Source organism: Pithys albifrons, chromosome 1 (assembly GCF_047495875.1).
Source record: "Pithys albifrons albifrons isolate INPA30051 chromosome 1, PitAlb_v1, whole genome shotgun sequence".
In the NCBI taxonomy this organism is placed as follows: Eukaryota; Metazoa; Chordata; class Aves; order Passeriformes; family Thamnophilidae; genus Pithys; species Pithys albifrons.
The window spans coordinates 6,227,459-6,371,637 of record NC_092458.1 but is presented as its reverse complement, the minus strand read 5'-3'; the positions used below and the strand labels follow the sequence as shown (position 1 = coordinate 6,371,637).

Genomic DNA, 144,179 nt, shown 5'->3' with positions numbered 1-144,179 from the left:
GTCCTAGGGTGCCTCATCAGCATTTTACAGTCAGCTCTGCTCATGAGAAGGTGTTTCACACCACTGAAATGTTTCTGGTCAGGACATCTTCTTGCTCTACTTCCAATAACTTCCCCTGTTCTACAGGCAGGCCTGTGTGTGCTACATTTGCACCTTAAACTGACCCTTGAGGTATGTTTTGAAGGAGTCAGGACTGGGTTTAAACCTCAGTCAGGTTCACATTTGAAGTTATGTTTGCTTTCTGACTCATCTTTGAGTTTAAAAAATGCAGATTTGGATTATGCATGTTAAGGCCAGGCAGACCTGGTGATTTGACATGCACCATTACATCCTGGATGAGCACAGGACAGCTGACTGTGGGAGATCTCCCTGCCCTGAGGCTGCAGAGAGCAATGGCCAGCCTTTCCCCATGGAGCACAGTAAATCGATTGGTGACACCTTTTCTGAGATCAGCTGTCAGCCACAACAGCATCTTGTGGCACAGTTTATGCACTGTGTAGGGTAGATTTAACCGTGGGGTGATGGCCTGATAAGCCTTGATGAGTTGAGGGAAACGCCTCAGCCCCCTGGAGGGATGCTGGTAAGTGATGGTATTACCTAAGAATGGAATGTTATTGAATTAGCATGGCCTTTCTTTGGCGTACCCTGTGGCACCCTGCAGACCCAAGGAGCCACCCCCTCAGACATCTGTATCACCCCCAGAACATTGACTTTAGTCACACAAAACCACCTGAAGAAAAAAAAAGGTATAAAAGAAATGGAGTTTAAACCAAAACTGGGGAGAAATGCCATCGTCTCTGCTGGGGTAACTTCTAGCACCTTGTTCTGTCTCCTCCCACCTCTTGGAACAATGTAGGAGTGAGAAAACCATGTGCTTTCTATACTATATATCTTATACTTTACTCTCTTACAAAGCTTATTCCTTTATATACTCCAGCTTACATCTTATGATAACAGCTACTTTGATTCTTACTTTATAAGCACCTTCTTCATGAACTGTGTTTTGCTGCTTTAATACTAATAATATTAATTTGCTTTACACTTTGCTACTTTATATTAGTTATTGCGTTCTTTTGCAGTGTGCAGTTTCTTTATTTCAACGTGTGTTGATGAGAAGCAGCTCTGTTCTTTTGCTTTGTGTTACAGAGAGAGTGGTGTGCAAACTATTTTATTGCCCTGTGTTATTGAAAGGGTGTCTTAGGTGTTTTAGGTGGCTGTGTTTTTAGTTAGTAGTTCTTTGTTGCTAGTTTCTGTCTGTTGTGGAAATGGGATACACTGCTGTATTGAAACTTGAGTTTGGTGTGCTGGTCTCTGTAAAATGTGTTTTGTGCTGGTTTCTTTTGGGGTCTTTTATTATCAATTAAATACAATTTTGCAGCTAAACGTTATCATCGGCAATGCAAAACCCACAATAACTGTCACATACTTGTATTAATAAATGTTATTTCGGGAGCTGTTGTGGGGAAAGTTCTTTTCTTGCTATTAAGTGTGATCTCACCACAGAGGTTAGAAACCCTTCCAACCTGTGTGCTGTCCCTGTCGTTAGGCAGTGTTGGGTGCATAAGGCTCTAATTTTTCTGGAGACGCTTATATAGCTATAAGTTCTCCCTGGCTTAAGTGTGGTCCTCATATCAGAGGTCAGAAACCCTTCCAACCTGTGTGCTATCCCTGTTTGGTAGGCAATGTTGGGAAACATAAGGATCTGATTGTCTGGAGGTGCTTATTGCTAATAAGTTCTCACTGGCTTAAGTGTGGTCCTCATAGGGGATTCAAAAATCTTTCCATCCTGTGTTCTGTCCCGAGTTGACAGGCAGTGCTGGGTTCATAAAGCTTTGATTGTTCCGAGGATGCTTATAGCTAATAACTTTATATTAATGCAAGTGAGACTAGAAATCTTTGCATTTCTGTCTTCCCCCGCCTTTCACGTGACATTTAATAAAAAACATTTTGGTATCGCGATGGTACCTCTGGTACTAAACCTGAAGGCTATGAGGCATTTGAAGCCAGCCCAATGCTCAGTCTACATCCATATCACATTTTCTTATCATGGTCTTTTTTGAATGAGTTATTCACTTGATTCGGGGTGAATTAAAGTGTTGTCTCTGAGCTGCTGCATGAGGCAGTGCTTCACCACACACTCACACATGGTTTGTGCAAGCAGCATCAGGATTTCTGAGGGGAAAGTGACTTCCTCCATCAGCTATACAGGATTTTGAAGCTGGCTTCTTAAATGTATAAAGGTTAGGTTTACTCAGCTCTTCTTTTTGTCCTTTCATTGGATAGAAAATAAAAACCAAACCAGTAAGTATTTAAACCAGTTGAAATGTCCAAGTGAAAACAAAAAAACTAGCCTAGGCTGAAAATAAGCCCTCTGCACTTTTCCTCACCATATTGCACACTACTTCTTGTTGAACTGCTCTTTTGATAATCACACATCTTTTATTCTTCACCGCTTTCTCTACTGTATTTCCCTTAATCTGCACATTATGCCTAATTCATCATTAGCTGTATATCCAGCAACAAGTCAAGCCCTCATTCTGCTCATCGGCACAGAAAAGTTTATCTTTCTTTGAAGAGGAGGTTCATGCACACATTTTTTTCCTCCAAAGAAAGAACAAATAGAGAGCCAAACCTTTAAAAGAGTGGTGCAGTTTAGAGCACAATTCCTCATTAATTTGGGCTTTAAATAAATAAATTAAAAGTCTGATACACCTGAAATCTACTTTGAAGACATGTTAATATAATTTTGAGGGGTTTCTTCTTTCATTGTAGTGGTTCTAAACAGAATTCACACACGACTTTTGGCAGAAGAAATTGTCATCTACTATGTCGCTATTCACCAACCTGACCAGTAAATCCAGAACAACCATTTAAATATCATTATAAGACACTAATTGGTTTCAGAGGAGAGAGAAACTGAGCTGAAGAGCAAACTGCAAAGACTAAATTATGATCAAGCAGTGGAAGAGAGCTGTGAGGGTCAAATTCAGTTTTCCATGCATCTGTGCATGTTGACTGATGAGCTACGTGGTACAAAAGAGGTGTCTTCCCCTTTTCAGTTTGTTCTTGGTAAGAGAGTCTATAGTCTTGCAGCTCTTCATGGGCTTTTGGAACATGAAGTTTTAAAAAAATTTTTTTTGGTTGTTGATTATTGCAGAACTTCAGGAGTAGCATTACCTAATATTGCTCAGCACTACAAATTCAACTGCAAACCTACCAGGACTGCTTCTTACTTCAGTGCTAAAGGACTTAAGAAGTTTACATATAAATATTAGGCTTAGAAACCTATACCCTTAGAAGAACTTCTTCAGTGCTGGGGGAGGCTCTTAATTTTCTTCTAGGTGTATAAAGCTATGGATTCCCCCTGAAGATTTGGTACCAACTGAGGAGAGTTCCTTTCTTGAACAAAACCCAGCAGCAAAGAGGAGATATTTGTAGTTCAGGATTTCACTTAAGAAAATGAACTTTTGTCCTTCTGTGTAAATTACAGAATTCAGTCTTAGCTCCAGTGAAGTTTAGTGGGCCTGGGTATTCCTGCATCCCAATGTTATGTGATCTCTCACCAGAACCATGAGAACACCTGACTGGCCTGTATTTCCAGTAGGGCCTGATGCTGCAGATGCTAAAATAGAGAAAGACTCATTTATAACCCATCTCCTGGGATGTGGCTTTTGCATGCATGGCAAATGGGAGACATTTATGCTGGTGGGAAATGTCCCAACCTGAGCACATGGGATGGCTGAGTAGGATCCAATACTAGTCTAACTTTGGAGTTTTCTAAATTTTTCAGTTTGGCAGCCAAATATATTTTTGAATGTCTTCTATTGCATTTAACCCTTGCATGGTCCATAGTCCAGCATCACTTAGGACATCAGAAAGAACAAAAAGAAGCTGACTGATAATGTTGGATTCCAAAACTCATGGTAAGCAGGTAAACAGAAATCTGGTAGAACTGCACTGGAGAGACAGTTCAGGTACCAAGATATTTTACTAAGTGCCTAGGGGTTAAGATATACAAATACCCATTTTTACAGGCCTCTAGGATTTCCAGCAAATCATATTTTCTGAGTTTGCATGACTGGACAGTCTAGCTCAGAAACATAAGAGATGGATACCTTCTTTACTTGTTGTAACTCCTGTGGATGAGTTACATGAGTGAAATGGGGAGCCCTGGAGAGGTTGTGGAATCCTCATCCCTGAAGGTGTTCAAGATGAGGCTGGATGGAGCTTTGAGTAACCTGGTCTAGTGGAAGGTTCCCTGTCTGTGGCCAGAGGGCTGGAACTAGTTGGTCCTTAAGGTCTCTTCTAACACAAGCCATTCTATTATTTGATGAGTTGTATGTGCTTACCAGATTTGCCACAGGGCAATAGGCAGTCACAACTAGATCCTGCTCAAGCAGTAGATCCAGTTTCCTGACACTGTCAGACTGAACTGCAGATGTGCATAAAGGTGTTCACGATGTCCAGCCAGAGTCATTACAGGGTAACTCCACTTGTGTTCACAAATTTCAGAAAAAAATATAAAAAAATTATGCATGGAAGCAAAATCTGTGTTAGAGCCTGAGTATATCCCATATAATATTGTGTTACTCCACAGCAATTCAGTAGTTCTGAATGTACTTATGCAGCAACAGAAGTCTCACAAAGTGCTTCAATTACCTAAAGTTACATTTTGTGTAATCTAACATGAAAGGAGAGACTTTCTTCAAATTATCTTCACTTTTGATAACACCTTGCAGCTTTCAGAAAGGTGCAGAATAATAGAAAATTCAAAGCCAGTTCAAAATCAGACCATTAATAAATACCTCTCCCAAGACTGATTTCCCAGAACAGCTAAAAGAGTGACCACTCCTTCTGGATATTCACATATTAGGAAAGTCTCATGGAGAAAGGGATTGTCAAATAATTGAAGAAGGAAGGGATAGGGGCAGATTAAATTTTACCTGTGCCTGTACAACTTTGAAACAATAACAGTATGGGTCCAGGATGTGGCTCATCCCAATGTGGGGATCCAGGAGCCAAGTTGACTTGTTTCTGAAGCATGCAGGTAATTTTTTTTTCTAGCTAAATGTCATGGACTAATTAAAATACATTGGCACAATACTTGCAGGTTATTGTTCCATGTGGCTGTACTCTTAGCTGGGAATTTGTAAGCAGGTCATGACTAAAAGCAATAGAAATGCACTCAGCTATTCAAATATTCAAAATATATCACACTATATTTATTGGAAACAAAGTCTGACAAGATTATGTGTATAGTAGGAACTGATAATGAAACATTGCATTGCATTGGCAATGGCAGTGTCAGCAACAGAGAAATTACAAACCTTAAATATTTATATAGTAAAATGAAATGCAGCTATTAATGCTTCCAAGAAGCATGCACTGCAGTGCTATAGATAGACATGAAGAATAGAGTTTTGGAATATCTCTAACAGGACAATTTATCATTTTTGCAGAATAGCTCCATGTCTGTGGAAACACAGTCTTAAAGAAATTAGAAAAAGAGTTGCAAAGATCTCAACACAAAAAATGGATGTTCCTAAGGCTTAAATACACAATGGAAAATTAATGTCATAAGTAACCCATTTTTCTGGATTGCTGATTTATTTATATTGATTTAAAAACAGTAAGTACACATATTTCTTTAAAATGTTTTGGAGGCCAGTGGTTTTTATCGTCCTTCAAAAGATTATATACTTATTTTCTTTTCATTACTTTAATTCTTTGAAAAACTACCATTTTGATGGTTATTATTTTTTATTTCAGAAAAGTAGGAATAAACAGAACAGCTCTTAAACATAGAGTTAATGATGCTTATTCTCAGTTGTTTTTTTTATTGTCATTGCTGGAAGAAATCCTGAACTCCTGTGTAGAGCATGAAAAAGGAACCCTGAGATGATGTAAGATCTGGCCCATTATATCATTTTCTTCAGCAGCCCCATGGACCAAAGCTTCTGATGCAGTCCCAACTTCATCAACTACTGTAAACACAAGGACTACAGGAGGGCTGGATTTTTGTTTACTTAATCCCCAAATGGGATGAAACTATGGTGATTTCTGTCCAGTGAGGAGAAAAACTTGCTTTATTGTAACACCAAAGTTAGTTATTTAAAGTCCTGGAAAGATATGCATATTGATTTGGATTGTTTTCAGTTGTCTTGTCTGAGCTGCTGGTGTAAAATCATAGCATTTTTTAGAGACAAGAAGGACTAAAGGATACGGTGTGGAGCACTGTGCTTCAGTTTCTGTTCTCTGCATTTATTTTTTGGTTGTTGTCTAGTGTAAACTCACTTGAACCACTCAAAGGGTGAACTGGGAAGGGGTCTACTCCCTTTTAAGGAAGCAATGGCCACAGCAGTGTAAATCAGACTAACTACCAACTGGGGCTGCTTGCTCTTCTCTTGCCCTGCACAGGCTGGTACCAGGAGAGCATCCAGCTGAGGCCTAAGCCAGCAAAACGAAGCAGTGCTCAGTCCGAGGCCAGAAGAGATCCCTGACATCTTACCACACAGCTGGGTGAACTTCAGCATCGACTCAGACAGGGATGGAATTGAGTATCACTGTGTGATACTCTCAGGTTACATCATCTTAAACTGATGGGGAAGCACAAGCTTGGTGCTCATACAGCTGTGACAGAGCCTTTAGTGATTGTTGCCTCCTAGCTCAGCTTCAGCAGGAGCATCCATGTGGTAATCAGGATGAATATCAGTCTCTAATCACAACATATGAAAAATGCTATTTTTTCACCATTACTGTATCTCTTGACTCTGAAAAATCAATGCCAAAAGAAGAGAATGTCTTGTGCAAGTTTTTCTTTTGTCACTTATTTTCCTTGTTATGCATTTGACAAAATGTAACTTTCTGTTTTGTTTCATCAGGACAGACATTAGACCCTTTCTGAAGGCTATGGAAGAATGAATCCAGCTGCGACAGGCAACACACCCACACTTGTGTTACATGGTCCTGAGACTGTCCCAGGCATTGGGAATCCATGATGGGAGGACACAGTTTGATCTGTTCATTCTAAGACAAGCATGTTCTATGCTTAAGACCACACTCATGGTTTCTGAGCTCTGACCTACTAGACAATAGATTGATACCATGTTCTATGTCTCACATGCCACCAAACAGCTGCTGGGTCTTATGAATATGCAGTGAGCCTCAGGTCTTCAAAGTTTAACCTGGCCTAAAAGTTTATTTAAAAGCAAAGGGATTTGTACTGAGCTTCACAACCCCTGATCAGAATTTAGTCTGTCATTAAATACCTGTCCTTTTTTCAACTATAAGCTTCAAGTTTTGAAAAACAAAATAGACTTTTTTCCTTATATAGGCATGGAAATACTATTGCTAAGCTTAGTGACTATGGCATCACATGCAAAGAACAATGAGCTCAGGTTAGTAGAACTTTTAGTGCCTAAATTGCATATTTTGCTTCTTATCTTATGAATAATGTGGTAATTTGCTTCAGTTTCTCTTGTGGATGATGGCCATTTACAATTCTGAATGTGGATGCTCCTTACATGGTAAAATAGTTGTTCTGTATTTCCTCCTCAAAGCTGCTGTTCATCAAGGGAGGTATCATAGTACTAAAAAAAAAAAAAATTGAAATAGTATTAGAAATATACTTCTAGAAAATTTGGCTGATTCCAACTCTTAGGCTTAACCATCCCTTAGCTTCATATTTGAACCCAGCTAATGGATATTTTTCAGCCTGGATCTCTCTTCACTGTTTGCTCTTCTACAATCTAAGCAATCTACTTGATTAAACTAAGCAGAGAAATCCAAGGAATTCAGATGAGTCTACGGTTAGAAAATACCACAGCACTCAAACTAAAGAGCTGCAGTAATTATTTCCCTTGCACAAAAGGGCATAAGTCTTGTTGTCTAATTTTAGTAAATGGGAAGGCCCAGGCAATAAGGAAAAATATACTTGCATTATGCATATTCTTCATGTGTAAAAGTCTCTCTCTGGGAAATACTGTGGTAGAACTGGTCATGAATACTTTAATGCCTTTTGGGAATTTGCAGCCAAATGTCTGTTCCATTTTAAGAAAAATCCTTCTTGGTTGAATGTGCCACAGTAGGTTTGCCTGATTCTGGACTGGGGCTTCTTTTTTGCCATTAAAGTGAAATATCAAATTACAATTTACAAGTAAATTTGCAGCCTATAGTGATACCAATATATCATCTGACACATACAAGCATTTCCAGAGCTCAGGGAAACAGCTCTCTGCATTCTCAAATGTCTGAGTATTTCAAATGCAAACAAGAGTGTCAGCAACAGCATTTTAACCCTACTTCCCAAAGGGCAGTGGCAGGAGGAAGTGGAAGGATAATTCACATCCCATATTTCACATCACAGCAAAATCCAATATGAGCAATGGAGTATTCATGCATATTTTAAGACTTGTCATCATGCTGTAGAGTATTTAGTTTATTAAGTAATGGTTCATTACAAGAAAAATTACAGTATTTCATATCAGATATCGTTTTTCTACAGAATTTTTCTGTTTTGTTGTTGTTCCTGTGAGGTTTTGTTTGGGTCTTTTGGCTGAGAACATGCATGCAAACAAACCCTATTCATAATGGGTCAGAACATTTTCAAAGGAAAATAAAAAAGGATAAATATAATCTTAAACTCTAGGCAATAATCTGACAGCATATTTCAAAATAGCACTGCATATTAAAGGATATATGCTTATATTTTGATGATGAAGATCAATAGATTAATAACATGTTCATCAATCAGAGAAAAAATACAGTAATCAATATAAAGGGATAAGGAGAGCTTTATGGGTAATTTTATTATACAGTGTCATAACTTTGACAGGCATAATCATTTTATTATAAAGTGTCATAACTTTACTGCTCAATGCCATGAATGAACATTCAAAAAAGAAAAAAATGCAAAGAACTGAAAATTTGAGATGAATTTTCATTACCTTCATGACTGTTTATAAATATGTTATCTTGTGATTGATGCTGAAGGGGTTTTGTTCTGATTTTCACATTTTGTAGATTTTAGGAATGCAGTGGTTGTGGATTTTTAGAGGGTTAATATTTCTAACAGTTTAGGTGTAGTGCCTTTCTATCACTGCCCCTGTCCCAGAACAGGGAGCTTAAATTCCTTTAGTTAATTAATCTTGTTTAGACTCCTTTCCAAGGTAAAGAGCTGAAGGATATCAGAAGGCCTACAGAATGAAACATAAACACAGGTCAGAGTGACCCAGAAGTCAGAACTGGATGAACTCCAAAGGACCTTTTTGTGCCCGAGGAAGAGGAGCTGATGAAGACAGAGGGTCTTGATGACCCCAGACCCAATTCCAGGGGTTGGAACAAGGGCTGGACTGAGAAATGTGTAAAGCAATGATTGGAGGGATCTTATTATAAAAGCCATGGAAACTAGAACTGGAACACATGCATGTCATCCTGTATTCCTGTGGGCTGTAGGCCTGTGATATTAAAGGACCTTTACTTTTTATCTTACCCTACACTAACGTGGCTCGAAATCTTGTTTTTGGGGGGAGGGGTCATTCATGGCATCATGATGAACCTCCTCCATGTCTCTTACTACTCTCTTTATAGTTTTATAAGGATTAAGAGTATCCCTACTACCTGATGTTGGTAGCTTTATTGTGGCATTACAATATTGACAGCATGTGATGTCTGCAACTTAATGTTGTACAGAGGGCAATAATTCCATGTTCTGCTGAGCTTGTTTGGCAAAACGTGATGCTTTAACCCAATTTTGATGCAGTTAGGAGAGAGGAAGAAAACACAGACACAGCAATGCCTGTCTAAGGACATGAACAGACCTACATGGCAATGACACTGAAGTACTTCCCTGCCATAATGTGTACTTGTGTTTTCATCTGGGAGTGATTTCATTCCATACAGATTTTTCCTAAACCCTTGCTTACTAGAATGATTGGCTTAAGCTTGCTTCCAGGATATTACTGTAACAGTCCACAAACACAGAAATCCCTCAATCTAGATATTGCGTGACTGTGGAACATTTTAAAACAGCTTAGGCCCTTTGAGCTAAATTGTAATGGCATTTATGGAGCTCTGTGTTGGCTCTTAGTCAAACAGGGATCTGCTCATGTTCACAATTTCAGCTCCTGTTTCTTCTTCTTCCAACACATACCTTTGCTTTCCCTAAGCAGCACCTGCCAGGGGTGGTTTTCTCAGCCTTCCTTCCCCAACAAAATTTAACAAAGCTGACAATGAGCAGTAAACATTTACGTAACATCCGATTTCAAATCCATTATGAGCTCAAGCTTTCTAACTAAGCTTTTACCAACAGACTAAGAGCTTGTCAGGGACACTGCCTGTGTATCTCTTGGAGATTTCCCATTCTGACCCAAGAGCCATTTGTGCCACAGTGAAACAAACTACACTCACCTACAATAGTTTTGTGTGTGTTTGGGGTTGTTTGTTTGGTTCAGGGTTTTTGTTGGTTTGGTTTTTTCGTTGGTTGTTTGTTTTGGTTTTTTGGGTTTTTTTTTTTCCCATTTGACACCCATAAGAGAAATATTCTCTTTATCCCCTTCCTTTTGGAAGCTGGAGGAATCCAAGCATTCTTTTTTGTACAACACCCATCAGCAGTAAGAAGCCATGTGCCACAAGGAACCATATTGGAATAGCGTGCTAGTTTTTAAGTATGGATGTTATTAGAGGTACATGCTACCTCAATTTTTTTTAACAATGTGAGGTTTCACAGCAAACTGATGAATTCTTTGTGGTTTTCTATAAACCCATGTCTCATCCTCCCTGGAGTATTATCTATTTACTTTCCTCTGTGCTGTCTGGCATAAAAAGCATCTTTGGTGTTGAACAAATGTAAGCGAATTTTTCTCTTAATTGTTTTGCCAAGAACAGGACACAGACAGATAAAAAATTAGCAGCCCATGCTATGAATGATACATTTCAAATATCTCACCAGGTCAATCACCTCTATGTATACTTTGCACACACAAGACAACACAAAGAGATAATCTAAGTCTCTCAACTTAACTTCTTGGCATATTTCCATTTGTTTTCTTATAATCCGTAACTGAAACTCATTAAAATTCATCAAGGCCCACTTCTTTCTGCTTGATAATGTTATTCCTCTTCTTTCTAACCCTAGCAGTCTGTGAAGAAAGCTTTATATTCAAGATTCATCTAAAACCAAAGATGAACCAAACCTTTCAAGCCTTAGAACCTTAATTTCACTTCTGTCAAAGGGGCTTAGGCAACTTTGGTTCTTTCTCTCTCCTTGAAACTTCAGCATTACATTCACTAGTACTTCCTCATGATTTATATAATTCAGAAATTGGTTATGGTATGTTGGAGTGTGTCAGTTAAAATAACTCCTCCCTGCTGAAGAAGCAGGAGTCTGGGTGTAGAAACAAATCTGCAGATATGTAGGCATGCTTTTCTATTAGGCAATATTTTAATTCATAGAGTTTACATTTTCATCACAATTGTGGGTTAATGAATCATTTGGAAACCAGACATACTCTTGCTTGAATCAATACCTGTGCTGGTTTAAAGGTGAACCAGCAGGGGAAATGAACTCACCACAAGCGAAATTATAAGTCAGAGCTAAAATTTAATAATAATATTACAATAAAAACACTGACACAAAGAGAAATTGCTTTCAATTCACAAAAACCCAGCAGTATAACCCAGTGTCCTGGGGCACAAACCCAAGGGGGTTTGTTTGCCCTTGTGCTGAGACCCCTGTGGCTCCCCCAAGTCCAGAGCAAAAGGAAATGAAAAACCTGGTGGTGCAGGCCAGGGCTGTGGTCTGGGTGAGAGTGGTGATCTCCTCCTGTTGAGGTCCTGCTGCTCCTCTAGATCCAACAAGAAGTTACCAAAGTCTTCTTACCCACCACTTATGTACCCTCAGGGAGCACCCAGTCCCTCCCCCTGGGCGGGGACTCACACAATGGGTGATTAACTCTGGGAGCCAGGGGGTGTTGAACTGTTGATGGCCCATTAGCAGCTTCACCCCCTCAGGCTGAGCGTGAAGGTGATAATGACTCCCTGGGCAGCTGCTGCTAATGGCCCATTGTCCTTGGGGAATGAATAGAGGGGGTAGAATACACAGCTTTGATCACCCCCACACAGGGTTAGCTGGTCCCTCCTGCTGAACTAGGACAATACCATTGTTGCAAATATCCACCTAATAATTCAGCCATTAATTTTTAGTGGATGCAATGTTTATGACTGACTGTTTCACATGCTGTAATGGTTTGACCCATGGCTTCCCCAGTAACCATTGTATCTAAGGAAGTTACAAGTATTCCACACGTGTCTTCCACGTAGCAGTGGGGGAGTGGTTTTCCAGCTTCCCTTCCTTGGCTGAGGAGCTGGAGGGAGGTGGTTGAAGCCTGGTCCCTCCGGTGCCTGGTGTTTCTCCTGTCCTGGGTGAAATTGTTTCATTCTTGTTCCCCTTACTTGAGGTTTTTAATTGTGTTTGTTTTGATTCATTCGGTTTCTTTGGGTTGGGTTGGTGTCTTCCCTATTCTCTGGCTAATCAATCCCCTTTTCTCCCTTCCCCTCTCCCCTGGGGGGTGAGATCCTATGTATTGTGTATACAGTGTGGTTTGTAAATGTTAGTAAATATAATTTATTCTTTTTATTCAGTTCAGTTTCTTTAGAGTGCGTTTCTTTTCAGTTTTTTTTCCTTTCCTTTGCTGGGAAGGTTCTGAGGGGGGGGAAGGGGGGCCAGTCCAGGGTTGGCAACAGCTAGGCCAAACCTGCGACATTATTGGAGGTTCCACCGAGATACTGACCTTGAGTTGTTTGGTAAACAATTCTCTGTTTAGAGAACAGTGGCCGGGAGAACTGCCAACTGAAGTGGTATTATCAAAAGAGTATCTTTTTGTTATAAACAAGGTTTTTGTTTGGGAACAGAGGACTCAGGCATAAGGTAAACAATAGAAAGAATGGTTTTCACCCTTTTTAGCAAATACCTGAGAGGTACCAGAGGAGGTCAGTCCAACCCTGCTGGCATGGCCTGGCAGTCTCTTGTAGTGAAAGGCCTCCTGTTAAGTGTCTTTCTATTCCTTTACATACTGATGGTGCTAATGCTTACTCCCACTCTGAGAGGTCTCCTAGGGACATACCTAGATCTGCCTGATAATTGTCATCCATGTAAGGCCCTCCTGAATCTTGACATTAAAGGCCTGTTAAATTATGACATTAATGGACTATTGAGGGAGATCGCTACTGTTACAATTGGTCCCAGTTATTACCTAAATTGTATTGTGACTGCACTGGTGTTTACGAGGGTAATGGAACTGTTGTATAAAATTGGAAGAATGCTGGCACTTTGTTGCTTCCCTTGTTTTAGACCTAAGAAAGGCTGTGCCTCTGGGGGACTCGCTGGAACTTTGGAAGGAGTTTCGGACAGGCCAGTCCCAGGGTGGGATGGGCCTTGGTCGGATCTCGGTAAAGTGCTAGGGCGTATCTCACCCTCCGTTTTTTGGAAGTTCACGTCAGAACAAGTGTGTGACTCTGCTGAGGTGGCCCGCTGTTTATCAGAAGAGTGTTTTTCCTATGAGGACCCGTATACGCGAGTCTCTGCTTTGTGTTAGGGCCTGGCTAGTGCTTATCGATGTGCCATAGACTACTGTCAATGGCTTGAGGACAGGATAGAATATGGAGATATGCCATCCGAGACCTGTGCAGTCCCCGTTCAGGCTACCGAAAGTGAAGTCCAAACACAGCATGAGGTCGATGTTGTTTCTGTAGAGACCCAAACTCAAGCAGCTGAAACTAATACAGCCTCCGTCCCATCTGTAGAAACCCAAACTCAAGCTGCAGACCCGGACATGGCTACCTCCGCTGTCCCTGCTAAAACTACAGTTGAGACTCAGACTCAAACAGAGGCCAACAAAGCCCCCATTCACTCTGTAGGGACCCAAACTCAAGTTTCAGCCTCTGTTTGCTCAGTAGAAACCCAAACTCAGGTTTCAAATCTGGACAAGGCCATTTCTGCTGTCCCTTCTACAACCACAGCTGAAACTCAGACGCAGGCTGAAGCAAATACAGTCTCTGTTTGCTCGACAGAAACCCAAACTCAGGCTGCAAATCTGGACAAGGCTATTTCTGCTGTCCCCGCTACAACCACGGCTGAAACCCAGACGCAAGCTGAAGCTAATACAGCTTCCAGTTGTTCCGTAGAAATTCAGACTCAAGCCGTAGATCTGGAGGTTGCCATCTCTATTAAGCCTGCTAAGACCACAGTTGAAGCTCAGACTCAGGCCGACGTTGATACAGTTTCTATTCGCTCTGTGGAAACTCAGACTCAAGCTGCAGATCTGGAAGCGGCCATTCCTACTAAACCCACCAAGACCACAGTTGAAGCTCAAACTCAAGCCGACGCGGATACAGTTCCTATTCGCTCTGTGGGAACTCAAACTGAAGTTATGGACCGGAAGATTATCATTGCCCCCATAAAGAAAAAAACAACGAGGACAAAGGAGACTACAAAACCCACAGAGCCACCTCCGCAATTGGAACAAGAAGAAGAAGAAGAGGAACAAGAAGAAGAAGAAAAAGAAGAAGAAGAAGAAGTAGATGAAGAAGCAGCTGCGAGAGAGGAAGAAACTACTGTGACGATGGAAGGAGCGACGGCACAAGAGGAAAGAATAGTCACAGTAGAAGAAGGAGCAGCCGCCAGAGAGGGAAGAGTGGTCACAAGGGATGGGGCACACCTAATGGGACTGGGGGCACGCCCAAAAGAGACCAGAGGCATGCCTGGAGAAAGGAAAGGAATGGTGCGAGCATCCTGGGATAGAAGAACATTCGACGATTGGTGCTCTGACTACATACGCAAGTACCCAGTGGAGGAAGAGAGGAGGTCAACGCGCTTTCGTCAGCCTGAGGAAGGACCGTTTCAGCCTCTCCAAAGGCAACCCTCCCTTGGAAGTATGATTCCACCTCCCCATACTAGACCTACATTTAAGGGAATAGATGATCGGGGAAGGCCCTTACCCCGGCCTTCCAAGGACTATGTGCTACCTCCATTCATCAGACCTGATGAACAACGCAGGAGCTCCCTTTCACGGAGTGCACGAGCTAGGAGTCTTTCCCCACGGCTCGAACGAAGTAGAAGTCTCTCTCCACAGCGTGGGCGACGTAGGAGCCCATCCTCCCGGAGTGAACACCATAGAAGCTCATCCTCACGGCGTGAACAATCCCCATCTTCGCGTGAGAGGGTCAAAAAGAAAGTAAGAAAAGTTCCATGAAGGAGTGGAAGAGTAAAAACACAGGTAGAAAAAATAGTACGTGGGAGAGATGGACAGGAAATAATGAGGGAAAGTGAAATTATACGATCATTGACCCCAAAAGAGATTCGAGATATACGAAGGAATTACAATCGGTGGCCCGATGAACGCATCCTCACCTGGCTGGTGCGATGTTGGGACCAAGGGGCCAGTAGTCATGTGCTGAAAGGTCATGAAGCACAACAATTGAGATCTCTTGCCCGAGACCGTGAAATAGAACAGGAAATGGGACAGGGGGAGATGGCATCCAGTCTCTGGACCCGAATCCTCCGTGCCGTGAGGGCAAGATACCCATTTAAAGAGTATTTGGTGAGTGCTCCAAGAAAGTGGAATACTGCAGAAGAAGGCATCCAGTATCTGCGGGAACTGGCCATGTTGGAGATTATATACTCCGATCCAAATTACTATGACATCTTGGTCCCAAAGAAGATGCCCTGCACACAGCCGATGTGGGATAAGGTGATGAATGAAGCCCCTAAGTCTTATATGCCATGCCTGATATCTGCATACCCTCTAAGTATGAACGAGAATGAGATACACGTTAACAAAATGTGTCACTAGATACAGAGAATATCAGAAACCATGAGGGTCCCCTCTAACTACCAGCATTCGTCCCTCTACAGTGGAGAAAGAGTAGGGAAGAATGCTAGACGCTCTGTGTATGAAGAAGAACCTAGAGGCAAAGGTCCCAGAGGTCACAAAGAAAGGTCTCGTTCTCATTCTCATTCAAGTTCCTGTTCCCGTTCTCGGTCCCGTTCCCGTTCTTGGTCACCTCATGCAGCACGAGGGAGAACTAGAGGCCACCAGAAGAATACTAGACGCTCTGTATATGAAGAAGAACCTAGACACAAACGTTCTAGAGGTCGCAAAGAAAGGTCTCGTTCTTATTCTCGTTCCAGTTCTCGTTCTCATTCCCGCTCCCGTTCTCGGTCATCTCATGCAGCACGAGAGAAAACTGGAAGCCCCAGGAGTAAGACACAGAGTGAGCGTGGTTTCTTGTGGGCCCTTCTGCGCGAACTAGGAGAAAACATGAAAAAATGGCACGGTGAACCCACCTCTAAACTTAAAGCCCGAGTGCAAAAATTAAAACGGAAAGTAGCTGGCAAGAAAGCTGTCCACATAGTTGAAGCAAAGACCCCGGAAAAGAAACATCGATCTCCGAAACGCAAAAGAAACAACTCCCCCCATGCTGATGAAAGAGCCTCTGACAGAGCATCGCACACGTCAGATGGAGAATGCTCCGACCAAGAACAACAATAGAGGGGCCCTGCCTCCTGCCAGGAGGAGGAGAGGGACGAAGATGATAATCGGGTTTATTGAGCTGTGTGGGTTCGATGGCCTGGCACATCGGATCCTCAGAAATATCGAGCTTTGGTAGATACTGGTGCCCAATGTACATTAATGCCATCAAAACATGAAAGTACAGAGACTGTGTCTATTTCTGGAGTAACCGGAGGGTCTCAGGACCTGTCGGTAGTAGAGGCTGACATGAGCCTAACAGGAGACCAATGAGAAAAGCATTCCATTGTGACAGGACCAGAAGCCCCTAGCATTCTTAGTATAGACTATTTAAAAAGAAGACACTTTAAGGACCCGAAGGGGTACCGGTGGGCTTTTGGTGTAGCCACAGTGATTAAAGGAGAGTCCAAACAGTTGTCTACTCTCCCTAGTCTCTCAGAAGACCCTTCTGCTGTGGGATTACTCCGAGTCAATGATCAAGAAGTACCGATGGCCACTGCAACTGTACATAGGCGACAGTATCGTACAAACCGAGATGCTGTGATTCCCATCCATAAAATGATCAGGAAGCTGGAAAGCCAAGGGGTGGTCAGCAGAACACACTCACCCTTCAACAGCCCTATCTGGCCTGTACGTAAATCAGATGGAGAATGGAGACTGACTGTGGACTATCGTGGCTTGAATGAAGTTACGCCACCGTTGAGTGCTGCTGTGCCAGATATGTTAGAGCTCCAGTATGAGTTGGAGTCCAAAGCAGCAAAGTGGTATGCCACTATTGACATTGCTAATGCATTCTTCTCCATTCCTCTGGCTCCAAAGTGCAGGCCACAGTTTGCTTTCACCTGGAGGGGCGTACAGTACACCTGGAACCGATTGCCCCAAGGGTGGAAACACAGTCCAACCATTTGTCATGGGCTGATCCAGGCCACATTGGAGAAGGGTGAGGCCCCAGAACACATCCAGTATATTGATGATGTCATTGTATGGGGAGACACAGCAGAAGAAGTTTTCGGAAAAAGACGAAAGATTATTCAGATTCTCCTCAAAGCCGGTTTTGCCATCAAAAAAAGCAAAGTCAAGGGACCTGCCAAAAAGATTCAGTTCCTTGGGGTGAAATGGCAAGATGGACGTCGCCAGATTCCAACCGACGTCATCAATAAGATTGTAGCAATGGCTCCACCGACTAACAAGAAAGAGACCCAAGCGTTTCTAGGAGCCATAGGCTTCTGGCGAATGCACATCCCAGAGTACAGCCAGATCGTGAGCCCTCTCTATTTTGTGACCCGTAAAAAGAACATTTTCCAATGAGGTCCTGAACAACAACAGGCTTTCAAGCAGATCAAGCAAGAAATCGCACATGCCGTGGCTCTTAGACCAGTCAGGACAGGACCAGATGTGAAAAATGTACTTTATTCCACAGCTGGAGATAAAGGTCCCTCCTGGAACCTCTGGCAAAAGGTGCCTGGTGAGACACGAGGGCGACCACTTGGTTTCTGGAGCCGAAGCTACAGAGGCTCTGAGGCCAATTACACCCCTATGGAGAAGGAAATCCTAGCGGCATATGAAGGCATACGAGCAGCCTCAGAGGTAATTGGTACTGAAACCCAGCTTTTCCTGGCACCTCGACTACCAGTGCTAAGCTGGATGTTCAAAGGAAAAGTGCCCCCTACACACCATGCCACCGATGCCACGTGGAGCAAGTGGATTGCTTTAATTACACAACGTGTTCGAATTGGGAGCTCGAATCGCCCTGGAATTCTAGAAATTATAACCAATTGGCCTGAAAGTGGAAACTTCAGCCTGGCAGATGAAAAAGAAGAAGAGTCAGTGAGTCGAGCTGAAGAAGCTCCACCATATAATCAGCTGCCAGATGAAGAGACGCGCTACGCCCTTTTCACTGATGGTTCTTGCCGTATCATAAGAAAGAGCCGGAAGTGGAAAGCAGCTGTGTGGAGTCCCACCCGACGGGTGGCAGAAGCCACTGAGGGGAAAGGCGAATCGAGTCAGTTCGCAGAACTCAAAGCTGTCCAATTGGCCCTAGACATTGCAGAAAGAGAAGGATGGCCAAGGCTTTACTTGTACACCGACTCATGGATGATAACAAATGCTCTCTAGGGATGGCTAGACCGGTGGGAGAAGATGAATTGGAGGCGTAGAGGGAAGCCCATCTGGGCTGCAGATCTGTGGCAAGACATTGCTGCCAAAGTAAAGAAATTGAACGTGCGAGTCCGCCATGTAAATGCCCATGTGCCCAAAGGTCGAGCTAACGAGGAACAAAATAATAACAGACAGGCAGACCGAGCTGCACAGATTGAGGTGTCACAAGTAGACCTCGATTAGCAGCAAAAGGGAAAATTGTTCCTAGCTCAATGGGCCCATGATGCTTCAGGCCATCAAGGCCGGGATGCAACCTATAAATAGGCACGAAACCGAGGAGTGGATTTAACCATGGACACTATTTCCCAGGTTATCCGCGATTGTGAAACCTGTGCAGCCATTAAGCAGGCAAAAAAATTGAAGCCCCTTTGGTATGGTGGACGCTGGGACAAGTATAAATACGGAGAGGCCTGGCAGGTGGACTACATCACATTGCCACAGACTAGCCAAGGTAAGCGCTATGTGCTTACCATGGTGGAAGCGACCACCAGATGGTTAAAGACATATTCAGTACCACATGCAACAGCCCGGAATACTATCTTGAGCCTTGAGAAACAAGTCTTGTGAAGGCATGGCACTCCAGATCGCATTGAGTCAGATAATGAGACTCATTTCAAGAACAATCTAGTAGCCACTTAGGCACGGGAGCATGGTATTGAATGGGTATATCACATTCCATATCATGCACCTGCTGCTGGAAAGGTTGAAAGGTGCAATAGACTGTTAAAAACAACTCTGAAGGCACTAGGTGGAGGAACCTTCAAGAACTGGAATAAGCATTTAGCCAAGGCCACCTGGTTGGTTAACACCAGAGGCTCTGTCAATCGAGCTGGTCCTGCCCAAGCAGAATCCCTCCACACGGTAGATGGAGACAAAGTTCCAGCGATTCACTTGAGAGGCATGTTAAGGAAATCTGTCTGGATTACCCCTCCCTCGGGCCAAGACAAACCCATTCGTGGGATTGTTTTTGCCCAAGGGTCCAGAAACACCTGGTGGGTAATGAGGAAAGATAGAAAGATCCAGTGTGTGCCCCAAGGCAATCTAGCCTTGGGGAAGAACTAATGATGTGCTTTGAGTTGTGTTTTGCAGGAAACCAGACACGAGATGAGAAAAACCCAAACAAAGCCAGTACTGGTATCCCATGATGTCCAACGATAAGGCAGCCCTAAACTGTGGACTAGGCCTCAACTTGGAACTGTGACTCTAACCAAAAGGCAATGGACTAAAGCTGAACTGATGCTGGTTAATCCTTGATGACAAAACATCTGCCTTAAAAGACCGCATATGAACTATATATATATATATATGTGAGATATAAGCAAATGCAATAATACAAAGATTGCGTAGAAAGACCAGTGTGAAATAAGGGGTAGAGAATGTAATGATTTGACCCATGGCTTCCCCAGTAACCATTGTATCTAAAGAAGTTACAAGTATTCCACACGTGTCTTCCACGTAGCAGTGGGGGAGTGGTTTTCCAGCTTCCCTTCCTTGGCTGAGGAGCTGGAGGGAGGTGGTTGAAGCCTGGTCCCTCCGGTGCCTGGTGTTTCTCCTGTCCTGGGTGAAATTGTTTCATTCTTGTTCCCCTTACTTGAAGTTTTTAATTGTGTTTGTTTTAATTCATTCGGTTTCTTTGAGTTGGGTTGGTGTCTTCCCTATTCTCTGGCTAATCAATCCCCTTTTCTCCCTTCCCCTCTCCCCTGGGGGGTGAGATCCTATGTATTGTGTATACAGTGTAGTTTGTAAATGTTAGTAAATATAATTTATTCTTTTTATTCAGTTCAGTTTCTTTAGAGTGCGTTTCTTTTCAGTTTTTTTTCCTTTCCTTTGCTGGGAAAGTTCTGAGGGGGGGGAAGGGGGGCCAGTCCAGGGTTGGCAACAGCTAGGCCAAACCTGCGACACATGCCAAGGCCAGTTATCTATGTTAAATGCAGTGCTTTCCTTTTTATGAGTAAAAGATTGAAATGTTTCAAACAGAGCGGCAAAGAATAACGAACTTCAGGTACCAGATTTGGATCAATACCTGCAGTTTGGTAAATTAGACAACTGAGACATACTTACCAGCCCATGACAGTGGTAGAAATACTTATGATTAATCAATATCTTAAATTTTGTTAGTCAGAGAGAGCTGGGGTCCTGTTAATGAGGATATGCAATTAATTCTTTCATAATTTACCATATACAATATGTTTAAACCATAAACATAGTTTATCACAATGTAGTTTTTCACAATGTGTCCGTCTCATTCAATGGAATAAAATAGACTGTTCATTTATGGACAGTTATTCAGCATTTTGTTTTCCCATTATTGCCCAGTGTATATTCCAACCAGATTTATTGCACACAATACAGTCTCACTTTCAAGACAAAATAACTCCAGTCCTCACAGCTTTTCTAAAGCTTTGACACCTCTTTTTGAAGCCCCATAGTTGTTTCCATAGGCCCTCAAATGTTTATGAAAGATTTTCATGTAAGTAGAACCAATATAACAGGAGATCCAAATCATTCTGTAAAATTAACTTCTGCTTGTAATTATTTTCCAATTGGTGATGTTTGTGCCATCTGAAAACAGTACCAGCAGTGATTCCTACTTTCTTCCATGTCATAGATGAGAATATTAAGCTGCACCAAGCTAAAACCAATTCTTTGGGTGATTTGACTGTTGACAACCCTTTTGGGGGAGGAGTTGTTTTTCAGTTAATCCTGTAATTTGAGATGTATCATTCAGTCCGTATAACTATCCATTTACAAAATGTTACATTTTATTTCATATAATGCTACAATTTTAAGCAAATAGTATTAAATCAAATGCTTTTAGAGATCTATTGATATCTATGCTTTCTTCCAAATAATAACTCCCTCTGACAGAGAACTTTTTGAATAGTATTGCCTTTGAAAACTAAATTATAAGCTACAATTTTTATTGAGATTCTTGTCAAAGTGATGACATAAGCATGACTGAAAAAAAACTGAAAAGAAAATTTAAAGTTTAAAAGGTGTGAAAACGAAGTTCTAAAGCTATTGAAATATTTTTTTGCAATCCGCACACAAAAGTTACTTGCTAGAGCTGTTTTCCTAGAAAAGTGGGCATTTTATATTCTTTCTGCAACCAGCTAAAATGGAGGATTTATGATCAATTTTGAGAAATTTTATGAAAAAAACCCACAAAGTATTCATGAAAAAAATAGGCAATTTTGCCACAAAAGATCAATCAAGGAAAGATAATTGGAATACTTAATTATGTATTAACAGTCCTGATCGACAAAGTAATTTGCAGGTGTCCTCCAAGTATTACTGGTTGCTTGGGCTCATCTAGTTTATCTAGAACTTCTTCAGATAAGGGAAAATATTTTCAGTCTCCTCAGCTATTCTGAGATGCCATTTGCTTAGTTTTCCCTGACATGAATTTATGCAGTACACCTTGAGCAATATCTGACTGGAACCTTCTGATTCAAGGTCAACAGTGATTGAATCTCAACTCTACATTGCTTAAGATCCCCAAGACTGTCGTGTCTGACCTCGGCCTGGAGAAAGAGTGGGAAGTCTTTGCCATTTTACAGAAATGTCTGTCTGCTCCTGAGACCTCAGCCCTCATCCTTACCTTCCTCTTTCCCAAGCCAAACATTTCCATTCCTACATTTCAAAGAGTGGTCATGTCAGCCTCCTTGGAAAAGCACATGGAGAAAGGGGAGCAGTGCAGCTGTTTTATGGTACGTGCAATGGAAAGCCTAGAGAAGTGATTGCTTTCTCTGCATTGGTTTATGTGCCTGCTATGTCCTACTGGCACTTTTACAGCTTCACTGGCATCACCAACTGTAACAGGAACACAGCAACAACGATGATATCCTTTTCAATCTGATTTGTAGTGGCTAAATCCAATTCTGTTTAATTTGAAGATTTTATCTGAGCTTTTACTTGCTATCCAGAGACTCAAGGAGCAGAAAATGGCTTATCATTAATTATGAATATCTGTGAGAAACAGAAATCCTATGACAAATTGTGCTGCCAAAACTCCTTGATGCCTAGAACACTTTGGTCATGCTTATTTTGCTCCCACAGAGTGGTTTGTCTGTCATACTGCTATCAGTTTCTTTTATGATCACTTCTGGGTTTATATTATTTTTGATTAGCTCATGTTTTAGATCATTAGTTCAACAAATAACCTGTAGCCTGGTGACAGATAATCTGTGTTGAGTGAGCATCATTCAGCCAAGTCCTGACAATTCCCTCTGATTTAGTTTCTAATAGTCATTTTAAACACTTTAAAGAATAAGTTAAATGAACATGAAAATCATTCTCAGTTTCATATTTTGTATATCCATCATCTATTAGACACCCACTCTGAGCTTCCTCATGCTAATCAATCATTTTGGGCAAGTTATTATATTTACATTACATAAAGAGATAAACACACTTTCATTTTTCAAGTGGTATTGTACCTGTTATCCTTTCTTGTATGCACAATCAATGACCATAGGAAAAAGTTAATACCAATTTCTGCTTAAAGAAAGGTCTTTGAATGCCATTAATTTATTGATTTTTAACTTTCCATACAGTTTAATGTTGCACAAATGGATTTTTAATCACCTACTGACCTATGCTTCTTCTCTAAAGTCCTTCCGTTTTCTGGAAAAGAATTTGATTTGGGACAGGTAAGTCTTAATACTTAACACATTGTTTGGGTATTGCTCAAAAGAACAAGGTGCTCCATCAGCACAGATGGCCTATGGAGGAAAATCAGCTAATTATAACACCGGAGAAATGGTTATCTTATTATGGAAGTTAAAAAATCCTAGGAGATTTGTACAGGCTTATAATTTTATGCTTTACATTTTCTTATCAAAACCATGAGGAAAGAACAGGAGGAATACTGAGGTAGGGAGAATTATTCAAAGGTTTCCTGCAACTAAGCTCCATCCCCTAATTATAGCATCATAGAACAGTGTAGGGTAGAAAACACCTTCAAGATCATTGAGTTCAACCATTAACTTAATGTCCAGTCCAGCACTAAACCCTGTCCCTGAGTGCCCTATCAACATAGTTTTAAATACCTTCAGGGATAGTGACTCAACCACTTTCCTGGGAAGCCTGTTCTGATGGTTGACAACCCTTTAGGTGAAAAGAATTTTCCTCATATTCAATCTTAATCTCCCCTGGGTCAAAGTGAGGCTCTTTCTTCTTGCCCTATTGCTTTTAACTTGGGAGAAGAGAGCAACACTCACCTCACTACAACCTCCATTCAGGAAGTTGTACAGAACGAGGTAATCCCTGAGCCTCCTTTTTTCACAGATCCCTCAACTGCTTCTCACAAGATTTTTGCTCCAGACCCTTCACCAGCTCACTTACCCTTCTCCGGACATGCTCCAGTGCCTCAATATCTTTCTGGTAGTGAGGGGCCCAAACTACAGTTAGGCCTAAATTTAGCAGGGCCAAAGGATGTGTCATAGATCAGAAGGGACAAGCATCACCCGACTTAAGCAACCACAGAGGTATTTCATATCATCTGGCATCATCAAGAAGTGTCAAGAGGTATAAAAAGAGAGAGAGGAGGAACTTCAGCCTCTCTTGGGTTTTGCCTCAGCCCCGTGAGGACGCACGGCCCTGAATCTGCTGAGATTAGGCCTTGCCGCCCTCTGCGCTGTTGTTATCTAGGGAGGTGAATATTTTCTTGTTGATTTCTCTCCTGTCTTGCTGGGAGGTTTCTCTGGAAGAGTTTTTGGGAGGTCACTGTCCTGGTCCTGCTGGTCACACTATTTCTGACACAAGCCAGATGCCATTCGCCTTCTTGGCCACCTGGGCACACTGCTGGCTCATGTTCATCCAGCTGTTGATGAGCACTCCCAGGTCCTTTTCCTTCAGGCACCATTCCATCCACTCTTCCCCAAGCCTGGAGCACTGTCTAGGGTTGTCCCAAGTGCAGGACCTGGCACTTGACCTTGTTGAATCTTACACAACTGGCCTCAGCCCATCAATCCAGCCTGTCCAGATCCCTGTCTACTCTGTACAGAGAGATACAGTTTTCCTTGAATAGTGTTTTTCCCATTTGAACAGCTCTGTGGAGATGGACAGAGAGAACGGGGCTCAGGAGAGAGCCCCATCTTCAAGTTACACTGAGGGCATCTGTATCTACACAGAAGACACATATATATGTGCCCCAAACCCCATACAGTATAGATATAATAGATGCACTATGTATACAAATTTCCCAGGTACATCAGTGTGCCACATGAATGTATGTTTCCACATCCTGTGATGGATGTTAGCTAGGCCTGTGTGCATCTCCAAAGGGCAATCAAAAATCAAAGGCAAAGATAGGCCAGTAACTTCAGGTTACTAGGGATGCTCATGCAGCAAGCGACAGCAGGGAGGCAGCACGAAAATCACTAGTTCTCAGTTCTTGGCTTACTGTCTTTATCAGAGACATGATTATCTATTTTGACCATGTAGTCAGGTCAAAAGTGCTTGCACACCAGCTAAGGGCACAACTTACCATGTGTTAGTAGGACTGCCATGAGTGAGTGTAGTATGGAAAGGTCATTCACTCAATCTTTAATGAGCCCTCAGTTCATGTCAAGAACTGACAATAAGAGATCACCACTTCACAATGCTTGCTATCATGCTATGCCATTCCCATAACTGTGCCATAGTCTGGAAAACAAAATAATGGTTTGCAGATCTAAGGCTGGGGCAGTCCAGCATACAAATGCCCTGCAGATCTCAGGCACACATTCGAGACCACCAAGCCCAACAGACATGAGCTGCAGCACAGGGTCTTGATGATCTCAGTGGTCTTTTCCAACTTAAAGGATTCTGTTATCACAGCTGCACAATTGCAGCATTGTGAGGAATAGTCCGGTGAAAGAGTCTTGTTTTAAACACTAAAGAGAAGTTTCTATTTACCAAACTGCAGGCCCCCATACATTGACCAAAAACAATGCAAATGGATGAGTGGATAGCTGGATGGCTGCATAGACAGCAAGTGATTCAATTCAAAGTGTGGCATGACATTTACATATATTAAAATGGAATGAACCAGGACAATGAAACACCACGATGCAATTCCTAGTCAAAGTGAAAAGATGAGGATTTCTCAGAAGCAAAGCTAAACTTTCCAAACCTGAAAAAAGATATTTTTATGTCATGGAAGTCATTGTCTCCAGAAAATTTTATTTCATTCTTTTATATTTCTTTCTAATGCTGCTTGCAAGTTAACACTATAATTTCAAGAAAGTGGCGTAATATTGAACTGAAGATTTTGAAAGCCTTAAAGAGTTGCATCTTAAGATCAATATACTCACTGAAGTTTGTGCTATTTGAAAGCTTGGTTTCTTAACAGCAGTTGTTTCTCAGTCTTTCCTTAAAATGTATGAATTGTGCAAGATTAGTGGATTCATTTAACATTTTGCTTGAATAATCTTTGTTCTCCTAAACCTATGCAGCAAATTTAGTGGCTTTTCAGTGCTAAAAGACCAAAGATCTGTCTTCCTTCCCAAATTCTTTTCATTGTTTTTTACTATCACTTACAATGGAAGATAAACAGTTAGAGACAGCAAATCTCCCAGTGGCACATGTTTAGTTTAAGATGTATTTCTCTTCCAAGAAGGAGGACACAGAGAAAAACATCTTCTGAGAGATCTCTGAAGAAGGAAACAAACAATCCTGTTGTAAATCACCAAAGGCAAGCATATTTTTTTGAAAATTCCGTGAGAGAAGTGATATGTACAGGCAAAAATTTCTTGTTGAACCCCAAGCTCAACACCATTCTCTGCTCCCACTCAAAAAGATGACAAGGGCATGCCCCAAATTCACACATAGTTATAAAGTGAATGTGCTCAGGCAAAACACTTTTCTTTCTCAGAGTGCAAGAAATTGTTGTGTGTCTCAGATATTGAATGCTCAAGGGATACCAGTCATGATATCCATTACTATCAGCCAATAAATCCTCTTGTTACTCCTCAGGGAATTTCAGCAAAAGGATGGATGGAGAACTAGTCTGACAGAGGGAATGCCTCAATGAGATGAATAAATGCTTGAATTACCAACCTCCTGGCCATTGCACCATATGGGAAGCATTGCTTGGAAAATGGTTGTCTAATGTAGCCATATGTTACATAAATTAAGTCAATGATCACAGGTTAAATATCTCTCTCTATATATGTAATATTTAGCAACACTCAGACTAAGACAGACTGGTTAAAAAGTAAATGGTCACAATGTCCAAGTATGTGCAAAAAAATTACTACATTTATATTTAGGCATCTAATGATAGAACTTTTACAGAAATGGCATAATATGTTCTGCTCCCACTGCCTAAATCTGCCTGGAGAGCAGAGTGTGGAGCAAATTCAACATCTTATATCAACTAGAAATGCATTAGGTAATATCTCAAACTATATTATGCTTTATGCCTTAAGTAGATACCTAAACATCAATGTCCACATTGAAAATTTTCAAAAGTTTCTACTGCATGTCAAGAAATTGAGCTTTGTCTTGGGAAATCAAGTGCAGTGATAGTTTCCCCTTAAAAAAAGAAGAGACAAGTGATGCTTGGCAAATGCTGGGAACAAGACCCTTTCCAAAGGAAAATGAACTGATAACCTGGCAAGTATGACTCTTTGTCATACTGAAAACACTAAAGCAACTTTTCTGGTTTAGCAGAGCTGCAAAATGTCACACATCTGATCTTTCTTTAAGTCCTATACAGATTTAAAAATTACTTGATAATATTTTTTATATTACTAAGTAGCATGCAGCAAGGTAACTCAAATCCATATCTTCAAACTGATTCTCATCTCACATTGACTTGTATCAGTAGAGCATTGTTGGTATCAATTATATTACTTTGCTGATTTATACTGATACCAGTTCAATCAGGAAGGCTCATGATAAGCAGATTGTGAATGACTGGATATCATGTGCTCTTCCTCTTACTTTTGGCTAGAGGTACTAAATCAATTTTCCAAAGTGTCATATATCTTTATAATTCTGGATTTTTGTCTCCATTAGCTCCAATTATTCTTGTTTCCCTGGCTGTCATTTTTCATGAATGCTTCACAAACATTATTGCAGGGGCAAATTACCATTGCCCTTTCTTGACTTCAAAATTAGCGTAAATGTTCATGGCATTGTTATATCATGGTACTATGATAAAATCTGAAGTTTAACACAGACAGGGAGATACTGCACCAGGCAGGTAATTGCAGACTGAAGCTGGAGTTCAGAGCATGTCAGAACAGAACATATTCAGAACACCTTGGGGAAGTGTTTCCTCAGCCCTGGACCCATCAAAAGTGAAAGCTGTTGTGGGGTTGACTGGATTCATGGACAAGTCATAAATTACTAAAAATACAAAGAGTTTCTTGTTGTCTTTTTCATATTTTATTGGAGTTGACCATATCACTGGTCAGCTGCAGCTGTAGATCTGACTTCAGGAAGCAGAAAAGAAATCATGGCCAGCCTGACACATTTTTTGGAGTTTGCAACAGCATTATCTGGTATTCTGCTAGAGACCTCCTAGAGTCCAGATTTTTTTATAGTTATCTGCTAGACTAGAGATTAAATCTTTACAGTTTCCAGCTCTTCTTGTAAAAAATCTGAGGCACCAGGAGTTCAGTCCTTTTACCAAGCAAGGAGGCCTCTCACTATATTTAGTGCTCCAGAAGATGGTTTGGAAAGCACAAAACAAAATCTATAGAGACTGACCCTTTTCCAGTTTGGTCCTCAAACACAGATAGCTGCAGGCAAGCCACAAGAGAGAGCTGTGCTGAAGCCTGTGTGGGTGTATCCTCAGTCTCCAGCAGAAGTGGTCTAGACAGGCACACAGCACTGATACTGAGACCTGGTCTTTGTGCTGAGCAACAGAAACAGGAGGGACTTGTCTGACCATGGGGCAGTTGTTCAGTGGTGTTTAGATGGTCTGATTACTCCTGAAAGCTGCAGCAACTGGTAACTCTCTAGCTGCTGCTAGACAGACAGCCACACTCCTGGGTGTAGGACAAACCTTCTGGTCTGGGTGGAGAAAGCAAGTGGAAAAACTGGCAGAAGAGCTTATTTTTGCTGTTGGAAGACTCCAAAATTCATAACTATCTGACAAAAATAAAAACAAATACTAAACAGCAGTGCTAAAAAATTAAGGAGAAAAAACCACTTTACACTTGCAACATTGAAGGAGACAAGGATCCCATTCTCTGATAAGGTGTTCATGTTTATGAGCTGGCCTTGAACTGGTGCCCTCCCTCACAAAAACACCCACTGACTTCCATTCCCCATCTAGGCTGTGGGAATGAATAATCCTCCCTCTTTTCCTTGGCATCATGTGCCAGCCAAAGGAGCTTATGAAAGAGAATAAATACATGAACACTCAAGCGTACCAAAGAGAATAGAAGTTTTATTATCACAGAGGCAGCCATAGCTTCACATGGCTCAAGCAGCAAAAGTCCTCTGATGAATCCCTGAGAGTCTGGTGCCAAATTCCTGTGTATGTTCCTTAGTTGCAGCAGGATTTCCAGGCTCATACCAAGTGGGATTACCTGGCACAGGTGCCATTTCTTTCCATGCCTGCTTAATGGTGATACCCAGGACCTTCAGACTGTTAGGCTCAAATATTTGTGTCTCATCACTACAAAGAGGAACAAGCACAAACAAATGAAAGTTTCATGCAGGCACCCTGAACAGCTGCAGGGTATCCTCCCTGGTATAAATTACATTTCTGTTGATTCCTCTTGCAGTAGTTTTTGTTTTTCATATAAAGCAAATACCTTATGCCCAGAATCTGTTTTGATAAGGGGAAGCAACACCACCATGTTTCCCTCAGTGGCATTGCTTTATCACCATACAGAAGACAATGTTTCTTGTGTCAGGTCTGAGGGCATTGTAAGAAATGATTGGAGCAACAGAATTTGAGATATGGAAAATTTAAAATAGAGGAAAACTCCCAACCATGAGTAGCCCATGTGACGAAATGCACAGGTGGAGAATTTTGGTTAAATATACAGTGTATGGCAGACACCAGGCTGCCTGCACCTGGTCAGCCTTAACACATGGAATGAGTAGATCTAAGCTTTGGGGCAGGTATGCACCTGTCTCATACAGACCCTGGCCAAGACCTTTATGCCCATAACAAATTATAAGTCAAAACTCTTTTTTTGCGACTGAACCAGCAGATTTTCCATTCCAACTGAGACAGTGAAATTTGTTGCAGGTGGATGAAATCTCAAACAACAGTCCTCAGAGCTGCAGTTCCCTCAAGATCCACATAACATAGCAGACTCTGGAAATACATCCCTTTTCTCCAGACAAACATGGCAAGGGAAGTGCTCACTTCAGAAGGAGCCCTTGCAAAGGAGTTAGTTAATATAGCTCTTGGCATTTGTCAGAATGTCTGAGGGTAGTGTTTTCTACTGCAGCTAAGCCAAAACAGTACCTGTAATTTACTCAGCAGTCTCAGAATGGCTCTTCATGGGCAGGAAAGAAGAAAGGCCGGTAGGTAATTCAGATGGGCCTTAATATTGAAAGGATAATTCTAATAACCATCTTCTGCTGGTAAACACATAGCTCAGACCTGAACCTCATTTCCAGGTCTTTTGTAATTCAGAAAACCTCCATATTGGAGACTTTGATCTCAGGCAAGTGTCTTGCACTTAAGTAGTTTTAGTATACGCTTCAGCTGAAAAACAGGGCATTTGAGAAAACAGAAATGCAACAGAAATGCCAGAGGGCACACTCTTTAATCTCCCTGTAAAAGCAGGAAAATAACTACTACCTAATTTCTACACTATTTGTTTTAATTCAAACACTAAATAAAACCCATTGATTTATGGTTCAGGTAGTCCACTTGTTCTTCCTTAAAGCAGCCACTTTAGTGAACAAATTTATAAAAAAGTCTAATCATTACAACTTTCTGAACACTTACAACTTTTGATTATTAGTAATTTTGGCTGTGAAATAGGAAGTATGTTCTATCTGTTGTTAATGGCCTTAGGTTCCTGCTGTGATAAAAACTAGAGAAAAAACTGAGTGCCATCCATTCACCCCTAATATTTGCACAAATCGCCTTTGCCTAGAAAGGAAATGCTCTTTCATTTTGTTTGGTGCTTCTCTAACTTCTTCAGGAAATAAGGAGTACTGCCTTTTCTGACAGCACCAATTAAATAAGCAGGTTTGTAGAAAATTACACAGCATCCTACATTTTTAATCCAGTTGCACGAAGCTATAGTCCTGTGGTGATCCCCAGCGTGGGTCTGCTGTTTTCTAAGAGCAGAAAGTGGCAAAGCTGATGTGCTAGAGGCACTATATATGATAATTGCATACAGGTTAAGTGTTTTGCAAATTAGCAGTGCTTCATCATCCACTTTCTTTTTACTGCCTGTTCAGGTTGGCATACAGAGTATGCTGAAGGTGACTTGTCTAATCTGCAGCAGCTGGAACATCCACAAAATCATTTCCTGTCATTTTCAAATGAAGCTTATGGAGATGGCTGTTCTGTCAGAAGTGACATACAGCACCATGAATTTTGTCAAGGTGCAACTTAATTTCTGCTGATGTGTTTCTTATGTAATAAGACCCCAAGGAAGTCATGTTTCCTGCCTGTCAGCAATCAGTGCATAGCAATGAGTGGTCCTTTTTTTTACCCAGGGAAAACAGAGCATGCAGGTGCAAGGACAAAGCTGCAATTTGTTATTCTGTCCCTCTCTGCCTCTTGCTTGGCTCTGGATTCATGCCACAATGTAGGTCTTTTGAGAGCTACCCCTGCCCTTTTGTTATGGGTTCACCTAGGTGGGCCTAGATTTGGGCTCTGGAGTTTGGACTGGGCCGAAGCTGTCAGCTGACTTGAGCTGGGCTGAGCTAACAGCTGACCTCTTCTAGCCAGTAATTTTGTATTCCATACCACATTATGACATCATCTCCAGGGAAGTAGGAACCAGTGTGGGAGTGGTTAAGGCAGTCGCTTCTCAGCCCTCCTCTTGGGAGGACACACGATGCTGTCCCAAGGGGGGATGGAGAGGACCAGGCCCACCACTGGCTCACAGGGTATTTCCTGAGGAAAGTAAAATGCGTTGTTCTGGGTCTCTCTCCTTTCTGCTTGGGTTTGTCTCCCTGGGGAATAAGCTTCTTCTTAAGTAATGTGTAGTTAGGACAGTAGAATTTGTGTGTTCGTTAAGAAGTTGAGGTGGGGAACGTGTTGTTGCAGACTTGTGTGAGTGTATATTTGTACTCTCTTCTAATTGTCTCTTTCTTTCTGTGAAAAATATATGTAGATTTAGTATAAATGCGGTTTGAAGTGTTGTTTTTTTCTTTCCCCTCTCTTTTCCTCCCTTTCCCTGGTGTTAGGAGAGAGGCTTTTTTCTCTGTGCTTGGGGGGGCTGGCAGTTGCTTATCTCAAACCAAGACACCTTTATGCCAGGGATAGCTGTAAGTGGATCCTAAATTCACAATGGCATTTAGGCATGACACTTCATGTAGGTGCCACTGGCAGCCCACGTTCCTCAAAGCTCCTCAATGGCTTTACCTTCAGCTAGCTAAAATCTTTGGTGCCATCTGTGCTCCCAGTAACGACCTCTTCTCCCCTGTGTTTCTGATGTCACGGTGGGCAGACTGTAGGAACCCTGACCACACAGGGGGGCTTAGGCACCAAACTGGGGTTTGAAGCCCAAAAGCATTTCACGAGTGTTTCTCTGTGTCTCCTGGGCCCAGGCCTGGGCCTGGAGGACATGCCACGAGTGAGCTCAGCCTCGAGAGGGAGAAGGGCGTGGGAAATAGGTGTCAGCACTTTGCAGACTGACCCATCCTTTGAGGTGGCACTAAGGATGAGCTATCTTCCCAGTCAGCTAATTTACTTTTTTCCTTTTAGAGTGAAAAATGAGAGGAAAAATTGTCCAAGAATATCTAAGAAAACCTAACATTAATTCCTAAAAAAGTAATCAAATGCCAAGTGTTTGAATTCTATTGATCACAGGTATTTTAGAGTATTTTAGAGTACCTTAATTTTGATTTTACTCCTATTTATCTGGATACTATATCTAAAAATTTCAAAATACTTTGGCACTTCTGCTTGGGGTCAAAATTTCATAATCACACAGTGTGTCAGGTTACAGGAAAGTGCAGATGATCTGTTTCCCCAGAGGTTACCAAGTGATCAAACAGCTGTCAGAACACTTGTTTGCTACAGCATTAGCTCTGTGATATTGAATAATTTGCATTTTTAGCTAATTGGTTGCTCCCCCTGGAAAGGAGTCATATCAGTGACTTTGAAAGATGTTTCCTGTTGGCATGTCCTTTTTACTAGGATTGCACTTTTTCAGCCCTTTTTGACTGTCTCCTTCCCCAGGTCTTTTGTCCTTGCAGAATTATGTCAAGATCAAGTAATAGTGAAGGTTCTGAGAGACATTCAGGCTCTGATTCAGAGCAATTGATAACTACCAAGTTATGGACATGCACTCAATGAACCCTTGATGCTCAACGGCTTCAGGAAAAAAAAAAAGGAATGGCTTTCCTGTGCTTTTTTTCCATGGCCTAGTAGAAAGATGTGCCCTTGGTGACCTGAGGCAATCTGTTGGACTGATACACAGACATAAGCATTATACGTTTGTCTGTCCAGCCCTTTCCTTCTTCCTTTAAGGGAGCAACACTGATTAAGTGGAGGAAATGCTGTGCTAAAGAAGATCCCCCCTTCCAAGCTGATTTTTGGCTATCCACAAGAAGGCACAGCCCATATGGCAGGCTGGTGCAGTCCAGCTGTACCTGAGTGTGGATTCATTCAGCTTGGCACACATCTGACAGGCACACATCTGCAGCCAGAGCCCTGACTGCTGGGGCAGCCAAAGAAGCAGTGCCACAACTTGTAGCCAGCTGACAGACCCTGAGCTAACACCAACAGCTGCACTGCACTGTCTAACACACCTGCAGAAATGCTTGCCCTGGGAGTAATCACTACTGAAGAGACTTGAGACACAGTGATAGACCGACACAAAGAGTATTGCTGTCTCTGCTGGATTTGTTCTGTGATTGAAAGCAGAGGGACTGTAATCTTTTTTCTCTATACTGCTAGTGCAGAACCTTTAATTAGTGCAAAAAATCACTTTGAGAGGCAAAATGGAAAGGGGGAAAAAAGGTAATCACTACTCCCAGTAAAGGGATCTCAATTATCTCTGTAAGATTTGAATCAAAGTCACCTTCTCTTTGAGGGATGCTATATTCTTGTTTTCTTTTCCCTTTCCTCCCCGTTTTTTTTTCTGTAAAGTCAGATTTTTGAATCTCAGGCACCATTATTCTAAAGTTTTCTCAGAAGACACAAGTTAATTTCCACAAGAGTTGCAGCTGATGTGTGGCAGTTCCCTTGTCTTTCTTCTTGCTGGCTTTGAGTCATCATTGCTTGCAGCTACCATAACTGTTTACTGCTTTTCTTACAGCAGGATCCCACTCCCTTTTTCATTCTTCCACTTGTATTGTCATATATAGAAATCTGTATGTAGACTGGAAGCCTGAACTCTGTATGTTGAATGGCCGCAGTGACTATAGTTCACTTCAAATAGGACTGTAATTACTAGCTGGGCTTTGCTGCAGGAGCTACACCTCCTTTTGGTTCCACTGGATGCCCTTTGGGGTACCCAGCTTAGCCTCTGCCCAGTGTTGAGCTATGGTTACTTCCTCCAGTCCTATGGACTGCCTTCACTGACTACTGAATAGTTGTATTCTAGGTGAAACAAAATTTTGGCAATTGATCCTAAGGATTGATGTCCTGTGCTCACAGGTGGCGTTAGGTGGAGTCTGGCACGTCTCTCAGGGGTGGCTTGCCTGGCTTTTGTCTGCCCTCTACATTATGTATGACATTGACTTGTGTTGTGACATGGTGCCCACAGGTACTACGGGCTGCAGCAGACAGGATAAATAAATGGATTTTGCAGGAATGGAGTTTATAAACTAGCAATATGTTGGACTGAAGGTATGTCATTCTTCCTCTTCCTCTGGGAGTGACTGACTGGTTTACTCCCTGACTTACAGAGAGCAGTCTCCTCTCTCCTCACCCCCAGCCAGTTTCCTCATATTGCCATGGATCCTTTTTTCATCTGCTGGACAGCAGAGGTAAATTTCAGTCAGTCATATTTCAGTTGTGAAAGTCCTGGACAGGAATCCAATGTCTCCATGCTGCAGTGAGAGGACAGGAAGAATCCTGGAACTGGTGGAATGTCCAAAGACCTGAGAAAGAATGTGCCTGGGCTCTTCTTGGAGAGCTCTATTCATGCCATGCAATTGCAAGATCCATGGACTACTATATTACCTGCTTTGACTATAAATAAACTATATTTGGAGGGTTGCTCATGACTTGGGAAGGAGGCCGATGTGAAGGGGGCCCATGTGAAGGATGGGAAAAGGGAAGATGTATGATGTAGAAAGGGAATCACATAGTCATGATTTCAATCTGCCAACCTTAACATATTGGCTCTACTCCGTTGGACAGGCCACCTTATCTAATCTGGCAAAGGATCAAGTTTGTAAATTATATGTGTTCAATATCAGGATACTAAAAGTGCCAGAGCTGCAACCAAAATTTAGCTGAGATGTTTGAATAGATTTTCACAGGTGAGCAAATTCTTATTTCTCTCACCAGCCTTCACTGGGGCTTTATGTGAGTCATTCACTGAAAGAGCACTTGGGCTGAGGAGGCCTGGTTTGGGTACAGAACAGCACCTTGAGGTGACTCTCCTGACTTCTGAAATTCACCTCCATCCTCCTCCAGTCTCCTCATCACTGCTGTGCTGAGAATTACCTCCATGCACTGATACAAAACCCCACACAGTGGCCCTTTTATCTGACACTTTCCTGGACCTTTAAAGTGTACTTCAATGAGCTAATGTAAGATGTGTGCTCTCTCTAGGTGTCTAAGGTAACAGAAAGAGATTATGTTAAGTGCTTAGTAAGAGGCATTTTCCATTTGCAACATTCAACTTCACTTAGCTGCAGTGCATGAAAAAATTGACCCATGTGGGTCTTAATCTAGCAATTTAATTGTACCCCTGAAGTGTCAATGTGATGAGCATCATGGATTTTGGCACTGTTGACATTTCTTTTAAACAGATGACAGTTTGAAAGGATAGTAGCATGTCCTTTTATCTCTGCAACAGATAAATATGTTACTGAGTGATGGAAACAGCTTTACATGCAGGCAAAGTGACAGAAAAGAAAGTGGTGGGGAAAAAGGCACAAAAGGCAAGATAAATTTAAATAAACAATGAAGCACAAAACACACATAAGTGTTCTTAAAGCATCTCTGATGAATTCACACTGTGATAAACTGGTGCAGTTGACCAATAATTGTCAGTGAGAAAATTACAATTCTCTTAAAGCTTCCTCAGAAATGTCTTTAAAACATGTCTTGGATGTGTACAGTGGCAAAGCTGAAGGGGGAATAGGACCTTTAGCAAAGGACAAGAACAGTGGCTCTGACAGCATGGGTTCTGATGTTCCAAATTACGTCCTCTCACGCACCAATTTTTTACTAAAGCGTTTGGCCTGAGAGTCTCAGTCCTTTTAGTAACCAAGTATAGTGCTTTCTGAGATAGAAAACTGAAGAATTTTCTAGAAACAGACTTTTTTTCATGATCAGAGCAATATTTTCCAAAAGTGGGCTGTGAAGAATTGAACAGGAATGGGTAAGGAAAAGCTCTGAATGAGGTTCACTAGGACTATAGAAAACACAAAACCTGTGATTTTAAGGGGCTTGGTTGCTATGGGAAATAACCAAATAAATACTTTTCTGAAAATCTTTAAGATTTTCAGCAACACAATGTGACATTGACAACTTGTTTTCTCATGCCCCCAAATGATCTGAATAGCTAACACCTAGTGAGAAATTCAGTTGAGACTGTAAAGCATGGGAGCCACGGGCACCTAGTGAGTCACCTGACATTGGGAAGCTGAATTTCCATATTTATCAACATAGATAAGCAAAATACTCTGCCAGCTCAGGAAGATCTTTGGACTGAGAATCCATTGTAACCTTTCGTATCTCAGGTTCTGTACTCGCTGATTGTTTCCTCGTTGTGTACTTTCAAGGTGCGAAAAACAGAGTTGGAATGCAGATAATGTTAATTCAATCACATGCAAGCACCTGTCTAGCATATATGTCTGTTAGCTTATTGCTGGCTATCAACTATCTGTCAGATACCTTGGCAGAGTGAGAAAACCCATTACCAGTGGAGCAATAGCCTTCCAAAAAGCATTAAACTGGGATCCTAGAAACAGTAAATGTGAAAAAATGCTGTCTGTATCTATGACAGCTTTTGGATTTTTTGGTAGGAAATTTGTTTGAGGAATTGATAAATCTAAGGACAGAATTACTTCAAATCTAAAATGATTTCCTGACCTGTTTTACAAATTCTTTATTCTCCCCTGCCCCCTACAAAAAAAGAAGCCAATACTTCCTTTGGAGAGAGAAATGGGAATGCAAACAACATTAATCTATCAGACATGTAATGGGAGGGGATCTTTCTTCTCTCTTGCCACAAATAATGAATCATACAAGTTTTAGGGAACCTAATTATATCACTGAGGAAACACTGAGATGATGATATGAATGCTTTCTTCAATCTAACATGATTTTTGTGAAACCATTATTTTATTTGAAAAGTACTGCAGAACTCAACTCTGGTCTATTTTTAAAATGATGGATTAAAAAGAAAACTTGTAATTGAATATTATTCTGATTGCTTTGCCACAAAATACAAAAGGCCAAATGTCAATTTGAAATTAAACTCATACAGAAGCTGAGCAAACAATAAGGGGATGTATCACTAAGCAAATTGAAGCAGTGTGAGATATCCTGATTATCTTTGATTTATTGTTGTTAAACCACTAGGCAAATGCAACTCTCAGACATACTGTATTTCACAACAATACTTCTGGAGAACTTGAGGCAATAAATTCATGCTCAGTGTGTATCCATGAAGACTTAATGGCTGGTTAATAGAGATTGGAAGCTGTTGCAAAATGAACCTCAGCCTTATGATACTCAGTGCTGCAAAGTCTTAAACTTACTGTACTCCAGACCAGGAGTCAGTGATTCCGTGCCAGCCTGTGTAAGTGTGTGCTTCCCTTCTGCTTAGTGCTCAGAATTAAGAAGCTTCTCATGGCATCTGCAACATCCAGCTTACCAAGCAAGGAGATACTTAAACCAAGAGAGAAAATTAAAAGGAGGGTAACTGCAGGAAATTTTGAGACTGACTTTCAAATGTGGGCAATTGCCTTCAGAATTGCCTTGAGCTAGTATGTGCAAACAGGCTCAGGACCACCACTGCAACAGGTGGACAGACACACTCCTGCCTCTCAGGCCCAGGTGCCTCTGCTAGGCTGGGACTGAAGACAAGAAACTGCCTCTTTCATACAGGTCTTAAGCATGTGTTATGGGTTTAGCCAGATGGGCCTAAACTTAGGTTTTAAAGTTCAGCTAGGCCTAGGATTGTCAGCTGATTTAAGCTGAGCTGAGCTAGCTAACAGCTGACTTCTTCCAGCCAATAATATTGTATTCCATACCATACTACATCATCTCAAAGGGTGTAAAATCCAGTGTGTGGGAGTGGCTTGGTTAGTTCCAGCATGGCTGCACTAAGAGGAGGACATCTAGCAGCTCCTCTACTATGCCAGGCCCTGCTTCTGTTGCCTCTGCTTGCATTTTGTTTGCATTCAGGTAAGTAGAAATAGTTTGTTGTTATACTTTCTCTTTCTTGCTGAGTGTCTGTTGGAGTGCTTATGAATTTAGAGTAATGGGCTTTGTATTAATTGGGGAGTGGGAGGTTATTCCTTGTTATATATATGTAACTTGTGTAGGTGTGTGTTATATTGTAGTTTCCTCTTACTTTTCTCTTTTCTGTATAAATACATGTAGTTAGTTTCAGCATAAACTTGGTTTTGGGTTTTTTTTTCCTCTCTCTCTTCTTTTTCCCTTGGCTGGTTGGGGAGAGGAGGAACCCTCTTCACTCTGTCCTGGACAGTTGGCGTTTTGCCAGCTCAACCCAGGACAGCATGTAAGAGAAGACCCACTCTGTTTTCTAGGTCCTCTGCAGCATAGCTTCCATCTAACTTTTTTACCTGAGGAGGAAGGAGTGGGCCTTTCTTTTCACCATCAGAGCATTTCTATACCAGTAGCAAATTAGATACTACTCGTGTAGATTTCAAATCTTTTCAGGACCAGGATAAATAAGAATTTGTATCACCTGTTTTCTAAGAAAGTCTGCATTTGCAGCAAACCTAACACATTAAAAATAAGTGACCACTGCCTCTGCCTCCTCTCCTTCTTCCTCTGAGTGAATGGAAATGCTGTTTGGGTGTTATTTCAGTATGCCAAATAAGCCAGGCTGTTCTGGAGACTGAGGTGGGGGTATCTGCTAAATAGGTAGGTGGGCTTTGAGTGCACCTAAGATGGTGATGTTTGTCAGTGTATGTAATAATAAAAGTCCAGTTAAGTGAGCTTGCCATGGAAAATTAGGAGACTACCATCGCTTCAGTGCCTTAACAAGAATGAGTAGGGTTTCCTTGGATCACGTTGGAGTATGATGTGTTACCTCTAAGTCACACTTGATGTGACAATAGTTATTTTAGACCTGACTCTAAAAGTTTTGTTGTAGCAGGGAGAAGACCTGTACTAAAGAGAATCTGAAGCTGCTGAGTCCCAGATCTTATTCTAAAGCCCTTTGCAAGTTACTAGACCTTCTTTTTCTGCTAGGAATTAAAACATAGGCAAAATATGTAGTACACACACCCTTGTGTGGAGTTTAGGATCTATAATGGAAAACAAAGTTCATGTGGAAACAAAGTTTTGTGCAGTTACAGATTTTAATTTTCTTTGTCTCATTCTCTTTTGTAAATTATTTTTTGTGAGTTGTTAAAAACCTTAAAATGGAGGTACAAAGCTCTGGACAGTATATTTAAGTCTGTGCATGATATAGTGAATTCTCTTTGTTTCCTTCCAGAGATATATAATGCTCACTCTCCTAGGGCTCCATAGGACACCAGTTCCAATCCTTTCAAAGAGCTCCCAGTAGCCTTCCTCCCCAGTTTTTCCAGATTCACTTAGCCAGAGGCACCTTTTTTTCTGCATTCCTGTTGTTCCTATGACAGATATATTCAGATATATTTTTCATTTTCTCTTACATAGAGCTACAGTTTGAGACCCTAAGGGCTTCCAAGAAAAATGCAAAAATAGCATGAGAAGGAAGCTTCCAGACACTCTTACTTCAATCTGGGTAGAAACAGCAAGATTTTTAGCTCATTAGTCTACCTTTTGAAAGTCCTTATTTTTTTGGAAATGTTTTTGAGACAGAATCTGGATTTTCAAATTATTTTCATTCCTGTCTTTGAAAAAACTCCTGTCCATCACTGGATCTAAGAGGAAGCAGTGGACTCTATCTGCAGGGGTGGAAAACAAGACTTTTGAGGTTTTGAGGTAATTAATGCTTGTTCCATTGCTTGCTTGTAGGGCAGGGACCTGGACTCAGAGCCCAACTTTTCTCATGGTCTCAGCACTCCCTGCTCTTTGCAGGCACTGCTGTGACTGCCTCCATTCCTCCTCCACTCCACTCCAGCTTCCCTGCTGTTAGGGTCAGGGCTCCCTTTTAACACCTCCCTAATAGATACCACATTGTCCAGATGAATCCCTACTTACTATTTCATCTGGCATCTTTTTTACAAATCCTCAAAAAAACCCTAACCTCAGGTTTTGTTTCCCCAGGTTTCCTACCCTTATCTGTGCTGAACACCTTAACAGCACACCTTCCCAGATTACAGAGACCTTTCAGGCTTGAATTAATCCTTTCTTCTGTCTGGATTTGCACTTGCACACTTTCCTTACAGTGTACCTTGGGAAGCTTTTCTTTTCTGCCTTGATGTAATGCAGACAGATGCAATGTTTAGAGAGGACAGTGACCTGGATGGAGTGCCACTGACTTAAATACGTTTTAAGCATGGATCAGAGCATTTAATGAAGGTAAATCATGAGAGACAGAAAGAGGAGGAATCATCAGTCAAACAAACTGAAAAAACTAAAGAAATATTTTGTCAAGTCATACATATCTGCCTTTCTCCTTACGCCCTTCCTTGCACATAGAACAGATTGCCCTCAAAAACAAAGTGAATTGCAGGAGTTGTGAAGACAGGTCTCCTTCTTTACAAATGTGTACAGAGCTGCAGGTCAGACAGGGGGAGGCAGAAGGACCTGTGGGGGCAGCACAAACAGCATGGTGACTAATGAGGTCACCTGACTTGCTGGGTGCCAAAATGATTCCCCTTGTTGCAGTGTTTGCCAGAGATTGGGAAGCAGATGTGCCTCAAAGGGATATTTTCTGGGAGCAGAGAATGACACATTAATGAAAGCATTGGAAGGACCCGAACATCAGGAGAAAAATGTGTGTCTGGGGGGAATAAAGGCAAACAGAAACTGCTTCTATGCCGAATCTCCTTCGGCTCAAACTCTGACAGATGCTGTGGTAATGGCATGAGTTCTATGTGTCTTACCAACACAGACAACGTGCAAGGGTTTGTGTTCTAAGTTAAACACAGTGAAAAACACATCACTTTTCATTCTTATAATACCACTTCAGTTACTACTCTTGCTACTAAAGTAATAAAACAGGTCCATCCTAGTCTGATGATCACCAGATGATTTTTAAACCAGGTCAGTCTCCTGCACATAAAAGGTAATAAAACCACTTGATAATGGCATGGGATAACTTCCTGTACTATCTGCTGCCAACAAAAATGCAAATGTGATCACTATCTTGAATTTAAACCTGGAAAACTGCTAAAATGCCAAAAAGAAATGGTCCTTTGCATAATGACTAAAAGTTTTAGTCATTCCTCCAAGAAATGAGTCTGGCAGTATTAGTGTAATATGCTTCATATCCTTTGAAAAATAAACATTTCTGGTTTAGATACAATCTAAATGAGCTTGGAAATTAAAATAATTCTTCTTTGGCTTCAAATTAGATGGATTATCCATGTCTGAGCATTACTGCTGCTTAATTTAAGATGACATATTGGCCTGGCATTTTCATTTTTTTATGTGGGAAGCTGTGTTTATAAATAAGACCCTTCCTCTCAGGAACAGCAGCTTCAATTTTTTGGAAACTAGTATGAAGATCTGTTTAAATTGTGTCTTGCCCACTGCTCAGGCTGGGTACTCTGGGAACACATAGATTTGTCTTACTTATGATAAATGGATCCATGAATAGTAATACTTCAATTTTTTGCCTCCTGCAGCTTTTCATGCCATGAAGCATTCAAGATAAAGTATTTCTTGGATGCTTTGATAGCACTGAGGAAGGTGTGCATTTGATTGACATCTTTCAAAATATATTTTCATCTCATATTCTCTAAAGGAGGTATGCATCATACAGACAACATCCAGGGAAATTTCTCCTCTCCAGATGCAAAAACAAAAACTATTCTGAACAGTGCTATGGGAAATGTATCCTGGAGATATTTCTAGTATCTATAAATTCGTTGCTACTTTGGCAACCAAGAATTGAAGCAAAGCAGTAGGTAGGTTCTACCTGCCTTCCTTGAGAGATAACCTCAAACTAAGCATGCAATTGCATTGAGCCCAGCACAAATAAGCAACCAGAGCCACTTTCATTCCAAAAGTCATCCTACATTTTACACACTAGTGTAGAAGTTAGAGCACTAACAGAAAAAAAGTACCTTGACTTCAAACTCTCCTGAGGCTGAGATTATCTCCCAGAGGATGCTCTGCACAGTAAGGTACACACCAAGCTGTGGTGAGGACAGAGACAATTTTTATTTTATCAAATTGTAGTTGAATCTGATGGAAAGACACAGTCCAAGGTTCATCTGCTCCTGAACAAGGCGACTTACTGCTGGGACACAGCTGTGCAGAGTGTGCCTCAAGAGCAGGGGTTACCCAAGGCCTGGCTGCTACAGGCTGGAAGTCATGGAAGACTTTGCTCATGAAAGAAAAGTGAACTCACACATTTTGTGAGACTCACAATGACACTGATCCCAATAACATACCAGTAGTCAGCACCAACATCAGAAGTTAACAAGTTGCTTCTTCCTGCAGTTCTCAAATACCACCTGTCTGCTTGAAACAGGGGCAGTTGTGCTTGACCAACAACTCAAAAGTACATTCAAAAATACTATTTAAATGTACATTCTTTAGGAGAGTAAGGTAGAAAGTAATCTTAGACAGGCAGAATCTAGTTATTCCTTTAGTTTGATAAGCGCTTTCCTAGCAGCTGGTCAGCAGAGGTAAGCAGGAATTGTATCCAAACCACAGTTGCAACAAAGCCATTCCTACACACTGAACATGCACTTGCTGGGGAGAGTCCTGTAATTTTGGGAGCCTCCTTTGAAAAAGTAGCCCAACTATTCAACATGCTGGAAATGCAACTGAATGGGAGCACATGGGATGGAAGAGCTGGAGTGTAAAACATAAGGCAACTGGTCAGAGGATATAATTTTATCCTGTGCACTGGAGCCCATGGCCAGGATGCCATCTGTTGGAACATACTGAAGGGCTGCTTTAGATCTGGAGTGAGCACTTTGAAAATCTGAGTATCAGAAGGTAGTTTTGTGACTGGAACAAGCAGTCTGTTGGCTTTGAAGTATATTGTCTTCCAAGACTGGGGAAAGTCTGTTGCAAATAGGTTACTCTTGCTTTACTGAGGAGAGGATCTCCCATTTTTCTTCTCTGCTTATTTTAGGCCCTTGGACATAAAATGTTGAAACTGTGGCTCTGCTGTAAAGAAGATACAAAGTTGCTAAGGATTTTAGACAGCCACTTTCAGCAGCCTTCATAAGGAGACCATACAAAGCTCAGCTAAAGCCAAACTGCCATGAAACATCCAATAAAGACTTCCCTTTCTGTAATGTGCAGGCAGTAGCAATGAGATACTAGTGCAAGGGACTCTATATCAAGTTAGGGCTGTGCTGGGAAACAAAATTGCTGCTGACAGTTATTTGCAGTTAAAGCAGAAATACAGCAGGGGGAAATGCCAAATGCTTTTGCAGTGCCCTAATCACCATGAGACAAGAGCAGTATTAATGTTTGGCAAAAAACACAGTGTGCATCAGGTGCTGCCACCACTCACCACATGTTTTCACCTGCTGACCTGTCTGCCTTTGGAGGGGGTGGAAAGCAAAGCTCAGGGGATAAGGGTCTTTACACCTGTGAGCAGCACTGAGCTGCCCTGCTAAGCTCTGTACAGCACTGGTGCCTCTGTATCTCGGCTGTACTAGCAGCCAGCCCCTGTCCTCTCCTGTCTCCTTCCCTGGTGGCACCACTGTGCCCCTGCTTGGGCAGAGAGAGTGTGAAGGAAAGGAAGCCTGTAGGTAAGCTCACCTTTGAGTCTTGGTTGATAGAGTGGACTCCTTTGCAGGTGCTCTCATGGAAATATGTGCACAACTAAAACACAAGGTGTGGAAACCTCCAATAACGTGTCTAAGGCCAATACTTTCACAGTCCTGTGCATTGTAAGATCATACTATTTACAAGGAAGTCTTGTAAGCCCTTAAAGGGAATTAAACAAGCTTTTTCACCATCAAGATACAGATACTTGCCCTTCTTACAATGACTGATTTATTATAACCTCATCTATTTTATTGCCAGTAGCTGAAAGTGATCCATCAGAAAATAGATACAAAAAACTAGACCAAATAATTTTACATTATTTTTAATTTCCACAAAGAGGAACTGAATGAATTAGACTGTTAGATTTTGCTTGTAGAAGCTAAACAACCTCATAATGGTGGCTGGAGAGCTACTGAAATGTACTTCAGTTACTGAACTTGTATATGCTTTCATTTTCCCCTGTATTCAAAACCTGTATAATTATCAGGATTTCTTCTCAAAAAATGTTTGAAAGACTGCTGAAGTGTCTATCCTTCTATTCTTCACTGCTTTTTTATTCCTTTCTAATACGCATTAGGATTCTTTTTAACCTTCTAAATTTTAAAATTTTATGTCTATAGCTCATATTAATTTGAATATAATAATTTAGATAGAACTCCTTTGACATCTGCTGTCATTTCATTTATGAGTTGCATTCACAGAATACAGAAAGAAAGTATGCATTCATTTTCCTTTATTTTTTTCAGTATCCTAAAATACAGAATTATTGGAATTCACGAGACTTGGACGAGGGATAAGAATCCCTTTAGGCTTGAATTTCAGATTGCCTTCCTAATAATGTTATATCCATAATGCAGAGTTTAATTATTATACTCAATCAGATATCCAGAAGATTTTTCACTTTTATGGAGCTGCTAAAACAGTTAATTAATACTACAATAGTCAACCAGTCTTTTTGTCTGGGTCAGATTTCTCCGACATAAATGTAGTCCTGCAAAATCTGTACCTGAACTTGGACTGTCTTCATAGTTGCTAGGACAAAAGGTAACTGATCTGTCCTCAGGTAGATCCTGCAGATAGTTATGGATGACCATCTCCCTGGCTAGGCAGGGAGCAAAGCTCCCTGGTTTAGCCCAGGTGCCTCACTTTTAGGTAGCGAGAGTTAGATAAGAAGTAATTACATCTCCATTTCTTGGGATTAATTCAGCCTTTTCTCTTTTTTTGGCATTTTTAGTCATGTTAAGCCTCATGAGAATTATACACAAGTAAACCATCAGAAGATACCATCAATCCCATGACATAAATTTAATTAATGAGATTTTGAAGTAAAGAATACAATTCTGATTTATATGTGTTATGGGTTTAGCCAGGTGGGCCTAAATTTAGGTTTTAAAGTTCAGCTAGGCCTAGGATTGTCAGCTGATTTAAGCTGGGCTGAGCTAGCTCACAGCTGACTTCTTCTGGCCAATAATATTGTATTCCATACCATACTACATCATCTCAAAAGGGGTAAGAGCTGGTGTGTGGGAGTGGCTTAGGCAGTTGCTTCACAGCTGTGGTGCCAGCAAGACACTCTGCTGTCCCAGGAGGGATGGGGAGGCCCAAGCCCGGAGTACCAGCTTACCATCATGTTATCTTAGGGAAGTAAAATGTTTGTTCTTAGCTTTTCTCTCTGCTTAAGTCTGTCTCTGAAGAACCAACTTCTCTAGAATGATTTGTAGTTAAAATGGTAGAATTTGTGTTTACTGGGAAGTGGGAAATTATTTCTTGTTATACATAACTTGTGTAAGTGTGTGTTATATTGTAGTTTCCTCTTAATTTTCTCCTTTCTGTATAAATACATGTAGTTAGTTTCAGCACAGACCTGGCTTTGGAAGTTTTTTTTTTCTCTCTCCCTCTTCTTTTTCCCTTGGCTGGTTGGGGGGAGGAGGAACCCTTTTGCTCTGTCCTGGACAGTTGGCATTTTGCCAGCTCAACCCAGGACAATATGTCTTACATTTCCTTGCCCAGTGCCTCCCTTCCTGCTTCAAGAGATTGCTTTTTCAGGTCATATGCTCATAAATATAGGAATATATAGGTTACTATTCCTATCAATAATACATCCCATTTAAACTGTTGCTGATGCTGTAACTTTTTCCAAAGTTCATGTCGTGCAGTTACAGAAGTGTATTTGAAGAGATTAATGAATGACATGCATTCCCAACACGTGTATGGTACATCATTGGGTTTGATTCTTAGTTTATTTATTTTTATTAGAAGTCATATCTCAGTAATACTACAATCCAAATTTTTATTCCTCAAACAGTGATATCTTAAAAGTACCTAACACTTCTTGAAACTGAGTCCCTTGAGACTACAATATACACCAGCACACCAAAGAAAGAGTCAGGACCAAAACACTTGTCCTAGTTTTTTTGTGGTCATATCAGGTTATATACAAAAAGTTAATTTAATCATAGTGCTTTCATAAGTATTTCAAATAGTTATTTTGAATATATGTTTCAGAGAGGTATTTTAAATGTAGGATCCCACGAGGCCTGTAGCAGTAAGACCAGTAAGTATCTGTGTATAATATGTGAAAAGATCAAAGGGTAAGATGAAAAGAATAAAAATATGGCTGTGTTTGATGTTCATGCAGTCTGCCAAATATTGCAAATTGAAACTGAGAATTGATTTGAAATACAATGTTTGAAGAGTATCAAGGATTACAGAGCCCTGTGAGTGGTGGTAAGGACATCTGGACTGCAGATAGTTTTTTCATCTATCCTTCCAAAGGTCACATGGAAGGGGTGTGAAAAGCACAGCCAAATCTGGCAAATCAACAAATGGATACAGGACTGGTGCCACAGTCAGGGGTTCAGCTACTTGGATAATGGGACTTGCTTTGAGAAGCCTGGTCTGCTGAGGGTTGATGGAACCCATCAGTCAGAGAAAGGGAAAAGCATCTTCAATCACAAGTTTGCTGAGCCGGGGAAGAGGCTTTAAACTGCAGGTGCTGGGCAGAAGAAACCTTTGTTCATCCAACTCCTACCTGTTTGATGCCATGGCTACCAAGAAGTGTCCAGAGACTGGAGAGGGTTTACCAGGCAGCAGAAGAGCACCTGAAGAGCAGCACCAAGGAATTCCATCCACTCCAGCCAGTGAATCAACATCATTGAGAATCATAGAAGCATAAAATTATTAAGGTTGGAAAAGACCCCCAAGATCATTTGGTCCAGCCTTTGACCAAAAACCACCATGTCAATTAAACCATAGCACTAAGTGCTATGACCAGTTGTTTCTTGAATGCCTCCATAGATGGTGACTCCACCACTTCCCTGGGCAGCCCATCCCAATGCTTAACCACCCTTTCAGGGAAGAAATTCTTCCTGGTGTCCAACCTGAACTTCCCCAGCTGCAGCTTGTGGATCTTGCCTCTTGTTCTGTTGCTGGTTACCTGTGAGAAAAGGCTGATGACTACCTGGCTACAATCTTCTTTCAGGTAGTTGTAGAGAGTGATAAGGTCACCCCTGAGACTTCTTTTTTCCAGGATAAACAACCCCATTTCCCTCAGCTGCTCCTCATATGACTTGCTCTCTAGACCAGTTTCATTGCCCGAGTTGAGGGCCCATCTTAAATGTGTCTGGAGACGCACAAAGCCCGGGGAATAAACAAGAGAAATTACAGTCATGCACACACCTGCAAGGCTATGATCTTATTGGCATCACAGACACATGGTGGGGTGGCTCCTGTGATGGGAGTGTCGGAATGCAAGGATAATGGAAGGTATTTTAGGAAGGACAGGCAGGGAGACCAGAGGGGGCGTATCCCTCTATGTAAATGAGCAGCTGGAATACACAGAGCGCTACCTGGAGATGGATGAGGAGCTGACTGAGAGTTTAGGGGTTAGGATTAAAAGGAGGGAAAGGACAAGTGACATTCAAGTAGAGATCTGTGACAGGCTGCCCTACCAGGAAGACTGGGCAGATGAGGCCCTCCATAGACAGATGAGAGAAGCCTCACTTTCACAAGTCCTGGTCCTCATGGGGGATTTCAACCACCCTGATATTTGTTGGAAAGACAACACAGCAGGGTATAAGCAATTCAGGAGGCTCCTGGAATGTACTAATGATAACTTCCTTCTCCAAGTGACAGGAGAACCATTGAGGAGAAGTGCTATGCTGGATCTTCTTCTCACAAATAAGGAGGGGCTGGTGGGGAATGTGTGGCTCAAGGGCATCCTGGACTGCAGTAGCCATGGAGTGGTAGCATTTGAGACCCTTAGGGAATTGAGGAGAATGTATAGCAAGCTCACTACTCTGGACTTCAGCAGAGTAGACTTTAGTCTCTACAGAGACCTACTTGGTAGAGTACCATGGGATAAAGTCCTAGAGGGAAGAGGAGCCCAAGTTGGTTAATGTTCAAGGATCACATCCTCCAAGCTCAGGAGCAATGCATCCCACCAAAGAGGAAGGCAGGCAAAAGTGCCATGAGGCTTTTATGAATGAACTGGGCAAACTCGAACACAAAAATGAAGTCTACAGATGGTGGAAGCAAAACCAGGTAGTCTGGAAGGAATAGAGAGAAATGGTCAAAGAAGCCACAGATCAGGTTAGGAAAGCTAAAGCCCTGATAGAACTAAATCTGGCCAGGAACATCAAGGGTATCAAGAAAAGCTTCTATAGGTACATCAGTGATAAAAGGAAGACTAGAGAAAGTGTGGAACCTCTCCAGAAGGAAACAGGAGATGTGGCTACACAGGGTTTGGAGAAGACTGAGGTACTCAATGACTGTTTTGCTTCATTCCTCACCAGCAAGTGCTCCAGCCATAGCACCTGAGTCAGAGAAGGCAAAGGCAGAGACTGGGAGAATGAACAGCTGCCCACTGTAGGAGAAGAGCAGGTTTGAGTCCGTCAAAGAAAGCTGAAGGTGCATGAGTCCATGTGACCTGATGAGATGTGTCTGCAGGGACCTGAGAGAACTGGTGGATAAAGTTGCTGAAGCTCTGTCCATTCCATTTGAGAAGTCATGGCAGTCTGGTGAAGTTCTCATCAACAAGAAAAGAGGAAACATAATCCTCATTTCAAAAAAGGATGACTGTCAGTCTCATCTTTGTACCTGTCAAGATCATGAAGCTGATCTGCCTGGAAACTATGCTAAGGCGCATGGAAAATACAAAGGTGGTTGGTGGCAGCCAACATGGCCTCACTAATGCATACTTAGGACACACACTTAATTTCTAAGTAATAAAAAATGTTAGGGAGTATATTTTACTTCAAATAAGCACCTACCTTTCCCGCTGCAGACATATTATTCAGTTCCTAAATTCTGTTCTGTAACAGAATTATTGTGCGTTATCTTTAAATAAAACTCCATTCAGAGGATATAGCTTGGAAAAACTATGCCTTATTTGTGAAATTGTTGCTATAGTCTAGTCAATTAAGATCTTAAAGTGTAGGCTTTTTAGCTACTTTGAACAGAGAAAAATTTAGAATTCAGATTGTGTTTTTAGTAACTAGCATCAACTGTGAAATGAAAATCAGGTTTTTTGGCTTTTTATTTTAATAATTCAAGGGTTCTTTTTTTATGAATGAAAGAAATTGCAGTCCTAAAAAAGTCAAAGCATGTAATCAGAACTTGTAAAATATTCCATTCTGTTTTATGACATCTCAACTCCAATCAAATAAATGGAGCCAGAAAGAACTGGAGACTTGATTGACTGTTTAAAGGAAAAGCTGTCAGTTTGATTACAGGCAAGTGAACAGACACATTACTAAATGTAAACTGCATTTAATTTTATTATGCAAGCAGCTTTAATAACAAGCCATAAATAAGGTATGCAAACTGAAATACTATTGCATACAGATTTCTGATGATGAGTGGAGGCTGCAGGTCATATCTGTTTTCAATTCAAGTTTTCTGAATTCATTAGGAAGCAAAAGGTAATTAAAAATGAGCCAGCAGCAGAGGAAAAAAAGCCCCACATTACATTGTTTCAAATAAAAGTGGTAGAGATTTCCAGTAGACTGTAGCAACAGATTCTTACAGTACTGTGAAGAAAAACCTTTATGGCACTTCTATTCAAAAATCTCCAGCATTTTCCTATATTTTTGTTCTGGTTTCATTTCCCATGTGTAAGTAATTTTGAAATTCAAAATGAATCATGAGGTACAGCAGATGCTTGACCCTACGCTTGTGCAGGTTTTTTTAAGGTCCACCCACAGAAGGAAGCAAGATATGTACCATTTCTTAGAAGCATAGAATCCTTTAGGACTGAAAAGACCTTAAGACCATTGAGTTCAACTGTAAACCCAGCACTGCCAAGTCCACCACTAAGGCCTGTCCCTAAACACCACATCTCATATCTTTTAAATACCTCCAGGGATGGTGATTCCACCACGCCCCTGGGCAGCCTGTTCCAGTGCCAACCTATTCCAACCCCTTTGCAAAGAAATTTTTCATAATATCCAATCTGTATCTCCCCTGGATCAACTTGAGGCCATTTCCTATCATTCCCTCTGGTTATGAGGAATCCTTTTACTCACCTTGTTGCCCAGAGGAGATAGTTCAAACCAGACTCAGCTGAGAATTCCAGAAAATGCTGGGGTATCCAGCTGGTGTAAGCCCCAAAGGAGACTTTGCAGCAATGGCAATAGTTTTGCATTGCTATGTATTGAGGGGAGGTCAGACTTGAGCTGGGTTCTCTCATTGCCCATGAGACCTTGGCTGGACCAGCTGGAGAGCCCCTCTCCCTCCTTAATTTTTCCTTCTGACCCAGCCAGCAGCACAGAGAGCTCTAGACCTGGAACTGCTCCAGTCCTGTATAACTGAGAGAAATGCAGAATCACAGCATCTGATTCACATCAGACAAAACCCAGTAGGGGAAACTGAGATGCGGGAGATGGGCAGGGGTGGCTGCTACAGGGCACAACATGATTCCAAGCACGAGAGCAGCACGGCTGCCTGGCTGAGCACTTGTTCCCAATGAAGAGAAAGAGAAAAAAGGGTTGGATTGTTTGTGGGTTTCAGCCAGGAAGCCTGTGGTAAAACAACAGTCCCCAAGCAGTAGATAGTAGCAGTAGATGGTACATTCTCACAGCAAGGATACCTCACAACAATTCTGTTGTAGGCTTTGTTGTGTTGACCTAAAAAAAAAAAAAAAAAAAAAAGGAAGAAGAAGAAGAAGAAAATTTTCGGTCCATGGAGGGGAAGATGGCAAAGCCTGGAGATCAGCAATCACAATCTGATTACATTCAGTGTCAAAAAACAGAGAATAAGGGATAGTTTTCTCAAGCTGAGGGAAATTATGAAAAAAAGTGATTCTTTTCTGCCTGACAATCTTATTTTTCTGGCTTCTCAAAAGACTCTTTAAGAACTTATACTAGATGATTAAAAATCCATGGATGTACAGTGGAAAATATGTAATGTTTTGCTACAAGTTCCTTTTGGTTCAATAGCAAAATGAAGATGATAAGTTGAGCAACAAATGTTGTAAGGAGGAAGGGGAGAAATAGACAGCAGTCAGCATAAACCCAGTGCAAGCTTTTGGAGCACAGAAACATGTCATAAGTCAAAAGGGAATAATTTTGGAAAAGGTACAATTGAGTGGCAGTGACAATAGTGATGCAGAATTACAACAACCATATTAGGAGACAAAGAAATCTTAGTGATACTAAATATACTTGTCATGAGGAAGAACCGTGATAGCAGAGCCAGTAATGAAGAAAAATAGTACAGTTTTCAATAATTACCATTTGTTTGGATGGAAGTAGAATAGCTCACTTATTTGTGAAGACAGAAGAACATGTGCTTATTACTCAAAAGGCACTAAAAAAAAAGTGTTATTTTCATCTGCCAGCTATTTTTAAACTCGATGGCCTGAGTAAATATCAGCATTAAAACAGGCAAGGAGATCTGTGACTGATGTACACACCTTCAGTAGTGTTAAATCATAGTGGTTAACAAAATTCCTTATAGAAAGTGTTCAGAACTGACTGGCAGCCCGTTGTGGACAGCTGTGGAGTACAGTTATTCTGACTTCAACCCAGGCAAATGTAAGAATTAATTAAAAATGAACAGAGCAATGACAGGCACTCAAGACAATTTGACTGCAACAAGACTTGTCAAAACAAACCTGATCTCGTTGTTCAGTGAGGTTACTTCCTGCTGTACTATATATACATAAGAGATGGAATGGATGTTATTATTTTAATCTTTACACACACATGCATGCCAGTTGAGAAACTGGCACTTTACAAGATCAATAACCTTACACTAAACTGTTTTAAAATCTCAAAGGGCAATCCATGAGGGCATCTCTTAAGTGGTTTTCACCAAAATTACTGCTAAGTGATACTCTTCATCATTTCCATTTGTGTTCTAGAAACAAATATAAAATCATTCCTAATACAATTTGGCTTAAGCCTACATACAGGAATTCATCTAATGATGTCTACAGCAATGAGGGCAGAGCAGCAACAGACAACACGCTCAATAAACCATAAGCTGAGTCCAAATCATTAAAACAGAGCCAAGACACTTTTAAAAGATTTCAGTATCTTAAATGAGAAACTGAATATTACTACACAAGGTGATAGTTCTGGCCTACATTTTCAAGGAAATTAAAAATATTTGAGACCACAAAAATTATTGAAATGATTGAAAATTATTAGAGTAAATTAGATGAAATAAACTTTAGTTAAAATTTTCTTACAGTGAAAAAATAAATCTGTTTATCTTGTTAAAGACAAGACTGAGAAATGACAAGAGATGATTGCCTTGCTGGGAAAAAGATGGAAAAGGACTCAGCTTTAGCAAAAATCAGCACATAGAGCATCAGTGTCTGAATACTGAAGCCAGCCACAGCCAGCTGAGAAATGAAGCACAGATGTCTTCTAAAAATGATGGACCTTGACCATAGGAGCAAGACAATAGAGAAATAAATTTGATAACCACAAGTCAGGATTAAGTGGCTTTCTGGAACCTGTGCTTCAGCTAACCAGAAGTAACTGGTCTCCAGGCAGGGATAATGGGGCCAATTTTCAGCCTTTGTGTGCAGACAGTCAGGCTGCTTGTTCAAAGGTTTCCCTCTAATATTAAATACTAAAACCTGGCAAGACAAAATATAAGTGTCAGAAGGATAAATGCTGAAAGTAAGTATTAGAGGATGTTTAAAGCATGAGAAGATACTGGGAATCACTCCACCTTGGGTAAATAGCAGTATAATTTTGATATTGCAAAGATCTTAAGCATGGTTTTGTCTTTATTTCAGTGTTTGAGTCTTCAGTGCTTCAACAGAACTAAAGCAACTGTTCAGCTCAGTCAAAGTTTGACCTGAATATCTAAGGCTGTCAAATTTCCCTTTTGAATACTAAAGTGCCTTCTGCCCAATTTATCATTTGTCACTGAATATAATTGATTTCCATTGTCTGTAAGGAAAGGGGAACTGGACTGAATTACATGTCTATGGTAATCTAAAGTTACCCAAAATATAGTATGTGAAAAAAAAAAAAAGAAGAGGAGGAGGAGGAGGAAGAGGAAGATGAGTATGAGGATGAGGACGAGGATGAGGACAAGGAGGAGGAGGAGGAGGAGGAGAAGGAGGAGAAAAGGAAAGGTAAAAAGAAACCTAGCTAATGAATTATACTCATTTAAATATGTGATACAGATTTCATTTCCAAAGTGGTCCCCGAAAGTGTGTAAGGAATGCTCATTAATTGTGTGGTACAAAACAGAGTAGTCTTTGACCATGCAGGAGTAAAACAGAGATCTCAAGCAGCCAAAGAGAAAAGTCCAGATGTTTTGTAAACCATTATTTCACTCATTTAAGGCAGTTAAATGCCACCAAGGCAGTTAAATGCCACCCTGACGCCCAATCCCATCAGATCTCAGAAGCTAAGCAGGATCAGGCCTGGTTAGTACTTGGATGGGAGACCTCCTGGGAATACCAGGGGCTGTAGGTTCTAGTGTTGAGGACTTCACTGTCATCATCCAAGCTTGCTCGGCCGTGGCAGATGAACCTTAGGAGTTAAAGGGTGGGGCCAGTTCTGTGCACGCTGAGCCTCACCTAAAAAATCCACTGTGCAGGCTCAAAGGGCACACCCACAAGGGGAGAGCCCTTCCCAAATCTTTGTTCACGAAGCCTAGCCATGATGATTGCACGCATTTGGAGACAAAACACCAGGCTGTGCAAGTCAGATAATTTCTCTGCCCCGGTGGTCAGTTTTGGAGGAGAAGATGTGAATGCACCTCACCTGTACCTGCAGAACCACACAGGCAGCCACATTGCTCCTGCCACCTCCTCCCTGCCCAAGCTGACACGGAAAGCTGGGCTGTGTTGGACAGGCTGGGAGTGCTGGGATGCTCTAGCCCCTCCCCTGCAGTGGGGAGGACACATTTTGGCAATAGGGTGTTAGGTAGTAGTCTGGAATCAATAATTACTGGACTCATTGAAGTCCATAACAGTTCTGTTTGTGAAGTTAATATGTGTGCAAAGTATGAATTTGCCTCTGAGAAAGCCTCTGTCTCTTTGGAAATTTGTCAGAATATACTCAGAAAGTACATTACACTTACTCTCAATTAAGAAATTCCAAGAAAGTATTTAACCTGTGATCTCAAAATGAGATGTGAAGGCAGTGAATGGAAATGGAAATTTAGTCTGAATCTGCAGAGAAATCAGTAATGCTTTTATGTAAAAGGATCCAGTAAAATATACCTTATATGGTATGGCAATCTTTGAGGGGACTGTGATGGCAAATGAGACCCAGGCTATTAGGCTACTTATAAATGTAGGATCTTTGTTTGAGTGTTCCTCACAATGTCTTTCATAGTTTTTTTACTTAAATTCTTTCCACACAATCCCTAGTTATCACTCACTGCCTCACTCTTCAAACCCCACTACTATCATTCCAAGAGCATCACTGGTCCATGTTTCCTCTTCATCCAAACATATTTCTCAATATAACAAAATCAAAGGAGTGCTGAAAAAACCCCAAGTGTGTGATATGCTAATATATAGCAAAGTTAATTGCTGGAACTGGAGACTTGCAAAAATGTAGTGTCCTGGAGAAGGTGCTTTTGTTTTTTCACAAGTTTTCTGCACTTCTACCATCCTATGGCTTCTACTGTTCAATAAGATGCTTATTATATTTTAACAGGTTTTGAAAAGTAATGGGCATGGTTTCTAGAATAACAGTATCTATTAAGGGGATGCGGGATGTAAAATAGAGTGATATTACCTTGAGATGATTACATATCTCTTTCTCAATGCATTTGTCAGCTTCAATTTTTCATTTCAAATTTCTGCCGTTTAATTATCCGCAATTCTGTCACAGAATGAAGAAAACCCCACATTTATGTTAACCATTGGATTCCTTGTGCACATGAAAGGTAAAAGTCAGGGCTGTTTAGATGGAAAGAAATCTCAATAACCTGGAGACAACAAGGAGTGTTTTATACTTTTATCATGGTGCATTTCTTCTTGTCAAATCTATGAGAACACATTAGCATATCTTTAATTTAGATGACAGGTTTTCTTGATTGCTTTTATAGATAATTTAGTCTCTTCTCAAACTCAAAAGTGCTTTAAATGTCCTGTGTTGAGGTCTTGGGACCCACCTTTACATGGTTTAGTGGTGGACTGGGCAGTGCTGGATTAGCAGCTGGACTTGCTAGTCTTAAAAGTCTTTTCCAGACCAAATGATTGTATGGCTTTTTGATCAGCAATATTGATAAGCAAATCCTGGCTAGTTATGCTTTGCTTGACTTGTGTGATATTTAACAACACAAAGAAAAGTGAGAATAAACACATGGCACTACATGTTCTCTCTGTAAAACCACAGCGTGTATTATGTTTTAGCTTGTTCCTTTCTTAGTTTTCAGTCTTAGGGATATTTTATGTATTTTCCCTTTTAAAAATGATGTGAGAAACTACTTACAGATCAACAGCTCAGAGTACTGACTCCTCTTTTGAAAAGCATAAAACACAGATGGAAAAAGCCCAGAACACTTGCAGTTCACCTTATTATCCACTTCAAGCACAGTAATGGCACTAATTCTGCATGTCCTGGGCAGTAGCACACAACAGCAGCCAGGAAACCCACTGAAATATTTAAGAGGTGGAATTTGATTTTGCAGTGTGTCAGTGAGATGGTGGCATTCTCTCCTAGAAATCAGTAACAAAATAAAAATTAACTGCTCCAGGTATAGATGCAGCAATGATGCAATTTTTAAGCACTGTGTCCTGAGTATATGTTATCTGACATAAAACTGAAATTTCTCATTTTCATGTTGTTAAGTTTTTGTAACAGGCCTAGGTGTTTGGTGGCCACAGAAGATGAAATCTATACCTCACATTCTGCAGAATTAATGTAGGTGGAATATATAAACACTTTAATAATATAGGAAATTTTGAGACCTATGGTATGTGTTTATGCTCAAAGAGGTGGTTCCACCAGAATTCAGATGAGTCACTTTCTCACAGAAACACAAAGAAACTTTCTTTGTCTGACATTTTTTTTCTTGACATTCAATTTAATCTGTGGTCAAGCAGAGAACGGGTAATAAGCTGCATTTGGTGACGTTTACTGTACCTGCTTAATTGGCTTTAGGAGATCAGCCAGGGCAGCTATCAGACTGACTGTCTAATGTCATCCCTAAAATACTCTGGTGCAACACACTCTTGTTCCTGAGAACTTCTGTAATGTTCAAGTTGTTGCAATTTATTCATTGAATATGATGCAGAAAGGATCTTTGGTTTTTTGATTTTCACATTTTATAGATTTTAGGAACACGGTAGCTGTAGCAAAGTAGATTTTTAGTGGGTTAATATTTCTAGCAGCTTAAGTTTAATGTCTTTCTATCGCCACCCCCTGTCCCAGAACAGAGAGCTATAATTCTTTAGCTGTTTAGTCTCTTGTTCAAGGGACAAGATTGAAGGGTATCAGAAGAAGACATAAACACAGGGCAGAGTGACTCAGAAGTAAGAACACTGGAAAACCTCCAAGAGCCCTTTGTGTGCTGAAGAAGAGGAGGACTGATGAAGAGGGGGTCTCATCGACCCTAGACCCAATTCCTAGGGGGGTGGGACTGGGGCAGAACAGAGGTGGAACTAGAAATGTGTAAAGTGATGATTGGATGGATCACATTATAAAAGCTATAGAAATTAAAGCTTGCGGGTGTGGGCGTCGATGTATTCCTGGGCAAGCCTGGGTGCTCATTAAAATAACTACCCTTTATCTTATCTCCTACTAAATTTTGGCTTGGAATCTTTTTTACAGACTTTTATGGCATCAAATATAATCTCCCAGCAACTTAAGAAGGTGACCTGCACATAAAGCTTTGTGTAGTTCTATTGTTAAGAGTCTGGTATTTTTCAAAAATGGTAAAATCAAATAAAAAAGTAACTGACATAGTTAAAGGGAGCACTATGCATAAATGACATCCATCTGGAACTGATAGATAAGATTTTAAACACCCTGAGGAACTCTGCATTTCTTCATTTAAAATCTTGGTAAATTTTCTTGATGGTACTGACAAGCAAGAAAATACATGCACGTTAGAATTGGAAAGGTGTATTTCATGAACAATAAACTCCATCAGCCCAACTTACCACCATATCCTGGGCTGATAGTTTAAGAACTCCATAAATACTCTGACAGGTTAAATAAGTGGTAATGGCATCATTATAGCTTTGATGGTCTGAGAATGCAAGTGAAGAAAATGTGCAGGGAGCAGCACACACATTACCACACCCGTTGTATAAAGCAGTTTATTTTCTCACCTCAGAGGAACATCCTCTCTGGGCAGAGAACCCTTTTCACCAGTGAGGTGGAACCCACAAGTGCTCTGCAAAGAGCACTCACAGCAGCACCAGAGGGCTTGGCTCTGCACCCCTGACTTTTTGGTGGCCTGTGGTTGGTAGCTGGTTTGTGGAGATAATTGTGTCACTCATGGCAGTTGATAATTGCTAAGTTTTTGCTGCTTATTTTTATTGCAGGGTCTAAAAAGACAGTGCTGTTATAAGAGGAAACAGTGGTGATTAATGGCTTTATGTTGAAGTCAATGAGTGAAATCCGACTTTCAGTCCTCAGTATCAGGTCACCTACATGCTCCAGGAATCCAGCAGTTACTAATTAATTGAACAATATAATTAGGTTAAACTTAGAACAAATATTCTCCACCCTACTTAGTTGAAAGATTTCTGCTTCTATCTCAGACTGAAAGGAGATAATTTGTGCTAGAAAGCCTGACCAATATAACTTTTGTTTACAAACATTTTTGTCTGTTTTATAGCTATATTAAAATAATTCCTTTTGTTATGTTTGTGAATTTGTCTTGTTTTTCTAGTACCAGTGCTTCTTCCTGACAATTTTCACACTCAGAGAATTACATACTCACAGACAAAATAACCAAACAATGCAGTTTGTTTAAACCACCACATCAAAAAAGTATGTAGCTAAGACATCTGTAGGCAAAACACAGTTGAGCAAGTGCAAAACAGTAACTCCATCACCCTGATCAAAGAGTTCTCCTGAAGTCCATGATCAAGGGAATATAATATTTGGAAATGGCTTGGAAAAAGTCACTTTTAAAAGGAGAAAATTCATTGTGTGTGTACCTATAAATGAATTATGCCTGTCTATTTAGGTACTTATAGAGCCCTTATTTTCAGAAGAGGTAACGTAATTACCGTTAACCTGTGACCAAAAACTGAAAATGTACTTTTGGATTGAAAGATGAAACAGTCATCTGCAATGTACAATATATTGAACTGGATAACAGCATTTGCTTCAAAGCTCAAGGACACCTCAGCATCTATAATTAGAAGGGCTCTCAAAGGGCATAGACAGATTCTTTCAACTGAGATAGGTGACACATTTTAAAACAACCCCAACATGAAAGCCTGACCTCTTTTTAACCTTTTAAGGAAAGTAAGTGAAAGACAAGTACAGTAAACTCTGTTTTGACTTTGCCATCTCAAAGCAGATATGTATCAGTAGAAAGTCAAATGGTGCAGCCCAATTGCTGTAATTTTAAAGTCTAGTGCTGGCTGCAGGAGATTTCCAACCTTAATTTATTGAGGTCGCTGGGCTTTTGTAATATTTCTGGAATTATTTCATCTCTATTCTTCAGTGTGCCAATAAACATTTCTTCTTTTCCCCTCCCAACTGAGATGCAATCCCCTCATGTCATAAAACTGATGGACTACAACAGAGGCTAATCTTGACATTGGAGGCATCTTACAAAAGGAAACTCCTATTTATCTAGAGAATGGCTCAAGAGAGGCTTTGTCACTTATTTTGCTCCTTTCCTTAAGTATTTTAAGCTTTTTCTGCATCTGGATAATTGAAATTCCCAAGGCAGTATCTCCCTGTACGATTCAGATACTGGGAATATCTGTGATCTTGTAATGGGAATTGCATCTTCACAGAATACGGTAAGATAGCAAGGCTTCAAAAACTTCATTACTTTGATTATTGAAGTATTATCCCAATATTATCTGCAGTGCAGCTACTGTGATACAAGAGAAAAAATTCATCAGCTCTAAAGGGCATGTTATGTTAACAGGTTAATCCAAACCAAGTTCCTGCAAAAACACCAAATGAAATCCTACCCCACTTTCTAGAGGCAGACTGATTTTAAAGCATAAGATAGATAGAGCTGTTTAAATTTTAAACTGTTGCAATGCTTCTATTAATAAATGGATGCTATGAACTTAACATAATATAATTATTTGTGTTGACCTTACATATTAGCCCTGCTTGAAGCTTGTACCTTGTGCTGCAGCAATACTGACAGGACACAGGCAGCTTTAACTACCATCCAGGAGACTGCAATCTTCAAAAAATGTTTTTCTTAGTATGAATCAATATGAAGTAGATTCTGTCTAGAATGGTAGAGACTCTAAAGTGGCAGTGTTGTATCTCCAGTAGTCTCAGAGTGTGTGCAAAACAAGGCTTCTGGGGAAAAAGCAAAACCAGTCCTTGGGCAAAGCAGGCAGGCTTTTGGCACAACAGCCCTTCTTTTGGGAACATTGGCTTCTCTTCAAGTCTGAAATAGAAGCCACAACCCAGCTTCTATTTAAAGGTTGAGAGCAATTGCTCTGAATTTAGTTTAATTCCATCAATCAATTAGATAAATCTGAAAGGAAACACAATTGGTATCTGGGGAACAGAGCAGAATTTTAGCAGGGAAAGAAGTGATAAGGTCATTTTGTCCCATGGGACGAAGAGAGAGACCACTGATTATCACCTGTGGAACATGCAGATACAGACTGAAATAAATTAAATTCTAGCAATTATCAGAGCATGCTAATATTAAATTGCACCAAATAGAAATCATTTGAATTAGCATACAATTAGCAAAGAAACTATTTTATTTGTGTAATGCAGGAAGCTGGTGAAAAAAATTATTTAAGGGAGATATTAAATACTGAAGACATGATTAAGGTAATTGTGAAGTGAAATAATATTTATATTTTTTTCCAGAAATATTTAAAAATTCTGCGTGTGGAACACAGCATGGGGATCCCCACAGTTGGGGAAGAGTGGAAGGAAAAGTGCCCAAAGGAAAAGGACCTGGTGATGTTCATCAGCAATGGCTGAACATGAGCCTGTGTGTGCCCAGGTGGCCAAGAAGGCCAGTGGCATCCTGGCCTATATCAGAAACAGTGTGGCCAGCAGTGCCAGGGCAGAGCTTGTTCCTCTGTACTTGGCACTGGTGAGGCTGCACCTCGAATCCTTGAATCCTGTGTTCAGTTTTTGGCCCCTCACTACAAGAAGGGCATTGAGGGGCTGGAGTGTGTACAGAGAAGGACAACGAAGCTGGTGAAGGGTCTGGAGCACAAGTCTGATGAGGAGAGACTGAGGGAGTAGGAACTGTTTGGCCTGGAGAAAAGGAGCTTCAGGGGAGACCTTATCACTCTCTACAACTAGCTTGTCCTAGTTACAGCGGCTGGGACCAGTTTATCACTGTGTAGGTGTAACCAAAATTGTGCATTCTGCATCCATTATGTCATTCCTCATGAACTGCTAATAATGGACCATTTGCAGCAGCTGCCCAGGGCACATTTGACACCTCAGGCTACAAACTGGGTGTTAGAGAACCCTGGGAGACACAGGAGTGTTTCTTTGTTTTCACACCAATGTATGATAACTCCCCTCTGGGGAGGCATCATCACCTTCCCACCCAGCCTGAGGGATCCTGGTGCTAATGGGCCATCAAGGATTCCAAAAATATCCCATGACTCACAGAGTAAATCACCTATTGTGAAACTCCTCACCCTGGGGGCGGTACTGGGCATTCCCACGTGAACCTGAGGGTACATAATCTTGAGGTCTGGAGACTTCTGGGACCATTTGTCAGATCCAGAGGAGGACCAGAACCTCAACAGGGCTGTGACTGCTGCTCTTGACAAGACTGTGACCACCACTCTCAACCAAACTGTGACCGTCATCTGCACCAACAGGTTTTCCTTCCTTTTACTTTGGACTCAGGGGGACCATGGGGAGGGTCTCAACATAGGGGTTAATGAACACCATTCTGTTTGTGCCCCAGGGTGCTGGGTTATACTTCTTCTGGGTTTTGTGAGTTAAACCAAATTTTTTCTCTGTATCATTGTATTTTTTGGAATTTTCATTAGTAAATTGTAACTCTGACTTGTAATCTCTCTCCAGTTGGGTTCATTTTTCCCTCTAGTTTACCTTTAAATCAGCATATACCTGAAAGAAGAGTGTAGAGAGGTGGCAGTCAGTCTCTTCTCCCAAGTAACAATTGACAGGATAAGAAATTATCTAAATTATCTCACTTTGCACCAGCGAAGTTTTAGATTGGATATTAGAAAAAAATTCTTCACCTAGAGGATTGTCAACCATTGGATCAGGCTGCCCAGGGCATTAGTTGAGCCACTATCCCTGAAAGTATTTAAAAGATGTATTGATGTGGCACTTGGGGACAGGGTTTACTGGTGGACTTGGCAGTGCAAAGTTTAGAGTTGGACTTGATGATCTTAGAGTTCTTATCCAACCTCAGTAATCCTATGATTCTAGGGTGGTTGCTAAATCTCTCCATTCTTTTCCAACCAGTTGTAGAGACTGATGGGATTAGCTTTCAGTATCCAAGATATTGAATATAATTTTTTTTTCACCTATATCCATGCTATCAGGATAACATTTAATTACTCCATTAACCTGGCGGTCCTGTGTTGTAATGGTGAGCACTCTGGACTCTGATCACAAGGTCATGAGTTCGAGTCTCAGTGGAGACCGTCCCGGGCAGTTAAATGCCTCCCTGCCATCCAATCCCATCAGATCTCGGATGCTCAGCAGGGTCAGCCCCGGTTAGTACCGGGTGCTGTGACAGTCCCGAGGACTTCACTGTCACTGTCCAAGCTCACTCGGCCGTGGCAGATGAACCTTGGGACTGAAACAGTGGGGCCAGTTCTGTGCACACTGTGCCTCACCTAGAAAATCCACTGCACAGGCTCGAAGGGCACACCCCCACGTGGGGTAAGCCCTTCCCAAATCTTCGTTAGCGAAGTTTGGCCATACATACTCCATTAACCAGAAATCCAATTGGATTTCAACTGCATCACTACAAATGTCTGGCCAGATGCAAAGATGATGCAAAGAGGTGTTGACTGGGGTTCATATTCTGCAGCTTGGTGCCAGATGGTTCGAAGAAAGGCTTCACTCTCAGTCAGATCACCCCAGACCCAGCAAATCTCATGTGGTACTTACAGTCATGCTCAAAGTTTGAAATGATGATCTGCAGGTCAGATGCAGAAAGCATGGACCCTCTGAAGATCTGAAAATAAGGATAATAATCTCTGACAGGTCCTGTGACTCTATCACAGAGCAGACATGCATTGGTAACATACTGTATGTATGCATGGCCAAACTTCGCGAACGAAGATTTGGGAAGGGCTTTCCCCACGTGGGGGTGTGCCCTTCGAGTCTGCACAGTGGATTTTTCAGGTGAGGCTCAGTGTGCGCAGAACTGGCCCCACCGTTTAAGTCCCAAGGTCCATCTGCCACGGCTGAGCGAGCTTGGACGGTGACAGTGAAGTCCTCAGGGCTGTCTACAGCACCCGGTACTAACCGGGGCTGACCCTGCTGAGCATCCGAGATCTGATGGGATTGGATGGCAGGGAGGCATTGAACTGCCAGGGGACGGTCTCCACTGAGACTCGAACTCACGACCTTGTGATCAGAGTCCGGAGTGCTCACCATAACACTACGGGACCGCATACATAACATACTGTACATCTGCAGAAAAATGTCAGATTTCAGTTTACACGAGCTTAGGATATTGTTTGAATATAGACTTCCTGCATTAAGTTGAGATTCATTACAACAGCAATATAAAGGCTGGATGCTTTTACAAATAAGTTTAAAATTATTTTACAGTAAGAAAACAAGTAGAAAAAAGGTAACAATATTAAATGAAGGGGTTTGTTCCAAGAAAGCAAAAGCAAGCACTGGTCAGTTTTGCATGCAGGTGTTTTTTCACTCACAGACAAGAAAATTCTTTAGAGTAGGAATTATAATAAGAAAATGAAAAACACACTAGGCCACATTTAAAAGTCAGTTTTAATTGCAGAAATATGATTTTTAGTTGTAGAAATAGCCTGAACTCTGAGGACAAGTAGTATGATTTGTCTTTTGCTCAAAGTAATTAGTTAAATTCAGAAATAGAGGTGATTTAGAATGTGAATTAGTCATTAAACTCTCTAAGAACATTACTTGCCTGTGCTGCAAAGGAACAAAGAATTTTTATGGAAGTGAAATAACATGAAGTCCCAAGATGTCATGTGAAGAGAACTTTAACAGTTAGTGTGACTCCTGGTCCAACAAGACAAACAGGCAGGGCCGTAACAGGTGGGGTGGACAAATTACTACACAGGAGAAGCAGTTCATGCATTGCTAGTGATTTCCAGAACTATTTGTTAGCAGACTCTGAATTCACGAGGGTTTTTCTCTTTACGATGGAAAGGTTATAAACAACTGCAGTGCAAACACAACCTTGACAAATTTATTCTGAAAGGCAGTGGGCTTAACAGGGTAGCAGTGGCATCAGGTCATATCCCTAACCATGCAAGAGCTGATTTTCTGCAGCCTCTTCCATTACCCATCTGTTAAAAAAGTAGGAGCTCTCCGTTGCTTGAGGGACAGATACAAAGCTGTTAATTTCATCAGTAGTAGCGAGAAGCATGAAGAACTTTTTCTGGATCCTTCCTGAGCATTTCCCTACCTTACTTTGCCTTAACTCTGTGTTAAGAAAGAGCCAAGACACAGAGGAAGATGCTTGTTATAAGATGGTTAGAGAAGCCTTAAAGACTGGACTTGAGCGAGTTTTTTCAGAGACTGACCATTTAACCAGATTTTGTCCCACCACTGGCTATGTTAAAATGTCAGAGAGAAGGACTAACAATGCCTCCAGTATTATCATTCTGGGACCTCATTCAAGGAATGGTCCATAGGCAGGAACAGAGGCCAGGCAGCTCTGACCTCCAACCTCTATGCCACCCAGGTAGGCTGTGTGCCAGGAGCAGAGGTCAGTCAAAAACAACTTCTTGCTAATGAGGAGAGCCTTGCCAGGAATTTCTGCAACAGCAGCTTTCAGATGAACAAGTCTGAATACCAATGATTTCCAGGGCTAGTGACTCGCTCCAAGTGATGGGCATCCTGGTGTGAAGAGCTGTGGCACTAATCCCAGGAAACCAGTGACTGCCTGGGGGACTGAGCACTTGGTTTGTATTATGCAGCAGCTGAAATCACTATGCTAGGGATAACCATGCCATTTGCTCTGGTTGACTTGTTAAAGCAATTTTCTGCTACTAACACTCCTGAGTGGCACCTTGGCCAGGAAGCCACACTGCTGACTCCCCTAGATACGGGGTGGGCAGATGGAGATCCCTGCTGCTCTGCCACTGTATAGGGGGAGGAAGGAAAGGTCTCCCTGGACTCTTTCCTCTTCTTCTACCAGCCCTATTTACTCAACTAAATCTGAATTTCCAGTGGCATCTGGGTCCACAGTCTCTGTCTGTTTGGTCCTGCCAAGGTGCACCCACCCCTATCCTCACCAGACCCTGTAGATCCTGATGTGGCCTCCAAGAGAAACAGATGTGCTACCATGCATTCTCCTGGCTGAGGGCAATGAATAATGTTTCCCTACAGGCAGCACAGCCTGAATTTCATCCCTTTGCTAGTCTTTAGCACTCTGCCCAAGAGAAGCACCAACCACTTACATGTTACTTATTCTTCCTAAATTCGTTCTTGGAAACAGCTGAGGAATTATGGTTGAAATATTTCAAAAAACCCTTCCTAAGGCAGAGGCAAGCATGGCAAATTTCAGGATGAGCAGTTCTGTGTAGCGATAAAGGAATGAAAATAGAGCTAATGGCAAATATTAAGCAGCCTTAGCCACAGGCAGTTTTATTAGCTCCAGCAGGAATGCGTGGTGTTTTTCCCATAAATACTGCATTGAAGTGCCGTATCTCTCACCCTGCTTCTGTTCAGCTAGCAGCAAAACCCAAAGCAAACTTTTCTGTATGCACAACCCTAATTAAAAACAAAGTAAATTAAACTCTAAGCAGTGCCAATAATAGCTAGTAGTTATTTTGCAGTAAAAATATCATTATTTTATCAGGTTTTAATAACTGTATTTTCCTGCTGTTTGCAATGACAAGAAACCTTCCAGTAACAACACAGTTTTTCCCATGAAATTATTCAGTGGGTCTCAAATGAGCAATATATTTAAAAAAACACCCTAAACAAAATTATATATATATAATTGTGCTGCAAAGAAACAGATAAAAAGGAGGGTCTATTTCAATTTCCATTTGGTGACTTTGACTTAATCTCACTCCTAGTGAAACTCTTCTGCAAGAGTTTCCATTCAATAACTTTTGCTTTCACTGACAAATGGAAAGGAAAATACAGTGTTGGGTAGCATGAAACAATTTCTAGGGTATATATTTTATGCATTTAATATCTTTTATAATTTATAAAAATAATCTGTAATTTTTTTTGGTCTCTTCATTACTTGAAATAATGAAAGCATTTATGCAACTGCTCTGCATCTCTGGATATGAGTATCCTGAATTTGCAACTGGACTCTTCAGGTAAATTATGATCATATAATAAGTTTATCTAGAATAGCTCTATTCAAATATTTTTAGAAAAGCTAAAGTTTTACATAAAAAATGAAAATGTGATTCCTCAGCTGGCCTGTATTGTCACTCCGGTGACTGGTACTCTGGATTAATGGTACACTTCACATGCCCTTATGTTTTATGAGATTTGTGATTTCATGGCTAGGCTTCATGAACAAATATTTGGGAAGGGCACTACCCACACTTGCTGCAAGCGTGCTGGTGGCTAAAAAGGCCGATACGAGATAGGCAAGTCTGGTTGCAAAAGGCACAGTGGAACTTCTCCCTCGGTGGTATTGGCGAGGAACAGTTCTTTCTGCATTGTCTTTTCTCTTGGAGACTGACTCTCTGTGCATTCTCAAAGGAGGCAGCAGCATCATGAATGGTGTGTCTCCATGAATCCCGATTGGAGGCCAGAATGGACCATTGGTGGCAGTCAATATGGCCAAGGGTGAGGTATTGTTTCCGGGAGTCCTTGTATCTCCTCTTCTTGCTCCTCTCTTGTGGCAGCCGGTGGTGAGTTCACCATAGATCACAATCTTCGGGAGGCGGTGGGTGATCCTCCATCCTGGAGATGTGCCCTGCCCAGCACAGCTGCGTTCTCATCAGCATGGCCTCGATACTGCTGACCCCTGCCTGTTCAAGAACAGACACATTGGTCACATAATCAGACCAGTGGATGTTTAGGATTGAATGGAGGCAGCGCTGATGGAAGCGTTCAAGGAGCCACTGGTGGTGGCGGTAGATGACCCAGGATTCAGACCCATATAAAAGAGTAGACAGTACAATGGCTCTGTAGACACTGATCTTTGTACTTTTCTTCAGGTGTTTATTGGAGCAGATTCTTTTATGGAGTTTTTCAAAGGTTCTGTATGACTATGCTAGCCTGTTGTCTATCTCTTTATCAATCTGACCATCTGAGGAAAGGATACTTCCCAGATAGGTGAACTGATAGACTGACTTAAGCTCTGATTCATGTATGGTGATGTGGGGATGAGGAAGACTTCTTGAGGTGCAGGTTGATAGAGAACTTCTGTCTTCTTCAGGCTGACTTCCAGCCCAAAAAGCTCAGCAGCCTCTGCAAAGCAGGATGTTAAGCGCTGCAGAGCTGCTTCTGTGTGAGCAACGAGGGCGGCATCATCAGGAAAAAGCAGCTCACAGACAAGGTGATTCAGGGTCTTGGTGTGGGCCTTCAGTCGCCTTAGGTTGAATAGGCTTCCATCGGTACGATATCGGATGTAGATGACGTTTTCTTCATCAAGGTCTGCTGTGGCTCTTTGGAGCATCATGCTGAAGAACATTGCGAATAAAGTTGGCACAAGAACACCACTAGTTATTGGAAAAGACACAGAGAGTCCATTGCCATATCTGACTTGTCCATGCTGATCCTCATGTAGCAGGATGATCATTTTGAGGAACTTGGGGGAACATTCCAAGATCTGCCACAGGCCACAGGCCACAGGCCTTTTTCTGATCACAGTGTCAAAAGCTTTGGTGAGTTTAATGAAAGTTACATAGAGTCCTTTGTTCTGTTCCCTCCACTTCTCTTGCAGTTGTCTGAGAACAAATACAATGTCTGTGGTGCTCCTATTGGCTCTGAAACCACACTGGCTTTCAGGTAGAAGTTCTGCAATAGCGGGTACTAATCTGTTCAGAAGTATTCTTGTAAGGATTTTACCAGCAATGGAGAGCAAAGTAATACCTCGGTAATTTGAGCAGTCTGATTTTTCTCCTTTCTTCTTGTACAGGGTGATGATGGCTGCATCACGGAGATCTGGTGGTAGTTCGCTATCTTCCCAGCAACACACAAGCTCATGAAATTTAGCATGAAGTGCTTGACCTCCATGCTTCCAGATTTCAGGTGGAATTCCATCAACCCCAGCTGCCTTGCCAGTTTTCACCTGCTGTATGGCCTTGAGTATCTCTCCCATAGTAGGGGCTGCATCCAATTCATTTTTCACTGGTTGTTGCGTAATGTGCTGAATTGCTGAGCCTTGGACTACACGGTTGACACTGAAGAGAGTGAAAATGTTCAGACCATTGGTTCAGGATGGAGGTTTTATCTGTGAGAAGCATTTGGCCATCTGCACTGAGTAGGGGGCTTTGAACCTGGTGTGTGGGTCCGTACACTGCTTTCAGGGCCTCATAGAATCCTCTGTGGTCACCCAAATCTATGCATAGTTGAGTCTTTTCTGCTGAGTTTAGCCACCATTTGTTCTGGATGTCTCGAAGTTTCTGTTGGAGCTTACTGCATGCAAGATGAAAGGTGGCTTTTCTTACATGGCAAGATGGCTGAGCAAGGTGTGCTTGGTGAGCAATTCTGTTCTTCTTCAACAATTCCTGAATCTCTTGATTGTTCTCATCAAACCAGTCTTTGTTTTTCTTGGAGGAGAACCCTAGGGATTCTCCAGAGGACTGCAGGATGCAACTTTTAATATGTTGCCAAAGCGCTTCAGGAGAGGAATCTATGGGATTATCTTTTAGTTTGAAGGTTGCCCTGGAAGCTGTCTCTCACTGTGGCTGTTTGAAGATTGTTAACTTGGAGACTCCTCCTTGGAATGCCGCCTCTCTTAGGTTTGGGCTTGAAGTGGAGGTTAAGTTTGCAGCGCACAAGGCGGTGGTCTGTTTGACATTCTGCACTAAGTATCACTCAGGTATGATGGACATTGGGAACATTTCTCTGTTGCACTAAGACGTGGTCAGTGAGGTGCCAGTGCTTGGATCGAGGATGCATCCAGGTTGTCTTCAGGCTGTCTTTCTGTTGAAAGATAGTGTTGGTGATGGTGAGCTGCTGTTCTGCACAAAACTCTAGCAGGAGGTGTCTGCTGTTTTTGCAGTTTCCAACGCCATGCTTGACCAGGACTCCTTTCCAGGCTTCAGAGTTCTTACCTACTCTGGCATTGAAGTCACCAAGGACTATGATCTTATCATCTGCAGGAACTGTTTGGGTGAGGTGGCACAGATCGGTGTAGAATTTGTCTTTTTCTGCTGGGTCAGCTTGGAAAGTTGGGGCATATACGCTAAAAAGAACAACATGTTGCTTGTTGTGTAGAGGGAGGCGTAAGGACATAATGCGATCGGAGTGAACTGTCGGCAGATTTTCAAGTTTGGAGGCGATGGAGTTTTTAATCATGAAGCCAACTCCTGAAAGGTGTCTTTTGGTTTTGGGTTTGCCTGACCAGTAGAGTGTGTAGCCAGCAACATGTTCTTTAAGGCTGCCTTCCTCATGAAGACGAACTTCACTGAGAGCAGCAATGTCAATTTGAGCCGTGACAGTTCGTGGGCAATTAGAGCAGAACGACGCTCAGGACGTCCACTATCCCCAGTATCAAGCATGGATCTGATGTTCCAACATGCGAGTGTTAGTTTGAGCACACCTTTGCAGGCAGGTGAGTGCCTTTGAATTCTCTTTGTTTTTGTTTGACCACATCAGAAAATGCCCATTGGCCATAGTCAGCCAACTGGGTGAGGGGTTGAGATGAGCTTTGTTTAGGCCACCTTTTCTAGGCCCCTCTTTGTGTGGAGCAAGCGGTGCTCTCCTTAAAAAAGGTTGCTTGGTCATTCAGGATGCTGCCTCATGAGACTGTCATCTCCGAGGTCAGTCCTGAATGACTGATGTCCTGAACCGCTGGCATGCAGGGTTGGGTCTGCAGATTCCAGTGCTTCGTATCACCTGGTTTTTCTGACCCTTGCCTGTCACTGCAGGGCTCTGCAATGTGAGTGAACCCTTCAAGCCTGCGCAATGGATTTTTTAGGTGAGGCACAGCGTGTGTGGAACTGGCTCCACCCTTCACTCATTCCTAAGGTTCATCTGCCAGGGCCGAGCAAGCTTGGACAGTGACAGCGAATACCTCAGAATGCAGGTTTGGTTAGAGCATCCTTCTCTTAGATGGATGGCCTTACAGGGCTAAGCGAGTTCCATCTGCCCGTGTTTGGAGTTAAGAGTTGTCCTTCTCCTAGGATGGTTGCCAGGGGGCTAGCGAGCCCATCCTGCCCGTGGACACACTTTGTCTGACCCTTCAGTTTAGACCTGTCTGGCATGGGAGACCCAACAGGATGCACAAACTACCTCCAGCATTGCGCATAACCTCATGAGGGCAGGCAAGCTTCTCCTCTGTGACAAGGGGGTGTCCCCAGAGAAGAGATTTGTGAATTAAACAAGAGTTAACAACAGTTTCCTCATGCAGCTATCCAGGAACAAAATTCCTAGGTTTCATTTGCAGAGAAAGTGAAGAAAGCATTGCTATTGTTAAGTCTTCACTGGTGTGTTCCCAGGTGGGGCCACTGAACTGCTCAAATGGAGCTCTTCCTGTGCAGAAGACCAGAAGGGCTCATAGAACAGGAGACACTTTCAATACACACAGTCTGGATGGGAAAGGGACCTTTTTATTTCCATGATTCAGGAGCTTGTAAAATTGTAAAACGGAATCACAGTCTGGGGGGGGTTATTCAAGTCTGTCTTTTCCTTTAATGTTGTAGTGAAAAGAGTTTCTTTGGTTGATGCTGAACAGAAATACTGAGAAAAAAACTAATTGAGAATGTTTAAAGGTTTTGTGTCAACAGAGTATTTCCTGAGTTGAAAAAAAAAAGATTCATTCCAGTTCAGCCCCAAACTGTCTTGCTCCTTCATGGTACCCTGCCCTATTTAGAAATCAAATGATCTTATTGCCTCTCCTGGTGAGTCCATACCATGCAAGAAAATGGAGACTTTATGCAACTCCCATGTGGTAACATGCTGATGAAGGAACAGCTTTTTATGCCAAAATCATTCTTACAGAACTTGCTCATCTGATTCTAATTAGAATTTGGAAAATTTTAATGAAAGAAAACCATGAATATTTTAAAGACAATAGCCTGCTGGTAAAGTATTTCCATTCAGTTATTCTGTTTCTCTTTTTTTGCCTACCCTCCAGCCTTTGCCAGTGCCTCTCATGGGGGACTCAGAGGTGCACAAATTGTAGTCTTCCCTCCAAGCATTGGCTCTGATTTCCTCTCAGCCAGCTGTGGTCAAAAGACTTGCTGGGGAGAAAAGTTCCTTGCACAACAGTATTCGTGAGGTCTTGCCAGAACAACTAGGTTTATCCCTCACCACTCCATAGTCACTGGCATGGATTTCTAATGAATCATTGCTGCCAAAATAATCCAGAATGGTAGCTTATATCTAGAGCTATACAAGGTATTTGCACTTCAGTGAGTGACAATGCCCCAAATTTTATCAATCATAATTTTATCAATCATTTCCATGGTAAATACTATGCAGGATGGCTAGAGTTTGCAGATATGATCAAATGTTTCTCCAGTGATGTTAATATGTAAGGCTGAAACTCTAAGTACACAGGCATGCTGGACATCTCAAGGCACAGGTGGCAGCTGGGGAGATTTATTAACTCAGCTCAATGTGGTAGGCACCTAACTTCCATAGTACAAGAGTTAGGTACTTAGCCCGCTCAGTTGTTTTGATATACACTCATCAATGGCATTGGCAGCTCTCTGGGCACCTTTAAAACCTACTCCATTAAACCATAAATCTCCTTACAACCACTTGAACTTTGTGCTAGGACTACCTTCTGAAGAATATGTAGGCATCTGTCTGCTCCCTCACCCTTTAAAAGCCGTGTGGAATTACATATATCTCATTCTGTAGCCTTGAGAGTCTGGAATCTCGCACATGAATTGGATCAGAAATTGGAGCCTCTTTAATAAACTATATCTGGATTTTTTCAGTTAATGAAAGCAAGCTACAAAAATTACTCCTGTATTCTGATATACCAGCAGAAAATTAGTTTGAATGCACAGAAATATATAGTTATAAATAAAAGTCAAAGAAGAATGAAGATTGTATTAAACAACAAAGTGATCATAAACAGTAACAGTTAGTTGCTTTAGGCTCTTTTAACCACATTTTCCATTATAGTTTCCATTTGTTAATTTAAAACAAATGTATATTTTCTCCAATTGAGGGTTTTTTAGCGGTAATAATTGCCATGGTTATCACAAAAACATTTTAAATGTAAGGAATGCACAAAATTGATTTTTAGTGGTTCATTCTGGAATATACATAAAACTCTTGAAGCCTGTGGATGACAGATCTGGTTAATGAAACCTCTCTGCTCAGTCATATTTATTTCACGGGTTTGTTCACCCAGATGGTTAAGACTAATGGTTAGGGCACATTCCTGAGATGAAAACCTGCATCTGACCCTTGAACTGGCTATATGTTTTACACCAAAGAATCATTATAAGTTGCAAACAAACAAAAAAAGAGGAGCTATAATCCTGGAAACAGATCTAGGTCTGTCCTTCTCGGTGAGTACCAGGCCGTTCCTTACAGAGGGAGAATTTTTTGCTTCTGCCTCCTTCAGCTGTGCCTAATTTCCATTCTATGTAGCTTAAAGTGTGAAGAAAAGAGAGTTATACAGGGCACTTGACTCAGGTTCCTAAAATACAGGCAGTCAGGATTTTTCGCCACTGGCTTCCAAAAAGTGCCCAGCTGTCCCTCTGCTGAAACCTGAGTACCTGAATATTTGCTTTAGAAGAACTCCTTCACAAGATGCCCATAATTAATGTGCAAGATTTACTAACATCTTCTTTGAGATTTGCCCTTGGTGGTCCTGGCTGCCCCTGTGCAGACCCTGCTAGCAGTGCTTTCCTATCTTCCTTCTCCTCTCTTGCCTGACTCCAGCTCTGGTCCATCGCCATCCACACCTGCCCTCTTCAGCAGCCTGGGCAGCAGCAGGACTTCCAGAAGTCTTACATTGCCAATGGGGAAACAAGTCAGCTGAAATCATCCCCACCATGGGTATTCCCGCTTAGACTCCTTGCAGCTTTCCAAACTTATCCCTGATTGCTGTCTCTGCTTTTATTTTTTGTTAACAAAAACCATTAAGCTGGGAACACTGAAATCCCCACCGAGCCTTTTCCTTTCCCAGAAATGCCATATGCAGCCTGGTGCAGCTGTAATGAGAGTTTCAGAAAGACAAAATCAAGGCAATGTAGTAAATTCCCACTAGAAATGATCACTGGCATCAATAAAGTTTAACATCATCCTCTGTCTAATATGAAATCCCTTGGTAGAAATGATGCAAACTTATCTTCACTAAATGTATTAGTGGAAATGGGGGATAATTCTTGCTAATAAATAGACTGTAAATACTCCATAGTCTTCCTGCATCTGAAAAGAACAAAGGAAATAGAAAAGTAAAGGAAGAGGCTTTTTGGGTTTGTTTTTTTTTAACTCTCTCAAGACAAAGTAGAGACTGTACAACTGCAGAATCATTTTCCATGCATCTTGATGGAGGTGGCAAAGGAACTCCAACTTTAAGGGCTCATGCAGGCAAGACCTTCAAGATGTGTGCATTCCATGGTTGCCCTCTTGGGTCTTATGTGATCACGACCAAATCACTTAACTGTGTGTTTCAGTCTCACTTGTGCTTTGGAAGTGACAAAGAAAGCCAATTGGTTTTTTGCAACTAGGCTTATTCATAGCAAAAAATCTGAAGATTGCTCAATACGTATTGTCTTCCTGCTTGTTTTTCTTTTGGAAAAGATAGAGATAAAGGAGAACTTTCCACGGGGAAAAAATCCAACATACAGACTCAGACCAAGATGACATTAACCAATCTGCTAGTAAAGCTTTGACTCAATTTGTGGGAACAATAGGCCCCCAGGAGTCCCACGGGTCCTGTTTCCCCAGGAGTGAACACACCTTTGCAGACACAGCGTGTGGGCCACAGCGGGCAGTCTGAGGAATCATGTGATCCACAGCAGTGGCCTGAACACAGGCAGAGGGTCTTTAGAATTGAGGATGCTTAGAATTTGTCATGTTGATTCAATTTTCCAGCCCAATCAAAAAGTAATACGGAAACATTTAATTTCTGAGAAAAAATCCCAACAAAACTCACATTTTTTTCTCTTTTTCTCCTAATTTTCTCTCATATGATTTGTTTATTCTCTCCTTGTCCTACACCTGCAAAACTAGGCTTTCTAAGCAATGTCCTAATCCTGCATCTTATAGCATAGCATGCTTTCCCCTTGGCTGGAGCTTAGAGAATTGATGCCAAAATAAAAGGAAAAAAAATAAAGAAAAATTAAATTAGCCAAGTATTGAGCTTATCTCAAAAGGGAGAATGAGAGGCATTAAACTTAACAAAATCCAGGTGTATGGAAGAAGCATATACTGTCTTAATTGAAACCCAGAAACATTCTAATTGGTACAAAATGCTAATAAGCAAAACCACTGGTTCCTTAAATGAACATTTTACTAAATCACAGGCATTTAATTTCCTCTCATGCATTTCAATAGCATGCATTGCCTGAAAATAAAGCACTAAAAGAAATGCAAAGATTCTGGTTACCAAAAAAAAATTGTTGAGACAATTAAGAGTTTTTCCAAAATGATACTTTAAAATATTATCCATCAGTTAAGCACAGGGAAAGCACATAATTTGGCACTAATTTGCCTCTAGCTCGAAAGAGAGGGTACATTTCAGCAAAGTGTCTTGAATAACCTCAGCAGGGGAATTTAAAGGAGCTCCTTGTATGACTAAGAGGATGGAATGATCTGGCACTTTGGGAAGCCCAGGGATGCAATACCCATATATTTCTAATCAGAGAAATTTCATTAGTGCATTATTTAAAGAACTGTAACTTATTAACTGATAATTAACCAGTGGAATTGATTTTGATTTCAGACCGTCAGCCCACACATTGATAGGAACATTTGACTTGGGAACAGATAACTTATCTGAGATTTGGAAAAGCAGAATTGTGGAACAGAATTAAGACATTTTGCCTAGAATTACACTGGAAGATTTAGGTTAGTTATCTATGTTTGATATGACCTTCATGAAATAGAAACCATTTTGCTTTTATTTTATTCCCTTGACTGGGCAATTAGAATATCCCTGGTCTTTCTGCTAAAACATCAGTCTGGACCTTGAGGTAAACTCAGTTCCAAACCTGCCTATGAATTTTCACAGGACAACCTCATTTCTTACCTTTCTTTCCTACATCTTGAAAGAGATGTGTGAGTAACCCTGTGCCACACAGCCATTTAGCCTTGGGAGCTATTCAGACACTGCAATGACAGACACCACCATTTCATTAAGGCTAAGCATTAAGTATTCAGACTTTCCAATGAGTTCAGTACAGGCATGAGTTGGAATTCACTGTTTGCTAACCAGTCTTCCATCTCCTCTGTCCACAAAACCTTAATGATTGCACTGGCCCTGCTTTATTAAGAAAATTGAGTTATAAATGTATGGGGAAATGTATGCCCTGAGAATATTGGTACAGACAACATGAACATTGACAGCGTAATGGGACAAGCTTTTCAGGAATTAAGTCCGTATTTAGGCTGAGACTGCAGGTCCACAGAAATGAATGGCCAAAACTTCAAATAACTTCTAAAAAAGTGCATTTTTTTCATCTCAGTGGTCAAATTCAGTGCTTCAATGAATTCAGAAAATTCACTAAAGATACACAAGCTGTTACACACACCTTATTCCACTAGAAGATGAATTCAGCTCTTAATCTTTTTTAGAAACCTAAGACAAGTAACAATTTTAGTGAAACTTCAACAACTGGAAAACAGAACAATGATAGTAGGTTCTTTGCTTTACCATAAAATGGATGATAAATACAGCATTGTGAACTGTGTGAGCCAGCCCAGTTAAAGTGTTGCTGTGCAGAAGACCAGTGAAACTCTAACAAAAGCTTAGGAAAGATAAGTGTGAATCCGTACAAACATCTCATATGTGCAAGGTTTATAGCAGTATAACTTATATTTCTGCAATATAAAAATATATTTAACCAAATCTAGAGAAAATTGCTTTATGCAGGAATGCTGTGTTGCATTCTGACTCTACTCATCAGCTGAGTATTTTGCTTCCATGGGTCACTTCCAGAGACAAGAAGCAATTGCTTTTTTTCAATGTTTACCCAAATTATTTCCCATCCATTATTAATAATAAAAAAATTCAACTTCCCTCTTTTACATTTTACAGAAGGTTTTTTGCACCTCCTGAATAGGAATTGATCTGATCAATGATGACAGGCTGCTTCAAGGGCATTAATACATATGATATCCATAGAGACCACCCCTGTTTCCAGGAAAGGCTGGTGCAACTTCCTCAGTCATCTTAATCTTCACTTTACCATTTCCCCATGCTTTCTCACAGATGTGGGTATCTCAAGTACCTTGCTAGAGGACAAATCTTACAGATCTAGATTTATCTTAATTTTCTGTAGACAGTCATTCCCACCAGCTGTGTTTGCTGCTCTGCTGGACTATGCCATCACACAGCAAGCCCCAAAGTGCTTCAGCTCCATTACAAGGAGTTCAGTCGTGCACAGGATCTGGGAAGGAAATACTCACCAAAATCTACTCCTTCACAACAACAACAAAAAAACAAACAAACAAACAAACAAAAAAAACCACAAAAAACCCCAAAACAAATAAACCCCAAATAAAAGAAACCCACAAAAAAAAAAAGACCACAGTGCCTGAGCATCTGCTTGCACACCTCTATCACCAGCTACTTTAGGGCAGTGTCATTCAGCTAAGGTAACCCCAGATTCAGCAAGCAAATTTGGCTGCCCAAACATTTCTCTACATGATTCTGAATATTTTATCCCCATAATAAACAAAACTCTTTCTTTTAATATTGACCTTTTAAATTTGACTTCTGTTCACCCTAAGTTCAAAACTGCACCTTGGTTCTGGTAGGGAATTGCTTTTTCACAGCAACACCCTGAGGCTCACGAAAGTAACAAGGAAATTCAACCAGGCATGCTCCCCTCTGCACTCCTGGCTTGCCAATAGGAGTCGACAAAGTGCTGCTGCCGGGAGGTCAGCTGAGATGAACCACCTGTAATGCCTGAATTTAGGGTAGTGCTGGTGCCTGTGGGCTGCAATGTTTTTCTGTATGTCCTCGAGCACCTTGGAAGTGTTCCAGGCCAGGCTGGATGGGGCTTTGAGCGTTCTGGTCTAGTGGAAAGTATCCATACTCATGACAAGGGGTTGGAACTATATGGTCTTTAAGATCCCTTCCATCCCAGATCAGTCAATGGTTCTATGATCAACTGAAGGCTGTAGGTCCATCTGACATTCTCAGAGCATTATGGTGACCCAACCCAGCAAGGAGCCCACACTTTCAAAGCACCAATGTAGCAGACTCATGTACTGGGCAAAACATTAATAATTTTGATGACTAGCCTGACAGACAGTGCCACAAACCTGCCTGGTGAATTCTTTGGATGCCTGGTCCACAAACATATATCAGGTGAGAATTTTTCTAAGAGATAAATTTCACAAAAAGAATATACTCTGTGAATTTTTTGGGCCAAAAAGTGATGAAAATTAAATCACTGAAGTTTTATTAATTCTCATTCTCCTTGCAAAAAAACCACATCCAAAACAGGCAACAAAAAACACAGGAAAAAAATAAGAAAAGCGAAGTTCTCATGCAAATAATTTTATTAAATGTAACAGATTAGATATGGGCTTAGCAAACACTCATATATTAAGGGGTAGGTATGGTTTACATACTGAACAGGAATCCTATCTGTGTTTAGGGTCCAGAGAGGATCTAGGAACTGCACACTGCTGATGAAAGGGTGAAAGAATCTGAGAATAAAATGAACATATATAAAGTGGGAAATGAGATTTATGTGTGAAAGTCAAAGCCAGAGTCTTGCCCTTTCAAGCAAATTGGATTTGTGGGAAAAAATACATTCCAATACTTAGTTCACCCAAATTCAATAGATTTCTACATCTATACATGGAGCCCTGCTTACATAAACCCCCATAAGGAACATGAACACAGAATAATAAGAGTAATAGATTTCTTCTCAATATTGAATCACTAATAATGAAGGAAATCAGTGCAGTGCAATTTCTTTTTCAAATACAATTCAGTGATGTCAACAAACACCATTCCAAACTCGTCATGAATTTTTCTGCCCAAGGCTCCGTGGGGAGAGACAACATCTATTTTCATCCCATGCACAATTCTTAAAAACAACATTGTGATTGAATGGTTCAGAAACACTGAGTCTTGGAGCAGTTATTTTTCCTATCTCTTCATAATAACGTTTCAAAATCCCAACAGAAAGCCCCCATAGAGCATATAGCATCAGTAAAAGTCTATGGTCTTTCAGTCTCCATACTTTCCAACTGAATGAAGTTTTCTGGGTTTATTTGCCCTAGAAATTGTCTCCACATCCACCTCTCCAGTGTAGGCTTGTCAATAGGTAGGATCCCCTTCTCTGGCACATGGTTCTCAGGCAGCATTAAAGGACAAGGCATCAGGAAAATACTTCTACTGCTTCCCCAGCTTCAGCTTAGCCTACCAACACCATGGAAGCAGCTGTTCAAGCTTGTTGTTGTTCCTCTGACTCCTTTAGCCTCTCCTGTTAGGATGTAACACAAGGATGTAAGTGTGCAGATCCTTGGCTTCCCCAGGCAACTGCCACTTAGGAACTTCCAGCTCTTGTCATCGGGCTCTCACAAAGATCCTCACACTACACCTCTTGCTAAAGCCCAGCAAGTACTAAAAAGGACCCCAGTAGGTTACTTCTTTCAACGGCTTTTTAAGGTATTTTACTTTCTTACTGGCTTTTTTTCCCTTCTGTCTTTATTAACTTCACCTTCTAATTAGGTCCCATGAAGATACATCTCCTCATTTAACTTAAAAGGTTCATTGACCCTCTGGCGTACTGTTATAACCCATAACCTGTGAGTACAGTAATTAGGACATTATAAAACATTGAGCTGATCTGTACGCTTCACATTCAGAGGAAGAGACGTGTCCTGGGTTGCAAAGAGAGCTGGCTGAAGCAAGAGAAGCCCAAAGTAAGCAAAAGTTATTATTTTAAAAAAGAAAGTGGAGGTTATTCATGGGAAGAAGAGATTGATTGGAGCAAAAAACTTCAAGGAGAGATACTAAGGACAGCACTCAATTTGCTTCAAGAAAGCTCCAGGAGCAGTAGGCAATAAAAGACAAGCAAAAGGCAGAAGAGGGAAGGGCAGTAATCACTCACTGACTTTTGTAACACATTCCTACTGCAGCAGGCTAACTGAAATAGAGGATATGGTAAGAAACTAGTCAAGAGTCAGCTTCTGTGACATGCTGCTCCTAGTGTGACCCATGAGATAAAGATGGACCCAAATTGTCTTCACTACATTCATACAAACAGTCATGTAACTCCACAAGGATGTTCATGCAAATTCTACAGGCTCAACTTAATCATCAAGGAAATAGCAACACCTTTCCTAAAGTGTTTTTCTTGTGAAGACAACTGGTTCATTTTATTCTTATTTACTATTACGTTGTTTTTCAGCCAATAAAAAAAGGATGTGTCAAAACATCTGACAACACCAACCACCAAGAGACAGATGAAACTGCAGATGCAAGCCAGTGTTATGCATCACTGTGAGTATGAAGCAGGATTTCAAGCACTTGTTTCAGACATCCCTGAAAATAATGGTTTATAAACCACATCCTTGGCTTTTTAATCAACATAGATATACTGACTCCAACATGAGTGCACTTCCAAATATACATGTACTGATGCACATGATACACTAAAACAAGTATATTGTGCTTAGATCTGTGTCAAAGTGAAAAACGCATTAAGTGTGTGCATGGAACTGTATTTGTACCGATGGAGAATGTAGCTCATTGAATTGGTAGATTTAATGACAAGATTGTTAACAGCACAGAGATATCTGCAAAATCCTTTGGATCATCTGGATTATCTCTTCAGCTTTTCCTCTTACATAATTTTTAATTTTCTTGTCAGTTAATCCTGTTATGGAAGAGGTTTAGAACAAACACTTTAATTTTTGCATTTTTTAAGTGGTATATGATGCAAATTGATTTCCACGATATTCCTTTTCTATTGCATCCCTTCACCATTTAAACTCTGCAATAATATTATATAATGGAGCCCACACATCACCCTTCCCTCTTTGATAAAACAGTCACATCACACCATGTACTTTTACGGGCACCTCAGAAAAATGCTTTGCTGATTCTAAAACCCACACACAATTCTTTTTTCTTCTATTTTTTTTCCCCCACAGAGATCCTGATTTGCTTCTTCAACATCAGTTATTTATCCCTGTAGCAGCCTGAAAAAATAGGCAATATTAGTCTCTCTTGTAAATCCTGAAAAAGTGATGTTAACGATTACAGTTTACAAAACCGTTACTGCCGGAGACACCTCAAAGTTCATCAATGAAATAAAGTGTGCCTTAAAGTCTAGTGCTATTCCTATTAATCAAAGCTTTTCCACTTTATAGAAGCAGGCACACTTTGAGAGCATGTGTGTCTGGGGAACTCAGCTTGCTGTAATTCCATAAACATTCGTCTTCCCTGCAGAATCATGAAGCCAAAGGGAATCAATCAGGTCTGATACAACCTGCAGCAAAACCACTGGGATTCAGCCCAGTGACTTAGGGGCACACCTTCTACCTTGCCAGTAGGGTGCCTGTGAAGCTGGTCTCATAAAACAAAGACCTTCATTTCATGTTTGGCCAGCAGAAAGAGGAAAGGCCGTGGGGATGCACCAAACTTAATGTGAGTTCAAAAATCTTTCCTCATTTTTTTTAAAATTCTCCATTATATTAGAATATATAATATGTATTCATCCATAGTGCATCTAATGGCTTTAAAGGAAGGAGTTTCTGGAAGAGTTTTACTCTGACCATATTCTTTCTCTCAAATATGATGTTTATCAACCATTCTTTGTTTTCACATGTGGTAGAAAAACTTTTTCTGTAGACAGTGATCATGAGATCCTAGGTAAGTGCAGGATGATAGTTTTGGTATTTGCTTGTTTAAAACAGAGTTCATCCCAATGAAAAACAAACTTCAAAAGACATATTCCAGGCAAAGGCAATGTTTGTGTGGATTCCAGCACTCTGTCTCTCTCCAACAGGCTACCCAGCCTTTCCATAACCAGCATAAGAACTCACATAGGGTTCAATTTTATTTCCATATTTTTCTTTTTGTGAACAAAAGATGTCCACAGGAAGCTTTAGAAAAATCTTCCATAACAGATTATGCAATGAATGGCATTTTCCCTGCTCACCCAGACCTGATCCCCAAACACTGTAACACTTTGCAAATAATTGGAATTATATGAGCCAACTCTCACCTAAGCTGTCAGAAAAGGTTGGGATGCACCTGGAAAGGACTAAAGGCATTTGGAACCACGTCAGAAGGATTAAATAGGGAATAAGAATTGTGTGGGTCTTTGAAGGAGATAGCACAGAAGAGAAAAGAATGGAGAGAAGAAGACAGCATTAATGTTTCAAAGCTGGAAGTGTCATAATCAGGTCAAAAAGGAAATGCAGCTTTGCCAATCTGTGTGCTTACAGCTTGAAGGGAGATCAGAGAGTGCGTGTTATCATAGACAAGGAAGAATGTAAGGAGATCCAGAGGAGGAGATTTAAAATTGTTTCCCTCTGAGTTTTCTCACTGTAGAGTTCAGAGCTTTGGTGTTCTAGCCTTACTTGAGAGCATCATCATAAAAATATAAGCAGCATTCATAACCATTTCTGCTCCTCCTTCTTTGCAATTCCGTATGCCACCGTTTAAATATCCATCATGGCAGGTGAAAAGATTGGCTACATTTATAATATTGAGCTGTTGGTCTATTTACACAGCAGGTGCAACAAAAACCCCTATCCTTGTGTTTCTATTTTCCATTAGCCTTACCAGCAAATGAAATCTACACCAGTTTAGGAAACCAACAGATTTTTTTCTGGCTATGGGTAGAAAAGGAGAGGAACAGGCAGCAACAGCCTTGTCTCTCTCTTAGCCTAGGGTTCATGCCAGCTGTATTTTTTACACTTAGGCTTTGTTTTCTGGCATTTTTTTCTTTAAGCATGTATCTGTATTAACACACACGCATTAAGAGAAGACTACAAGGTTAGGTTTACAAATTCAGCTACTCAAATGCACTGGAATACCAAAATTTGGGTTGACTTCAAAAGTTAGCATCAGGGGAACATCATCTTACAGAGCCACCTTGGTTTATAATCTCCCTGGCTGAAAAGTAACGAATGTCTATATCCTATATGAACCAGCTACTACAAGGGACAAGAAATGCAGTTGGATAGTGGGCTTTGCAAGTATTTTCTGGCAACAAAGGAACATATGTATGCCATTGTCTTCTGCTCTTCTAGGTATGGGGAGTTCAACATTCTTGGGTCTCAGCCATTCCCGCATCACAACTTGCCAGGTCACTCATTTTCTCTTCTTCCTTGTACACCTGCGCTGGCACCTCACCCCTCTCTGCTGCTCTGCTCCAATACAGAGCAGTTTTCCCTGCTATACAATCCCACTGGGGTACTGCTAGTTCATCTCCTGGGTCTCCCACCATTCCTCCCCCCCTTGAATGCCCATCCTGTTTTGTGCCACTTTTTGCTTTCTGATCACTTAGACTTGCACACAAAATTCTCCCTGGGCCACAAAGGAAGCATCAGTCTCTGAGAGTTCCCCATTCTTGATCTGCATTTCTGACCCTGCTCCTATTCTTCCCTACCTCGTTCCTGCCTATGATGGACATTCTTCTGACATTACACTTTCAGGGTAAACAAATATCTTTTCCTTAATTTTATTCTCTCTTACTTCAGCTGAAATAGAGAAAAAGTCTTGAAAGGAACAGTCCACTTTTAGAGTCATCTGTCTTTGCACTGATGGCCTGACTAGGAGATATAATCCAGTCCTGTGCTGTTCAGATAATTTTGACAGTGTTTAAGTTAGATTATCAGAAAAAAAAATTTAAATTCACCCAGCAAATGTTCTTGAGTGAGCTCTTTCACAGTCCCTCTGGTCAAAAAGTAAACCATGTTTATGGACTCCCACCACAGATGAATTTCATGATAGGTGATTTAAAAAAAAACAAACCAAAAAAACAAACAAAAAAAACACACAAAAAGAAAATAAAAAACCCCATGAACTTCTGTTTGTTCAGCATGTCTACAGTCCCACCTCTGGGAGCCAATACAGTCATGCTAATATATCATTGTCACTTCTGAAAAACAACCCCAAACTTATGGCAGGCGCCAAGCCCTAAAATAAATACGTAACAGACAGTTCTGGGAGCAGTAGAAGCAGAAAAGTCTGATTTATTACAGATGAATTATGATTGAATTTGCCAACAATCTGAGCTCTGACCAATGTTTTTCTCTTGATTGAAACAGTCAAAACATCTATTTCATATCTGGTCTGCCTAGTGCAATTTGGGATGCGCTCATGTAAGTATATCCCTTATTGGTCTCCTTGTTTTACTTAGTTACTTATCAACTTCAAACCTGTTGAAAAATGGTGTACCTAAGTCCTCTAGCTCCATGTAAAATTCAGCAATCCAGCTTGAAAGTCACTGGAGAAATTACCCATACATGCATATTCTCTTCACACAGAGGATAGCAGAAACAATAAATCTTAAACCTATGCAGTAAACTAGATTTTTTTAAATCATTTTACAAGCATCGACACAACTTTCCTTTCTTAAACATGTCTGTAATATCCATTCATTCTGTAGATCATACCTCAGCTATTTTTAGGTCACAGAAATATAAAATTCAAATTATAATATGAGGGATCTGCAACACCCTATGAGAAATAACTGTTTATAGAGGAATGTGTCAAAGCCAGCCTTTGATGGCACTGGTTGCTAATACATATTTATGCAGCAAAGGCACACACACTCTGCTGTGGGCCACCTACACTGGAAGCTTCTGGGTCAAACAACTGAAGGTCCTTCAACTTGGTTTTCACTTTGTTTCTTAAATGTCTTAGTGAGAATATCCAATATAAAAAATCATAGTATATTTAATGTGATCTCTCCAGATTGCAGGAGGTATGTGCAAAATAATGGCACATTCCTTTAAGTACAGTTTACACTATGGGGAACAAACGACTCCAAAAGTCAAAGACAGTGAAGACAAAGACCTCCTAATGTGAAGTACCACAGGTGAAAATTAGTGGGTAAATCAGCAAGTGAAAAAATAGGGAACTAATAAGACAAATAGAGTAGCTCCAAATCTCTGAATAACCTACAGTAATTTCCACACCCTTCAAAAATGCAAACAGTTCTTTGAATTAATGTGGTCACATAGAATACATATTGCTATTCCACCAGCCCATGTGAATAGATTTCAGCCCTAGGAAGAGTATGTTCTTTCAGGGCACTCACCAGTAACTGCTGTTTATGTTTATCTTATCCCATCCCATCCCATCTATCCTATCCCATCCCATCCCTATCCTATCCTATCCTATCCTATCCTATCCTATCCTATCCTATCCTATCCTATCCTATCCTATCCTATCCTATCCTATCCTATCCTATCCTATCCTATCCTATCCTATCCTATCCTATCCTTCTTACATCATACTTGTTGTTGCATGTTGTTAAAATCTTTCAGCTGAATGTTACATAACATGACTCAAAACTGTTAAATACAGTAATCACAATTTTCAGCAATTATTTTTTTTCTCTGGAGAATGTTTTCCTGAAAATAAAAAGTCACAAATTCATATTACACTGACCAATTTGTACTTTTAAGAAAAATCAGGATAGTTTCACAAACTATAGAGTGAATCCTTGTGTTCCTGAAACAACAACTCAGTTAAACAGAAAGTACCTCTCGGAGTTAGGGCTGGTCTCCAGAGATAACATCCCCACATTGTTAATAACATAACAGCATCTCTATGGCCAGGAAATCACAGCTGGTGGTTTTGGGTGATTTTTGTAGATCAGACACTAACATCTAATTTCAAGCTTTTCAATTGCCTCTACAAGACTAGCCACTGTGTCTTATCTACGTGCCCATTTTCTTCTTGATTTCAAGAGGAAGTTCTGGGTGGAAGCTGGACATCTAAAAATGTCTGTGGCTCTGACCTTTACTGACTGTAGGTTATACACTGGAGTTGTGGCTTTTTGTGAAAGGTGTTTGATATCTACCCCTCTAAAACCAAAATGCCATCCACTTATCTTCAATATTTGCTGTTGTTTCAGAGTTTCAGAGTTTCACAGCTATGTAGTTCCTGACCTAAGTGTATTTGACCTGCAAGTCCTAATGATGCATAGCCCAAAGTAGTGTGACCTTTCTGAGCAGACCTCAGTGTCCCAGTGTTACAAGAATGACACAAAAAGACAGCTATGAAACTAAATAAAGAGCTCAAAGTTAAAATTTCTCTTTTAAGATCAATGGAAAGATTTTATTTGAAGAAGTTACTGCCCATTTCTGTGAATAATGAGGCTGCTGCCAGAAACCTAAGAGATATGTCCCCAGGCCATGGTACAGAACTAAAATGAAGTGAAAGATACTACAATATGTTAATTAATCAGTGGACTTCCAGCTTCTCATTAACACTCTCCACTGATGTTTCAGTAATTCCTAAGCATTCCATAATAAAATAGAACCCACTTCAGGGATCCAAGCAACAACAGATTAATTCAGTGAACTTCTGAACCTAGTATGAGGATTGAGTTCTAATCCTAAATCTAAGGAGGATTAAGAAGGAAAATTCCATAAACACAGAGAGGCCAAGACAAAACCAACTAACCAACCAAAAAGCAATGAGGTGAGGCAAGGCAAGGCAAATTTTTTATCGAAAGTTGTTCCAAAAACTGCAATAGTTGGACTTCCTGATGCAACTTTTCAAATGAATATCTGCAAATTAGTCTTTTCAGCTAAACATCCCTGAAAACTTTGTTTTGTTCTCTTTTTTTTCCTTTTCCCTTTTGACTTAATACATATAAAATAAAGGGTTTCATTAGCAAAGAATCAAATACTTAAAATTTGCTGAGACATTTTGAAGACTCCAGGTCTCTGGTCAGATGTCAGGAAGCCTTGGGTTCAATTACTTTATATCTTGTGGTGGACAAAGATTCAGTTGTGTTATGTGTCAAGGCTGAAGTGTGAACTTGTTAGACTTATTACCAGGTATTAGACACAAGATCTGCCAGTGGAGGAGCTGAGAGGCAGAGGGGGAGGCAAGAAGAAGGAGACATGTATCAGATTGGCTGACCACACTCTGCCCAAATTCTCCAACTTTATTCTGAAGGTCTCTCCCTCAAAACAGGTCTCTCCCATGTGGGCCTTCAGGAATTTTGGCAGAATTACACTCTCAGAGTCGTCTGCTGCTCTGTCACATGTCACTGAGTGACTGGAGGCTGCAGAGTTACTAAGGATGGGCAGGACATCTGCATATGATCCACTATGGCATAAACCTTTTCCTTCAGAAAACCAGGTGTCAAAGACACTAGGCTAAGACAAAATCCTTTGGCATGTGCTTTCTATGGCTTACGATTGCTTAGTCACAAGGAAGTGATGCAGGACAAGAAGGAGTCCTCTTTGGAAGCCACATAAAAACAGTTTTCTAGGAAATTTTATAGCACATTCAACTACTGTACATTTTCCTAAAAGGTCCTCTTTCTTTGAAAAAAAAGTCAGAAAAATACTTTTCTTTCCCCAGGAATTCCACTTTTCATCTTCAGCACGGTGTTACAAGTTCATGAGGCTAAAAAAAGACCAGTAAAAGGCAAGGCAAAGCAGTAAGTCTGTGCAGCTTATTCTAATAAGCAATGTTACTGTTCCATCACCATCTGGCTACACAGTCCCCTGTTTTGAATTTTAGCATTACAAGTTCCCAAGGGAAAAAAAAAAGTCATTCTAAACATTTTAACTTTAAAAAAGTCTACACAGTATAAGATCAGTAAGAATGCAATATTCTGGTAACTTTGAATTAAATTTGCCATAAATTAGAGGGCAATAGAAAAATGTATTTCAGGAAAGCCTGAGTTTCTCCTTAACAAAAGATACAGACATTTTTTAATTGCCAAATGAAGTTAGGATAACCCTAGGGCTGTTCATCAGTATCCTGATGATAAAATTATATCTATGCAAAGCAATGAAGAGCAAAGGAAATAACAAAGGTCTCAAAGAAATATAAAGAAAAAAACCCTAGTGGCTATACTAGCATGGTCTTCTCACCTGCACAAGGTAAGTTTGCATGTTACTTTACTGTATCTCAGTCTCAGTGCCAGGGAGCAATGGCTTTTCTCACATCTACAGAAACCAGGTCCCCAACAGCAACCAGCAGATATTCTGCACGATGCATTGGCAGTGAAGGAAGGCTCAAGTTTTAAGCTTAACTCTGAAGAATTTCTCACTATGGGAGAAACAGTAGCTTATGTCAGTTTATACTCAGTATCTATTCTTATTTTTGCCCATATTTTAAAAGATTTGTTAATGATACTGCTTTAAGTTTGAAAAGAAAATCAAACTAGGAACAGGATAGAGATATCTAATGGATCATCTGGGCTGCCTACTTGAAACTGGACATACTTGCATTATTGTGCAATATACTTCTAAGATATGGTATCTTAAGCAATAATCAGTGTTTGAATTTGTGGAGAAAAAGGAAGAAATACTTGATTAATAAATGTTCTTGACCAAGAAATTCAACTGAACAGGACGATGAAAGGGAAGAAGATCTTAGTATAGTGTTAACAAGTTCAGAAAAATGCGGTAACATCTGTAAGCCATATAAAGTAGGAGTGAGAGAAATAATAAAGGAGACAGATGCTGTCAGAAATGGAAAGACACACCTGAAGGATAAATTATTCCATCTAACCACTTCTAGCTCAGGGACCAACAGATCTCCCATGGGCTCTGACTTTTTTTAACTGTTTTGAACTACTTCATTTCTTCTGTGGGTTGTAGCACTGAACACACTATAACTAATTTATATTGAAGATAATTTGATTTTCTTTGTTAAATTTGTTTTGCGTAAAATGAAACCCCCAGGGATATTAGCTGCATTAATATACATAATTAATAACAATTTTTTTACCAGTTGAATGTCGTTTTGTCAATTTGGTAAAGATCAGTGAGACTCCCACAAAAAGAAAGCATGATTTTCAGATACAACTGTTAACTCTTGGAGCTCTCCCACTGTCCTCAATATGGATGAAGAACTACAAGCACATGTGGCTCATTGGTTGCTTCCTGGTAATCCCATTGCACAATCTCACCTTATACCACCTTCAGGGTGAGAATAAAAAGCACAAGTAAATACTTCCATAAATTTGGCATTCCTTTGATGAGAAATGTTTAGAAGTTCAAGATAATTCAACACTGGAAATGCAAAGAAAAATGTGTAGTTAAATTTAGACCACTGATGAACTAGGTTTACCTGTACGCAGAACACTAATTTATAGATATTTTATATTAAGGGCAGGTAATCCACATTTTTTTAGTAATCCCAGAAGATTCCTCCCACAGTGACTTTGAGCTGACCTTTAAAAATCAACAGCACTTTGTGGTTTTGTTCTTATCTTTCCTCTCACTGACAACTATGATAAAATTGTTGGCAGACTGTCAGTATCTCAGACCATGGACTTTTAGTGAGTCATCAACTGTTCAGTTACCTTGTTCCTCACATCCCAGTTTCTTCCTCAAGCCTCAAGGGACCACTGGTGTGGCAAGTGCAAGATGTTAGTTGTGATTCTGTATCTGGCACCTTTATAGTGAAGCTATCCTTCCTTGAGCCCTAAGGCAAGAGCAGCTGTGTATCAAAGTGGCATTGAGTTTCACAGTTGCCATAGTGGGCATTTGACACATAACATGTCTGGGCTGCTTTGGGGTCCCATACTTAGGAAGGTTTTGCAGTCTCATGAGAATATTATATTAGTTTCAACCAAAGAGTACAGGTTGTTTGGAGCAGAGCAACTCACTACCTTGAATTTTTTTTAGAGACAAATGCTGCTGCATTTCAGCAGTTATCAATATTTTTGTTACAGTCTTGTAACATCAGAGGTGTTGGTGAATTCTGCTGCAGTAAAGATGCCAGCACAAATCCATGAGCTTAGTGCTAGCTGAATTATCTGTTGAAATCACCCAATCCAACCAAACCAAAACATCAAACTTAACTTCTTTAACTTGAGGTGCAGGAGGGGTCAACAGAAAAGAGAAGAACAGGCAAACATTTTGTGTTGCAGTCCTCATGATCAAGCCGCGTTCTTTCCCCAAGATGTGGCAGTGCTGCTGCAGGAGTCCTATCGGGAGGAGCATAAGGAACAGGGAAGGTAAAGATTGCAGTGAAACAGTGCAGGGCTGCAGGATCCCAGGAGTTGCTGGACTGTATGAGCTGGGGATGAGGGTATGAGATAGGCTTAGCAGGATAAGTGCCTGGGTGAAGAAGATTTGGGTAACATAGGCAAGTGGTCATAGTTATGGTTCTGGTTTGGTTATAGAAGAGAGGTGTCAGAATGAGGCATTTTCTCCATATCAGTGAGAAGCTTTCTCTTCAGGCAATATAAATCAGCCTGCAGCTGCTCATCATGGTGATGTAATCCAGATTCACATACATTCTAGACCTCTCCTGCCAGTGTTATGTCCCACTTCTGCTTTGGTCATGTCATTTTGTTACAATGAACTTTGTAGCTTCTTTGGCTTCTTATGCAGATCTGCTAATTCTGGTTGTTTGGCCTTGTTTTGGGTTTTTTCCCCTCAATTATCAAATCAAACCCAGCAGCAGGTACTTTTGTACAGCTGACTGAAAAGACTCCCCATGTTTTTGATTTTGATGTGTGTAAATGAATGTCACCAGTTAATACCACTGAGAGGGACTACAGAGAGCATTCACTAGCAAAAACCCAAGCAAAACTCTTGTTGAAAATCCACCCTTGTGATTTTTGGATTTCCTATTTGTGTCCATACAGTATTTGAAGTAAATTTCATCTTATGATATTTAATATAGGCATCCCTACCTCAATCACACATAATTAGCTGAGTAAGAACAGAAACACTGACTTATTAAATAAATACAATAAATCTCTCAGATTTTTGATTCAAAGGTGTCAGAAAGCCCCCCTACTTCAAGGTTTCTGGCCCAAGTCCAACCACTGCAGCTCAGGGCCAAGTAAAATCATCTGCTGAGGTCAGAAAGAACAGATGTGTGATGCTGGCTGAATTAGTAAACCCTGCTTCTCATCACTGAGCTGCTTCCAGGTCTGCTTGAGCTCCTGGTGCTTTCAGTCCCTCAGTCAGAGTTACTTTGGGGTCTTCTCTGCCTGCAATCCTCATGTATCCCTTCAGACTGAGAGAGATAAATACCTGGATGGGGATCACTCTCCAGAACAGTATGTTCAAGAGTGATCTTTAGCCACAACAAAGCCAAGCATAACAAAGAGTTATCCAACAAGTATCTTTCTAATGGCCTCAAGTGGACTTTGAACTAGGCCTTGGTGCTAGTTCCTATTAGCTGAGTAAAGTTTTATGAAATTGGAACAGAGCTGTATAAAAATTGTGAGCCATTTATATATTTCCCTGTTCTTCAGATGCACTGTAAAGTAGGATTCCTCTACACAGCTGATAAGTAGAATGGAAATTCTACAAATCTAGTGGCTAAGTGACCCATCCTAGGAGCGGGCTGCTATATTGATTCCACAGATTAGAAGGTTTACTCTTTTTTTTTCCAGAGACATCTAAACTGTGTGCCATATTTGGCATCATCCATTAAATGTGACATGATAGAAAACTACCACTTGGTTCTACTTAAACCTCTAACAAACTGGGATCTTAAGCACAGAAAAGCTTTAAAATGCTGAAGCACATCACTGTCTCAGAGGCCCTCCACAACATTAAGGTTGGAAACGGCCAAATATAGTGTTCACCAGTTTGAATCTGGGATGGCTGAAGCCAGGTAAAGATGAGCAAAAGAATTTGTCATTAAACTACAATGTAAGAAAAGCTCATCCAGTGCCATGTTCCAGATTAACCACCAACCCCTGGGCTGCCTCAGGAAGCAGTTGATTAACTGTGGCTTGACATGTAACCACCCTGAGCTGTGTGACTCATGTGGTTGCCTCCACCATGCCAGTTCCTCTTTAAAAAACTCCACACTGCTGCTTCTGATTCCTGTGATCTGTAGGGCTGGTCTAAACGCAGAGCTCAGGAGGTGTTTGGTGGTGTGGACCTCACTCAACCTTTGTGAATTGAAGTTCCAATACATCACCATTGCGTGATCACAACCCTAGGGCACGGTGAAAGAAAGAAAGAATGGATAGAAAACTTCAACTTGGAGTTAGCTGTCTTGCATTGACGTAACTGCAGATACCATTCTTGCAAGATTAGTAGATACAACTTTTTTTCTTTAAGCATCTCACCTGAGGGTCTTTTCATTGTCTCTCTAACAAATTTGAAAATACTTATGTATCTATTGATCTTCTATTAAGACATTTTTCATCTTTTGCTTTATGACCTCACATTGGCTCTCCTTTGATGAAACATCTCTTCTTGTTAAGGCACTTCTCTGTGATACTTGGATAGAACAGACTTTGAAACAAATTAGTCCTTGATTAGTCCCTGCCTGTTTTTCCTCTCTCTCTGCCTTTCCTTAAACTTATCCTGAAATTTAAGTGAAAGTACAGATTTCAGCTTAAAACCTGAATCCTTGAGATTAAAGCATGTGCAGTGAGACTCACTAGTTTTTATCTGAAGTGAGGTAGACATCAGGTAGCATTTATTGCATTCCCTTCTTCTCTAAATTACTATCTGTACTTTTTTCTGCTCTTGTTCTGTACCTTTGCCGTATCTGTATTGGAGAGCACAGTAGAAAAGAGGAAAAAGGAGGATAAAATGGATTTTCTGACTCTCTGAGGTAATTTTTTCCCCCCATTGGTTTCTGTGAAACGATTAAAACCATCTACTGAAATAGCAGGAAAAGGTTTAAAATGCGTTTGTCCTCTGGTTTCCTGCTGCTCTGTCTGAGCCTCTTTTACCCTTTACCATTTGCAGTATTGGTAGCTTCATTAACTAGGGGCTAAAACAGCCAAACCCGCTCAGATTCTCCAGGGAGTGTCCTCTCTCTCCCTGTCTTTGACGACCTATTTTGACATTACTACACATTCAAACCCCAGCCCTTTTTCAGCAAGTTTGACCTGTTCAAACAAACAAGAGCAGCCCTGACCTGATAGTCTATCCCAGTGAAAGGAATCCTTCCTGGGTGAATGCAACCTCACCTGGCACAGAGCCTCCCCAGTCATGTCTTTGCTCACCCCATAGAGTTGCAGGAACAGCATCAGCAGACAGCTGTGATTCCTAATGCCTTGGCTATTTGTAGCTTGTTCTTAGTCAGCTGTTGGACCGACGGGTCACGCACCTTGGACAAAAGTGGTCTCCATGCCAGTCAAACTTAAGGAGAAGAAACAGTCCAGATTTTGGAGTGTGTACACCTTGTTCTGTGCCACCCTCAACCCTTTTCTTCTTACCACCCAGGAACTGAAAGTTTAGTCACTGCTAACATATTATCACATCACAATTACTTCATGGAGTTGTAAAATGTCTGGCTTTTCTCTGTAGGAAAATATGGATTTGTACACACTCCTAAAATACTGAAGGGAAACATGCAAACAGTCAGCTAAACATAGAAATCATGAGAACAATCATTCTCAGCCAGTGCAGGAAGCTGACAAAGCATTCATCAGTAACCTCTAGAAGTTCAGAACATCAGTAGCAAAGTATGTTCTCCCAACACAACATGTAGCTCTCCAGTGGATTTTCATGAAACCAAGGTGATGCTGAAAATAGAATGACCTCCCATTAGCTTGTTTGGCACCAAGGATGTACCTGTTCCTTTGGGATCTGAATAAGAAATGCATAAGTAGCTTATTGCATAAGGAATACAAGTACTGTGAAAGGTAATATCAATAATAGATACTATGACAGCACTTCTGATGTGAATAGATGTACTAGAAGAGGTAATAGCAATCTCACCTTCCTGCTGATGCTGGCAACCCCATCTATCACAGTCCTGGATGAGCCCCTTCATGGATCGTGGCACAGTGCACACACCCCATCTGTGGGCGAGTTCATTGTTGTTGTGGTCTGTACAGCTTTTTTAGGATTTTCATAGAAGTAAACAATTATGTTGATGATTTCTGCTGCCACATAAAGGAATGCTCTTGTACTCATTCTGCTTCATCTCAGCATAAGACAAAGTACATAGATGGTGCGGTCCACATGTACTGCATGGGACCCACATAGAGGCATCTCTGCTACAGCTTATCAATTAAGTTGGTCCAGCAGGGCCAAGGTGGCTGAGAGTGGTACACTCCTATGCATCTTTGCTGGAATGAGCTAAGGATAGTCATGGGATGGGCACAGGTTATTTAGCAGTTACTCATGCTAACATATGGGTCTCTACAACCAAGGTCTGTGGTCACTCTCTGACTAGATTTGGTTATAAATCACTATATCATAGTTACCATGTCTTCTGCAGGGGCCCACTACACAGATCCATTGAATCACAGGAAATCTGCTCTATCCCAAACCCCCACTTCCTCTGTGTACAGCAATGACAATGTCATTTTCTGTTAAAATCAGTTAGTTACCAGAAATGTTTTAGCTAAGACAAAAAAAAAAAACAAAACTGGAAAGAAAGCTACGATCTACAACCTTGGTACATTTAAATATTTCCTTGATTCTGTAAACAAGGTTGGATTGACAGGTAAAATAGCAATGTCCATTCTGTGTGCCTTTGAAAACAGCTGTCAGGGAAGATTAAAACCAACATTATTTCCAGTCTAAAAATAAGCTCTGAAAAGCACTGTACCGCATGTATCTTTCAGTCATGCTTTGTTCCTTTTGCACTGCTCTGGCACAAATGGGCTCTCAAACCAACTGATAACACTAATCACCTTGGAGGGAGAGATAAAAGGAATCTCTTCCTGAGAACACTGAGAACTCTTCTCACTGCTAGGTCTTGTCTGTCTGTTGTGGTTTTAGAGAAATGGTAAAAATTTTTGGTGACTTTTTTCACACCATCACGTGGTTCAGAGTGTAGGGGACCACCCCCTCCACCCCGTTCGAGCTGAGTTGGGGAGGGACTGCCACCAGCACCTCAGGACATGCTGGAAAGGTTGGGGAGGGTGTCCCTGAAGTGAAGCATCAGGAGAACTCAGGACACAGGGGATAAAATCCACAGCATAGCGCTTCTGGAACTTGCTCTCCTGTTCCTGGCTGTAGTCACCAAGGGAAAGGACCACCACATTGGAACCTTAACACGCTATGCCCTGGAGGCATAGGACTTCTCTTCAAATGAGATATCCTTCCAGATTTTATTTTAACCTGGAGGGGAGTGTGTGGCTAGGTGATATTTTCTGCTGTTGTTGGGGGGTTTTTATTTCTTCCCATTATTTTCAGTAAAATTGTTATTTTTACTTCTTCACTCAGACTTCTCATAAGTTCAACTTTGTCAATATTGGAGGAGAGGAAAATAAAAGAAAGAAAAAGGAGGTTTTATCTCACAATAGATCTCTCCAAACTTCATCTCTATACTCTTCCCAGGTCACCTGTCCTTGTTTCCACTGCCTGTGCATTTGCTTCTTTCCCTTTAGTTTGACCAGCAATTCCCTACTCAGCCATCCTGGTCTCCTGCCTTTCTTGCCTAACTTCTTGCTCCTGAGGACCGTTAGCTCTATTGCTGTTTTCATAACTTCTTGCTTAGGAAAAAAATTTTAGGAATTGTAAATTGTTTTGCTCTGAAAATCACTACCAATTCCTCCTGCAAATGTCGGTGGTCTCCATATTTACATCATCTGACTTTCCAAGCACAGTGTTGGGTATTTGCAGTACTTTATGGCCACTTACAAGACCATCGGCTACCAGATTCTTGTTGACACTGTGGGCCAAGAGAGAAGCAAAACCTCAAACTCACTGAAGTCCAGGACTGCTGTACTGGTTTAGGTGTGCTCCCCTATGAAACACATGCTGGTCAGATCCCTGGTGAGCTGACCCTGGACAGGTAGCAGTGAGTGTCCAGGGTAATGATTGCACTAGAGGAAAGCTGGGGAACGCAGGAGACTCCTGCTTCACTTCAGTCGTCTGGACAAGCATTACAGCTTCCTTCCTGCATGGGCTTGGCAACAGCAGTACCATTCCTTTTCACACCCCCAGAAGGTCAATGTCATTCTATTCAGACCTTCTCCAACCTACTTTAATTTTACTTGTGACATTTCTACTGAGACCACATTTGGACAACAACTGCAGAGAGCAGTAAGTCAATAATTCTGCTGTGGTGGCTATTCCCCAGTGCTGCTACAAACCCTGCTAACCCACACTGCTTAGAACCTGTGGAAATTATGTGCAGTCTTTCAGGAAGCTTTTAATTTGCTATTCACTTCCAGCAGCAGGAAAGGGTTTCTCAGCTTTCCATTTTAAACATGGAATCAAATGAAGTCTGAAGATTATTATTTTCTTATGCAAAATGAATGAATAATTAATTGTCATGGGATTTCTCTGTGTAGTTCCCATCCCTGAGGAATTTCAGCAACTGATGGGAGTCCTCGAGATTGAAAACAATTCACAAACACAGGAAATGCAGTCTCTACATGAATATTCATGATTATTCCACATCATATTTTGCCAATAATCCCACTGTTGCTACAGCATGCATCCAAATCTCCTAAGTTATGGCACAGTGATGATGATACATTTCAAATAAAGCCCAAGATATAATCAGCTGCAATTTCAGTGGAATAGCTGGCAACGATACACACCCAGCATGTATTATGGTAGCTGTAAGAGAGTCATTAGGGTGGGATGCAAATATTTGAAATGAACGGTGTATAAAATTTGGCAAGTGCTAATAGAACCATTAAAACAGAGCTGAATAAATTAAAAAAATGCATACTATTCAGAACCTGAAAATTAAGATCTGTGTGTTGTTCAGGAAACAAAGCAGTGCTGCCACTCTTGTATTGCAACCAGCCTCTCTCCGCCACATTCTCACTGGTACTGCCCATACAGGTGTCCCAACAGCATGTTTGTTCACCTGCCCTATCAGTTTATAATGGGTACCTTGGGATAGACTCAGATGAAAACCAAGAAAATTAAAGAATAGGATTAATTTACAGTTATCTATGATCTCTCCATTCCTGTTCTTTGCTTCAGACTCCGCATTATTTTCCATCACAGACTCCTGTACAAAAACCCTCAGTCAGGAAACAGCTTGTTTAAATATGGAGAACCTTCTGTGGCTTATTGGTATCCTTGCTCTAATGTTAAAGTGCATAGCTGTATTGGGTTTATTCCAGTGCCTAAAGAGTTTATGTATTGATAAAATTTACGTGGAAGTATAAATTTGTTTCAGTGCCTTTTGCAAGATGAATGAACTCAAATTCCAAGAGCATCTTATGTGTTTCTTCCTAGCTGTAAATGCTACACAGCAAATCCTAGCAAAGCCTTCAAAAAGGCTTGAAGTTGCTTTCCATGAAGACTCAAATATTTGAAAATTTTCTCATCAATCAGTTCCCTGATGACATAAAACCGATCTGGAAATCTCATAAGCCCTGTCATTGCAAAGTCAGCAGCACAAGCCTGTGATGCCACAAAGCCAGTTCATGACAATTTGAGGGCTGCGCCTTACAGAGAAAAATGAAGATGGATATATAAAAAAAAGCATCTTTAAAGCTGAACAGAAATAAAATTTTTTCATCCATTATGAACAGTGTCCCAACAAGCAGAGAGATCCAAGATGTGTCCCACCTGAAGGGAAAACCTTTTGTTTTGAAGATACCAGACAAAACAGGGAAGAAACTTTGTAGAAGTCCCAGAGATTTGAAAAACTTCTGAGAATTTTGTTCAGATTCACAAACATAATCAGTGAGGAGACAACTCACAAATTCTCATATTCCTGATGAATATGCTGAACCTGCTGGAATTTACTCAGACCTGACTTTCAGAGCTGCTGCATTTTGACTGTGAGATGAAAACTTGGATAGGTCATCATGTGACCCAGACTAGTTCATCTGTTTTCCTCTACTCTCTTTCTTAACACATTTCTTGAAAGACATTAAATGCACAGACTCAAAATACCGGATACTACTACATACATCTGCAAAAATACTTCAGTGAATCTTTTGGAAAAAGGAAATGGATCCTGGCTGAATTTGTTAGGAAGCAGAATTGTAAAATGTATTTGTGTGCTTTAGGGATTGCTCTGTGCCCAAGAGCCTGGTACTGCAACTGTTGTTCTGGGGAGCCTAGGCAAAAGAACTAGTGGGCACTAAGTCACCACCTTAAGTGGTTCCCTCCCTAAGGCAGTATCCTAAATATAGCTATTATTCTATTGTGGAGATTATGCTTTTTGTGAACAGGAACTTGGTTTATACAGTTGACTTATGTCTGGGAGGAGAAGCCTCACTGTTTTTGTGATCATTTTCCAGAAACAGTGTCCCTGAAGATGGCACATTTGGAGATGACATTATTTCATAATGCTGCATAGCAGCAACTGGCACCCCAGCCTATCAAAGATACTACTTAAGCAATATAAAATACTAGCCAACACCCACAAGGAGAAACAGATTTCTTTTCTATCCCAAAATAGACCTCCGCAGAGTACCTGTTGTATTTTATTTAATCTAATTTACTATAGGAGACATGAACCCCCTCGCTGCAATCAAGCTCTTTTTTAAAAGAGATTGGTGATTCAGCTGAATGATGACTAAACCCCTGACAAATTTTCCCTGTCAGCTTGAGTGTATAAAAAGAGACTTTGCTGGAATGTATCATCTGCAGATACCACTATATTGGAGTGAATGGGGGTTTTCCAGTCAAAATATATTACTTTATTTATTATTTAAAATTATATGCATCTGAAGCTCTTAGCACATTTCAAGGACACATCAGGTCATACAATTAAATTGAAATGGGTTTGCATGGCCAGGTTTTGTTCATGGTGGGACTGCAAGAGAAGTTGCTAGAAGCTTTCTCCAAGTCTGACAGAGCCAATTCCAGTTGGCTACAAGACGGACCCACTGCAGGAATGAGAATATGTGAGAGAAACAGTCCTGCAGACACCAAGGTCAGTTGAACAAGGAGAGGGAGCAGGTGCTCCAGGCATCAGTGCAGAGATTCCCCTGCAGCCCGTAGTGAAGGCCATGGTGGGGAAGGCTGTGCCCCTGCAGTCCATGGAGGTCCACAGTGGGCCTGCAGCCCCTGAAAGGGACCTACGCTGGAGCAGATGGATGGCCAAAGGAAGCTTGACCCTGTGGGAAGCCCGAAGGGCTCATTCTGGAGGAGTTAATAGAGGACTGTTAATAGAGGAGTTAATAGAGGACTTCCCCTGGAGCAGGGGAAGAGGGAGGAGTCCTCCCCCTGAACAGGCAGAAGTAGCTGAGACAACATGTAATGAACTGACCAAACCTTGCATTTTCCATCCCCCTGAGTCACTAGATGTGAGGGAGGTAGAGAAAATCAGGAGTGAAGTTAAGCCAGGGAAGAAGGCAAGAGTGGGGAAAGGTGTTTTTAAGATTCTATTGCTCATTATCCTACTCTGACTTGATTGGCACTAAATTGAACTTATTTCCGCAAGTCAAGTCTGTTCTGCCCAAAATTGAAACTGGTCAGTGATCTCTCCCTGTCCTTATCTTGACCCATAAGCCTTTCACTATATTTGTCTCCCCTGTCCAGCTAAGGAGGAGACTCACGGAATGGCTTTGGTGGTCATATGGTGTCCAGCCAGTGTCAGCCCACCACATGAGCACACTAGAGAGAATGTAAAACAGGTACTGTACATGATCACTGGCAGAAACCATTGGTTTAATTTACTTTATATGAACGGAATGTATCTTCTGAAAGGATAAACAGAGATACATTCCAGTGAACAGAAAAGCAGAATCATCCCCCATTCTGAATGTCAGTCTGCAACTCAAAAGATGCAGTTTAAGTTGTTTGCTCTCTGCAAGCTGCTGCCTTTGGCAAGTACAGGACTATGTCTACAGACCAGAGATGACTCTGACACCTTGTACAGCTGTTCCTGCCTGCAAGCTGTCAGTTAATATAGCAGAATAAGGAGGGCAGAAGGTAAGTTCTTAATTTACATCAGCAGAGGAAAAGAAATTAAATCAGTGAAGTAAGCTAAACTGGAAATGAATTTGAGGAACAACTATTACAGTCCCTTGAGTAGGCCACGTAATTACTCTATAGCTCCTTTGGAAACTGCCTTCTAGGGACTATAGCAGAAGCTCCTGCTCATGACATTTATCAGGATGTAAGTTTGGAAATACAGTAATCCTGGCAGTTCACTAGTAGGTTTGCTTGGTCCTTAAAAAACTGATTGTCTGGGAAATTACTTTTTAAAATCTACCTGTAGTTCTGCCTGGCTTCTCTGGTGATTTACAGGACTAGATATCCTACTTTCTTGCCATGGTGAGAACAAGACTTAGAGAGCATAGACTATAGCATCTGTCCTTCTCTTCACCTTGATTTTAAAATCTCCAGCTTATGTCAGCGAAACTTGTTACACACTTAATTAGCTTTTTTGGTTGGTGCAGAGTTAGTTCAGTAAATAGTCTGTCTATTATTTCTTTCCTCATAAGTCAATAATAAAAATTATGTCTCTCAGCAGACAGCATATGCAGATAAATGTGTATATGATAGACTGCAGCTGAATTCACTGGCATCTAATAGATGTTTAATTGCTTTCAAGTGCTACTAAAAAAAAAGCAATATTATTAGGAGTTTTTCTTTCAAATGGGTTTTGGAAGCATACGGTCAGTGCTGTATAATCGTAGTCTTATAATTAAAACTAAATAGGTCAGAAATTACAAGGTGGAAGAAAATAAAAGCTCAGCAGTAAGTATATGTATGGCTAAGCACAGATTAGTGTGTTGAGCAGGGTGCTTGTGGGTATGTCTAAACGTTGTGCTCAAGTACCATGCCTGCTAAGAATTACCATTAATACTTAGGAGGAACTGCAGTTGTCTAAGGAGGCCTCAGGGAAATGAATTCTTAGCTGGGGCTGGCATGAGTATAAATTAACCAATTAAGGCACCTGTATCAATATAAGCATTCTGACTCATTGTTTAATGGGATAATTGGAATTCTGTAGAGGAAATGAAGTTGATTATAAGGATCAACCAGAGGGAAAGCTCTCTAAGCATTTGTCTCTTGCTTGTGACAAGCTGTAGCTTAGGGGCCAGTGAATCTGTTATGAGGCTGCTGACATGGAACAAATAGTAGTATGGAGAGTGAATGATCAGGTCATTACTTTTTAATACTTAAAACAAAATTCACCACAGTATGTTTGAAGAAGAAAATGAAATGACAGCTGTGGTTTCTTGTATCCAAAATATTTTTAGCCAATGGAAACTGAGGCCTACTTAGTTTTGCTTTCATGTTTCTGAAGGTTGAGAACAAAAAAGAAAATTGAGTAAAATAAAATACCTGGCATTATCTTTTTTTTTATGTGTCAGATGAAAGTTTTGGATGCACAAGACACTCCATATTTATCTGTGATATCCACAGAGAAACAATAAAGAACACCTAACTCTTCATTTATTCGCATTCTCCTGGTTTGTTTTTTTCTTAAATCTGGCAGCCACCCTTGGAGATGGTGTTAAATTGAAACTAGTTCCTACAAAAATGGAAGGTACAGTACCCATTATCAAATATGATTACATGGTATCCAGAAACCAAATACAGTTTGACTTGATGATCTTTAAGGTTTTTTCCAACCTACATGTTTCTATGAATTTTGCATATGCTTTCTTGGGAACTACTAATCACAGATATAATTAGACCCAGGAGATTCCTCAAAAAAGGATCAGGCTCAAGTCTGGGCCCCTTCTTATCTCTTACTTTGCATAGGATAAATTGTACCACTACTTGATCCAGCCTATAGAAAACGTGGACTGCCTGCTTGCCTGTAAACCCAGCTCTGCACTCAGGACAATTTGCTGTTCAACAATTTCACCATCAGCATGTTTTTCTGCACTGGGCCACTTTGATGCAGTGAGTTTATCCCTAAAATCTGTACTATTGCCCTCTGTGCTCAGGAGACATACTTGTGGAATGAAAGAGTGTACACCTACTTTAACCTCTTCTGAGGTGGTGTTCTCTAAAACAAGGGGAAAAACTGTGATCTCTTATTTTTATCTCTAATGGAGCAATAATTATACATAATACAGCATTCCACATACCTGGAAATAGAGGAGAGTAGAGCACAGTAGAAACACTCTACAAGAAAACACATACTAGAAAATGTACTGGATTTCCCATGTTTTCCAGTATATTTCCCTGTATTTACGTTGTGTTGTTTACTTTTTAATTCCAGTCTTTACTCTTTGCAGGGAAAGGATCTCTAAAGGACTCCAGCTCTAATGAATTGTATCTCTCAGGATGCATATCTGCCATGGGGTATATATGAAAAGCCTGTGGTACAGTTTTGGAACTGTAGTAGCAACTGGGAACCATGAAATCAAATAAGCACCAGGACTACAATTCACTTTAGCCTACAGGAATTTGCAAAGCAAAACTCTTCCATTTGAGGAATGTTAAAGAATTTTCTTTCAATTGAAAATGTCCAGCATTTCTGTTGTTCAAATTTAATGGAATTCTGGCATTTCAAAATTTGGCCTAATTTTACATGAAAAACAAAGATGAAAAGGGATGGAAATTCTCAATTTCATAATGACTGACACTGTCTAGAACACGCAGCACACTATAGTGTTATTGAAACCAACAATAAAATAGAGTACTTTGTAAGTTCCAGAACACATAATGAAATGAAACATAAACCCACAGAATTCCATTAAATTTACTATTATTTTCTATAGTGAGTCTATCCACCTTATCAAACTCCTGTGATAGAATTTGCCCCTTTTGGACCTGTTGTGTTTTTCACATTTTACAAACAAAACTAACAACTCTTACCCATCATTACACACAGCGAAGAAAGGTCCATGCTGGTGGAAAACAAGGACATGCTGAACTTCTTTAAATGAAACACAGCGAATGTGGATGAGGACCCTTCCATAGAAGAAAATCAGAAGAACAATCATATTAGGAGGAATAGATGATGAAAAATAGGCACTTTGTATAGGCTCACGATGAAGTTAGTGTCTCTGCAGACACCAGATCCTGCTTTGAAATCTGTTTTATTGACCTGAAGCTTATGCAAGCAGGATGACTCAAGGGGAATGGATAATTGACAAAAGAGAGAAGTTATATGTTTTTGGATGTGCTCTGAGCTGTTTTCTCACCACAAAACCCTTCAATACACATCTTGTAACTAAATATTACATAAAATTCTTGCCAAATACAACTATCATGGCATTCAGATGTTCTGGAAAAGTTCACCAAAAAAATTTACATCACAATAAAATAATGTATTCTGCTCTTGTCATTTCATATAGTGTAAGGTAAAGTATATATAGCCTATGTTGCCACTTGCAGCAACAAAGCCAACAACAGCAGCATATAATTAGGACTCTGAAATCTCTCCTTTATCTAAGATTGCTTTCTAAAATCAAATTCAGGTAGAGAGAAAAGGAAGAACAAACAAGTTTACTGCGGCTCTGCAATAGCAAATAATCAAGAGAACTACTTGAGGAACATTAAGTGAAGCACCAGATTCTTCAAATATTATGATAATTGAAAAACAGGTGCTGAATACCCAGCCATGTGCAGATACCTCTCCTTAGCCTGAGATGAACAACAAGGCAGGGGGGGAAAAGAGCCAGTCTATGAACTAGAGGACAAATCTATCTCAACGTAAAATTTGTCATCAGCTGTGTTGAAAAGGCAGTCTGTTCAGGCACATGACAAATGACACTGCTATTCACAGAGCAGGCATAACACAGGTTGCCACAGCCTAAGTTTTTAGTGATACTGCCCCATGCACCAAGAGTTGTTATGCATTCAGCTGTAGAGCACCATGGCCTGAAGGTGGAAGTGGAAGTTACAGTTAATACAGTAAAAACTATCCAACGGTTACATGCAACTAACCTTTATGGTTTGCTGAAAAAAATTTACACCGAGGCCTTTAGCACCTCTCTTTGCACTTGCACTGCATCTTGTGAAATGAGAAACATTTCATCTCTGGCTATAAGGAGACAATATTTTGTTTTGACATCAGGTCTGGAGAACAGATTCATCCAAATGCTCCACATCAGTCCTTGATTCACACAGCTACAGAGAACGGGTGCACCTTCACCTCATTTGTAGCCACTTCCCATCTTTTTAAATATAGTTTAAGAAAGGCACAGATTCACTAGCCAATCAGTTCAATAAAACTGTATGCGTAAAAATATGCAGATAATTCTGGCTTCTTCATACAGCTTCATGGACAATCTTGGCTTCAGGTCAAACAACTGCAAAAGCAAAGCTTTGCCCCTCAGCATTTTAGCAAAGTGCACATAATACATCTTTAAGTAAATTAGTGTTAAACAGGTTTCCACTGATCCATCTTGAGAAATCAAATGAGAACCAAAAATAGATCCTGTTTTCAATTTCCCCCAATGAGCAGTGATTTCAAATCCTCCCTTGCCACAGGAAACAAACAGATAAAAAACAAGTTTGGCAATGATTCAGTAAATATATGTGCTTATCCAGTATTTAAATTCAGGAGCAGAGGAATTCCTTATTAGAGAAGAACAATCAACATATTCAACAACAATAAGAAGCGAGTGTAACTCTCCTAGAAAACCCTTTCCTCTGCAGTCAGATGGTCTGTGACTTTTATAAAGGAAAACTCAACTCAGAGTATGCAGAGGCTGTCAGGGATACCTCTGTGGAGAGGCGTAGAACACCTAAATAGCCATGAACCATAAGTATACCTATGTTTTAAGGGACTGGCAAAATACAGGTGAAGATATGAACGGGTACTCTTATGGGAATAAACCGTATGGTACAGGCTAACCAATAGATTGTAACTTCCACCTGAACTATGAAAACGGGGAACCCTTCACCCCCACTTGGAAAATTCCTGAAGAATGGTATAGTCAATGAATCAGTAATAAAAAGCAAGCATTTTAAAGCAGAAGAGCCCTTACCTTTAGGACTGATAAGACCATATGCAGTTTCTCAAGTAACTACTACTGGACTTGTCTGAGATAAGTAATTGTATTTGAAAAATGAAAACAAGATTATCTCATTTGAAGGTTCATTAAAATATTGATGTAATAAAGGTGGTCCCTGATAAGGAAATCTGCATGTGTTGAATGTGAGGACAACAAGAAAAAAACAATAGCAAAGCATTCAACTCCAGTGTTAGTACATACTTTGCCAGACAGAATAAAAACATAGTATGTTTTCATACAGATAAGTGAGATCAAATCCCTGAAAGAAGATTTCACTGAATGTTCTTGACTAGTATAAACCAGACCTATGTAGCTGTGCTAAGAACACATGCATGTTAAATTATTTTTCTTAATGCCTGTTAGTAGAATTGGCATCAAGTAATTAAAATTAATCACTTTTTGTGTTTTTCTTGCTAATGTGATGTTCTTCTATTTGTTTTTGGGCAGGTCATGGTGATAACACTTATCAGTAGTGGTAGTGGAAGTGTAAGGAGGTAGTCTGGCTATCATGACATCCAGCTAATTAAAATTAGCTTGAAGAAAGCAAAAGATCCTTTCCTCTCCCACTCTGTAGGACAAAAAGAAGGGGAATAACAAGGGAAATATTAATAACATTTTATATAAGAAGTGCTTGAGTTGGTTCTGCTTATGTGGAATCACATCTGAATAAAGTGAAAGGAGAGAAAGGGAAAGTATTTCCCGGTCCTTAGAAAAATAACAAATGGGTTGTTAATTAGCAAGTGTTTAAAGGGCTGGTTCTAATCAGGGTAAATGGGCTTGTTTTTCCAACACTGGGTCTCACATCAAAACAATTGAAAAATCTCTGCTGAAGAAAGCAAGAGGAAGTGGGTTGTCACCAGCTGTTCAAAGACAAGATCTTGCAACAAATGTGTGGCGGCAGATGCCCTGTGAAGCACGGGGAATGTAAATGCATATGAGTCATCACATAAGCTTAGGGGGGACAAGCTGCAGGCCAGAATACTGGGGGGTAAAGATTTTCAGGATTTTAACCATTTCTCCACCTGCTCTCTACTTTGTTCAAGTTCACAGTATAATTTTTTTTAAGAAAGTGTCTTTAATCTCTGTTAAAGAGCCCCAGGCAGAAGAAAAGTATCTTACAGAAAGATTATGCTTTGAGTCTATCACATTAAAAAAGGAGATGGTCCAGCATTATTGTCTGTCCAGCTGGGAAAGGAATTTACACCATTTCCCTCTTTTCCCTATCCTTTTATGTTCATGATAATAATAAAATTTTCTAAAGGGATCATTTTTATAGTTTGCAGCATTTCACTGACTTGTTTTTTTCACTGCAGCTTCATAAGTAGCTCAACTGGCACACTGGAAAAGAACAGAAAATTGGCATTGTGGCAAAAATTGAAGAACAACCAGCTGTGTTTCACAGGGATAATCCCAAGGATCCTATCTCAGGTTGTTTGCCCCTGGGCAGTGGGATAAGCCCTTGAAACAGGAAGTATGATGAACTGAAGGTGACAGTAGGATGCTCTCCAGGAGTTTTCAGTAAAAACCTGTTACTCTTAAAGAAATAGGAAGAAAGGGACAGAGGGAGGAATCTGAGACTCAGCTCCTGCCTTGGCTGTCCCAGCTGTATGTATTCAGTCACTCTCATACTCCAGTCATTATAAAAACCACACTGATTTACACAATTCCATAATCTTACAAGAAAATGGGTCATTGGGGATTATCAAATTTTCATCCATTTAATTTCAAAAATCTCTTCTTGTTTTTTGCCAGCAACACCAAGCTCTCATGTGGAGAGGAAAAAAAAGGCATTAGCAGAAGACTTTGCAAGGAGGTGGACCTACATTTTTAACCCATTTCTATATTTCATGCTACCATGTTCTACCATGACAGATCCTGAGAATTCCCTCTTGCCAGTTGTCCTCGAGGCTGCCATCCCAAATTTCTCCACTGAATTCATACTGCTTAACACTTCACAAACAAGGAGAGGCTTTTTGGGCTTTAAAGGAGAACTCCAGAGCTGATTGAAAACAGTGATTTCATTTTGTGAAAGTATGATGACCTTTTTATATTACAGCCTCCCCTGGTTTAAAGAAAACAAAAAACAACAAAGAAGAGAGAAGGGCTCTCAACTGGCAGTAGTATAGACATTCAGAGATTCACCTGTGCCAGAAAGGACACTGCATGAATACAACCCAGTGGGAAAACAATTACACTCTGAGTGACGCTGGGTTTGATGTTCAGACTCCATCAGGGTGATGGCATGAACCCAGTGGCTGCAGGGCTTCATGTTGAACTTCTGCCACGTATCTTTGGGGATTCTATCAGTGGTCAGAGGAGGTATATAAGATTATAGTTTCCCTTGATATAATTTATCTGCAAAGCTACTCTTTAAGACATCAAAAAAGCCAAGCACATTTGTACCTGATCTTAGGAAGAAGGCTTGAGGACTGGATGTTGCCACATCTCAATGCAGAGCACAGGAAGGCACAAGACATTAGCGAGTCCTTCTTCTGTACCTGGACAAATTAAGTAGGAAAGGAACAAAATGAGTTCCTGTGCCCTTCATCCCTTACTTGTCAGACACATAGTTGAAAGAAACTGCAAGTGGCTTAGATACATGATCAAAGCCAGATTTGTCACCAGGCTCATGATGTGGTCCCTTCTCTAACAGTATTTCCCATGGTCAGTGATTGGGGTCCCACGATGGGAAGCGATGCTACAGCACGGGAGAGCCTGACAGTACCCATGCCTGTTCCTCAGACTTGGGGGGTAAACTGTAAGATGACCAAATCCATAGTTTCAGTGATGAAAGCAGACCACAAAGCAGTTACTGTATTCCCAAGGGAGGAAAATACAGCCTGACTTGGTTTTGTCATAAATGATTAGATTTTATATTGTGCTTATGTACTTCTCCTAATCAAATTAGCACGTTGGCTCAAAATCAGCCTAGCAGAAAAACTCTCATTTTCCTTCATTTCTTACTTGGAATTACCAAAGTTTTGAGATTTTCTTTTCTCTCTGACTAGGCCCAGTTCTGCTTAGCTTATAAAATTTGAAACATTCATAGCCTAAGGTTGCAAGAGCAATGAATATTTATAATCCCATCTTCCCGGCACACTCAGAGGTGTCTCACAGCACGACTTCACATTAGAAATGTCCCACCTGTGGGGATCACTCAGAAAAACACAGATTACAAGTCTGTACAACATAGAACAAGGTCAATACCCAAATTATGGGAATTACCACCTTAAAAAAGGTTGCATATCTGATGATGCACTGCACCAACACTGATTTATAGGTGCTGTACTAGTGACTCTCCCCTGTGAAGACAGAATTTCACCTATTAAATGACGACATTATTCCCTGGTTCTTGTTTGAGCCTTTTTGTGAATCAGCTGCAAACTGTGTAACATGCTCCTCTCACCAGTTACAAAGGCAGCCCCTATCTCCAACAGCAAGAAACAAAAAAAGTGTTTCTCACCTAGCTTCAGAGCACATAGAAATGATATAATTTAAAGAACATGGTGACTAGTGACAAAACACAGGCAGGACTCCAGTGACAAGATCTGCTTAGAAAATACTGCAACTGAAACTGCACAAACCTGCAGTTATTTTCTTATAATTCACTGCAAATATTTGTCTTTTTCTAGACTGAGGCCACATTTAAAAAAACCAACCCCCATCCCATACAACTCCAAAAACGCAATTAAAGATTAACATTAATTCAGATTATTTTCCTATTCAAGACAGAGCTATGAGGATTACAGTCTGTTATAACACTTGTCAGGAAAATATGGTTCCTTCCACTTTGCAGACAGGCAATTAACGTTCAGCAGCAGCACTGGAATTAGAAACTATCTAGAGGCCATTTTAGGCCAAGAAAGTTTTGCCATTGATTTTAATGCATCAAGATATAATATATCCTCCAGTATCCTGCCCTTTCCTATTTTCCCCAAACTTAGGGTGAACCATTAAATTGAAGCTTGCCCTGTAAATCCCATAAGCTATTAATGTAGTTCCCTTAGCTGGAAGATAGATTAATGACCTGAGACTTCTGCAGAATATTTGCTACTTCAGTGCAAATTAATATCATATTTTATCCTCATTTTATACCCACGTCCAGCACTTCCTTCTGCAAAGGATACCAGAAGGAGCTGGTTATTTAAATGCCAAGATTCTAAATCTTATCTTCAATTTTTTAATCAAACTGTTTAACATGAGTCTTAAATTTCTGCATTTCCATTTTTCATACTTCTCTTACTTCATTTTTATGCTAAGAACAAAGAAAAAAAATAAAAATTCAGATGTATTTTGGGGGGCATTTTAAATACTAATAAAGTTTTTTAAATGCGTTCTGTTTTTGAGTACTCTGTTCTCCTCCACACTCTACAGCCTGGGCTAGGACTAAATATAAATGGCTTTCCCTTCACCCAGATCTAAGTTCTCAGTTTTAAAATACACAGTTTTACATTTTCAAGGTATTGTGTGCTATCCTGCAAATAATGTTTTTGTCCACAGTCTGCTATCTTTTTTAATATTTTTAATTAAAATATGAATTCTTTTTCCACTGCCTAAAAGAACATCATTTACAAAACACATTCCTCTGATCTTGGATGTAATTTTTGGAGAAAGCAAAATCAGGAAAACATGAAAATGGTTAGAGACACATGTTTAGCTCTAGAAAACTCTGGTCAGGCCTTCTTTCTGTAGGAATAACAAGTTATGGCAATTAATCCAGTCCCTCAGGCAAGGAAATAAGGCTTTTAGAGGAAATAAAGAAAGTGGTAGTGGGAGAAAAGGCAAAGTTGTTTTCTCTCACTATTCCTTCTTCTCAGCACTTCAAAAAATTTGGTCTTTATTTATAAACAGTAAAACTGGGTTGAAACTTCAAACTTGCAGCAAAATTCTTCTTTCTTTTTATACTTCAAATCCTCTATAATAATAGCAAGAAGTAAAAGTGTTATGAAAATCACAGAACACAAACAGCAGTTTGGAAAGAAACTATACATTTTATTTTCTAGTCTATACTAGCTATTATTAAATTTATGAAGAAAACACAGCCACTTTACAAAGTCTTTATTGTTGAACCCTTATGGTCTAATTTGGCACCAGCTTTAGGTATCACAGGCACATCACAAGATAAATTTAACACAGACTTGCAACCACATTCACTTGCAACCACATTCACTTACACTTGATGAAGCTCCTTGTAAACTTCATTAGTTGCTGTTGGGGGTTGTTGTGGTCAAAACACTTTCAGGGAGCACATTTCAGAGACTTCCCCCTCTTTTGATTAGAAATAGCCTTTATATCCAGAACATACTTAGAATAGACTTTCATTTGTAAAGAGCAATGTTACAGTAAAAGGAACATTTTCCTACAAGGAACATCTCATCCAACAGCCTGACCACTTCAGGGCTGTCCAAATGTCAAAGCATGTTATTAAGGACATTGTCTAAATGCCTCTTACACACTGACAGGCTTGGGGCATCGATCACCTCTCCAGGAAGCCTGTTCCAGTGTTGGACCACTCTCCAGGTAAGGAAATGCTTTCTAATGTCTAGTTACAGATAATTCCATGAAGAATGATCATGTTTCACAGATGGCTAAGAGGGAGTGATGTGAAGATGAACAAGATGGGAGGTTTAGACTGTATATTAGGTAAACCTTCTTCACTGAAAGGTTTATTGAACACTGGAACAAGTGGCCCAGAGAAGGTATTACCCTGGAGGTATTTAAAATATTTAAAAGTGTAGATGTGGCACTTAGGGACACGGTTTAGTGGTGTACTTGGCAGCATTAAGATGATCTTAAAGGTTGTTTCCAACCTAAATCATTCTATGATTCAATGAAATCTCATACATAATGGAGCAGAGAACCAAGGACGTTTTGAAGAGTGAAACTTGCCAGGCCACCAGGGACTGCTAAATGATTGGCTGGGTAACCCTACCAGAAACACCAAGTTTGGACACAGAGGTAGCAAAAGTGAGACTTGTCAGGGAAAAGTAATCAAGGCAGAAAATTATTTGAGAGTAGACAGTGAAGGAGAAAGAGAGGTGATTATATTAAATGGGAGAACAGGCACGGCAAATGGAAGGGAGGGGAACAAAAGCAGACAGCTGAGTTGCTGGTCAGTATTCTTGAGGTCAGCACCTGGTCACCACAATCCATCCTATCTTCTCATTTAATTCAACTCCTATTTCCTGTGTAAGGTGTTGGCTTTGCCTAACATGGGAATTATTGCACAGGCCCTTTGTCTGAGGGATAGCTACACTCAGCTGTCTGCTGTTGGATGATGCATTGGCCACAGCTTCTGCATCCTGTCATCCTTGTTTGCTTCATTTTTTCCTTAGAAGTGAGAAAAGAGAGATAAGGGACTACAGAAGCAAGAGAGGTAGAAATGTAGGGAACATGAAAAATTTCAGAATGACAAACTCTCCCTGTCCTGGTTTCAGCTGGGAGATAGTTAATTTTCTTCCTAGTGGCTAGTACAGGACTGTGTTTTAAATCCAGTATGAGAATAATCTTGATATCACACTGATGTTTTGGTTGTTGGCTAAGTAGTGTTTAAGTCAAGGACTTTTCAGTGTCTCATGCCCTACCAGTGAAGAGCTGCATAAAAGCTGGAAGGGAATGTAGCTATGACAGCTGTCCCAAACTGGCCAAAGGGATATTCCATACCATAGAATACCATGCCCAGTACATTAACTGGAGGAGTTATCCAGAAAGGGACTGATTGCAGCTCATGGATGGGCTGGCTATCATTCAGTGGTTGGTGAGCAATTGTGTAACACTTGTTTCTCTTGGGTTTTATTTCTGTCCCACTTCTTTTTATTACTATTCCTATTATCTTTTACTGCATTTCAATTCTTAAACTGTTTTTATGTTAACCCACAAGTTTTACTTTTTCCCTCCTGATTCTCCTTCTTATCCCACTTGAGGCAGGGTGGGTGAGCAGCTGCATGATACTTAGTTGCCAGCTTGGGTTAAACCACAATACCCCCATAAATTTCTGTCCTGACATTGCTATTTGTTAATATTAGTTCATTGGTGCCCAAGTTGCTAAGCCTTTTGGTAGGGGAAATCAAAACATACTGAACTTCACTCTGCTGTACTCAGAATGGTTCCAGTACCCAACATAATTAGTTTAATGTGATGCCGTGAATGATCCTTCCCCCCAAAAACAGGACTTCGAGCCACGTTAGTGTAGGGTAAGATAAAAAGTAAAGGTCTTTTAATATCACAGGGCCTACGGCCCACAGGAATACAGGATGACATGCATGTACCCCTCAGTTCTAGTTTCCATTGCTTTTATAAGATCCCTCCAATCATTGCTTTACACATTTCTCAGTCCAGCCTTGGTTTCACCCCTGGTCCAACCCCCTGGAATTGGGTCTAGGGTCGTCAAGACCCTCTGTCTTCATCAGCTCTTCTTCAGGCACACAAAGGTCTCTTGGAGTTCATTCAGTCCTGGCTTTTGAGTCACTCTGACCTGTGTTTATGTTTCATTCTGTAGGCCTTCTGACATCCTTCAGCTCTTTACCTTGGAAAGGAGTCTAAACAAGATTAGACTAATTAACTAATTAACTAATTAACTAAAGGAATTTGAGCTCCCTGTTCTGGGACAGGGGTAGTGATAGAAAGGCATTAAACTGAAACTGTTAGAAATATTAACCCTCTAAAAATCTACAACTACTGTGTTCCTAAAATCTACAAAATGGCAAAATCAGAACAAAAACCCCTTTGGCATCAAATGCCAGCTCAGGTATCACTGGACTACAGCACTGCCATACTCTATCTCTGCAAGGAAGATAGAGCTTAACAACTACACCTCCACTCAAAGCTTCCTCTTCTTTTGCACTGGAGGTAACAGCACTAACAAAAAGAAATAAAAAGAAATATAGTTAAGTTTCAACCTTGATTTAGTAATTGAAATATCATGTCCCCTAACATTACACATGACGTGCTGTGGCAGGACTTCTCTGATGTGCCAAACTCTCAGACAACTTCCTGGTTTAGGTGTTATTAGTCTGCTGACACCCTGTCTGTCTTAATTCTGCCATTTCTGAGGAGCAATAAAGTCACAGCTATAAAACATGGAGTAGATACCCACACATTATACTTGCCTTTCCAATGGAGCCTTCCCAAATGATCAGTTTACAAAGGCCAGCTCCATTTGGCTGGTATCATTGTCTTGAAATGCAAACTGAGAAGATAAATTTTTGTTACTACATGCATAGCACCTGTCATGTTTTACCCACTGAAATGTGCTATAAAGTACATTTCCAGTGACTGTCAGGGAAGGAAGAACTGGTGTTGGCTGCCACTAGTGACAAGTCCCTTCCTCCAGCCTTTTGCCTGAGCTGTGCAAAGCCCTCGTGAAGATGTATCCACACCTTTGAAGTCAGACTTGAGAAAAAACTCGACCTAGACTCTTGGGTACTTCTACAAGTTCTTTCAACTTTGAGCTGCAAAGTAGATGCTGTCTTTTGACTGTTAACAATTAGCTCAATGTGAGAGGATGACGAGGAGGAGGCCCTGGGCTCTTGTTCAGTAATGATACTGCTGCTCTCAGTTTGTCAACCAGCCAGGGACAAGCAGTTTGTTGTGCAAGTGTTATCATTTTACTGAGCAGATCCCCAGTGTCACACTACAGCTGGCAAACAGCAGAAACAGAAGTAGCTCCACTAAAACCATGTGCTGCACACCAGCCCTTGATGGGACACACTTCCCACATTCATCACCTTCACTCTGGCTTCCCCACATCCTCCTTGCCACCACAACTTTAAGAATATCAAGTTTGAAGGTCTTCATTTAGCACTCACACAACGACAACTCTGTCTTTTCCAAAATGTGACTTTTAAGATTGATGCAGAATCATAATGGAATGGGACCATAGCTGAGTAAAGAGAGAAAATGAAGTTAATTAAAGTGCTGTCCAGCTGGAACTTGAAAATTCTTCAGTCAAGGAAATATATTATACCCTGTCTCTTCGCACATACATTGAAAAATAGCAACTGCTGTGGATTTAATTAAAACCTAGACTTAGTTTTTAGTTAATAATCTTTACTTGATTCAATATTATTCAGTCCAGATACAAACTTATGACCCTCATCATGAAAAAGAATGCTTTCCTATATTATGATAACCTTTGTGATTATTTGCTGGTTTTGATTTTAGGCAGTTTCTTATAATACCTGGGGAAAGCAGGAGAACATAAATGTTACTAGCTCAGCTGGTTTAACTTGGCTTTTTCATTTGATTTAAAGATGGAGTTTTCCACTTGCTATATTTTGCTCAGTAGATTTTAGTTGTTTCTCAACTACAGATTTCAAGTTAAAATGCCATACTTGGAGATCAATACTTGCACAAAACACTTTCCTGATCAAAGCCCATAATCCTGGGTCCTTCAGTAGTGAGGAGCTATGCTGTAGCTAAACGAGCCCACCTTGAATTTTAGAATCATAGAATCGATTGGGTTGGAAAAGACCTCCGAGATCAACAAGTCCGACCCTTGGTCCAACTCCAGTCTGTTTACTAGGTCATGGCACTCAGTGCCACATCCAATCTCAGTTTTAAAACCAGTGTACTTCATTATAACCTCACTGTGGTTTCTTCATCACCTAAGAATCCAAATTCAGCTCACCAAGTACACCTGTATATCATTTTGAAAAAATTCAAACACAGTTCTTCTCGCAGCTACATGCTCAACAACTCAGAGGACTTTTGGCAACAAGAGCAGTAACATTTATACCAGCATCCTTCAGGCACAATGCCAATGCCACGTTATGAATAAAGGATGAATTCAAAACCACTGCAGGGGTGGATATCTCAACTTGTAGTTGTTCTGTCAGCAAGGGAGAGTGCCCCTAAGCTGGCCCCACTCTCCAATAACATAGGTCCAAGTCATGTGGGCTTTGCCTATTTGCACACAGTGTCGCACAGAACAGGGTTCTGCTGTTTTCAGAGGCCTTTGGAGAGCTTGGATCAAGATGGGATGGCACATGGCCCAGGCCAATAAGATGTTCCAGACATTAACTGATCTTCTCCAGGTATCTGCACAGCCCTCTCAGGAATGGGCATGCTTAGGAGGCAAAAATGGACCACATCAGTCAGTTTTCACCATCTGAACACATTCCCTACCACCCTCTATGGTGTGGACTGGATTCAGTTCTGCACATTGAAAATAAACCCTTCTGACCTAATCGAGAAATCGAATCTACGAGCTGAAGCCACTGTTTGCCTCAGTGACTGGGCAAAATGGAAAAATAACTACATTACAGACTTACAGTGTGCCTTCAGAGACCAGCATGCAGCAGCAGATGAATGTTTTTACACTTCTAACAAAACTGCTCACGTCGACTGACACAGAGATGCCATGTTTCTTACTATAGTCTCTGCTAGTGCAGTACAGATCAGAAGCAGAATCCCTTAGCCTCCTAAATCAATGTGAAAAACAAGCATGGGCCATAAAAATATGCATAGTAAGAAGACTGTAGCTAAGGTGAAAATGTCCACTTTAACCTGGAGAAGCAAATAACATAACAAAATAGGTATAGGGCTTGTAAGAATGGGATAAATGAAAGAAAAACTTGTATTCAGTAGTTATCTGGGTTCCCACTGAGTGGTTGTGTAAGTACCATGTTTTCAGTGTGTAATCTGTAACCTGGGAAACCTAGATCTTTTAAAGGAGACAGGATTAGAAAATAAGGTCTCCATTACCTACAGCTGAGATAACCATCACAAACTAGGCTTAAGCAGGGAGACATATCTGGTAGGAAGGAGATGAGAAGAGACTGTGGAGGCTGTAGTAGGGTTACAGTCAGGCAGCTGTGGAAAGGAAAATGCTTTCTGATGCCTACACACCTGCTATCTGCACCGCTGCTGACTTACAGGGTCTGTTTCATTTTAAATCTTTGTTTTAAGTTGACCTAAGGGTTCAATGAATTAAGGTATGTTCAGGAAAAATAAAATCAAGAATTAAAGAATTCTAAAAGAGATTTCCCTCTATCCACACTAGGATAAAAATGAAGAAAGACAACAGACAGCTGCTGCTCCCTGTGGCTTTCTCTCCCATTCCCCACCTCAGCACTTACAATTTTATGTCTCATCAAAGATTCATAAAATATAGATTTAGATGCAAGAAAATGTTACCTAGATTTTAGAGAGACTATATTCTTTGTATTAATTGCTTTAGTATTTATGGTTTTTCATTGTTTCATATTTTTTGCAAAAAAGGAAGGAGAAAAACCTCACAATATTTCCTCTAATAAAAACATTTCTTTTGATGTTTTGATGTTTTGATGTCCTGTAAACAAATTCACATAATGAAAGAACATGCAACACAAATTAATCCCCCAGTTCAACTTAAAGTGTGGTGGATAAATCCATAGAAAGTCTAAAACAGTATTTATATACTTACAGTTTTAGAAATGTGTTTCCATGTGTCTAGGACAAACCAGAAAAATAGATAAAAGACTCAGTATACCTTTTAAAGAAAAAAATCAAATCCATTAGGTATGGGAATTTAAATTAACAAATTAGTATTCCTGCAATTAATTTTTCACATCCATAATAGTGCAGAAAAACTAAATTTAAGGCAATGTGATAGAGAGACTATAATTTACCTGTCTGCTTCTAGAGCAGGGAGTAGTGATGACAAATACACATGGCATAAGGGAAAAGAAAATGTTATGATACTCATTCGGCAATGCCAGGAAGATCCATCCAGAAAAATGCTTCTCTCTTTAAATTGTCTACCGCAGCCTTTGAGTTTTCAGTAGTCTTATTTCAGGTTAGTCCGTTTAAATCAACAAAAATCAACTCAATATCTGTTTTACAGACACCAATACACACTCTTATCTATGATGGTGAACTCCTCCAAGGCCTCACGCACCACACTGCAGAAAGCAGAGGTCCAACAGTGGCATAGCGTCTCCAACAAGGGCATGCACAGAACAGACTTAGTGCATCTCCCATGATTCAGAATAGTTCAGATTTAAATTAAGAGCCACCATATAAATGTTAGACTGAAAAACTTGATCCACAAGACACACACTCACTCCTCACACTCAGGTGACACCACAAACTTTTGCCAAGTATGTAGACAAGCATTTGCAGTGGTATTAGCTGAGTAAATTTACAATGAGCTTGCATAAGCTACAATAGAGCTGTGAACATCAGCCTAGTGAAGGCCAAAAAGGATAACAGGTTGATTGCATGGACTCAGTTCCCATCTTTAAGGCAACATGGTGGGTCAGGCACATCCACATAAGAAAATGTTTCAAAAAAAGAACAAGAAATAAAAAAGTGAGAAGATGTCTGTACGTAACACCATGCAAGCCAATGTGTTAGGATAACAGCGAGCTCACCTTCTATTTGCCTCAGTTTTCCATTCCTCATTGAATTAAGTAATTAGAAAGAATGGACGATACCATGGGGAAGAAAAAGGTGAATTAAAAGGACAAAACAAGGAAAGAAAGAAGAAGGGAGACAATCAAGGCAAGGTGGAACAACTGACCAATCTGATCTCCTTTTATGACCAGGTGACCCTCCTGATGGATGAGGAAAAGGCTCTAGATGTAGTCTACATGGACTTAAGCAAAGCCTTTGACACCATCTCCCATAGCATAGTCATGGAAAAGCTGCAGTCCACGGCTTGTACAGGAGCAGTCTCTGCTGGGTTAACAGCTGGCTGATGGCTGGGCCCGGAGAGTGCTGGTGAACAGGGCTGTGTCCAGTTGGCAGCCGGTCACCAGTGATGTCCCCCAGGGGCCAGTGTTGGGTCCAGTCCTGTTTAACATCTTTACTGATGATCTGGATAAAGGAAGTGAGTACACCATCAGCAAATTTGCTGATGACACCAAGTTGGGGGGAGTGTCAATCTACTGGAAAGTAGGAGGGCTCTGCAGAGGGACCTGGAGAGTTAGGTAGATGGGCTGAATCCAGCAGTGTGGGGTTCAACAAGGCCAAGTGGCAGGTCCTGCACTTTGACCACAACAACCTCCTGCAGCTCTACAGGCTGGGGACAGAGTGGCTGCAGAGTGGCCAGGCAGAAAGAGACCTGGGGGTTATGATTGACAGGAAGCTGAACTCAAGCCAGCAGTGTGCCCAGGCCAATGGCATCCTGTCCTGTAACAAGAATAGTGTGACCAGCAGGACCAGGGAAGTGATTCTTCACCTGTACTTGGCACAGGTGATGCTCCACCTCAAGCACTGTTCCAGTTCTGTGCCCTTCAGTTTAGGAAGGTTGATGAGGTGCTGGAGTAGGTCCAGAGAAGGGCAATGAAGCTGGTGAAGGGTTAGGAGCACAAGTCCTGTGAGGAAAGGCTGAGGGAGCTGGAGTTGTTTATCCTGGAGAAGAGGAGGCTCAGGAGTAACTTTATCACTCTCTCTAATTGCCTGAAAGGAGGTTGTAGCCAGCTGGGGGTTGGTCTCTTCACCCAGGCAATCAAGCAGTGGGACAAGAGGGCACAGTCTTAAGCTGCGTCAGGGGAGGTTTAGGTTAGACATTAGGAATAAATTCTTTACAGTGAGAGTGATTAGATATTGGAATGGGATACTATGGGAGGTCACAGAGTCACCATCCCTGGAGGTATATAGAAGAGACTCTATGTGGCACTTGGTGCCATGGTCTAGTAGACAAGGTGGTGTTAGGTCAAAGGTAGGATTCGATGATCTCAGAGGTCTTTTCCAACCCAGTTGATTCTGTGATTCTGCAACTTTTGCCAATTCACTGACCTTGTATATTCTGTTGGATTTTTAAAAGATAATTTTTCCCTTTAGAAATATTCATCGTTGGCCATGTGCCTGGATGAGTCAAAAAGAAGACACACTGGGCACTCAACAGACAGGGAGATTTAGCATATTGTCATTGTTCTCTGGAATTTATTTCAGATAATGAATGTTCCAGAACAGAATTTTTGTCTTTTGTTCCAAATATTACAGAAAATATTTAGCTTAAACCAGTCTGCTAACGTATTTTCATTATAACCCTGTATCTTGACAGTAATGATAGCAGCCAAAAATCCATGAAATAAACAATATAGGGAAAACTAGGTCATCAGTCATAGTATGGAATGAAAAACACAATTGGAGCTACTTTTAATAAATGCTCACCCAGCATTTCTGCAGTTCTGTGTTTCTTATACAGAAGAATTGACATTGCTAAGTATTCTATGTTGAATTTTTATTTCCAAAAGGAGTTATAAATTAAGCAGCCTATTGTGCTTAGAGTAAGGTTATGATCACTGTACTATATGTCAAGTCATTCTTTCAGACTCTGCACTAAAAATACAACTTTGTGAAAATCCCTGCTACTGCTAACAACCCTGTGAAGTTCTTTGAAGTGCAGTGTGGCTGTCAAATATGTCAGTTGCTGAGGGAGCCTCTCATGGTGCTGAAGAATGAAACATTTGATTTGTAAGTTGGGAGAAGCAGAATAGAGACGTGCTGACACAGAACTGAGCAGGTTCAATAGTCCGTTCACCAGTTTTTGAGTTGAATACACAAATGTCAGATGCCAGAAGTAGATCAAAGCACCCCAGACTGCCCATAAGCTCTGTGTGGCACATTCAAAGCCATTAGAGGCTCTATCCATACACTGCCCTGCAACCCCATTAAAGTCTTTGCAGAGACCAAAATGCAGGAGGGAGGCATTAAGGGAGAAGCACAGCATTTGAAAAGACAATCTGAGCAAATCAAATCAGAGTGACCTGTAGCTTGAGGCATCCTGCAAGCCTTTGGATGAAACGTAGCACCTCTGGCACACCCAGCCACACGTTGTAGTTCTGCTGTTTGGGGAGGATGTGTCACAGCCTCTACCTCAGAGATATTTTTTAATAGGGTAAAAGAACACTGCCTCTGATGCTGGTTGTCAGGACCAGTTCCTAACGCAACATCTGCACCCCTTTGATTACGCTCCTGCTATGTTAGCCACTATCCAACATAGTGTGAATATCCCCCCTCCAAATCCCCAAATACTAATATCACTCATGCAGCTTTGAATTTGCTAAGCACTTTTTTCAATATATTAGAGAAAGCAAGGAGCACATGAAGAACATTTAGTTTTTCTCATTTTCAAATTATAACTATGCCTCCTAACCAGGGACTGCAAAATAAAATTATGTCAGAGGACTTGGAGTTTGCGTTTTCTTGTGCAACATAATGCAACACATTTTTAGTTGCTTCACCTCTAAAGTCATAAACACTGCTGTCACTCTGCTGACAAAAACAGATTTCTTATTCACATACTCAAGATACTTCTAGTTTTTGTCAAGTTGAATCTGAGCTAATTTTGAGACTGTTACTGTTTTAATGTAATGCTTTAGCTCTTAAAAAGCTGACATTTATTTGAAGGAAATAAAATATAACAGTTTTGTTACTATTTCTAATATCTGAATATTAAAAGTATTGCTGCATGCTTTTATTCTCCAGGGTTTAAATCTCAAACAGCTTGTAATATTTTTCATTTAATTTTTATATTTATATATAAATTTGAAGCTTTCTTACCAAATACCTCACAGCTCCTGATAAGTAGCCATAAGTGAAAGTTGGTATGTGCTATACTCCTCAAAATCACTTTGACATGCTATTCCACCTGATGTACACGTTTGGTACACTTTTTTTGGTATTCTCACATGAGACTGCTACCCTGGGGAGAAGCTCCGTGGTGGAAGAGATCATCAGGTTTGCCAAAGATGAAAGATGAAGCACTGAAGTCCACGAAATTGTAAATCCTACCACAGTTAATCTGACAGTGCATGCCAAGCCTGTGCCAAGACACAAAGCCATAAGTTAAAGGAGAAAGCATCAATCTGCTTTTAACACTGCCTGGATTTTATATCACATGTTGTTCAAACCAAATATTAATATTTGACTATGAAAAGGGTGAGTTTGCTTTATTTTAAAGTAGACAAACAGCCAAGGACAGTTGAGGGAAATTACTGGCCTGTAGGGTTGGGCAGGAAGAGCATTGGTCCCACGCTCAGTAATGCTTGGATGTCTGTGAAACACATAAGCAGTACTCAGAGTTTTTAGAAAGAACAACCTGTGTACCAGTGTGCAGATTAACTTTATAATCTTGTAAGGAGTTCCACAGATCTTTCAATTCATACAAACAATAACTTTCAAAGAATCTGTTAGAAATACTGAAGTTAGTAATTGCAAATAAGAAAAGTATGCCAAAGTTTGGCTGAGGTGGCTGGCAAGCCATAGAAACATTTTTATGTGCTTAAACTACAGGAGAATGGAATAACTGATTGGAAATTTTCAGAGGAAATAAACTTTCATTGGAAAATATAATTTTGGGCCCAGGGGATTTTACTCAGGAAGTTCATTTGGCATTGAAGCACTACACTCCAGACAATTCATCTCCAGGGGCAGGAGTACCACTTCTGTGCCCTGTCCAAGATAGAAGTCATCAGCCCATTAACTTGAGCTCTGTATCACCTGACAGCAGCTACCTGGCCCTCAGTTTTGAGCAAGACCCACGTGGCACAGCCTAGAGCTCCCATCAGGGCACTCTCCACTTTGGTTAGAACTAGCTCAAGAAAACAGATGAGCCCTCACTGCTGTGTCTTTTATAGGAATCTCACATTCCCAGGTACTACAGATAGTATGACACACCCTATTAGAGCTCATTTGGAGCATTTCCTCAAACAGGAATCTTACTGCAGCTTCAGTCCTGTTTCAGTTCATCAGTGTTGATTCTTTTTTAAACTGGTATCCATTGTATTTATTTGCCGAATTTTTCAGTATTTACACAGAATGTAATGATCCACTAACAGTTCATTAAGTGGTCCATTTATCTTGTTACAAACCAAACTAGGAAATTTCTAAGAAGCCTGGCCAGCAGGTATAGGGATATAATTCTTCCCGGTTTACTCCATTCTCATGAGACCCCACTTGGAGTACTCCATTCAGCTTTGGGATCCCCAACACAAGGATGTGGACCTGTTGGAACAGGCCCAGAGTAGGACCACAAAGATGATCAGAGGGCTGGAGCACCTCTCCTATGAAGACAGGCTGAGAGAACTGGGGTTGTTCATCCTGAAGGAGGTTCCAGAAGACCTTACAGCAGCCTTCCAGTACCTAAAGGGGCCTAGAGAAAAGGTGAAGAGAAATTTTCATAAGCTTAGGTAGTGACAGGACAAAGAGGGGATGGCTTTAGGATGAAAGTAAGATGAAGAGTAGAAATGTAGAAAGAAGAAAGAAGGATGAAGGGGTAAGTTTAGGTTAGATATTAGGAAAAAATTCTTTACTGTGAGTGTGGTGAGGCACTGGAATAGTGGCAGATGCCCCGTTCCTGGAAGTGTTCAAGGCCAGGCTGGACCAGGCAACCTGCTCTAGTGGAAGGTGTTCCCCTGCCCACTATAGAGGGGTTAGAACTAGATAAACTTTCAGGTCCCCCCTCCAACCCAAACCATTCTATGATTCTATGATCTCTAAACTTTTTCACAAGAGCTAATAGCAAGAGATTTCTCACCTGCAGATCAGTGTGTAGGACCAGTGTTCTCAAAACTCCTTAATTTCATATATACCCAAGAGGAAGTCACATTTTTTAGAACCACAAGCGCAATCCAGCCACTCTACCTGGAGCCTGCAGGGCATGGGGCTATTTGCAGCACAAGTACTGAACTGCCCCTGTGCTAGATTGTCCCTGTGGTTCCCAGTTGCTTGGTCCCTCTTCTGGCCACCCTCATTTCACAGCTGGAACAACCATGTCTCAGTCCCCTGAAGGGTTACTGTATGGTATTTCAATACAAAAATATAATATTAACAGCAAGACTCTTGCAACCCTCTGAAAGGGAAATATAGACTGTTCATACCATTACACCTCTCTGTACTATCATACAGTTAAACCAAATCCTTGTTCTTTGCTTCTTCATCAGCCAACAGGTTTTCTGGCATTGCCTTATGGCTGGGTTGGGCTAGTGACCACTCCTGGCTATATTCTAACTAACCCCACTGGAATCAGCCAGACTTTTCCAGTTTTACCCAGGTGCTACAGAAAAGGGTTATATAGAGAGTTGGTACAAGGCAACACAGTCATTTCAAGATCATAGTAATAGATATCTCCTGTACTTCAGAGTAATCATGTTCACATACTGCTGCAGGTAATAAATACATTTTACTTTGACTAAAGAGGTGATAAGACTTTTCAGGGAAAAGCTGGAGATTATTAAAATGCTTTGAGATGAATTATTGCATTTATTTTATGGCTTTTTTAAACTGGTTGTGAAGAGTTGAACATGATAACATAGCTTCAGAACACTGTATTGAAATGGAAAAAGAAAATCTATTACCTTTTCCAGGTTCTTCCTTATCCAATAATTATTTGTTGAATTCGACAGAAGTTAATAAAGAATTTCAGGATTTTTTTCTAGAAAAAAATAAAGGATTTGTTTCAGGAAATGAAAACATTTGCTCTAATTTCAAAGTTATTTAAAAAGTAAATTGCATAGCTCCATTTCTAAATGATAAAAGCAGATATAATAATAGTATTCACTCCTCTGTCAGTTGTTATGGAAAAAATTCAAAAAGAAACCATATATTACTACTTCATCTTCTTTTGAAATTCTTAAATCAGGTATTTAAAACTGTATGTCTGTGACATCTAGGTGTCACAGACATTTACATTTTACCCTGTGTAAAGCAGAAATTCTCACCTAGACCAAATTAAGAATTGCATCTGAGTGCACAAGGTAACATTCACTCAACTCCACATCCAACCCCAGCTTATTTCTGAACATCTGGGGGACACTGGGAGGCCAGCAGTAAACTGCAGAGTGTCAGGAGATGGGTGCCTTTGCTATTACTTACTCCCACATGCTTAGGGATCAGTGACACTTTGAGAGTTGGAAATAACAAGACTTGGCATCAGAACATTGCTTTTAGTTCCTCTTCGTCCCCAAAATGATTCTGTGCTCTGGTCTTATGCACACAAACCTATGTTCTCATGTTGTGGAGTCAGTTTGTGGAGTCCAGGGAACATTCACCCTGGCTTAAGGAGGAAGAGAGGAGTGAAGAGCTCAGTTTTGTTATTCTCTGTCACATTGGTGTGTACTTTATTCAGCAAGTGCTTCAACTGGGACCAACAAACCTCTCTGCATGCACAGAGTAGAGCACTAATCAGGTTAAATAAGGTTGGCAGATTCAGGTCATGCCATAGGTAAAAATATCCATTATTATTCAGAAATGAAAATGTAGATAGCAGAAAATAGACAAGATATTTGACAAAATTATGGATGAAGACAGAAGACTTGTAGACTATTAAGAGCTAGCAAGGGCTACTGGTCCCACAAGCTTCATGGCTGGTCCCACATCTCTCCTCTCAGCGGGAGCACTGAGACAACCAGTAAAACCTGCCAGAAAATCACTACCTGTGGAAGTACCACCCTCATTGATTTCTTTGATTTAGAAATTTTTCCTGTGTTCTAGTCAGTCAGATAATTGTTTTACAAAAAGAATTACTAGTATCAGAACTTCAGCAGCTCTGAAATGTCCCTCGGCAAGCAAACAACTGACTCTTCCACCCACTCAGTACGCCCCCACTTGTGAATTGCAATTAGCATTGCAAATGTCTTTCCCTTTTCAGAACTATTGATTGTGCAGTTAAATAGCAGCAGAGTTAAAATGCTTGGAAATCTGCTTTAGCTTTCACCCTCTGTTATCTATCTATCTATCTATCTATCTATCTATCTATCTATCTATCTATCTATCATCTATCTATCCTTCTACTATCTATCTATCTATCTATCTATCTATCTATCTAGCTAGCTATCCCTCTATCCATCCATCCATCCATCCATCCATCCATAAAAAATTCTAATTCTGCACAGTTACTACATTACACAACCTTCTACTTATGGGCAATATATATTATACCATATTATTCCCACTCATCATTCAAAATCTTTATTTAACATGGTCTAAATATTCTTCCCAATATTTAGAGGCATTGTACATCCCCCAAGCATACTCTATGTCAAAATTTCATGCCCACTTAAAAGAACAGTATTTGGCCAGCTTATCTTTTAATGAGTCTCTTTAGTTTTTTTCTACCTAATACTTTGCCTTCCTTGATATAGAGATATGTATGGATGTGTTGGTTGTAAGGAGGCAGAACAGAGTGAGATATTAGGTATATAGTTGCTCTTACATGCAAACATTGCTTGTAAGGGTGGGTAGAAGACTATACTATGATTGACAGGAGTTAAAAAAAATTGCAGTGGTGGGCAGTGAGCAAAACAGCACATTGGTATGAGTATTCTTAATATGCCTCATACAACCCCAATATAAATCCAGCACTTTACCACATGCTGCAAGACAATTGTGAACATCCTATACATTATCCTGTGTAGGCCTACTGGCAGAGCTGAGGGATGAAGTAGAAAGACTAAGAAGTGTTGGGGACTCTGAGGAAGAGATTGACTGGTGGAGCCATGCTCTACCCTGCCTTAGACAAACACACCCACCACTCACTTCACAAGAAACAGTGGAATCCCTACCCTCTCACCACCAGGCAGAAGGAGGGGACCTTAGAGAGGGAGGAGAGTGGAAATGGGTTCTTGCTCACAGTAGCAGGTGAGTCCATTCTTGACTTACTTCACCTCCCCAGGTGCCCTAATACAGTAGGTATGAGGCCCTGGAATCCTAGAACCAGGGAAATGAGAGTGTGGATGAAGGTCCATTCAGGTTGGAGGGGTCACCCAAGGCAGGGCAGCCTATCACCCACTTATCACCCACTCCTCAATTAAGAAAAAAAGAACTAAATAGTAAATACCTGAAAAAAAAACCTGAAAAAAAAGTACAAGGTGACTCCCTTTTGAGACTAATAGAGGCTCCAATATGCTGAGTGGACCCAACCCATAGGGAGGTGTGTTGTCTCACCCAGATTAAGGGACATCACTCAGAAACTTTTCAGCACGGTATTTGTGAGGTCCTGGATTCAAATCACATTGAATTATATATTTATATGGGTTGGAGCCGAATCACTGTGAGTGTGTGTGGGGAAAAGGCTGGGCAAGTGATCAGGCCTGCCCACAGAGCACATGGCAGGGCTGAAGACACACCATCTGCAGCCTCATGGCTGAGCTGGAGGGCTGGCAGCTGGCATAGCCACGGGAGCCATGGGGCTGGGCTGTTAGACAAGGAAGGTCTGCCTGGTAGCCCTCTGAAGCCTGTGACTGGCCTCAGCACACCTCACCCTGGCCAGGAGGACACTGAGCACTCAATGGCCCTGATGTCCAGTCTGGGAGGTGTGGCCAAACCATACAAATACAGGAACATGAGGATCCACAGGGAGCTTTCTCTTCTGGACACCACCATGTGAGTCACTGAATCTTGGGGGTAACCACTTTTACCTTTTCTCTCTCTCCTTCCCTCTTTCTTTCTTCCTTTACTCTTTTCTTTCTCTTGTGTGTAACTTAAGACCAATTAATTGTTTTACTAAAACCAATGTATTGATTGTCTGTGGTGCATGCTATTGTGAACTAGGTTTTTGTGCTGGATGTTTAAGTGAAATGCTTTTCCTAGGTTATCTGTTATTCCTGTAAAAGTTTTTTGCTAAAATGTCTTATTTTCTCACTAAATCAAAAGAAATTCTCTTAGAGAAAGTGTGGATTCACTTACAAGGAAAGAGAAGAGATGACTGAGAGGGGATCTCATCCATGTTTATAAGTGCCTGAAGGGAGGGTGTCAAAAGGATGGAGCTGAGCTCTTCTCAATGGTGCCAAGCAATAGGACAAGAGGCAATGGGCAGAAACTGATGCACAGGGAGTTCCACCTGAATATGAGGAAGAACGTCTTTACCGTGCGGGTGACCACACACTGAAACAGATTGCCCAGAGAGGTTGTAGAGTCTCATTTCCTGGAGATACTCAAAAACTGTTTGGATGTAATCCTGTGCCATGTGCTCTGGGATGGCCCTGCTTGATCAGGGAAGTTGGATCAGATGACCTTCCAACCTTACCCATTCTGTGACCGTGCAAAATTGCTGTAGCACAACAAAAAGATTCACAAGCTCTGTGTCCAGCAAGGGAGGAGTCAGAAAGACTGCAATTCAAACAACTTCTGACAAAGACAGGTGAGCAGGCTATGGAAAATCAACACATCAGAAGGACTTTGTCTACCCCAGCCACAGACAAGCTTAAACAAGACTTCATTTGCATTTGCACAAAAAGCAAAGAGCACTACAATACTTTTCTCTAAATTGATTAGCCAGAAGGAGAGGAAAGCAGACCTTCATAGCAAGATGCTTTGAAGATTCATTTGCATGCAGGGATCTACTTGCACTGCACAGGTATCATAGGAATGAGGCAAAACAGAGCCGGGGCATCTGCTCTACTCCAGAGGACTCCACATCAAGAGAGCCCACAGAGCTCATCTTCAGGTGCAGCCACCAAGGCAGTTTTTTTCTGAAGTGCTCAGCTACTGCTTGGGGATCAGATTTTAGTTTTTGACACAAGTTTACCATGGTTATTTGATGCTTTCATAGCAGTAGCGCCATCTCTGTAATCAAGAGCTTCTCTCTTTGCTTTCCTATTTTGATTTCAAGCTTGTCTAGCCACAGTATTTTGACAAATATAGAGTACATCAGCGTTAGGAATGTAACACATTCAAGTGATGTTGCAGACAAGCCGTATGCAAACTGAGACAAGTCTGGGAATCCATGGGGTCATGGTGAAGTGCTAGGTACAAAGAGAGAAATTTCATGGGGAGGGATTTCTCAGTGGTTTCTGACACAGAGCTTCAAGCTGAGAGAATCTGCTGCTTTGAAAAAGTCTCACATTATCACATATGTCCCTTCTAATAAAAGCATCAGGTAACCCTGTGTTCCAGATATAAAGCACTCAGCTTGCTTATTGACCGCACAACACCAAATTCTTCATTAAAACTGGTTTCTAGCTGTATCTCAGAAACTGAATGTTCATTTAAGTGAAAAGTGACCCTGAAACCATTGCTGCTGAGCAGTCTGACCTTATGTGGGAAAGCCTGTGCAACTCATCAGACAGATTGCAATAACGTATCTGAGAGGTGAAAGATAAAAGCCCGAGTACAGTTGGCTTAGCAAAAAGTGTTCTCACAGGAATATAGTTCCATCAACACTGCCATTCATAGAAATGTAGCAGCTTTAGTCATGGTTTCTAAAATTCAGGGGAGTCTGGGGACCAAAAATACCCTCTTGAAAATGAGAATTTAACTTATTTCCTGGGCTGGACCAATTGACCCTGGTCAGTAGACTGTAATCCCCCAAGAAAATTGCCATGCAAACAGCTGGTCTATATGAGGAGAAGGGGAACTTGAATTTGTGACTTCTTCATGACAACAAACTTTTTAAAGTAATTAGCTCAAGACCATTAGTTTCCTACTTGGTTAGCTAATTCCTTCTTATATCTGCAAATGAGTAGGTAAATTTTCCTGTAATAGGAAACTCAGCTACAATATTACGTCCTAAGGAGAGTAGTTTCAAAGTGTTTGTTTTTCTCTTGAGACCCTATGAGACAGAATCTATTTGCTTGAATCTTTTTGAGTTCAGGAACTTGATGACCTTTTTCTACATGTATATGAAATCAGGCCCATTCTCCAGGCAGGTGGTCCCACACTCCTGCAGCTCTAATCTATAACTTTTCATTGGAACTACATTTGACTGCTCTAGTTCCAGCACCTCTAGGTGAGCTACATGCCTCAGATTTCAGTCAAGGTAATTTCCAGCTAATGATATTTTTATAACAATGCTTTTGCACTGATTTATAGAAACTGTGATGAAGGATTTGGGCAGGTAGGGAAGATCTGTTACTGTTAAATGGTTTATTTTTAAATAGCAAGCTAGTTATATTAAGTAAGAAAAGACATTAAACTGCCACTCTATCATCAAAGAGCAAGCTGTATTAGATTTGCTTATTTAAAAAACAATCAGTCAGAGTGAATTTATATTTCCTTAAATGTGGCATATGTGCAAATATTCTTAATGTTCAGTGAGTAGGCAGTTCAGTAAACCTACAGCATCCTATAAATTACCATTTTCCTGTACAATTACATAGTTTATTACAGGTGATTTTTCAGGAAATTAATAAATTAGATCAGGATGTTCTGAGTTTATTTTTCAGCAATTTTCAAAATATTAAAAGCAATGAAATAATAAACACAGGCATTTATACTGAAGTGCCTATGGAGAAAGTTGCCACATTTCAGACTGACTTAAGGACTTTATAGCTAAATCCCAAAGCATGGGACTCTGACATAAAATGAATCCTTTCAATGCAGCTGTGTTTATTTTTATATAGAGTATGCCTACATTTGTGCTTTAGTTCAGATCATGAATGTGCTTTTGAAGGTACTGTTGCCATTTAGCATGGTTTGATTCGTATGATGGAAAGGCCTCTGAGAATTCTTTTACAATTGACCAGATTCTTTCCAAATTAAATCAAAATGGAAGATGTGATTGAGGAACACATTTACTGTCCTCCAGTTGCTATGACCATTTTGTCCCTTGGACCAGAGGAGAGCTGAACTCACCTGAAATAGGAAAAAATTGCCTTCATTGAGTCCTCAGCACCAGCTGGATCTCTTCCTACAGTGCCAAACTTCTTGCATGTGTAGGTATAGCCTTCAGAGATCTTCAGCAAGCACCAAAAACTCCTTTCCACTTTTCACAAGAAAACAAAACTGCAGCCATAGTGAACTGTGTTTTCCAGGCAAATGCTTTTAAACCTCTGATGTATATGTGAGATCATAAATTATCCAGCTACTAAACCACAAACAGAGAGGTTTAACCTGATCTTTCTCACACAGGAATTAACCTAAAATTTCCCTACAAAAATACGAACGACATTTCAAATCAGGATGGGATATGTCATTAGAACAACATTGCTTATGTAACGGAGGGAGGCGGGTTTGTGACCTGCTGAGACGACTTCACAGAAGTTACTGCAACAGACAACTTTATTCATCCGCTCACAAAACTCTTATACACTTCAAAAGCTGAATCCCTTCGCAGCTCTGCCACCTTGGCACTGATAATTGGTTAACAATGCTGTTTACATGACAATGCCTGCTCTAATTGGCCGATTACACACATCTGTTGAGAGGGTGGCAGGAGCTGCTGACCTCTTTAACTAGTCCTTGAAGCTACAACACGCTAAGTACAAAAACAAGTTCGATACACAACTCACACTTTAGATCTAAGATCCCAACATGCTTATGTCCCATCTTATTCACTGTCTTACATGAAAACCCCTCAGAAATAGTTATCTCCCTTTTGTATTTATTTTAGACTGTAAGGTCACTGTCTTAGGCACCACGACATTGTGATATGAGAAGAATAGAAATCCCCATCCTGTTTATGACTTGTATTTGTTGCTTGTGAATTCTGCAACATCACCTCCCTGTGTATTCATTTCATGAAAGCTAAGTATGCTGGTCCACACATTTGGCAATTAAGGATTTCCATCTCTAGTTAAGTTATGCACTGTTACTGAAGTGCCTCACAAGGACAGTCAGTCTTAGTAATATAAAACCTTCTACAACAGATAACGGCATTACTTCAGTATCAAATATATAGAGAGTTGTTAAAATATTTTAAATTTAAATTTTAAATCAAACCATGAAAGTTCAATAGCATATTTTAAGTCAAGTATAAGCTCTGATTCTATGACCTTAGACTTATCTATACCATTGGGTGATTTTACTTATTTTATTTGAGGATGATAAATAACAGGCGTTACAGCTCGTTTTCATGCAGCCAGATAATGATTAGTGCTCCCAAGGACAGAGTTCAAGTGAATGTCACCCCTCAGCCCCGTATCCCCTCAGGGAAGTTTAGTTGCAGTCTCAAACAAGTGCAAGTAGTATGTAGCATATACAAATTGCACAGTTATGTAATTATGCAAATAACACTTGGATGAAATACATCATCTGTATGAGAAAAAATATTACTAAACCTTGTGGAAAAGGGTTTCCTGCCTTTATAGGAATTTAATTTGGATGCCTGATCAAACACCAAAACAGACGTTACCTGATTCTGCTTATAATCTAAGCAGGGAATAATTGCACCTGTCTCTGCCAAGGAATGTGTGTGTGTGGCTCAGCTTCTCACACGCAGATTTGGGCAGGGCTGTCCCCACGTGGGTGTGCCCTTCCAGCCTGTGCAGTGGATTTTAGGTGAGGCTCAGCGTGCACAGAACTGGCCCCACCATTTAAGTCCTGAGGTTCATCTGCCACGGCCGAGCGAGCTTGGACAGTGCCAGTGAAGTCCTCAGGACTAGAACCTACAGCACCCGGCATTTCCCAGGAGGTCTCCCATCCAAGTACTAATCCGAGGCTGACCCTGCTGAGCTTCCGAGATCTGACGGGATCGGATGTCAGGGAGGCATTTAACTGCCCTCTGCCAAGGAATAACATAATTTAAAAGTGGTAGGAGGAAACCAGTGATGTGCTGGGAAGCATTAGGAAATCCATGAGCTGGATGGGAAAGTCTTTGATTCTGAGAGGAAACAGAATGAGACCCTAGGACTCTGAGGACATGTTGCATAGACCATATTCGAGTCCTTGGCCATGCATAGTAGATTCACTTTTATACCTTGCCAACAGAAGTTGTTTCACAGGGTCTTCTGAATTTGATACAAGAATAAAACAAATCTTGAGTGTTCCCATTGGCTATGTTTTTATAAGGCTTTGTGACTGTGTTCATTTTACTTTTATTATGTCAGGCCATTCCTACTGGCACAGTGAGCTTTAAGAGGATGACACTGGTGCTCTAGCAAAGCCCACCACAGCAATACAATCCTCCAGGGGATCTGAAAAGCAGCAGGGTGAACTCCATTTTAGTGCAAGGGCCAGCTTGAAAGCTGGTAGTGCAAGAACCTATGTGTAAGAGGAGTCTTCCACTGGCCAGCAGCAGAGGACTAACCCTGGGAAGTTGTAGGAAAGTGAGAAGCAAATGGTGAAATGCTATGCCAGAACACTGGAGGTCCTCCAGGAGTTCTTGAGAACAGCAAAGCTGAGGCAGGACTTCAACCTGCCTGTCATTCTACTTAAATCATAGCTGTTCCCTGACAAGACAAGACCAATTTGCAATGCTTTGGAGATTCAGTGTGTATTTGATTTGCTTGCTTTCTCTTTATTTGGAGAATACAAATGAGGGTAGAAAAAAGACAAAATTTTCAGAGGAAATCTTGTTCCCAAGGCAGAGAGCAAGCAACTGTAATCGAAAAGCCTTTTCTAGATGAAGGACAGGGTGGTATTACAGAGCCATGAACAAAGAAGCACTATGTAAACCAAACTAAACAGGGCCTGATGGGCCAGTCAGGTGTGTAAACATGTACACATCAGAAACCTGCTTACACAGAAGCAGTGATGGCATTGAAAAACTTTTCAGAGAATGCATTATTGCTGAAAGACAGGTACTGAGTTCAACCCAGACTGGGAAAACTGCACTTTTGGTTTTCCAAGGAAGGAACCTGCTAGTGCTAAAGCAGGAATTACTTCTAGCCTAGAAATGCAGACACTGTTGGTTATGAGAGGTAGGTGGTATTGCCAAAGACCAGTGGGGCAGCTGAATAACCACATACCATGGGGAGAATTGGTCATGCTCATCTTACAGAGAAGACTCATATAGAGGAGTGACTTACTTTTTCTTGTAAGAGTGCAAAATGTTCACATAGTGACAGAAGATCCCAAGATGTATATTACATTACCTACAGCAAGAGTGTAAAGCTTAGACCATGTTAGCACTATACTACAAGAAAATGTGATATATTCTGTATAAAGAAACTTTATGATGAATACTTGACATCTTTTGAAAGATGCAGTGTCAAATCCACTAGAACTTCTGGAAAAAAATGAGAGGTTCAAAGAAATATCTGTTAAACTTGCTAATTCTGTTGAGTGAATAAAGTGCAAGGAGAGCCTTATTTACACAGAGAAACCCTAAGAAGTGCAAAGCCAGCTTTCAGTAGTAGGGGGAAAACCAGACATCTCAGTAGGGTCCAGAAAAAAGGTGAGAAAATGTGCTTGCTGAGGTCAGAATAAAGGACTTATCCACAGAGGACAAGAAGAAAATATACTATGAAGTCCTGTGCAGCTAAACTTCAAAACTCAACACCTTTTGCTACTCTGAAGCTGAAACTCCCAGAGCAGATGCTGCAAACCCTGACAGTTTTTGTGGTGGTTTTGTGAGGTGGGCAGATGTGCCCATTATAAAACCATCATCTTGTACACAGCATTTCAGCACACCTTACTTATGACCAGTACATCTACTCCCATGCTTTATTTCCCACTTATTTCCTTCTTTGAAGTGGATATAGCACAAACACAGAGACACAGCAATGAAATTGTCATTCACAAAGGCTGAAATTGAAGCACATCTTTCCAACAGGGGCACCTATGCCTGCATTCATATTATAGATAGATACTTCACTGTTTATTTTTCAGTGGTTTTACAGTTGCTTCAGGGGTTCATAACCAAGATGCTCTTTAGATCCGTTTGAGCAACGTCTTCTGCAGAGAAATTTCCTCTGTCCTACAGTAAAATCAACCTCCACAGGACAGATGTATTTAGCACCCTTGCATGGTAAGCTCAAAGTGATGGTGCTGGATGGGGCTTTGAGCACCCTGGTCTAGTGCAAGTTGAACCTGTCCACAGCAGGGGGATTGGAACTAGATGATCTCTAAGGTCTCCTGCAAGCCAAACCATTCTATGATTCTGTGAAGTGATACATGTCTTTATATGAGTACACCAATCTGGGAATTAGAGGAGGACTGCATCTGCACAAGTAGTACCTGCTCATGGCACCAGACATGTCTGTCATACAGCAGCAGGAGCAGGCTGTGAGGCAAGGGCAGGGAGCATTGGGCCACTGGGGCAGGATGGGGCAGAGACCTCCCCCCACAGCCCCATTCCACCACAGATGGGACAATCAGACACAGCCATGGGAATGGGATGGCTGCAGAGTCAAGATGAGGAGGCAAGAGTGGGCTCAGCTATGGTGATGGGCAGGTGTGGGCATGGCTACAGTGACCATACAGGGACACAGCTCCTTCTTATAACTAGGCTGTTTCCCCAGCCATGTCTGATCCCTGGATGCACAGCAGCACCCCATCAGAGCTTAATGGCCTTGAGCACAGACAGTCAAACACCAGGGGAGTGAGGAAGAGGCTGCAGCAATACCCACTGAACTCAAAGTCCCAATATACACATCGCTTTCAAGACCCCTGGGCAAGGACTCCATTGATTATGTAGCATTACATAAAACTGAATGTAGAAGGACCCAGCTGCTCATGGCTTTAAGCCATAATGACAAGATATACAGTAAGAAATAACCATGATACAGGTTTAAACTGCATGTGCATATTCCACAACTAGAAGAGAAGGTGACTCCAAGGCACACAAGGCTTCCTACGGTATTCACACAGTCAGATGTTAAGTGCACTATCTAGCACAACTACTAAGGAACAACAAAGCTGAGAGAATTGTGTATCCTTTGAAGCTCTCTCCTTGCTTAGCAGATCTGTTGTCCATGTCCTTAATCCCATCTTAAGCAATTCCAAAAACCGAAGGACTGGAGCTTTTTAAACATCACCAATCCACCTTGAAGCAAAAGGCAGTGTTTAAAAAGCTGCATGCATTTTTTCAGTGTAATCAAACAGAGAATAATTAGATAATAAATGATTAGATATTCAGTTAACTGCTCAAGAAGTTTGGGGAAACATGACACAAAGAAGGAAAAATAAGTGAGAAAGTACTACATCTGCCTGAGCAAATGCAGAGAAAGTCAAATGCCAGCTGTCTGCATTCAGCTGCCTGGACATGTGACAGAGATTGTCTGAAAGCCACACACTTGCAAAGTAGGTAGCGCTGCACATCAGTTTGAACATTGCAGCTGACCACATTGGTTTGCCATCACGGGAATATGGTGATCTGACCTTCTGGCCAGTCCTGCCTCATGTCCTGTCAGCCCTGGCCACACCTGAGGAGACTTGCCTAGCCTTGTGTTGCCAGATGAAATTTGTGCCTGTGTAAGAAACCATCACAAATCATTATCCTGATTTCTAAAGCTATAATTAGATATTTCATTCCTCTTGCACTGACCTTCTGCTTTTGAGTGAATTTTGTCTTTGTTGCTAGATATGAATAGCCTTTTCCATATGCAACAGGTTTTCATTAATCCTTTTTAGCACAGTGTCCTTTCAAAATCACAGACTCCAGCATATCTCCAGTTAATATCTGGTGGCAATTGTTTTAAAATTTGGTTCTACTGTGCAGGAGTTGACTGGCCAAAGAGGACAGAGATACTGGCATTACATCACCGATAAAGGTGGTAAGTCAGCCCCAAGGTGAATGAGGACAGCATCCTTTAGGCTAGGTAGGAAAGGAAAGGAAAGGACAGGGCTGTACCAGGGCTTTATATATACACACACACACACACACATATATATATGACTTTAATACAGTGCACTGTATTATACACTAGTAATTTCTTTTATATTGTGTAGTATATAATTCTGATTATGATCCTTTTGATCATTTGTCAAAATAAATAATTAATTTTATATAAATACACCTGATATGCCAACTATAATCCTGCAGGACGAAGTTGCACTCAAAACTGTTGATAGTCTGGTGCTAAGAGTGGCTCCTGATATACCTAGGCTCCTCTCTGAGAAGCAGTTTAGAAAGCAAGGGGGTCCTTTCTGCACCTTGTGACCCAACAGGACGGCTTCTGCAATAAACTGTGTCTAAAGCCCACTCACCTTCATGAAAAGGGCCAACAGGCACAGGGAAATTGAGGGGTAGATGGAGAATAAGTGTAGGAAAACATGGAGAAAAGATGGATGATCCTGAAGTTCATAAAACCTTACATATTCCTGAGGCTTAGCAGCATTCAGCCAGAAGCAAGAGCTCATTTTATATAAAAAGACACTGTCATGGCATTATAGAAATAGACTGGTCTCTGACTGGCATTATATTAATCAGCCTTACTATCAAATGATAAGAAAAGTCATCTCTATAGCTGTATAGGGTACGGCTATAGATATGTAGAATATGGGTTCAGGAAAGCAGGATCTGGGACTACTGAAACAGCTAATTTTCTGGCAGCATTAGAGCTATATCTGTATTTATCCATCCTGTTTTGCTCTGTGCCCTCAGAAAACTGGCCTTTGCCATATCAACACACAGCAGATGTATTGCAAGATCTGCTTGTTGGTGACACAGCATTGCACATAACACCAGGTGCAGAACAAGAGACGATATCAAGCAGTTGCTGAGTTATCCTTGCTTGTTCAAAGTCCGTAAGGTAAAAATGATGAAACTAATTAATTGGAGGCAATTAGTGCAGGTATCTGAACAAAGAAAAAAAATTGCGCAAAATGAAATAGAATGACTTTGGATGTGACTATATAGTTTTCTAACTTGTCTTGATAGTTCATATTGAGTTACACATTTGACATCATGGGAGGAATTCAGTTTGGTGTGAAGACACTTACATTTAGGCATTCACATGCAAATGCATAAGCTTTATTTTTAGTTAGTGAATGCTAAGGAGTTCCTTAGGAAAAGCTCATTTGGATGCCTTCCTGGGATTCAGATGCCTACACACAGACACCTCATGTTGTTTGGGTGCTGTGGAGCTCACAACCCAACCCTAGGTCATGCTCCAGGGAGTGCTCCTGATACTGGCCGGTCTCGGGCAGATATCTGGGGGACCTACAGCACCTCATAGGGCCCTCAGAGCTACTGTGGGCAACTGATAACTGTCCTTAATGGCCTTGCTGAAGTTATTTTGACTGTCTTGTTCTCAAGAAATGATTGGATAGTGCAATGGTCTAGTTGACAAGATCATGTTCTGTCAAGGGTTGGACTCGATGATCTCAACCTAATTGTTTCTGTGATTCTGTGATCTAAAATAATTTTCTGTATCTGTTTCCATGAATACATAGCATGGGTTTGTGTTAAAAATCAAAAATATCTGTCTTTGAACACAATTTTTTTTATTTCTGAGTACATATATTTTATAAATGAGCCCTCCACATGTGTCTCTGTTAAGGTTTTAGTTCAGATGAGGAATACATTTCCAAAGCCAAATCTCCCAGTTTTTCCCAAATACCATGCCTTGCTTTTGCTCTTGATCTACACTCTCACTGTATGTTTCAGAATCAGTAGACTGAGATGGTAGACATGAAACCTTTTAACTGTTCTTTTTCAAAAGCAAGGAACTAAGAAAGTAGTAAGCAGGGAGACCACCTTCCAAAGTAACAAGAATCAGTACAGTTTTATCTAAGTGTTACTGTACAGGGAATCAGCAGCACGCACAGTACAGAATCAAGCAAACAAACATCCAGATTAATTTATTGTAGGAATCATGAAATATTAATGAATAAATAATGCATAGCATCTTGGTAGCTTTTTGGCAGAACTATGAACTACATGGTTGATGGAATAGGGTATAAACACAAGACCCTGATTTTAATAAGGCATTTGAAACATTTTGAAATGTTCTCACATTCATTGGTTTGGACATACTCAGGGTACTATGCTTTATCTACCTATAGCATCACACTGAGACAGCTGACATGGTATTTCCACTACCCTGTCCTTTGAAACTGTCTTCATGTTCAGGAAAATGAGCAGCATGTGTGTTAGTTTTACAAAGAATGACAATATTTTTCCTTGGGGATGGGACAGCAATCTCTTATTTTAAAAACTGACCACAGAGATACCAGTTATTTATAGTCTCACTTTCAAGGCTGCAGAACCCCCTATTCAAGCATCACCAAAGGTCAACAAGTGCCGTAAAGAATTATTAATTAATTTCAGTTCCAAATGAGGAGCAAAGCAGGGAAACATTTTAAGAAACGACATAGCCTGTCTTCTTGACTAAGGCTCTGGAGAGAGACTTGGGAAATAGGAAAAAAACCAGCAAACCAAGTGAAAATCTGCTGTTTGTAATGTGGGGATTGTTATGAGACTTGACCTCATAAAATCTAGACAATAATCAATTTCTTAGTTCAGGGGAGGGGTCCACAGAGGAGAAACACAAATACCTAAGGCAATGCACTAAGAAGCCTCATGATACTGTCTAGAAACACTGAAGGAGATGGATATTGGAAAAATGCAGAAGAGCGTATCTGATGAATCATACACTGCAGCACAGACACTCTGGGGGGGAAGGAAAGAGAAAGGCAGCAATGCTGAAGAGGAGCTAAGCAATATACACAGGAAAAAGGGCTAGAACTGGGATTGTTGCATTCAATAACAACAAAAAATAAAACCAAACTAACAGCCAGTGCAATCTGCAGATCTTCTTTTAGGTACTCCACAGTGTGCAGTCTGTGATACAGAGTTTAGGAGCAGAGAGGCGCCTGGGCCCCACTTGGTGATCCCATGGGTTAACCAAGTCAAGGTGGGACATGGCAAGGGTTGGATGGCCCTTCCTGATAGTATATTCTTGAAAGCACACCCCGAACACCCCCATCTAGCTACCTTCATACCAGGATGAATTGGAAGAAGTTCAGACAAAAGTAAGACAAATGACAAAGGGCTGGAGGGAATGACTTCAAAGGAAAAATAAAATGAGCTAAAATATGCATAGCATGGCTAAGGAACCACTGTAGGTCAGGAGACAGATAATACAGTAACTACTAGCCATTCTTAGGTAGAAGTGTAAACAAAGGTCTACCACTGACAGTAAACAGATGTAATAATTACATCTTATTAATATTCTTTTCCTTCAATTTCTGCTTGGTACATGGTAGCTTTACCATCATGGACTGCCAGCAGCATGAAAGACACAAGCACTGAAAAAAAACCCTCTCCCTAACTAAGTCATTTTCAATTCTGTTTTATAATTCATTTGGTTGCCTCCTTTCCTTTCTTACTGCTCTAGGCCAGGCTTATCATTACACAGGGCTAAGGAATCAATTCTCTCTGAAACCAAGAATGTTTCAACAAGACATGTTCAAAATAAATTCTGAACATTTCCGGTACTGCTACCAGATTTCTCCTTTTTCTGTGCCCTATTATTGCAGGACCAAACAGCCCTGCAATTCCTTGGGCTTACATAATTTCAATGAAATAATAAATAATATCACAATTTTTGATAATGAGAATTCCTCCTCAATCTGGTTTTTGGTGGTGGTGGTGGTTTTGTTTGTTTGGGGGTTTTGTTCATTCTATCTTCAGGACATATGAAGAGACATCTGAAAACAGGTACACCCAAGTCTAACCTCTCAGAAGGAATACACCTTGTCCTGGCATTTCTCTGTTTATGTAGATCACAGCTAATCAGAGAGGGCAGAGATTCCAGCTAACTTGTGAGCAGCATAGAATTTGTGCCTAGGACAGTTCTTACCATATTATTCTCCCTTACGTTCAAATCCTAGTTTTTCAGCAGCCACCTTTGTACTGTTTTCTTTCTGTTAGATTCTTCATTGATTACTAATGATGGCAAGCTTTTTCCAGTAAGCATTTTTTTCTAGTAAATCTTTCGAGGGTGTCACTCCTACTATGACTTTTCTTCCCTCTCACCTTTTATTCACTGGTGTAATTTATACAGCTCCTTCTGTGTTATCTACTGTAACATCAGTAGGCCAGTACCTAGACTGTGTATAGTCATACAAGGGAATGTTTAGCACTGAGGAAACTTTTCTTGGATCATGGAAGCTTGATACTCCTTCAAGGAGTAACATTAACCTGATATGAAAGAGCAATTTTGCTAAAAAGTGTTTTAAAAGTATGAGTTAAGAGCACCTCATCCTTTATGTTCAGCAGCCATTCCACCAAGAACTGGAAGAAATCAAAGAAATACCAGTGAATTACAGAAGTTACAGTTGTGCAAAGCTTGCATACTGGGATTTTCTTTGTCTGCTCTATACTCCACTCTTTACATTATGGAAGAGCTCCTCACATTACCATTTGCTTTCTTTTTTAGGTCATAAACTCATTTCCATTCATAATGCAAAAAAGGAGTAACACAAACTAGGATGTGAAAAACTACATTTTAAACCAAAATACGCCTGTGGAACTTATGACAGGTTGAAAATTTTTAACTTGAACAGCATTCACTGGAGTTAGCAGCTTGAGTGGCATGAGAACATTCATGGGAATCTATGGATTTTGTTGAATTTCCCCATATAAAATTGGTTTTGAGGAAGCTGTTATGAGAGTGGAATGTTGCATTTTGGATTTTGACAGAGTAAAGAACTTCTTGTGATATGTATTTATACTTCTTTGCAATATCATTTATATAGTATAACCAAACATATTTCACATTGTGATATTTTATATCATCAAAAGTAGAAATTTCTGGGGGGTTTATTATATTTAGAAGTGAAAATAGAATTCCTTTCCTTTACAAGATCTGGTAAAACTTTTTTTTCCTTCTAGTTGCTTTCCTGGTGAGCAAGCAATCAAATTTTAAAAGAATACTCTTTTCCCAATATTTGGCTATAGCTAACAATGCTACTTATGGACAGCAGTTTGAAAAGTTGCAGTATAATTGATGCAGCATGAAGTGAATCAAGATGGCAAGCTGATTTTCAGATATGAACATAATCCACTCCTCACTTTCCAGAGAAGTTCACATTCTTCCTCAGTATATGATTTCCTAATAGAAAAATATTTCTACCTTCACAGTACAGTCCTTTCTTGGACACACAAATGACAGTTTTTACATCCTGAAAGACACTCTGTAGTCTTTTCTGCTGCCACAGCCTCGACATTTGGAGGAGAAAAAAACAAATGCCCAAGTTTTGGGGTTTGGGGGTTTTTTGCACAGAAAGCAGTCAGCCAACAGCAGCCTTCTCATGCTGCTGTTTCCACATACATACAGAGCCAAGGGCAGGAATAAACCTTTTAGCTTCCTAATAACATGGAAACATGTTCAAATCAGTTCTGCATTAGATTACTGATTCTCTTTTACTCCCTGAAAACATTAGAGAGTGTCTCAGAGCAGATTTTTTTAAATTTATTTAACTGTTTGAATAAGCAGAAAGAAAAGGGCAAATTAGTGTATGTTCTGAAGGGATAAATGCACTACAAGCTTCCCAGTGGGGCCCTTTGCTTTCTCTCTGCAGAATACACAGTTGTGCAATTACAAAACTGCAGCATAAAGTCAAAGGTTTAGAAACCACCTTATTTGGGATCACAATTAAGCTTTCAGGTGCCCTTTATTAACACAACCATTTGTCAAGTCTGGCTATGCACTTGTGAGACAAACCTGTTTTGAAATACCTCATTTGCCTGTGCACCACCCAGAAGTAAGCAGTCACATCTGTGCTATCTCACTCTCAAAACCAACACTGTAAGAGTTTCTTCTTTTGCTTCAAATAGTCTCTGCATTCAACATGGGTACGTGTGTGAAGAGGAAGGGACAAAGTGATATGAAAAAGAAGTAAAGAAGTCAAACCAGAAAAATACTTAATTAGAGTGTGGTGGGGTTCATCCCTCAGCATCTCTGCCAGATTCCTACCTGAAGATTACAGCCAGTCAGAAAGCTCGGCACCACCCCCCTGTATCTCCAGCTGTACTCACATGGCACACAGGCACTGCGCTCATATTTGGTTATTTGCCAACTAGACACATCAGAGGAGATCCTATAGCATCTCCTTCCTGACAGATGTTTTTCAGAAACAGAGCCAATGCTAATAACAGAAACAGGCAGATGCAGCAGTTGCTCAGCACATCGGAAATGAGGCCATTTGCATTTAAGAACTTATAAATGGATTTAGTTTTATAATTTCAGGACCCACGTTTTGAGGAAAAAGCCTAATTCATCCTATGGTTTTCATTTTTAACCTCTCTCTAGATGTGCATTTCTCTTTTTCAGTTCTATGTATATACTCTATAACCTCTCTATATATATAAATCAGTCAAATGGTCTTCCTGTATATAAATTTAGTATTTCCTGATCAATGTATGTGCATAGATATGCATGAAAGAACTACCCCACATGCCAGTGCAGCCTCCTACATTTCCCTGTTTTATTCAGCAGTGCTAGGTTTCCAATTTTTTTATGCAGTCATACTCCTTTGACAGTACATAGCTGTCATGGTTCTGTCTCACAGGTTTCTATACATCAGAGACCAGCATTAAAACTGTTTTGACAGGTTAAAAGCTGGGATTTTTCCAGGGACAGGATGGGGAGAAACAGGAATGTGAGAAGTGAAAAAGAATATTCCTTGACACCCCCTAATCTCCTCAGCGCAGATGGCACTGTCATTTTCAAGTAGCTTCTGCGCACACCAGCCATTGGAAAAGAGTGAAAGTTGGAACACTGAAAATAGTCTTCTTGGGAGATAAATACGTATCTGTATGTACATCTATCCAATATGCACAACTGTGAATGCACGAGCAGACAAATGAGCAAAGCTTACCTTCCCTCTTCTTCTCCCCCTGTCCATTCACTAGAATTAATTGTTCCCCAAGATGCTGTAGGCCACATTGTTAATTATTGTCCCTCTCTTTTGCACCTGAGGCATTACACTGGTTTAGAAAACAGCCTGCAAACAGATGGAGAGCTGCTGGAGATGAGTCTGCAGGTATGTGAAAAAAATGGATACACAGTTTATGATACCTCAGGCTCAGATGGTCTATTAATTTTCAATAATATTCTAGAAAGGAAGGAGGTCTCACATGCTTTTAGGCTTAATTTGTTTTCTAAAAAGGAGTTACAAAAGCCAATTACGTTTATGATTTCATCACAATCATTTATGATTAAGGAATATTTATGGGAAAATATTCCAATCATCCCTGCACCAGCCTTGTTGTGTCTTAGATAACCCTTCCCCTTGGCAGCCAGATGTACGTGCACTATGCCTGACAGTACTAATGCTGGGAGCATTGTAGACCAGACAGAAATGCCAGCTTGAACTGGATGCTCCATGCAGCCTCTTGCCTGCTACCTTCATCCCACTGGCTCATCCCCTAACAATCTGCTTCTGCCATCATGTTGTCACAGAAAGCCACGGCAGCCCGAGGCAAAACCACCCCTTATTTGCCCAGCCTGCCTCCATCCCACTTCCATGAGGCAATGTCCTGATGCAATTCCAACAGAAAAGTTCTAATCATTGATACAGTCTGGCAACTAACAAAAAGTCACTGTAGTTTTTAAAACCAACTAACTTTTCATCTTCAGAGGCTGAGGATCAAAGCTAGTAGAGCCGTAACAACAAGGCAGGTATGTCTCTAATAGTGCTCAAGTCTGACCAGTTCTACAGAGGAGGACCCTGCAAAAACAAAGCACAGGCATCCAGACCTACCTAGTATGCACTGTGCCAGCTTCAAAACATGTAGAAGGGTTTGTCTTTCATCAGTATTTCAATATGATCATTTTCAGTGTGAATGTACCCAAGAGATGTATCTGAAAACCATAAGCTCTTCTAATTGAGCCATCTTACCCTCTTCTAAGGGAAAACTATTGCTGCACATAAGGAACAGCTGTAATTTCTAAATGCGGAAAAGAGCCTTTCAGACTTGGCTGGAAGTTCAGCTCTGCACATTAGCCAAATTACTTTAGAAAGGCAATGGAAAAGTTATTAATAGATTTATCAGATGACTATCCAAAGGGATCCAGATATTTTAGCCAAGAGGCAAGAAGTGAGTTAGTCATACCATGACCAGATCCCTGATCCACATGGGAGTGAGGAACAGAAAATGCTTAAAATACAGTGGGCACCCTTTCTTTTCCAGTGTTGGTATCATGCATATTTTGTCAAGCAGAGTCTCCTTGATTGGTAGAGATTAGTACACAATTTGTCATGTGTTATACACAATTTGTCATGCTGTTTTATGAGTGTGTAAAAGAACTCTGGAACTTAAGCAAGGTGTAATTTCCTTTAATACCCCAATTCTGCATTTGAATCCAGCAGAGATTTTCACACTGCCATCACTTTATGAAATGCTTGATACAGAAAAAAACTACATAATGCATTATATATGCTACCATAAATTTAGTTTAAATCACTCAATCTACTGTCTCTCTTGCTTTTAAAAAGGTCATCAAATATAATAATTATGACACAAGAGTGTCATGCATCATTATCACCTGCAAAGGTTAATAAACAGTATATTGTTGCATGACCTTGGGATTCCTAGTCAAGGATGGGAAGAGAAGGATTCTTATTTTGCCTTTTCTCCTGTTCTGCAGATAGTGTGAAATGTGAAAATTTAAAGCCAGTAGGGTTGGATACTTCTCCAGCTCTCTCAGTAAAACTGACTCTGCAGAAGCAGCATCAAGGCCTCAGGCACTCTATCTGCCTCATGGGTAAGAGGTGGAGATAAAGGTGGTTCTTGGTGAACAGGCTCTCCCCTCAATGCTGCAGAGGAGGAGATGGGTAAATGGCCAGTAGTGGTGCTTTAGCCAGAGCACTGCAGTGCTACAAATAATAACATCTGATCTGAAAAGGGCAATCTATTCCAACAGTAGTTTAGATTCTTTTCCTTTTGCATTGAATCTTTTCTTTTGGGCAACAGTTTTTTGGTAAAATAGGATTGTCTTTAATGAATTGTTTTTCTCGGTTGTTACTGTTAATGTACCAAAAATTCAGCGTGATTTATTTAACCTGTAACAGAGGTGTAAAACTAAGACTTTAGCTCTTCTCTTTTCTAACAGGAGTGTTTCCTTTGGTAGGAGTAGTTCATTGATGGGAGCTATTGACAATGGATAAGGACGAAAGGAAGATGCAGGTATTTGGATATTTAACAGACACTTAAAGGTTGGTAGGCTGGGCTCTGAGCAAACTTGTCCAGTGGTGATGATATATCACAGACTGCTCCCTAGCTGTTATAGGCGCTAAGATACTTCTTCCATTTCTACCCTTTCTGATGGAAAATGAGAGAAGCTCTATGAAATCCATTCACACTCTCAAAATGGTGCTTTAGTCATGGGTCACACAATTAGCCACATCTGCAAAGTAGTATATTTGCTGATTACCAAATTCTCACCTTTAAGAACCTAGGCTAAATTTGAGTTTAAACACTTTGATACATGGAAAAGCCATTTTCATTGCACACTTAAATGCCAGGCCTTGCAATGAACATATGAGTAAAGGAAGGTGTTTTTTACTCTGGAGTAAAAAAGGTTGCGAGTGCAAGTTTTGGTCTGTTCTGTACTTCTTGTCTCATTCATATCGCCCCTTG

General features: G+C 40.7%; 1 long non-coding RNA gene across 1 annotated transcript; it reads right to left on the bottom strand.

Moving 5' to 3' along the window:
- Positions 1–62,754: 62,754 nt before the first annotated feature.
- Positions 62,755–122,419, bottom strand: LOC139670079 (uncharacterized). Its single transcript, XR_011697393.1, has 3 exons — positions 122,347–122,419; positions 106,463–106,557; positions 62,755–62,823 (listed from the first exon to the last, which is right to left on the bottom strand). It is a non-coding gene; the product is annotated as an uncharacterized lncRNA (long non-coding RNA).
- Between the last annotated feature and the right edge of the window lie 21,760 nt (positions 122,420–144,179).